At 47.5% G+C, this 142,864-nt stretch overlaps 11 protein-coding genes and 2 pseudogenes across 11 annotated transcripts; 10 read left to right on the top strand and 3 right to left on the bottom strand.

Moving 5' to 3' along the window:
* The first annotated feature begins 10,764 nt into the window (after positions 1 to 10,764).
* Positions 10,765 to 11,523, top strand: LOC120400557 (putative olfactory receptor 52P1). Its single transcript, XM_039529303.1, has one exon. The coding sequence runs from the start codon at positions 10,765 to 10,767 to the stop codon at positions 11,521 to 11,523; it is 759 nt and encodes a 252-aa protein (XP_039385237.1).
* A 7,560-nt stretch (positions 11,524 to 19,083) lies between these two features.
* Positions 19,084 to 23,085, bottom strand: LOC120377133 (olfactory receptor 51G2-like; the record flags this gene model as incomplete). Its single annotated transcript, XM_039497022.1, has 2 exons — positions 22,159 to 23,085; positions 19,084 to 19,092 (listed from the first exon to the last, which is right to left on the bottom strand). Coding segments are annotated over exons 1-2 (936 nt in total), but the record flags the coding sequence as incomplete, so codon positions are not given.
* Positions 23,086 to 32,214: 9,129 nt separating this feature from the next.
* Positions 32,215 to 33,168, bottom strand: LOC120384999 (olfactory receptor 51G2-like). The gene has a single exon (XM_039504090.1). It carries the CDS (start codon positions 33,148 to 33,150, stop codon positions 32,215 to 32,217), a length of 936 nt encoding a protein of 311 aa, XP_039360024.1. The 5' UTR covers positions 33,151 to 33,168.
* A 13,594-nt stretch (positions 33,169 to 46,762) lies between these two features.
* LOC120391490 (olfactory receptor 51G2-like) lies at positions 46,763 to 47,698 on the bottom strand. The gene has a single exon (XM_039515149.1). It carries the CDS (start codon positions 47,696 to 47,698, stop codon positions 46,763 to 46,765), a length of 936 nt encoding a protein of 311 aa, XP_039371083.1.
* Positions 47,699 to 59,311: 11,613 nt separating this feature from the next.
* On the top strand, positions 59,312 to 60,247 carry LOC120383969 (olfactory receptor 51G2-like). The gene has a single exon (XM_039502297.1). It carries the CDS (start codon positions 59,312 to 59,314, stop codon positions 60,245 to 60,247), a length of 936 nt encoding a protein of 311 aa, XP_039358231.1.
* An 8,627-nt stretch (positions 60,248 to 68,874) lies between these two features.
* On the top strand, positions 68,875 to 69,809 carry LOC120396131 (annotated as a pseudogene).
* Positions 69,810 to 75,552: 5,743 nt separating this feature from the next.
* LOC120395526 (olfactory receptor 51G2-like) lies at positions 75,553 to 76,488 on the top strand. The gene has a single exon (XM_039519991.1). It carries the CDS (start codon positions 75,553 to 75,555, stop codon positions 76,486 to 76,488), a length of 936 nt encoding a protein of 311 aa, XP_039375925.1.
* Positions 76,489 to 82,230: 5,742 nt separating this feature from the next.
* LOC120395754 lies at positions 82,231 to 83,165 on the top strand (annotated as a pseudogene).
* A 10,477-nt stretch (positions 83,166 to 93,642) lies between these two features.
* LOC120390132 (olfactory receptor 51G2-like) lies at positions 93,643 to 94,578 on the top strand. The gene has a single exon (XM_039512468.1). The coding sequence runs from the start codon at positions 93,643 to 93,645 to the stop codon at positions 94,576 to 94,578; it is 936 nt and encodes a 311-aa protein (XP_039368402.1).
* A 6,408-nt stretch (positions 94,579 to 100,986) lies between these two features.
* On the top strand, positions 100,987 to 101,922 carry LOC120388408 (olfactory receptor 51G2-like). The gene has a single exon (XM_039510220.1). The coding sequence runs from the start codon at positions 100,987 to 100,989 to the stop codon at positions 101,920 to 101,922; it is 936 nt and encodes a 311-aa protein (XP_039366154.1).
* Positions 101,923 to 116,276: 14,354 nt separating this feature from the next.
* Positions 116,277 to 117,212, top strand: LOC120384615 (olfactory receptor 51G2-like). The gene has a single exon (XM_039503583.1). It carries the CDS (start codon positions 116,277 to 116,279, stop codon positions 117,210 to 117,212), a length of 936 nt encoding a protein of 311 aa, XP_039359517.1.
* Positions 117,213 to 132,189: 14,977 nt separating this feature from the next.
* Positions 132,190 to 133,125, top strand: LOC120395517 (olfactory receptor 51G2-like). Its single transcript, XM_039519980.1, has one exon. It carries the CDS (start codon positions 132,190 to 132,192, stop codon positions 133,123 to 133,125), a length of 936 nt encoding a protein of 311 aa, XP_039375914.1.
* A 7,623-nt stretch (positions 133,126 to 140,748) lies between these two features.
* LOC120395144 (olfactory receptor 51G2-like) lies at positions 140,749 to 141,684 on the top strand. Its single transcript, XM_039519304.1, has one exon. It carries the CDS (start codon positions 140,749 to 140,751, stop codon positions 141,682 to 141,684), a length of 936 nt encoding a protein of 311 aa, XP_039375238.1.
* The last annotated feature ends 1,180 nt before the right edge of the window (positions 141,685 to 142,864 follow it).

Here is a 142,864-nt window from a genome sequence, read left to right as displayed (position 1 = left end):
GACTCAGAAGAACTGGCTTCAGTTCCAGGCTCTTCCACAGACTTCTTCTGTGACCTTGGCCAATTCACTTAGTCCCTCTATTCCAGGGGTCCCAACGCAGTGCCTGTGGGTGCCATGGCGCCTGCCGGGGCATCCAGGTGCGCCCACCTACTGGCTGCTGGACAAGCAGCTGCCAAAATGCTGCTGAGAAGTGGCAACGTCAAGAAGCACTACCACTGAAATCCCACTGAATTTCGGCAGCATTTCGGCGGCGACACCTCTTGACGTTGCCGCTTCATGGTGGCATTTCAGCGGTTGCTCGTCCGACAGCCACAGTCCTCGGTGGCTAGTTGTCCGGCGCCCGCCCCATGGAAAAGGTGGGGGACCACTTAGGATTAGGGTTAGGGTTAGGGTTAGGGTCTATTCCTAAGTCATATGCATTTTAATGTGGCTCAATGTGAATGTGTACATCTAGGAAGAAGAGATGCATCCTTACCGGATGGGGGACCCAATTCTGGGAAGCAGTGACTGAAAAAGACCTGTGGGGTTTAGTGGATAATCAGCTGAACATGAGCTCCAAATGCAACACTACAGCCGAAAAAGCCAGTGTAACTCGGGATGTACGTGCAGCGGAATCTCGAGCAGGGGCGGAGGGGTTATTTTACCTCTGCACTTGGCACTGGTGCGAGCACTGCTGGAATATTCAGTCCAGTTCTGGGCTGCCTCCCCCCAGAGTGCTGCTTTCGCAGCTCCCATTGGCCAGGAACCCATGTGGCCACTTTCGGGGAGCCCCCCAGTTAAGTGCTTCCCAGAACTCACCTCACCTCATCCCATGCCCCAACCCCCTGCCCTACCACACCCAAACTCTGCTGCTGATGGGAGGGGGAGGTGTGGAGCCAGTACGGAGCTTGTCAGCCCTACCAACCCCTCTCCCCAGCACCAGCAGGGGTCCCGGGCAGCACGCGCCCCCCCCTCGCCTCCAAGCAACCTGGTCACTCTCTCCCATCACCCACAGAGCCCCCAAGTAGCTCCCCCCAAGTTTTATTCACTGGTATTTTTATTAAAAGTCATGGACAGGTCATGGGTCATGAATTTTTGCTTATGGCCTGTGACCTGTACCTGACTTTTACTAAAAATACCTGTGACTAAAATGTAGCATTAAATATCAGATTTTTTTTTAAAACATTAGAAGCACTAACCCTGCCAAACAATCAGTGGGGCTACTGGAAGATCCAGGGGCTGAAGGAGCACTCAAGGAAGATGAGGCTGTTGTGGAGAGGCATCGGTCTTCACTGTAGAGGGCGTGAGGAAGATTCCCACACCTGAACCATTCTTTTTAGGTGATAAATATGAAGAACTGTCCCACACTGAAGTGTAAATGGAGGAGGTTGTGACACTGCACCCCATATTCATCATACTGGTATAATGAATATGGCTCTGGGAAGTACAGCATGGGTAGGAGGTGACCAGCCCTCTGTGAAGAAAGAAGTGGTTCAGGACTATTTAGAAAAGCTGGACGAGCACAAGTCCATGGGGCCGGATGCGCTGCATCCGAGGGTGCTAAAGGAGCTGGTAGATGTGATTACAAAGCCATTGGCCATTATCTTTGAAAACTCATGGCCACCGGGGGAGGTCCTGGATGACTGGAAAGATGCTAATGTAGTGTCCACCTTTAAAAAAGGGAAGGAGGAGGATCCAGGGAACTACAGGCCAGTCAGCCTCATCTCAGTCCCTCGAAAAATCATGGAGCAGGTCCTCAAGGAATCAATTTTGAAGCACCTAGAGAAGAGGAAAATGATCAGGAACAGTCAGCATGGATTCACCAAGGGCAAATCATGCCTGACTAACCTAATTGCCTTCTATGAGGAGATAATTGGGTCTGTGGATGAGGGGAAAGCAGTGGGTGTGTTATTCCTTGACTTTAGCAAAGCTTTTGATACGATCTCCCACAGTATTCTTGCCAGCAAGTAAAAGAAGTATGGGCTGTATGAGTGAATTATAAGGTGGATAGAAAGCTGGCTAGATCGTCGGGCTCAATGGGTAGTGATCAATGGCTCCATGTCTAGTTGGCAGCTGGTATCAAGTGGAGTGACCCAACGGTTGGTCCTGGGGCTGGTTTTGTTCAATATCTTCATTAATGATTCGGAGGAGGGCATGGAGTGTACCCTCAGCAAGTTTGCAGATGACACTGAAGTGGGAGGAGTGGTAGCTATGCTGGAGGGTAGGGATAGGATACAGAGGGACCTAGACAAATTAGAGGATTGGGCCAAAAGAACTCTGATGAAGTTCAACAAGGACAAGTGCAGAGTCCTGTACTTAGGACGGAAGAATCCCATGCACGGCTACAGACTAGGGACCGACTGGCTAAGCAGCAGTTCTGCAGAAAATGACCTGGGGATTACAGTGGATGAGAAGCTGGGTGTGAGTCAGCAGTGTGCCCTTGTTGCCAAGAAGGCCAATGGCATATTGGGCTGTAATAGTAGGAGCATTGCCAGCAGATCGAGAGAAGTGATTATTCCCCTCTATTCGGCACTGGTGAGGCCACATCTAGGTTATTGCGTCCAGTTTTGGTCCCCCCACTACAGAAGGGATGTGGACAAATTGGAGAGAGCCCAGTGGAGGGCAATGAAAATGATTAGGGGGCTGGAGCACATGACTTATGAGGAGAGGCTGAGGGAATTGGGATTGTTTAGTCTGCAGAAGGGAAGAGTGAGGGGGGATTTGATAGCAGCCTTCCACTACCTGAAGGGGGGTTCCAAAGATGATGGAGCTCAGCTGTTCTCAGAGGTGGTAGATGACAGAACAAGGAGCAATGGTCTCAAGTTGCAGTGGGGGAGGTCTAGGTTGGATATTAGGAAACACTATTTCACTGGGAGGGTGGTGAAGCACTGGAATGGGTTACCTAGGGAGGTGGTGGAATCTTCTTCCTTAGAAGTTTTTAAGGTCAGGCTTGACAAAGCCCTGGCTGGGAAGATTTACTTAGTGTTGGTCCTGCTTTGAGCAGGGGATTGGACTAGATGACCTCCTGAGGTCTCTTCCGACCCTAATCTTCTATGATTCTATCCTCCATGAATTTATCTAGTTCCTTTTGAACCCCATTATACTTTTGGCCTTCACAACATCCCCTGGCAATGAGTTCCACAGGTTGACTGTGTGTTGTGTATAATACTTCCTTTTCTTTGTTTTAAACCTGCTGCCTGTTAATTTCCTTTGGTAACCCCTGGTTCTTGTGTTATGTGAAATAGTAAACAAGACTTCCATATTTACTTTCTCCACACCATTCACGATTTTATAGATCTCTACCATATCCCCTCTATTTTAGAGCCCATCATTTTGTATGTATAGTTGGAATCATGTTTTCTAATGTGCTTTACTTCTGTCATTTGAATCTTTTAAAAGCCTAGGAGAAGATCCTCCACATAGGGAGGGGTATAAGCCTTCTGAGCTGAGATTGGCTAGTGTCTGCTGCTTATGCTTGAGAGGCTTAGGTAAACTCTCAGGTAACTCAGTTTCGGTCTGTGGCACCATCTGCTGTAGTGTTGGTGCTCACAGGGCCTGGAGAGGCTGAATCACCAGCAAAGCAGTGTGAAACAGGGCCAGCCCAGCTGGGTGGTTAGAGGGATGCAGCAGTTCTCACGGCTCCCAGACTGCACCCCAGGGGTGACAACCCATCAGACTCATACCCTCTGGAGCCCAAATTTGGCCACAAGGCACCTATGATGCAAGCATGAGAGTAGTGATGGTAGCCTGAACAGGAGATCCAGATATAGCAGTTGATTGATTCTTCCCGAGCAGGGCACACCTACCTAAAATGCCAGCACACTGAAATAACCCCAGGGCAACAGATCAGGAAAATTCCATGGCTGTTCCCTCGAAAAATGTGGGATACCCTGTGAGATGAATTTCAGGTCATTTTAGCATGGGGAGTGCTGAAAGAATCACACAGTGAGTGGAGAAGTCCCATGGTATTAGTTCTGACCAAGAATATCCTAACCCGTTTCTGCATCAATTTGTGAAAGATCAACGCAGTATTGAAATTTAATGCCTCCCTGATACAGTAGATTAACTATTAAAACAGTTGGTAACAGTCAGATATATATTCAACTTTAGACCTCATGCAGGGATACCGGCAAATACTGTTGATGCCAGAATCCTAGGAGAAGAAAGCCTTTTACACGCTCTTCGGCTTGCATCAATTCAGGATCATGTAATTTGGCCTCTATGGGGCGGCACTGATTTTTCAGAGGCTAATGGAATGGATATTACAACTGCATGGGAGGTATGCAGTGGTACATTGCTACAATCAATTGAAAATTAGTTTTGGTCCCGTATCTTGTGGCAGCCGTCCCACTCAGGGTGCAGATGGCAGTACATTACACACAGAAAGGAAAGCTATCATCAGTCGCTAGTCTGAACAGTTTGCAAGATGCAGTTTGCCCTGATAATCTGAGCCCCTGTTAATGGCGAATCATTTCTTCACTCCCGGGGGTGATTCTCAGGCTAAGGTTCTCTAGGGTCTATTTTCTGCTCTTCTCGCTGCCACGGAGTCCAGGGAATTTTACGGGAGTCCTGGCCAACCTGAGAGTCCACAGGGACTGTTCAGGGGAATCATAAAGGTCTCTGTGCAGCACGCCGAGTGTCAGACCTGTGACATTCATACACTGATTCTCAAGACTCTGCCTTGCTGTCTCAGTAAGGTGATTTCCTTTGTCTGCCGAGTGGGATTTCGGTGAGTTGCCTCTTTCTGCATTAAAGTTAGTGGTAAGGGCTCAGGCAGGGTTCCAGGGTTCAAGTCAAGAACCATCTGGGCAGAAATTCACCACCACGGTGACTTGAATTGTTTAGGACTTTCAGAAACACCAAGGGATTTACCTGGTAAAGTTGGAACTACAGATGTATTGGAAATACTTTAGACAAATATTTGTTTTTAAGTTCAGTTCCCTTTTTCTTACTGTGTCCTTCTATCTGTCCTCAGTAGCTGTGTGGTTTTTCCTGTGGTTCACTCAAGTTTTCCAGTTCAGCAACTTCACTGCCCTGTTAGGAAGTGCAGCCAAAGCCTCTGCAGTGGGTATCTGTGTTACCAGAGGGTTCACAACGAGAATGGGCCACACACTGGCTATATTCTGCACTCTCATTCTGCCTTCGCTGGGTCAATCCAGGTTGACACTGGCCTCTCTGAGAGCAAAATCAGGGCCCCTGTGTTTTGAAATTCCCAACTTTCATTCCTGGTCTCAGAATGCCACATGAACTGGGGGTTTCTTCAGATTCTCTCAGCCCCGTAACAGAACAGTGCTCTCTGCAGCAGGACCCAAAGCCATGATTTTCACAGCTGGGAGCCGAAAGTTAAACACTGAGGGTGAATCTGGTCCCCTTGAGACAAAGGCAAAATTCTCAACAGAGCCAGGATTTTCCCCTAAATCCACATGTAGGGACTTAAATAAATGCCCTGATTTACATCGGCCATGAGCCTCCAGTGACTTCAGCTGGAGTCATCCAAGAAGAACTGACCGGAGAGTTGCTGAAATCGCAGACTCACAGGTTTAAACCTTGAAAACAATTAGGATAAGAATTTTTTTTCCAGGGCGGAGAAGGGTCTGCTTTCTCTGAGCCTCTGCATCTCTGTTTCTGGAGAGGATGAGAAGCACAAAAGGCAGTAAAATTAAAAGCATGTTTCTGGCTTAGAGGTGATGTTGCAAATGCACCAGGGGAGGTGCAGAAACACACAGTGTGTGGTGTTTGGGGGCGGGACAACGGGACATGCAGTAGCCAGATCACAGTGACTGGGAGTCCTGAAACAATGCGAAATGGGGAATGGACGTCCTCCCTGATGCACAGACCAAAGAGGTGTCATGAGGCCTCCTGGGTCTGGGAGGTGTCTCAGACTGCAATGGAAAGTGGACCACACTGTAGCAGATTGTCTCTGACACCAACCCCCATCCGGACCATCCTTCCTTCTCTGAGAAAGCCCACTACCGTTTTGTGGCAACGTCAGCAATTGCCAACATGGAAAAGCAGCCTCAGGAAGGGGTGTCCAGGTTTCTAACTGGGTGCAATACATCAAAGCTTTGTGTCTTTTTTGAAGAAGAGTTACTCACACTGGCTCCTTTTAGTCCCACGTCCTCTCTCCCTCCTGCCAGGCCTGTTCCTCTCTCCTTCCCTGCACAGACTGAGCTGCTGCCGGGGTTTCCTTTACCCCCAGAAAGGCAGTTCAGTCTCATCTCCCCCTTTTCCCCGATGCAGGCAGACACTGAGTTTAACCGAGTCTGAGGAGATATTTCTGTGAGCTGTCGCTGTGGTGTGTGGCACCTGGTTTTGGTCCTGGGTGAGTGTATCTCTATGTGGCAGGGATGGAAGCTCTGGGGGTGGGGTGTACGGGGAGAATGACCACCCCAGAGCAACAAGAGAGAAAGGGAACAAAGAAAAGGGACCAGGAGGGGTGGGGGCTAGTTGAGGAGCCCACCCTCCTTGCTAAATTTTTAGTGGGACAAAGCCTGTGCCCATGGGAAGGGGCAGCTCAGCAAAGAAAGCAGGATCAGGCCCAGACAAGCAGGCAGGCAACAGATAATGAGATTGGAAAACAGGTTAGGAGCTCTGAGGAGCAGAGTGGCAGGAGTAAGGAAAAGAGTAAGTAAGTACAGATATGGGGAATTCAGATGCTGGGACAATACTTGGAATGGTGAAATCTGAGTTGATAAAAAGTGTCATTTGGGGAGATAAGAAAGTGAGTTAAGGAAAGAGAGTGAGAAGTTAACTCTGCAGAGGCTGGAGGGAATTAAGCAATTGAGCCTTGTAAAAATGTTAACAAAGGAAAGTGTTATAGAAAAAGAATTCTTGGTTTCTCTGCAGCCATTCTGAAGGAAAAATGGATCCTTTTCCAAAGGAATGTTTGTAAATAAGCCAGGCAGAAAGATGATCTGCTTTGAATCATTAGGCTGAACAATTCAGTCGAATTCGCTAAAAGAACATAAGGAATTTCTATTGGAACTTACCTGACCCAAATGTATAGAAAAGTAATCTATGTACAGCTGTGTAAAAATTAAAGCAGTGTAAGGGACGTTAAGCAGAAGAGTATGCTTGTATCTCTCTGTGTGTGTATAGATATATTGTGTAAGTGCTTGAGACTAAGTAAAGTTTAGCTTTAAGTGAAAGCACTCTTGTGTTGTCTTGTTTGTGCCAGCCATCTATCGGTCGGATGGCCGTGTCTCCCCGATTTATTTCCTGACATCTCCTCTCACAGAGTAAAAGTTACCAAGAGCTTTGGGTTGAAAGAACCCCGGGTAACAGGGGGACCTACATGGACAGGTGACCAGCACCAAGGGTTGTGGGGAAGGAAGAGGGGTGTACAGAGGCAGGCTGGCAGTGCAGGAGGCTGCGGGGGCAGGTAGGGGGTGTACACAGAGTGGACACATACTGGGCCCTTCTCCTGCCCCCACCTTCACTGCAAGCAACCAAGATACTGAGAAGAAGACAAGACTCCAACAGGGGAGATTGGCACAGGTTTAAGGCACAAACCTGTATATTAAGGACTGCAGTATCCAGTGGGGTGAGAAAAGCTGTTTCATCTAGGTGTTGCCCAATCTAATAGGGTTGAGAGTTTAGTCTGCATCCTTATCTTTTATTTTATTTTTGGTAACCACTCTGACTTTTTGCCTATTACTTAATATCCATCTTTGTAGTTAATAAATTTGTTTGTTTATTCTACCTGAAGCAGTGTGTTTGGTTTGAAGCATGTAAGAGACTCCTCTGGGGATAACAAGCCTGGTACATATCAATTTCTTTGTTAAATTGACGAACTCATATAAGCTTGCAGCATCCAGCAGGCATAACTGGACACTGCAAGACAAAGGTTCCTAGGGTTGTGTCTGGGACTGGAGATATTGGCTAGTGTCATTTGGTTGCAAGTAGCTGGGAGCAGCTTACATGGCAGAGGCTGTGCGTGAACAGCCCAGGAGTGAGGGTTCTCACAGCAGAGCAGGGTCAGTCTGGCTCCCAGAGTCAAGGATTGGAGTGACCTAGCAGATCACTGGTCCAGATAACACCAGAGAGGAACACCACAGGGTCACAGAGCGGCATGTAGACGGACAGGTGGACAGTGCTGCTGAAATAATGTTTTTCTCTGTGATTGTTGGTCCACAGCCAGCTTTGGGACCTTTCCTGGTCCAGAGTGCATTTTGGGAGTTTGGGGATCTCTTTGCCCTGGCAAGCCACAGAACTGCAGCCTGGGTGTCACAACCTTTACTCAATTTTGCTTCCAATAACCACTGATATTTGTGTGGCACTGTACCCCATATTGTTCATAGGGATATTATTATGATATGATTAAAGGTTATAGCATAATTATGATATATTTTATGCAAGATGGGTCATGTAAAATGTCATTGAAAAAGTTATGACTTTCTGAATATGATTATCCTATTTGTATGCATGTATAATTTTTGTCTGAAGTTATGAATATTGACTACTTATCAAAATTCTACAGGCCACTTCCCTCAGATCCCACTGAGGAATACACTAAGAAACTACACCATCTACTCAGGATACTCCCTACACTAACACCGGAACAAATCAACATACCCTGAGAGCCCCGACCAGGGTTATTCTATCTACTACCCAAGATCCACAAACCCGGAAATCCTGGATGCCCCATCATCTCGGGCATTGGCACTCTCACTGAAGGACTGTCTGGATATGTGGACTCTCTACTCAGACCCTATGCCACCAGCACTCCCAGCTATCTCCGTGACACCACTGATTTCCTGAGGAAACTACAATGCATTGGTGACCTTCCAGAAAACACCATCCTAGCCACCATGGATGTAGAGGCTCTCTACACAAACATCCCACACACACATGGAATACAAGCTGTCAGGAACAGTATCCCTGATGATGCCACAGCACAGCTGGTTGCTGAGCTTTGTGCCTTTATCCTCACACACAACTATTTCAAATTTGATGACAATATATATCTCCAGATCAGTGGCACCGCTATGGACACCTGCATGGCCCCACAATATGCCAATATTTTTATGGCCGACCTGGAACAACGCTTCCTCAGCTCCCGTCCACTCACGCCCATTCTCTACCTACGCTACATTGATGACATCTTCATCATCTGGACCCACGGGAAGGAGACTCTGGAAAAATTCCACCACGATTTCAACAGCTTCCACCCCACCATCAACCTCAGCCTGGACCAATCTACACGAGAGGTCCACTTCCACGGTGCAAATAAGTGATGGTCACATTAACACCACCCTATACTGAAAACCTACCGACCGCTATGCCTATCTTCATGCCTCCAGCTTCCATCCCGGGCACACCACACGATCCATTGTCGACAGCCAAGCGCTGAGGTACAACCACATCTGCTCTAACCCCTCAGACAGAGACCAACACCTACAAAATCTCCACCAAGCAGTCTCAAAACTACAGTACCCGCACGAGGAAATAAGGAAACAGATCAACAGAGCCAGACATGTACCCAGAAGCCTCTTACTGCAAGACAAACCCAAGAAAGAAACCAACAGGACTCCACTGGCCATCACATACAGTCCCCAGCTAAAACCCCTCCAACACATCATCAGGGATCTACAACCCAGCCTGGACAATGATCCCACACTTTCACAGGCCTTGGGTGGCAGGCCAGTCCTCGCCCACAGACAACCTGCTAACCTGAAGCATATTCTCACCAGTAACTGCACACCACACCATAGTAACTCTAGCTCAGGAACCAATCCATGCAACAAACCTCGATGCCAACTCTGCCTCATCTGCAAATTTGACACCATCAGCTCAAGATTAAACAAAGACTGTGAATGGCTTGCCAACTACAGAACCAGTTTCTCCTCCCTTGGTTTTCACACCTCAGCTGCTAGAACAGGGCCTCATCCTCCCTGATTGAACTAACCTTGTTATCTCTAGCTTGCTTCTTGCTTGCTTATATATACCTGCCCCTGGAAATTTCCACTACTTGCATCCGACGAAGTGGATATTCACCCACGAAAGCTCATGCTCCAAAACGTCTGTTAGTCTATAAGGTGCCACAGGATTCTTTGCTGCTTTTACAGATCCAGACTAACACGGCTACCCCTCTGATACTTGACTACTTATCTGTATTTCAAATGTAGCTTCCCCTGTGTAACACCCACTAGGCAATATGCTTTCAGTCTAGATAGCTGGTTGGGAAGGGCCTATTCAGGGCAATGAGCCATTGGGGGAAACAATAGGCCTGAAGAGAAACTTATCTCCCACCTGAGAATGCATCAGACAGCCTATAAGTAATGGATGCTATGACTCTACAAGGGCATGTGACCAGGCCCCATAACTCTGGACTCCATCTTGGGGAGTCTGTAATTTTCCCACAAACTGGTCTGGGAACCAAATTTTGAAATAAAGGGTTCCCACCATATGCTAAAGCTATATAAAGTAGGAAGTGACATCATCGGTGGTTCTTCACTCCCCGCTCAAGAGGGCTCCTAGATTGTTAATAACAATAAAATATTTACCGTACTATTTGTTATAAAGCATGTAACTCCCTCTCTGTGCTTCTCTCTCTTCACAGGCACCTTGAGCATTTCTGAGTCATATCAACGCATCAACCACCTCATGGCAGCTTTCAACCTCACCCCCTCTGACCCTTCAACATTCATCTTAATGGGCATCCCTGGCCTGGAGGCTGCCCACATCTGGATTTCCATCCCTTTCTCTGTGTTCTACATTATCAGCCTCTTGGGAAATTTCACGCTTCTGTCTGTTGTAGGTAAGGAGCAGACCCTGCACAAGCCGATGTACCTGCTGCTCTGCATGCTGGCGCTCACAGACATCGCCACACCTACCTTTGTCGTGCCAAAGGCACTGTGTATATTTTGGTTCAATTTGAAAGGCATTACTGAAGCTGGCTGCCTCACCCAGATGTTCTTCCTCCACACAGTTTCTGTGATGCACTCAAGCACCCTCGTGACAATGGCCTTCGATCGCTACGTTGCCATATGTAACCCTCTGAAATACGCCACCATCCTCAGCAATGCACGACTAGCTAAGCTCGGGCTTGTAGGTCTGATAAGAGCTGTTCTCTTCATTCTGCCCCTATCCCTGCTCATGAGTCAGCAGCCATTCTGTGCCAACCGCATTATCCCCCATACGCAATGTGAGTACATAGCTGTGGCGAAGATGGTGTGTGGGGACACCACAGTCACCAGGATATATGCCATGGTGCTAACGTTTGTAATCAATGGGTTTGACCTGACGTTCATTGCCCTGTCCTACGGTCTGATCATCAGGGCCGTCCTCAGAATCTCCTCTAAGAATGCCCACTGGAAAGCCCTCAACACCTGCACAGCCCACATCTGTGTGATGCTGACATATTATACCCCTGGCCTCTTCTCTAATCTCACATACCGGCTTGGTCAAGGCATTGCTCCCCATGTTCACATCATCTTGGCTGACCTCTATCTCCTCATCCCTCCCATGCTCAACCCTATCATTTATGGGGTCAAAACTAAAGAGCTTCGTGACAAAGTAGGTAAATACATCTGCAGAAGGTGATCGCCTGGGGCCACTGACCTGAAACCTGTGTGACAAGAGGGGGAAAGCACATCTCCTCATTAATCAAGGGTGCCCTGTCCCAGTTTGGTTGAGCTAAGCATTGTGGAAGTTCACAGTCTGAGAAGTTCCTCTCACAGAATACCCTATCACTCCATCACTAAGCACTGCTCTTTCCATTGCTGAGTTCCCTCTCTCTGACCATCACCTGACCTCTTTCATTGTCACCCATCAGCTTCCATCCCCGCACACCCTGTTACTCAGCCTTTTCGTGACTCCAAGGCTATGTCTACACTATCGCGGTAAGTGGACCTACTCTCTGCAACTCCAACTATGTGAATAACGTAGCTGGAGTCGACGTACTTTAGATCGAGCTAACACGGGGTCTACACCACGGGGCAGGCGATGGGAGAAAATCTCCCGTCGACTTATCTTACTCTTCTCATTGGGGGTTGACTTCAAAGTGATCTGCAGTTGATTTGGTGGGTCTTTACTAGACCTGCTAAATTGACTGCTGGTGGATCGATCCCAGCTGTAGTGTAGATCTGTCCTAAGACTGCCATAAAATACTGTAGCATTTTGATGCAAAGTGGTTTTCCATTAGTCCCTGTGTGGTCATGGTTCTTGTTCAGTTTTACAAACAGAAGCTACACTTTCAAATAGCCAAAGAGAAAAAGTAAGAAATGGCAATGCTGAACTTCTTTATCATATGTACAGTGATCTGGTGAGCAAAATTTGCCTGATTTTTCTACGTTGAATCCATCAGGAAACCCAGAGGATAATCCTAATGTTTCAGTTGGAAAGTCCTAATATAGTAAAGCTGCTGTTGGAATTGAAGATATTCTACTAGAACTTACTGGTGAAAGTTGTGAAACCGTGTGTTTTTGAGAGCTGGACTGCTGTATTTAACTACTACATGACCTTTGAGTAAAAATAACTTACTGCTTTGCACAGCTGATTTTGGAGGGGAACAGACTCTGAACTTTCCTTACGTCCCAGAGAGGGCTCTTTGTGATATCTCCGTGCCCACAGAGCGAGGTTTCTTGTTTTCATGAACGTTTCCCATTTTTCGTTCATTGTTCTTACAGTTGATGTTTAATACATTATATTTGGGTTGAACTTAATTTAGTGATCAGTGGGTCAGGGAAGCATCCGGTGTGAAGAGAGTACCCTGGAGTGGGGACACACTAGCCCCTGTCCTAAGTGACCATGATGAGACTGGGGGTTTAGCATCCCAGGAATCCTGGGCTCCGCCATGTCACCATTATGAGGATTCTGCCACACAGGAGAGTCCTTGAGGTCAGGCATGCCTGTGGGAAAAGGGAGTGGGGACTCAGACCTTTTCCTCAGCGAATTCCCCTGGGGTAATGCAGAAGCCAGGAAAGTTCCCAACAATAGTTCCCCACTTACATTAGGGAACTGGGACAAACAGATGGGTTGGATTTTAGTGATGTGTAACTTATGAAATCTTCATATACATGATAAAATCTGAAATGTGTAACTTTGGGGAGTGCACTTTCTGAGTAAGGTGAATGTAACATCACTGCACGAGATGGCTTCCCAGAGACTGGTATCGGGTAAAAGCTTTTTCCTGTACTATTTTATTATGGGGTTAGAGCAGTAAACCTGACATTGTTTATTTGGCCTCTTGAACATATGAATATTTCATAACAAATGAAAGGTTGGTTAAGCAATTGACTACACAATTGATCAACAACCCGTATGAATCACTCCTTCCTCTCAGATTCAGTATTTAGACACAATAAAGGCACCCACAGAAATAATTCTCCTGAGCAAAAATGCCGATGAAGTTTATGAGCCTCCAGCATTAAAGAAATTAATAGAAAAAATAGTTTTGTTTTTCTCATTGTGCTCCAAAGAAAGATTCTGGAAACGGTAAATGCTGGTTCAAAACGGCTACAATCTAAAGACAGAGATGTATACGAAGCAGCAGGATTACTTCCCAAAGCCAATGAGTTTGTAGCTACATTTCAAATTGAATTAAAAGAAGCCAAACGTTCAGCAAGTAAATTAACAGGCAAATGGAAAGAGAAATCACGTCTGAAGAGAAGTGCTTGAGAAAGGCAAAAAGTCAGGGGAGCAGCTTGTTTTGTGGCAGACCAGTGAGGAGAGCAGACCGGCCACCAGCAGCTCCAGGGGAGATGAGCTGAGGGAAGGCAGAATCTCCCCCTAAACAACTGCCCAAAGGTCCCTCCGTGAGGGAAGGGAGGGACTGCTGCAGGGACAGCCTGAGAGGGAAGCACTAATCTCTCATATGAATGCTGGACTTGATTGATCACCTTTATTTGCTCATTGGACTACTCCAGCAGGGGAGAGCCCGGGACTGAGCTGTCCTTCAGAGGTTCAGCCAATACCACGGGAAGAGGCAGTTGCTGCCTGAGAAGGAAGGAGTAAGACCTTGTTACATGCAACCACAAGAAGGTTCCTTGGGGTGAGCAGACACCTTTCATGCTGCTTTACCCCAGATGGAGACCTTGGGACATTTGCAGGGAAGTGGTAGGAAGTGACCTGGGTAGGCAGCAGGTAAAATAGGCCAGGGTAGGCTAAACCACCCTAGACCATGCAGCTCCCAACCTGCCACCTTTGAAAGAGGGGACACCTGGCCTGCTCTCCACCCTCGATGCCCCCTCCCGCTTTTTCCCCATTGCCCCACCCACCATCCATCTCTTCTTGTCCCTGCTCTGCCTCTCTGCTGAGGCCCCCCTTTGCTTCTCGCTGAATCCTTCCTCTCCTCCCCTGAGAGGCTCCCACAGCCCACTACTCACTGAGCCTCTCCCCTCCTCCACCGGCCCGTGCGGCCCTCCATTCCCCACGGTGTTGACTCTAGTCCAAACTCCCTCCTCTCCTCCACTACCTGCAGCTCGCTGAGTCCCTCCTGTCCTCCATCCCCCTCCCTCATGCTCCCCTCACCTGCCATTAGCTGTGTCCTTCCTCTTCTCCACTCCCCTGCTCACTAAATCCTTCCTCTCCTCCACTCTTCTTTCCCCATGCCCCTTTGTCCACTGCCTGCTGAGTTGCTCCTCTCCTACAGACCAACCTCCCCTCCCCTGAGGTCCCTACCACCTGTTGTTTGCCAGTGAAAAACTGAACCACATTTAAAAGTGGGCCCTGGCCTCCTGGCCCTTTGTGTTCCAGCAGCAGGAGGAGTCTCACAACTGGGCCAGGTATAGGAACCAGACATCAACCAAAGAGCAGAGGCATGAAAATGCCATGGCTGAGTAAGTGATGCAAAGTCCAAAGAAGGAGAAAAAGTGAACTAGGGACACTAGAATAAGCACATTTTTGTCTTGGTCTTTCTCGTTTACATCGGAATATTCCAAGACATGGTCATTTTTACTTTATTTTTAGGACACTAAAAATAATCAGGTTCTTAAAAGAACTTTATTATAAAGAACAAAGTAAAAGAAATACTTCTGTAAAATCAGGATGGAAGGTAATTTTACAGGGTAAATAAAAATATTTAAAACACAGAGGATTCCCCTCAAGGCTTACCTTCAAAGTTACAAAAAACAGGAATGAAACGAAAGATAATCTAATGCATTTCCTTGCTATTACTTACAATTTCTGTAATTTTAAATGCATCAAATCAGTTCATGACCTTTTTAGGAACTGGGTTACCTGCTTGGTCTCTCTCTTTGTCCTGAGAGGGAACAAAACAGAGAGCACAAACAAAACCTCCACCCCCCTCCAGATTTGAAAGTGTCTTCTTTTCCCTTCTGGTCCTTCTGGTCAGGTGCCAACTAGGTTAATTGAACTGATTAACCCCTTACAGGTAAGTGATTCTGTACCTCTGGCCAGGAGGGATTTGATGTTACTGCATTCATAAAGGTTGTTACCCTTCCCTTTATATGTATTACAGAAGCTTTTTTCCTATATTTTTCCTGTATTTTACTCCATTTCCGGTGACTCTCTCAAACCACTGAAAAACTGACTGTAAGGAAAGCAGAAAACTGCATTTGCGGGTTCACTGTAAAGGGTCTGGTCTGTACTTTTATTAAAGTCAATTGGTTGGTATATTATTCTCAAGACTCCCCAGGAAAGGGGGTGAAGGGACTTGGGGGGATATTTTGGGGAAACAGGAACTGCAAATGGTCCTTTTCCTGAATCTTTGTCTAAATCACTTGGTGGTGGCAGCAATACTGTCAAAGGACAAGGAAAGGATTTGTGCTTTGGGGAAGTTTTTAACCTAAGCTGGTAGAAATAAGTGTAGGGAGTCTTTCATGTGGGTCCTCACATCTGTACCCCAGAGTTCACAATCAACCTGTGGAACTCTTTGCCAGGGGATGTTGTGAAGGCTAAGACTACAACAGGGTTAAAAAAGGAACTAGATACATCGATGGAGGCTAGGTCCATAAGTGGCTATTAGCCAGGATGGGGAGGGATACAAAACCATGCTTTCAAGTGTCCCTAGCTTCTGTTTTCCAGAACCCAGGAAGGGGCAATAGAGATGGATCACTTGATGATGACCTGTTCTATTAATTCCCTCTGAAGCACCTGGCATTGACCACTGTCACAGGACAGGATACTGGGATAGATGGGCCATTGGTCTGACACAGGATGGCCATTCTTATGTTCTTATAAAGAGTAATTTTTTAAGGGTTCCTTTGTCAGGGTTCCTTACCCCTCTGGAGTCACGCCATGAAGGGAAGGTATTTCCTGATCCTGAGGTGAATATTTAGCTAATGCATATCATTGTATGGTTGCTAGGATATAACACATAAGTGTGTATCTGCTTGTAACTGTATTTTGGATGTAATCAGCACCAAGTTCCCTTTGGACTAATAAAGGAATTATTGTGTGGAAACTTAGTTATGCTCAACCTGAATACACTGAGTAGGGAAATTATTTCCAATATCTGGCCTTTCTGGTCATATTGCACAAGGACTGGAACCACTTTGGTGAAGTTCTGAAGGAATGGGGAGAACAGCTGACTGAGAAGATGGCAGCTGACACCCCAGTGAGAGTATGCGTGGAACCAGCAGAGTTGGTAGGAACAGGGGAGGAAAAAGATGATGCTGTGGAGGACACTTCCAGCCAGGTCAGTGGACGTGCAACAACCACAGCCCTTGATAGCATCCGGAATGCGTTCACACGGGGAGTGGCTATCCTGACCTGCAACACAATTCAAGAACGAGGGGCAGACCAGATGATCAGTCATGACTAAGGTTAAGATTTTGTCAGAGTTATTTTTACTTAAAGTCACGGACAAATCGCAGGCAGTAAACAAAAAATCATGGACATCCATGACCCGTCTGTGACTTTTACTAAAAATAAGGCCGGGGGACTCACAGAGAGATTATTAAAGCCCGATCACAAGGATGAGAGCCCGAGCCTCACTTCTGGAGGAGGGAAGGTGCAACACATGCGGCCGCCACAGCTAACAGCTCTGTAGCCCCCACAACAGCCCCAGCAACACAGAGATCTGGGGACCCAGGGAGCTGAGAGCTGTTGGGTCCTTGGCCACCCATGAGATCTGAGAGATCTGGGGCCCCCGTCAGCTGACAGCTCTGGCACTGCTGCCCCGGGACTGAAGTGGAGAATTTCACAGAGGTCTCTGAAAGTCACGGAATCCGTGATTTTCATTACATAATGTTATCCTTAACCATGCCTATGAATAACTCTCTGTTGTGAATGGGGAAGTGGTGGAACCCCAGCCACTGAGGCAGTGGCCACACTTTTGGCAGGAGATACAACAGTTGCTGACTTGATCCAGACAGTAAAACTGTTCACCCCTGAGCTCAGAGTGTCAGCTGGCTGTTGTTAAGTGCTGAAGGCTGGAATGTTGTTGCCTCCGTAACGCTGTTCAGGCTGCTCAGGGCTTCTGTCCTTGGAGCTTCAGTGTTATCAGGATTCACAGATAAGGCAGCCAGCTAATTCAGCAGACCTCCATGTTACTCATAAAGAAAGACCACAGGCATGGTTCGGTGACAAAGGCACTTGGCCAGGTTTATTGCTCTCTAGGCATAGTCCTAGCACCCTGGCTATGAGCCAAATGAGCAAATAAGCTTATGAAATTCCTCTCCCAGGTGGTAATATTCCAAGAAATCCTTACTGATCAAAGGCCTAATTTCACTATACAATTAATGAAAGAACTGTGCAATCTACGAAGGATAAAGACATTAAGAACGTCGATCTACCAGCCCCAAAGTGATGGGTTGGTAGAGTGATTTCACAGAAGTTTGATTGCGACATTAAAGAAGTTTGTAGCCCCGGATTGCAAACACTGGGACCAACTCTTCCCCCACCTTATTTTGCATCAGGAAGGTGCCTCGAGCCTCCAAGTTTTCTCTCTGAACTGCTGTCTGGTAAGAAAATTGCCTCAAGACTTTGTGGGCATTTGCTAGAAGAATTTTGCTAGATGAAGAACAGGTACAAGAGAAGGCCTAGAGCAAAGGGGTCTAGCTGCGAGTGTTCAGACTGGGAGATTGAGTGTTGTTACTATCAAGTTTGCTGTTCAAATTACTGGTTCAATGGCAGGGACTGTTTGAGATAGTGAGGCATGTGGGCCCTGTTGGCTATGAGGACCAGCAACCAGAGAAGAAAAAGGAGACTGAGATAAGAACATAAGAATGGCCATACTGGGTCAGACAAATGGTCCATCTAGTCCAGTATCATGACAGAGGCCAATGCAAGGGGCTTCAGAGGGAAAGAACAGAACAGGGCTATTATCGAGGGATCCATCTCCTGTCGTCCAGTCCCATCATCTGGCAATCAGAGGCTAGGGACACCCAGAACATGGGGTTGCATTCCTGAACATCTGGATAATAGCCATTGACAGACCTATCCTTCATGAACTTATCTAGTTGATTTTGAACCCCATTATATTTTTGGCCTTCACAACATCCCTTGGCAATGAGTTCCACAAGTTGACTGTGTGTAGTACTTCCTTTCTTTGTTTTAAACCTGTTGCCTATTAATTCCCTTGGGTGACGCCCGGTTCTTGTGTTATGTGAAGGAGTAAACAATACTTCCGTATTCACTTCTTCCATACCATTCATGATTTTATAGACCACTATCATATCCCCTCTTATCATCTCTTTTCCAACCTGAGAAGTCCCAGTCTTTTAAATTTTTCCTCAGATGGAAGCTGATCATTTTTGTTGCCCTTCTCTATACATTTTCCATTTCTAATATATCTGTTTTCAGACGAGGCCACCAGAACTGCACGTAGTATCCACGGTGGGGGACTAAATAGTGGCATTATTATACTTTCTGTCTTCCTATCTATCTCTTTCCTCAGGGCCGGCGCTTCCGCTAGGCGACCTTAGGCAGTCGTCTAGAGTGGCAGGACTTGCAGGGGGTGGCATTTTGCCACCCTCAGCCGAAATTCAGCAGAGGGGGGGTCCTTCCACTCTGGGTCTTCAGCAGAAATTCGGTGGTGGGTCCTTCACTCGCTCCGGGACCCACCGACGAAGTGCTCAGAAGACGAGCGGAAAGACCCCCGCCGCCGAATGCTCATAGGAGGAGCGCTGCCGCCTAGGGAGGCAAAAACCGTGGTACCGCTCCTGGCTTTCCTAATGGTTCCTAACATTCTGTTAGCTTTCTTGACTGCTGCTGCACACTAAGTAGATGTTTTCAGAGAACTATTGTAGGAGCAGGATTTTATAATAATACTATAAGAATTAATGTATGATTTGATTTCATTCTGCAAGCCACCCTTTTTGAATAGCAGAAAGGAATGACCCTCTGGGACTATGGGATCCGGTTTCCCATATGCATTAGAAATTAGGCCCTTTTAGTTTTTGCTGTAAGGTTAGTTAGTAAGAGACAGGATCTTGTATTGTGTCTCTGTTAAGTAGATTAGAGAAACGTTGAAGGCCTGGGCCCCAATGTAAATTGTTTTGATTAGAAGATTTAGGAAGGCTTCATTTACAATGTCTTTTGCTCAATATAAAATACTGTTGTTTGTATTCTCAAAGGTCTCTGTAAAAGACTGTTTGTGTGAATGAGGAATACATGCATCAGGAAAAGATAAGGTGTGAATGCCACTGTTAACCAGATGGTCAAGAAGGGAGGAGCAAAGACACTTATCAAGACTTATTGATGCCAGAGAACCATCAATGCGCATCCATGATTGAGGAAGGGCAGATTGACGACCCTGAGGTGGAGGCTGGCACCCCTAAAAGATGATTGATTAAATCAAATCCGGGAGAGGATGACCGTCTGGGAGGTGTTTTGGAAAGTTAACATCACAAGATAACACCAACTAAGGAGTAACCGGTCATAAACTGACACAGAAAAATCCATAGACTTCAACAGAGAAAAAAGACTATAACAGGGGTAGGCAACCTATGGCATGCGTGCCGAAGGCAGCACACAAGCTGATTTTCAGTGGCACTCACGCTGCCCAGGTCCTGGCCACTGGTCCGGGGGGGCTCTGCATTTTAATTTAATTTTAAATAAAGCTTCTTAAACATTTAAAAAACCTTTATTTACTTTACATACAACAATAGTTGAGTTATATATTATAGACTTATAGAAAGAGACCTTCTAAGAAAGTTAAAATGTATTACCGGCACGCGAAACCTCAAATTAGAGTGAATAAATGAAGACTCGGCACATCACTTCTGAAAGGTTGCCAAACCCTGGTCTACCGTATGCAGCTACTCTGTGAATGCCAAAAGCACTGATAAGTTGCTGCTGTCCATATCAGGCAGAATGTTGGGCACCTATGAGTTGTCCTCTGTCAGTAACTTCGTGAGTAACTGTGCTGCCATGCGCGATATCCTCACGACAGTTAACAGTGCATAGGAGAGAAGTGAAGGATCCATCCTATCTCTCTGCAGCTGGTGGTGCACACTACAAAGACTGATAGTTGGAAAAACAGCGCAAAAGGAAGCCGGAAACCCTTGAAGGGCTGGGACACAAAGAAGTGCACGACGAGACATTTTGCATGTCCCAGGATGCGCCACACTCTGTTTCTGCCTTTCCACAACACTTAGCAACACGTGGTTGTGACAGGTTGGATCACAGAAACTCCCTTGTGGACTGCCAACTGACGTGCTGAGACTACCTCCGAGCCCATTTTCCCTTGGGACTTCAGTGCCCTGCCCGGTTTGAGCCAGACATGCTAGCTTGCCATAAACACAGCCCCAGGTCTGAACAACGCCCCACAAAAGCTGCAGGTTTAACTGAAAACAGCCTAAGAAGTGTTCCTGTCTCCAACACTCAGATGCCCAGCTCCTAATGGGGGTCCAAACCCCAAATAAAGCTGTTTTACCCCGTATAAAGCATATACATGGTAAACTCATACATTGTTCACCCTCTATAGCACTGATAGAGAGATATGCACAGCTGTTTGCTTCTCCGGGTATTAACACATACTCTGGTTAATTAATAAGTAAAAAGTGATGTTATTAAATATAGAAAGTATGATTTAAGTGGTTCCAAGTAATAACAGACAGAACAAAGTGAATTACCAAGCAAAATGAAATAAAACACACAAGTCTAAACCTAGTACAGTAAGAAAATGATTACAGATGAAGTCTCACCCTCAGAGATGTTCCAGTAAGCTTCCTTTTACAGACTAGCCTCCTTCTAGTCTGGGTCCATCAATCACTCACACCCCTGTGGTTACTGTCCTTGGTTCCAGTCTCTTTCTGGTATCCTTGGGGGTGCAGAAGCTATCTCTTTAGCCAGCTGAAGAAAAAATGGAGGGGTCTCCCAGGGGCTTAAATAGACTTTATCTTGTGGGTAGAGACCCGCCCCTCTCTCCTATGCAGAATCCAGCTGCAAGCTGGAGTTTTGCAATCACACGGGCAAGTCACATGACCATGCGTGACTCAGAACTTTACAGGTGGAAGCCATTGTTCACATGCTACCTTGAACATCCCAAGTTCAAAGTCAAGAGATAGCCTCTCCACCCGCAAAGGATACCAATGTTGATTGGAGTCTTCCAAGGTTCCATTGTCCATTAAATGTTTCTTGATTGGGCACTTGACTTGAAAATTCCTTTCCTAAGAAATTGACTAAATGCCTTACTAAGGCTACTCAAAAACAAACAAGTACACAGCCAATATTCATAACTGAATACAAAAATGACACATGCATACAAATAGGATGACTATATTCAGTAGATCATAACCTGTACAGAGATATGTTACATGGCATTTGTAGCATAGAACATATTCCAGTTGTGTCATATTTACATTCATAAGCATATTTCCACAAAGCATTATGGGGTGCAACATCACAATGGTGTCACCAGGCACTATGGGATACATACTCACAGAGCATTCCTCACGCTGGTGTCAATGGTGCCTCGAATGTGGACACTATCTGTTTACAGTGGAAGCAAATATAGATTCACTTTGGTGACTTAGCTTTTGTCGATTTTTTTCATGTCAACATAAGTTTCATCAACAAAATTTGGTAGTGTAGACAAGCCCTTTGTGAATGCTGCTGACTGCCTTGGTTTCCATCCCCCAGTAAGCTGTCCTCCGTCACCACCTCTTCTGCCATCTTTACAGCCCTTAAACCCTGTCTGAACCTCTCTACAGCGTGGAGAACAGTAGCTCATATCGTCTCAGATGTAAGAGTCCATCAAGGAACAGGTGGCCGGTGTTTTTCATCTCCAAGGTCAGCAGTGCTGGAGCCAGCAATGCTCTTTCACATGACGAACACTCTGATTATCCTCGCACGAAGGTGTTTGCTTTTCACACTGTACACGATTGGGTTCATCAGGGGCGGGATGAGCAAGTAGATGTAGCCCAGGACAATCTGCAGTAAGGGAGAAGAGCCCTTCCCCAATCTGTGTATCAAAGACAAGCCGATATCTGGTGTGTAGAAGAGCAGGACGGCGCAGAGGTGGGAGATGCAGGTGTTCAGGGCCCTGAGGCACTCCCTGTGGGACGCGACGCTCAGCACTGTTTTGAGGATCATCACATAAGAGAGGAAGATGAGCAGTGAATCCAACCCCACCGTGAAAACTGTAAGAAACAAGCCATAGATGTAGTTGACTGTGATATCTGAACAAGCCATCTTCATGACATCCTGGTGCAGGCAGTAGGAATGAGAAAGGACGTTGGTTCGGCAGTATTGGAACCGTTTCAGGAGAAAGGGGAATGGGAATGATACGGCCACCCCTCTTATCACACACACCAGTCCCATCTTAGATACTCTCGGCAGGGTTAAGATGGAAGCATATCTCAGTGGGTTAGAGATCGCCACAAAGCGGTCAAATGCCATCAACAAGAGTATGGAGGATTCAATGAATGCAAATGAGTGGATGAAGAACAGCTGGGCAAAACAGGCATCAAGGCTGATCTCCCTAGAGTTAAACAGATATATGCTCAATATTGTCGGTATGGTGGATATCGATAAGCCAAGGTCTGTGATGGCCAACATTGAAAGGAAAATGTACATGGGGTCATGGAGGCTTGGATCTGTTTTTATAATGAACAAAATGACTGAATTTCCCAATACTGAAAAAACATAAATGAAGCAGAAGGGGACAGAGATCCAGAGATGGACGTCTTCCTGCCCAGGTATCCCGGTGAGAAGGAACATTGCAGATTTGAGTTTGGTGTCATTCACAGCTGACATAATGTACAGGGCAAGTTTCCAGGAGTTTTGGACTTTCCTTCCTGAAAGGAAAAAGAACAGGTGACTAGATGATAATGAGATATCATTCTGCTCTCTGTGCAATGCTAGAGACTCCCAGGAGCTCAAGGAAGATCAGCAAAAATATAGTATTGGATTTACACCACCTAATAAGAAGATAGGCACTGCCAGACTGGATCAGACCTTCAGTCCATCTAGCTCAGTATCTAGTGGCCAGTTCTAGATGCTTCAGTGGAAGGTGGAAGAAGCCCTGCAATAAGCAGCTATGAGATTACCTGCTCCCAGGAAAAATTTCCCTCAACACCCACTAGTATGACATATTTTGCGGTGTAAATCAGGAAAGCTGTGGGCCCTTCCAAGACTTTTAAAAACAATCCTCATTACTGGAATTGGATTTTCTGGTTACCCATATACACATCCAGTCACTCTTTGAAAGGTTCTAAGCTCTTGGCCCCATTGATATCTTGTGGCTTTGAGTTCCGCAGCCTACTTGAGCACTGTGTGATTTTACAATTGTGACCTGCACACAGACACCCTTTCTGGCTCTTAACTTCTGATTGTGGCCCATTGTATCATGACATATATGTAAATACATGGCAAGTGCATGGTGAAAATGGTCATTATATTTATCTGCCCTGCATAGAAGCTATTTATAAACGTATTTCATTGCCTCATTATATATTAATTTCTCACCTCCCGAGAGTCCAAATTATGCCACTGTCTCTTAAGCTACATGGGCCAGGTTCTTAATTCAATAATGGTGACTTCAACTACATCATTCCACATTTAAATGTGTAAATTTGATCAGAACTGGGTTCTATTGACTTTCCTTTACCAAATACTCCCAGTGATACAATCTGAGCCCCAAGAATCCCTCCAAGAGAACCTGAAGTGCTTTGCCTGAATAGTGTTGTCTGAATCCAGAGATATAGATCATCCTACCAGCTTCTCTTCATCCTCATGGTATGACTAGTGCAAACACTAGGTTTCCCTTTATATCCAGTTGAGTGTCCAAGTTACTTCTGCCATGCTCGTGTAAGAGGTGATGCATGTAAATTTCATACAACCACTATAACACCCTCTTTCCAGCACCTCAGCTCTATACTACTGAAACAGAGGCTTAGAGAGGTATTGCAGAGGGATTGTGTACATGACCTTGAATGTAAGTGTTAGAACCAATTTCTGGTTGAAGCAGCAAAGAATCCTGTGGCACCTTATAGACTAACAGACGTTTTGCAGCATGAGCTTTCGTGGGTGAATACCCACTTCTTCGGATGCAAGTGGTGGAAATTTCCAGGGGCAGGTATATATAAGCAAGCAAGAAGCAAGCTAGAGATAACGAGGTTAGATCAATCAGGGAGGATGAGGCCCTGTTCTAGCAGTTGAGTGAAAACCAAGGGAGGAGAAACTGGTTCTGTAGTTGGCAAGCCATTCACAGTCTTTGTTTAATCCTGAGCTGATGGTGTCAAATTTGCAGATGAACTGGAGCTCAGCAGTTTCTCTTTGAAGTCTGGTCCTGAAGTTTTTTTGCTACAGGATGGCCACCTTAAGATCTGCTATTGTGTGGCCAGGGATGTTGAAGTGTTCTCCTACAGGTTTTTGTATATTGCCATTCCTAATATCTGATTTGTGTCCATTTATCCTTTTCCTTAGAGACTGTCCAGTTTGGCCGATGTACATAGTAGAGGGGCATTGCTGGCATATGATGGCATATATTACATTGGTGGACGTGCAGGTGAATGAACCGGTGATGGTGTGGCTGATCTGGTTAGGTCCTGTGATGGTGTTGCTGGTGTAGATATGTGGGCAGAGTTGGCATCGAGGTTTGTTGCATGGATTGGTTCCTGAGTTAGAGTTACTATGGTGTGGTGTGCAGTTACTGGTGAGGATATGCTTCAGGTTGGCAGGTTGGCTGTGGGCGAGGACTGGCCTGCCACCCAAGGCCTGTGAAAGTGTGGGATCATTGTCCAGGATGGGCTGTAGATCCCTGATGATGCGCTGGAGGGGTTTTAGCTGGGGACCGTATGTGATGGCCAGTGGAGTCTTGTTGGTTTCTTTCTTGGGTTTGTCTTGCAGTAGGAGGCTTCTGGGTACACGTCTGGCTCTGTTGATCTGTTTCCTTATTTCCTCGTGCGGGTACTGTAGTTTTGAGAATGCTTGGTGGAGATTTTGTAGGTGTTGGTCTCTGTCTGTGGGGTTGGAGCAGATGCGGTTGTACCTCAGTGCTTGGCTGTAGACAATGGATCTTGTGGTGTGCCCGGGATGGAAGCTGGAGGCATGAAGGTAGGCATAGCGGTCGGTAGGTTTTCGGTATAGGGTGGTGTTAATGTGACCATCAATTATTATTATTAACATACAGGTTGTGGGGGGATGTTAGCATTTTGGTGTTAGGCAGCATATACATATACACAGTCTGTCATGTCCCCAATGCGGGGTATACGGTGGGAGAGTTCAAGGTACAGCCAACAAGCAGTGAGGGCACATCACTCATACAAACAGGTTATGGATAGTCGTGGGCGTGAGTAAATGAGCGGACTGGGTAATGGTGATAGGATGACGCTCACAGGGCAGAGTTCAGTTTGGCTGGTTCAGGGCTCAGGGGATAAAGTCCAACAGGGGAAGTTTACAGGTCTCTTCCCCATTGCGGGTGCGTGGAGTCATGCCGGCTCACTCTTGGTATTGACGGTGGCCGGTGACGTGCTCTGTGTAAATGTCTCTGGACCACCGAATAGCGTCCGAGACCATTAGGCATCTCATGAGCCGCGCGTAGCGACAGCCCACCCCACAGGTCCGCAGCACGCGCTCACTGCTAGAACAGGGCCTCATCCTCCCTGATTGAACTAACCTGGTTATCTCTAGCTTGCTTCTTGCTTGCTTATATAAACCTGCCCCTGGAAATTTCCACTACTTGCATCCGAAGAAGTGGGTATTCACCCACGAAAGCTCATGCTGCAAAACGTCTGTTAGTCTATAAGGTGCCACAGGATTCTTTGCTGCTTCTACAGAACCAGACTAACATGGCTACCCCTCTGATACTTAACTTCTGGTTGGTTACCAGGAAACAGTATCATACAACTGTTCACTGAACAAAGAGTTAATAGCACAAACCCATTGCACACAGTATGTGGAGCACTTCTGAAATACTTTCTAAAGCAAAAGCCATTAAGCAGTAAAGTTACCCCTGCTCCTTCCTGTAGAGTTTCCAACAACTCTGCTGCTGGCTTTCAATATACAGGCATATCTTGAAAGTTTAAGTTGTAATATATGTATTACAATGAGAAGCTTTGACATAACATTTACACATCTGTACTTTAGTACACACAAGTCAACCCATTCTTACCCCTCTGATCTACTTTCAGAGATGATTTCTCAGGATAGAGTGGGCCTTAAAATGTAACATCTGTCATCTTGGTTTCCTCAAAAACTGAAAAGATTGCAGCGGTCTCAGCCCTCATTCAGTTGCTTCTCAGCAAACAAAAGTCTAGTAGCTCCTCTGTCCCTGGTTAATAGCTGACTGGTTCTCCTCAGGTTCTGTTCTGTCAGTCTGTAGCCTATATCCGGTGTATCTGCAGCTCTGAATTCCTGAATTCACAATTTAGCCAGGGAGTAAATGCCACTGGGAAACCAGACAGAGGACAGAGATGCCGGTAGCCCTGTAACTTTGAGGGGTCTCTACATGGCAGAGATTCTAGAGTCCTCGGCCAGTCAGGAAACAGACATACGCCTGATCGGACCTCTTACCACGCCTCTGAATTCCTGCATTCACAATAGAGCCAGACAATAAAACTTTGAAAATGCATTTGCTGATCAAATTTCCAGAAGTAAATAAACCTGAGGTGATTTGGGAACTAGTCACTGATATTCTGTGGGGTCTCCTCTCACTCAGCCCCTGGCAGGATTGAGCCAAGAGCACAAGGCACCTTTAGAAATAGGACTGATTGAGAAACCCTGATGCAGGGCATCAGGATTTTCATACTCTGAGCTCGCTTTGAATGTCAGATTTCTGTGTAGCTTGAACAGCCCACCATGGAGCATGGGCAGATATAGGGCTGGGGTTCCCAAGCTACCTAGTGCTGCCCTCCCACCTGCCCAACAGCCCAGCTAAGAGCCCTCTGCCGCTGCACAGAACATCTGCAAATGGAAACAGCTTGCAGCCTTTCCCCTTCACTTCACATTGTAAAGACAGTGAAACCTGCCAACGTACCCAATTCCTGCTAGAAGGGGAGCCGCTGACACCAGAGGTCTTCACCCTAAAGGACAAGGAGTCATCAGAGAGGTTACACGGGTGGCAGGCAGTATCTGTTCGGATCGGGAGGCAACTGTGTTTATGAAGCATGTCTGCACATTCCCTTGGGGGCCACTTGGCCATCAGGGAACTTCAGCTGCTTGGCTTTGTGTGTAACAGCTTTAGCCTCCATCACAGCCTATGGCAAATTGCAGGAGGCCAAATCACAGGGGATGTGCGATGATGGTACACAACTGGATGGCAGCGCCAGCCCTGCTGCAGACTCTATTCCTGGAATCTGGGCTTGTTGTAACCAGTGGCAGATTTAGAGTTAGTGTGGCCCCATGCATGGCTTTATTTTGGGGTTCCCCTGTTGGGACCCAGCCAAGGAAAAGAACATTCTCTCTTATCTCCCCCTCCCATTTTTCATTCTGTTTTTCTTCATCCTCCTCCTATATTATAAGTAATAGGAAGTAAATGAAAATAAAATGAGGTATTTTTATTGGCACTGGGGGTTACAGACCGCGAGGCGCTCAGACACTATAATGATTGGGGTCAGAGCTAAGTACTGTAGAGAGATTTCAGCTCTGTGTGCCTCATAAGGACAATTTGGGGCACGGGGTGGAGAACCTGAACTCTTCCCAACACCCCTTGGTGATGAGGCCTGTCATTAGCACAGCCCCCTTTGACGAGGGAGTTCTGGGCCTCTCCTGCAGCTCGGCAGTAAGAGGAGGAATCAGGACGTGGCTTCAGAGTGATGGATCTGGAGAGCATTGCCTGGCCCAACAGAGCCCTGCTGCGATGCCCCTCGGGCTGATCCTGACCCCCACACCCACTCCATGAGCAATGAGAGCTGCTGTAGCGCTGGATAGACCTCCCAGCCGGCATCCAAATATCCATCATCACCAAGTTTGGGGGTAGCTGGATGTGGGGGAGGCAGCTGTTTGTGCCCAATAGAGAGCAGCAGCAGGCACTTGGAGCTGGGACTGGGTCACACCCATTTCCATGAGGAATGTGCATGGCCTTGCCTACCTGGTGTGAGCGTGTCTCATGCCTGAACAGGAAGAAAGACCCTCTGAGCTGTGCCTCAGGTACCCAGTGACTCTGCGAACCCGTCACGGTCATGTCTGGCTGGCTGTGGTGTAACCTTGTTCCTTACAAGGGGAGGCTCTGTAGCACAGTACAGAAGGAAACAACGTCTCTGCCACTGATGGATTGTGTGACCAGAAATGTCTACTCACTCTCAGTTCCTTTGTTTGTTGGTGCTCCGCCTGCAATACGCCCAGCAGCGCCACCTTTGGAGATTTTCTTGGGAGTCTTGCATTATTTCCTGTCATTTTTAAAGCCCCAACTTCTGGAATCAAGAGACTGCATGGGAACCTCCACTTTCAGTTTTCTTTAAAAAAAGTTTATTTGAAAAAGTGCGTTGCAGAAAAGCTAGGAAATCTGAAGCAGGTGCACCTGAAAGGCTCAGACACCAAAGGCAAATGAAAACCAACTACATATAAGTATGTTTTTAAATCTCATTATTTGTAACCAAATCTCATTATTTTTGGTGGCTGTCGCAATTTTTTTTAAAGTACATCAGAAGCAGGAATCCTGCCACACAATGAGTAGGGCCACTGGATGATGGAGGTGCTAAAGGAGCACTCAAGGGAGGTGAGGCTGCTGCAGAGAGGTTAAATTTTTTGCATTGGTCTTCACTGCATAGGATGTGAGGGAGAATCCCACACCAGAGGAAATCAGAGGAACTGTCTCAGACTGAGGTGCCTGTATGGGAGGTTTTGGAACAAACTGATCAATTAAACAGTAATAAGTCACCAGGACCAGATGGGATTCACCCAGGAGTTCTGAGGGAACTCAAATACGAAATTGCAGAACTACTAAGTGTGGATGTAACCTATGGTTTAAATCAGCCTCTGTACCAGATGACTAGCTGTGATGCTGATTTTTGAAAAAGACTGCAGAGGTGATCCTGGTAATACAGACCAGTAAGCCTAACTTCAGTACCAGGCTAATTGGTTGAAACTATAGTAAAGAACAGAATTATCAGACACAAAGATGAACGAACTTTGTTGGGGAAGAATCAACACAGCTTTTCAAAGGAAAATCATACCTCACCAATCTATTAGAATTCTTTGAGTGTGTCAAGAGAAATGTGGGCACGGGCGATCCAGGGCATATAGTGTACTTGGACTTTCAGGCAGTCTTTGACAAGATCCATCACCAAAGGCTCTTAAGAAAAGAAGGCAGTCATGGGGGAAGAAGGAAGGTCCTCTCATCGCTGGGGTGATTTAGTTGGGCTTGGTCCTGGTTAGATCACTGAGATCTGTGCATAACTTCGTGGATTCCTAGATGCTGGGTCCCTCTTTTCATTCTTCAGGGAGAAGGGAAGGGAACCCCCCTACCCCAGAACAATCCGAGGGAAATTTCCCTGTACTGCACGTTGTGGAATCTCCCTTCCCTGCCCTGCACCTGGGGTTTGTAATGCAACAAAGGGAACTGCTGGAGAGAAATCAGGTCCTATATTATTATTCTATTTTATTTTATTTCAGCAAGATCACAGCTCCGACTGCATCATCATTACCCCTCAGCCTCCCCCAAGGTAACCATGTGACTAATTGGAACCATATGAACAGTGATGACCAGGAGTGGATTTACCATGATACAAACCATGTGGTGGCACGGAGCCCCCAACCACAGTGGGGGAAGAGGAGAAATCTCATCTGACAACCTGCCCCCGAGTCCCGGCCAGCAGCATAGTGGGGCTCAGGCAGGCAGCCTGCTTGCATGCTGTGGCTGGTGGCCCCATGCCATACACAGAAGCAGCCGACTGCTGGCACGTCTCTACACACACCTGGCGTGGGGCAGGAGGCAGCTCTGTGCGCTGCCCCTGCCCCCTCCCCTCCAGGGGCACACACAGACGTCCCAGCAGCAGCACAGCAGACCAAGACTAAGGCTGCTTCCTGCCCACTCTGCCTCCCTCCCACCACCTGGCTCCTAGAAGCAGCCGGCATGTCCCTGCAGCCCCTGGGGTGGGTGTCACCATGCGCTACCCCCACCAAGAGCACCGACTCCACAGCTCCTATTAGCCAGGATCTACAGCCTCCTACCCCTACCACCCCTCCTGCCTAGGAGCCGTTGCCAGAGGGGTGTGAATGCCAGTCACTTTGGGAGCTGCATCACCCTGGGGAAGTGCCACCCTCTGACCCCCTCCTGTGCCCCAATGCCGTGGCTCAGCCCAGAGCCTGCACCCCACACCCAACCTTCCTCCCAGATCCTGACCCCTGCACCCCCTCCCACACCCCAACCCCCTGGCTCAGCCCAGAGCCCACACCCCGCACCCAACCTTCCTCCCAGATCCTGACCCCAAAACCCCCTCCCACACCCCAACCCCCGGCTCAGCCCAGAGCCCACACCCAAACTTCCACCCAGATCCTGACCCCCAAGCCCCCTCCCACACCCCAAACCCTTGGCTCAGCCCAGAGCCCCCACCCCACACCCAACCTTCCTCCCAGATCCTGACTCCCGCACCCCCTCCCACACCCCAACCCCCTGGCTCAGCCCAGAGCCCGCACCCCACACCCAACCTTCCTCCCAGATCCTGACACCCACACCCCCTCCCACACCCCAACCCCCTGGCTCAGCCCAGAGCCCGCACCCCACACCCAAAGTTCATCTGAGATCCTGAGCCCCCGCACTCCCACCCACACCCCAAACCCCAGGCTCAGCCCAGAGCCCACACCCTCCACCCAACCTTCAGCCCAGATCCTTACCCCCGCACCCCCTCCCACCCCCCCACCCCCTAGCCCAGCCAAGAGCTCGCACCCCGCACTCAAACTCCTCCCAGAGCCCGCATCCCAAACCCAGACTTCCTCCCAGAGCATGACCCCAAAACTCCATCCCGCCATGGAGAAGTATCTCTTCCTATTGATGTACTCTGATGCAAGGTGGTCTGGCGCTAAAATTGGAATTTGTGTGACATGAATTGCACCGCCACAGTTAGGGAAACCCATCTCTGCAAAGCCATCCACTATTTCATGCACATTTCCCAGCAGCACGGTCCTCCGTAGCAGGATGCGATTTATTGCTCTGCACACTTGGAGTAATACAGCCCCAACAGTGGACTTCCCCACTCCAAATTGATTTGCAACTGACTGGTAGCATTCGGGATTCGCCAGCTCCCACACAGCATTGGGGTGGGGAGGGATAGCTCAGTGGTTTGAGCATTGTCCTGCTAAATGCCATGTTGTGAGATCAGTCCTTGAGGGGACCACTTAGGGATCTGGGGCAAAATCACTACTGGGTCCTGCTGGACTCAATAACCCTTCAGGGTCCCTTCCAGTTCTAGGGGACAGGGATATTGCCATTATTAAAGATTAATTGCAACACACTTCTCTGCTGAAAGGGCAGCTCTCATTCTGGTGTCCACGTGCTGCAGGGCAGGGGCCAGCCCAGCACATAGCTCCGGGAAGGTTGCTTTATGCAACACCCAGGTCAATATACACATCAGATCTTACCCACCCATCACGCTGTTGCCGATCCTTTAGAATCTAAAATCTACAGGTTTATTCATAAAAAGAAAGAAATATAGACGAGAGTTAAAATTGGTTACATGGAATCAGTTACATACATTGACAAAACTTGGTAGTGTAGAAAAGCCCTTTGTAAATGCTGCTGACTGCCTTGGTCTCCATCCCCCAGTGAGCTGTCCTGCCTCACCAGCCTCTGTCCCGATGCTCCGGGCCTTAAACCCTGTCTGAACCTCTCTCTACAGAGTGCAGCTCAGTAGCTCATGTTGTCTCAGATGTAAAGGTCCAGCAAGGAACAGGTGGCCGGTGTTTTTCATCTCCCAGTTTAGCAGCTTTGGAGCCAGTAATGACATTTCACTTGACAAACACTCTGATTATCCTCGCACGAAGGTGTTTGCTTTTCACACTGTACACGATTGGGTTCATCAGGGGTGGGATAAGCAGGTAGATGTAGCCCAGGACAATCTGTAGTAAGGGAGAAGAGCCCTTCCCCAATCTGTGTATCAAACCCAAGCCGATATCTGGCGTGTAGAAGAGCAGGACAGCGCAGAGATGGGAGACGCAGGTGTTCAGGGCCCTGAGGCACTGTGTGTGTGATGCAACACTCAGCACAGTTTTGAGGATCATCACATAAGAGAGGAAGATGAGCAGTGAATCCAATCCCACCGTGAAGACTATAAGAAACAAGCCATAGATGTAGTTGACTGTGATATCTGAACAAGCCAAATTCATGACATCCTGGTGCAGGCAGTAGGAATGGGAGAGGACATTGGCTCGACAGTATTGGAACCGTTTCAGGAGAAAGGGGAATGGGAATGATACGGCCACCCCTCTTATCACACACACCAGTCCCATCTTAGATACTCTCGGCAGGGTTAAGATGGAAGCATATCTCAGTGGGTTAGAGATCGCCACAAAGCGATCAAATGCCATCAACAAGAGTATGGAGGATTCAGTGAATGCAAATGAGTGGATGAAGAAGAGCTGGGCAAAACAGGCATCAAGGCTGATCTCCCTAGAGTTAAACAAATACATGCCCAATATTGTCGGGATGGTGGATATCGATAAGCCAAGATCTGTGACGGCCAACATGGACAGGAAAATGTACATGGGGTCATGGAGGCTCGGATCTGTTTTTATAATGAACAGAATGACTGAATTTCCCAATACTGAAAAAACATAAATGAAGCAGAAGGGGATAGAGATCCAGAGATGGACATCTTCCTGCCCAGGTATCCCGGTGAGAAGAAACATTGCAGATTTGAGTTTGGTGTCATTCACAGCTGACATAATGTACTGGGCAGATTCCAGGAGTTTTGGACTTTCCTTCCTGAAAGGAAAAAGAACAGGTGACTAGATGATATATAACGAGACATCATTCTGCTCTCTGTGCAATACTAGAGACTCCCAGGAGCTCAAGGAAGATCAGTAAAAACATAGTCTTGGATTTACACCACTGATAGAAGGTAGAAGAAGCCCTGTAATAGGCAGCTAGGAGATAACCTGCTCCCAGGAAAAGTTTCCCTCAACACCCACTAGTACGACATATTTTGTGGTGTAAATCAGGAAGGCTGTGGGCCCTTCCAAGACTTTTAAAAACAATCCTCAAAACTGGAATTGGATTTTCTGGTTACCCATATACACATCCAGTCACTCTTTGAAAGGTTCTAAACTCTTAGCCCCATTGATATCTTGTGGCTTTGAGTTCCGCAGCCTACTTGAGCACTGTGTGATTTTACAATTGTGACCTGCACACAGACACCCTTTCTGGCTCTTAACTTCTGATTGTGGCCCATTGTATCATGACATGTATGTAAATACATGGTAAGTGCATGGTGAAAATGGTCATTATATTTATCTGCCCTGCATAGAAGCTATTCATAAATGTCTTTCATTGCCTCATTATATATTATTTTCTCACCTCCCGAGAGCCCAAATTATGCCACTGTTTCTTAAGGTACATGGGATAAATTCTTAGGGCCAGGTTCTTAATTCAATAATGGTGACTTCAACTACATCATTCCACATTTAAATGTGTAAATTTGATCAGAACTGGGTTCTATTGACTTTCCTTTACCAAATACTCCCAGTGATACAATCTGAGCCCCAAGAATCCCTCCAAGAGAAGCTGAAGTGCTTTGCCTGAATAGTGTTGTCTGAATCCAGAGATGTAGATCATCCTACCGGCTTCTCTTCATCCTCACGGGATGGCTAGTGCAAACACTAGGTTTCCCTTTATATCCAGTTGAGTGTCCAAGTTACTTCTGCCATGCTCGTGTAAGAGGTGATGTGTGTAAATTTCATACAACCACTATAACACTCCTCTTTCCTGCACCTCAGCTCTATACTACTGAAACAGAGGCTTAGAGAGGTATTGCAGAGGGATTGTGTACATGACCTTGAATGTAAGTGTTAGAACCAACTTCTGGTTGGTTACCAGGAGACAGTATCACACAACTGTTCACTGAACAAAGAGTTAATAGCACAAACCCATTGCAAACAGTATGTGGAGCACGTCTGAAATACTTTCTAAAGCAAAAGCCATTAAGCAGTAAAGTTACCCCTGCTCCTTCCTGTAGAGATTCCAACAACTCTGCTGCTGGCTTTCAATATACAGGCATATCTTGAAAGTTTGAGTTGTAATATTTGTATTACAATGAGAAGCTTTGACATAACATTTACACATCTGTACTTTAGTACACACAAGTCAACCCATTCTTTCCCCTCTGATCTACATTCAGAGATGATTTCTCAGGATAGAGTGGGCCTTAAAATGTAGCATCTGTAATCTTGGTTTCCTCAAAAACTGAAAAGATTGCAGCAGTCTCAGCCCTCATTCAGTCGCTTCTCAGCAAACAAAAGTCTAGGAGCTCCTCTGTCCCTGGGTTAATAGCTGACTGGTTCTCCGCAGGATCTGCTCTGTCAGTCTGTAGCCTATATCCGGTGTATCTGCAGCTCTGAATTCCTGAATTCACAATCGAGCCAGGGAGTAAATGGCACTGGGAAACCAGAGAGAGGACAGAGATGCCGGTAGCCCTGTAACTTTGAGGGGTCTCTACAGGGCAGAGATTCTAGAGTCCTCGGCCAGTCAGGAAACAGACATACGCCTGATCGGACCTCTTAACACGGCTCTGAATTTCTGCGTTCACAATCGAGCCAGACAATAAAACCTTGAAAATGCATTTGCTGATCAAATTTCCAGGAGCAAATAATCCTGAGGTGATTTGGGAACTAGTCACTGATATTCTGTGGGGTCTCCTCTCACTCAGCCCCTGGTAGGATTGAGCCAAGAGAACAAGGCACCTTTAGAAATAGGACTGATTGAGAAACCCTGATGCAGGGCATCAGGATTTTCATACTCTGAGCTCGCTTTGAATGTCAGATTTCTGTGTAGCTTGAACAGCCCACCATGGAGCATGGGCAGATGTAGGGGTGGGGTTCCCAAGCTACCTAGTGCTGCCTTCCAACCTGCCCAACAGCCCAGCTGAGAGCCCTCTGCCGCTGCACAGAACATCTGCAAATGGAAACAGCTTGCAGCCTTTCCCCTTCACTTCACATTGTAAAGATAGTGAAACCTGGCAACATACCCAATTCCTGCTAGAAGGGGAGCCTCTGACACAGGAGGTTTTTCACCCTAAAGGACAAGGAGTCATCGGAGAGGTTGCATCAGCAGCAGGCAGCATCTGTTCAGATAGGGAGGCAACTGTGTTTATGAAGCATGTCCTCACATTCCCTTGGGGGCCACTTGGCCATCAGGGAGCCTCAGCTGCTTGGCTTTGTGTGCAGCAGCTTTAACCCCTGTCACAGCCAATGGCAAACTGCAGGAGGCCAAATCACAGGGGATGCGTGGTGATGGTTCCCAACTGGACGGCAGCACCAGCCCTGCTGCAGACTCTATTCCTGGAATCTGGGCTTGTTGTAACCAGTGGCAGATTTAGAGTTAGTGTGGCCCCATGCGTGGCTTTATTTTGGGGGTTCCCCTGTTGGGACCCAGCGAAGGAAAAGAACATTCTCTCTTATCTCCCCCTCCCATTTTTCATTCTGTTTTTCTTCATCCTCCTCCTATATTATAAGTAACAGGAAGTAAATGAAAATAAAGTGAGATACTTTTATTGGCACAGGCGGTTACACACCGCGAGGCGCTCAGCCACTATAATGATTGGGGTCAGAGCTAAGTACTGTAGAGAGATTTCAGCTCTGTGTGCCTCATAAGGACAATTTGGGGCACTGGGTGGAGAACCTGAACCCTTCCCAGCACCCCTTGGTGATGAGGCCTGTCATTAGCACAGCCCCCTTTGACGAGGGAGTTCTGGGCCTCTCCTGCTGCTCAGCAGTAAGAAGAGGAATCAGGACGTGGCTTCAGAGTGATGGATCTGGAGAGCATTGCCTGGCCCAACAGAGCCCTGCTGCGATGCCCCTCGGGCTGATCCTGACCCCCACACCTTGAGCAATGAGAGCTGCTGTAGCTCTGGATAGACCTCCCAGCCTGCCTCCAAATATCCATCATCACCAAGTTTGGGGGTAGCTGGATGTCGGGGAGGCAGCTGGTGTGTCCAGTAAAGAGCAGCTGCAGGCACTTGGAGCTGGGACTGGGTCACACCCATTTCCATGAGGAATGTGCATGGCCTTGCTTACCTGGTGTGAGCGTGTCTCATGCCTGAACAGGAAGAAAGACCCTCTGAGCTGTGCCTCAGGTACCCAGTGACTCTGCGAATCCATCACGGTCATGTCTGGCTGGCTGTGGTGTAACCTTGTTCCTTACAAGAGGAGGCTCTGTAGCACAGTACAGAAGGAAACAACGTCTCTTCCACTGATGGATTGTGTGACCAGAAATGTCTACTCACTCTCAGTTCCTTTGTTTGTTGGTGCTCCACCTGCAATATGACCACCAGCGCCACCTTTGGAGATTTTCTTGGGAGTCTTGCATTATTTCCTGCCATTTTTAAAGCCCCAACTTCTGGAATCAAGAGACTGCATGGGAACCTCCACTTTTAGTTTTCTTAAAAAAAGGTTTATTTGAAAAAGTGTGTTGCAGAAAAGCTAGGAAATCTGAAGCAGGTGTACCTGAAAGGCTCAGACACCAAAGGCAAATGAAAACCAACTCCACATTAGTAAGTTTTAAAATCTCATTATTTGTAACCAAATCTCATTATTTTTGGTGGCTGTGGCAATTTTTCTCAAAGTACATCAGAAGCAGGAATCCTGCCACACAATGAGTACGGCCACTGGATGACTGAGGTGCTAAAGGAGCACTCAAGGGAGATGAGGCTGCTGCAGAGAGGTTAAGTAAATTCTTTCCATTAGTCTTCACTGCATAGGATGTGAGGGAGAATCCCACACCAGAGGAAATCAGAGGAACTGTCTCAGACTGAGGTGCCTGTATGGGAGGTTTTGGAACAAACTGATCAATTAAACAGTAATAAGTCACCAGGACCAGTTGGGATTCACCCAGGAGTTCTGAGGGAACTCAAATATGAAATTGCAGAGCTACTAAGTGTGGATGTAACCTATGGCTTAAATCAGCCTCTGTATCAGATGACTAGCTGTGATGCTGATTTTTGAAAAAGACTGCAGAGGCGATCCTGGGAATACAGGCCAGTAAGCCTAACTTCAGTACCAGGCAAATTGGTTGAAACTATAGTAACAAACAGAATTATCAGACACAAAGATGAACACACTTTGTTGGGGAAGAATCAACACAGCTTTTCAAAGGAAAATCCTACCTCACCAATCTATTAGAATTCTTTGAGTGTGTCAAGAAAAATATAGGCATGGGTGATCCAAGGCATATAGTGTACTTGGACTTTCAGGCAGTCTTTGACAAGGTCCATCACCAAAGGTCTTAAGAGAAGAAGGCAGTCATGGGGGAGGAAATAGTCAGTGTTCAGAAGAGAGAGAGGTAAATAGTGATGTCCTCCTGGATAGATAATAAGACAGAAAATATCATATTGCATTTACATAAATCCAATGTACACCCACATCTTGAATACTTTGTGTAGTTCTCGTTGCCCCATCTCAAAAATTAGATATTAGAATTGCAAAAGAACAGAGAAAGGCGACAAAAAGGTTTAGGGGTATGGAACAGCTTCCATATGAGGAGAGATTAAAAAGACTGGGACGTCTCAGCTTTGAAAAGAGATGACTGAGGGGGGTTATGATAGAGATCTATAAAATCATGAGTGGTGTGAGGAAAGTGAATCAGGAAGTGTTATCTACCCCTTCACATAACACAACAACCAGGGTCACCCCTGAAGTTAATGTGCAGCAGGTTTAAAACAAAAAAAAGGAAATATTTCCTCACACAGAAGTATAACTGATCCAAAAAACAACTAGGTAAGTTCATGGAGGATAGGGCCATCGGTAGCTAATGTAGTAAGAGGAGGTCCTGAGATATAAACCTTGGTATCAGAGGCCCGGTATCAGGCCTAAGGCCTGAACTAAAGTAATGGTCAAGACTTTGCTAAAATAAAGCAAAGTGAAGCTGTGAGCCAGAGGCAGGCCCTGCTCACAGAAGCTGGCAAGGAAAGGGCTGATGCTGCAAACAGAGACATACCTAAAAGGTACTGGACACCAGATATCAGAACATTCGCATACTTGTACACTCCACACAGATAACAAGGAACAGGCTGACCCATCCCAATGACAGGGCCAAAAGGGTAATATGATGGAGAGAGTTGTTTTGTTCGAACCAACATGTACAAGGTGAAAGGCGGCACCTTACTATGTAGAGGGGTTGTACCTTGCTACGTAGAGGGGTTGCACCTCAATACGTCAGGAGTGATGTGTAACTTGTTTGTATCTGTGTATAAGAATGCATCCCTGGGGCAGTGTCTTTGCCTGGCCTAGGGGGCAGTGGAAAGTCCCACCACTGACCGAGCCGGTCCATTGTCAGGGAGCACATAAGTACTAGCTAAAAGCACTTTAGCAGCACCTTGGACATCTATGCCAGGGAGCTGGAGACTGTGTTTCTCTTCGACAATAAACCTGGCCTGAGTGTCTTCCTACCTTACTAGAGTCTGTGGTCATTGGGGGTTCTCTTGGGGTCTGCTGGGTCAGCTATCTGCGCAGAGCTGGGACAGCACACAGAGGGAACACATGCACGCAGCCGATTGATATCAACATTGACTAGAACAGAGCACCACACCAGGAGCATCTGACAACAGCTAGTAGCCAAGATGGTCAGGGATTCACCCCCATGCTCAGAGTGTCTCTAAACTTCTGACTCCCAGAAGCTGGGAGCAGATGATGGAGGATGGATCACTCGATAATTGCCCTGTCTTGTTCATTCCCCCGAAGCATCTGCACTGGCCACTATCAGAAGACAGGATACTGGACTTGATGGACCATTGGTCTGAATCAATATAGGCACTCTTATATTCTTAAATTGTTTCTCTGCTGGATGGACTGCAGCAGACAAGACTTTTCCAGGGACTCCTTCTGTTACCCTAGCAGACGTCATAAGAACATAAGAATGGCCATAATGGGTCAGACAAAAGGTCAATCTATCCCACTATCCTGCCTTCTGACAGTGGTCAATGTAGGGTGACCAGATGTCCCGATTTTATAGGGACAGCCCCGATTTTTGGGTCATTTTTTGGCTCCTATTACCCCCCACCCCCATCCCGATTTTTCAAATTTGCTGTCTGGTCACCCTAGGTCAATGCCAGGTGCCCCAGAGGGAATGAACAGAACAGGGAATCATCAAGTGATCCATCCCCTGTCACCCAATTCCCAGCTTCTGGCAAAAAGAGGCTAGGGACACCATCGCTGCCCATCCTGGTTAATATCCATTAGCTATCCTCCAGTCTTTTGGTACAGAAGCTAAGTGATAGGTTACAAACCACAGCTAGTAGCTCTGCAATTTCACATTTGAGTGTGTGGTAGGGTGCCCATTGGTCCCATTTTAGCTGGCACAGTCCCTTATTTAAGTTCTGTCCCAGCTGACCTGACATTTTTTCGAAAGGAGGCTTTTGTCCCATATGCTCTTGCTGACTTTGTAAGTGCTAACAGGACAAATGCCCCTTCCTGTCAAAAACGTGGGGAAGTGGTGAGCAGAGGAAGGTTCCGTGGGGTGAGGCAGAGCTGGAGGCAGGGAGGCAGGGTTCCAGTCATGAGCAACAGCCTTGTTCGGGGGGTGGGAGGAGACCTCTGGCGAGCAGCTGGGTATCTCCCATTTTCTCCTTAGGAAATATGGTCTCCCTAAAGGGCTGCCCAGTGTGGGAGTGCTGCCACCCATGGGTGTGGTCCTATAGCACGAGGGACAGAGGCGCATGCTTTGAGGTACAGCTGGGCTGGAAAACAGACACCGTAAATAACAGAAGCTCAAACTGAAATGTTCCCTTTTCACCCATATATTCAGGGTGAGTTTTCATAGAAAATGGATCACTTTTCTCTGTACACTCAGTTGCCATGATGCTGCCCAGCTGCAGCTGCCTGGATTCCCAAGAGAAATTGGAGGTTTTCATCTACCTCTTCCTCGTAACAGAAGTGAAGGTAACACAAACTGAGCTTATGGCTTCACTCTGGATATGGAAAGGTCAAAACCTCCTGACTATGGCTGGGGTATTGTGCCCATCAGCTACTCTAACCAACCTTCCCATCTCTGTGCAGCCCCCTCCATCCTGTACAAGGCCCCTTCAGCAGATCCGGCAGGCAGTGGCTACTGTGACAAAACTGGTAGCACATCTCTGATGAGCCTGTGCTAGCAGGGAGCTGGAGAGGATCCTAGAGCAGTTGTGGAGGCACAAAGATTGTGAGTGGGTGAGCCTAGCTACCAGAGAATCACTGAGATCTGTGCATAACTTTGTGGATTCCTGGATGCTGGGTCCCTCTTTTCATTCCTCAGGGAGAAGGGAAGGGAACCCCCTCACCCTGGAACAATCCGAGGGAAATTTCCCTGTACGGAGCCTTGTGGAGTCTCCCTTCCCTGCCTTGCACTCTGGGTTGGTAATCCAGCAAAGGGGATAGCTGGGCAGAAATCAGGTCCTATATTATTCATAGACTCATACAATCATAGAATATCAGGGTTGGAAGGGACCTCAGGAGGTCATCTAGTCCAACCCCCTGCTCAAAGCAGGACCAATTCCCAACTAAATCATCCCACCCAGGGCTTTGTCAAGCCTGACCTTAAAAACCTCTAAGGAAGGAGATTCTGCCACCTCGCTAGGTAACCCATTCCAGTGTTTCACCACTCTCTGAGTGAAAAAGTTTTTCCTAATATCCCACCTAAACTTTCCCCACTGCAAATTGAGACCATTACTCCTTGTTCTGTCATCGGGTACCACTGAGAACAGTCTAGATCCATCCTCTTTGGAACCTCCTTTCAGGTAGTTGAAAGCAGCTATCAAATCCCCCATCATTCTTCTCTTCTGCAGACTAAACAATCCCAGTTCCCTCAGCCTCTCCTCATAAGTCATGTGCTCCAGCCCCCTAATCATTTTTGTTGCCCTCTGCTGGACTCTTTCCAATTTTTCCACATCCTTCTTGTAGTGTGGGGCCTAAAACTGGATACAGTACCCCAGATGAGGCCTCACCAATGTCGAATAGAGGGGAATGATCACATTCCTCGATCTGCTGGCAATGCCCCTATTTATACAGCCCAAAATGCCATTAGCCTTCTTGGCAACAAGGGCACACTGTTGACTCATATCCAGCTTCTCGTCCACTGTAACCCCTAGGTCCTTTTCTGCAGAACTGCTTCCTAGCCATTCGGTCCCTAGTCTGTAACAGTGAATGGGATTCTTCCGTCCTAAGTGCAGGACTCTGCACTTGTCCTTGTTGAACCTCATCAGGTTTCTTTTGGCCCAGTCCTCTAATTTATCTAGGTCCCTCTGTATCCTATCCTTACCCTCCAGCATATCAACCACTCCTCCAAGTTTAGTGTCATCTGCAAACTTGATGAGAGTCCAGCCCATGCCATCCTCCAGATCATTAATGAAGATATTGAGGAAAACCAGCCCCAGGACCGACCCTTCGGGCACTCCACTTGAAACCTGCTGCCAACTAGACATGGAGCCATTGATCACTACCCGTTGAGCCCGACCATCTAGCCAGCTTTCTATCCACCTTCTAGTCCAATCGTCCAGCCCATACTTCTTTAACTTGCTGGCAAGAATACTGTGGGAGACCGTATCAAAAGCTTTGCTAAATTCAAGGAATAACACATCCACTGCTTTCCCCTCATCCACAGACCCAGTTATCTCCTCATAGAAGGCAATTAGGTTAGTCAGGCATGACTTGCCCTTGGTGAATCCATGCTGACTGTTCCTGATCACTGTCCTCTCCTCTAAGTGCTTCAGAATTGATTCCTTGAGGACCTGCTTCATGATTTTTCCAGGGACCGAGGTGAGGCTGACTGGCCTGTAGTTCCCTGGATCCTCCTTCTTCCCTTTTTTAAAGATAGGCACTACATTAGCCTTTTTACAGTCATCCGGGATCTCCCCCATTCGCCATGAGTTTTCAAAGATAATGGCCAATGGTTCTGCAATCACATCCGCCAACTGCTTTAGCACCCTCGGATGCAGCGCATCCGGCCCCATGGACTTGTGCTCGTCCAGTTTTTCTAAATAGTCCCGAACCATTTCTTTCTCCACAGAGGGCTGGTCACCTTCTCTCCATACTGTGCTGCCCAGTGCAGCAGTCTGGGAGCTGACCTTGTTTGTGAAGACAGAGGCAAAAAAATAATTGAGTACATTAGTTTTTTCCACATCCTCTGTCACTAGGTTGCCTCCCTCATTCAGTAAGGGGCCCACACTTTCCTGGACTTTCTTCTTGTTGCTAACATACCTGAAGAAATCCTTCTTGTTACTCTTAACATCTCTTGCTAGCTGCAACTCCACGTGTGATTTGGCCTTCCTGATTTCACTCCTGCATGCCTAAGCAATATTTTTATACTCCTCCCTGGTCATTTGTCCAGTCTTCCACTTCTTGTAAGCTTCTTTTTTGCGTTTAAGATCAGCAAGGATTTCACTGTTAAGCCAAACTGGTCGCCTGCCATATTTACTATTCTTCCTACACATCGGGATGGTTTTTTCCTTCAACTTCAGTAAGGATTCTTTAAAATACAGCCAGCTATTATTCTATTTTATTTTATTTCAGCAAGATCACAGCTCTGACAGCATCATGGTTACCCCTCAGCCTCCCCCCGAGGTAGCCATGTGACTAATTGGAACCATATGAACAGTGATGACCAGGAGTGGATTTACCATGAAACAAACCATGTGGTGGCACGGAGCCCCCAACCACAGGGGGTCCCAAAAATGCAGGAGAAATCTCATCTGACAGCCTGCCCCCCGAGTCCTGGCCAGCAGTGTAGAGGGGCTCAGGCAGGCAGCCTGCTTGCATGCTGTGGCTGTTGGCCCCATGTCACACCCATAAGCAGCAGACTGCTGACAGGTCTCTGCGCACCCCTGGCGCGGGGTGGGAGGCAGCTCTGTGCGCTGCCCCTGCCCCAGAGACCCACTGCCCCTCCCCTCCAGGGGCACACAGAGACGTTCCAGCAGCAGCACAGCAGGCCAGGGCTAGGCGGCTCCCTGTCCACCCTGCCTTCCTTGCTCCACCCCGCTGCCAGAAGCAGCCGGCATGTCCCTGCAGCCCCTGGGGTGGGTGTCACCATGCGCTTCCCTCACCCCAAGCGCCGACTCCACAGCTCCTATTGGCCAGGACCTGCAGCCCTCTGCCCCTGCCCCCCACCTAGGAGCCGCTGCCAGAAGGGTGTGAATGCCAGTCACTTTGGGAGCTGCATCACCCTCGGGAAGTGCCACCCTCTGACCCCCTCCTGTGCCCCAATGCCGTGTCTCAGCCCAGAGACTGCACCCCACACCCAACCTTCCTCCCAGATCCTGACCCCCGCGACCCCACCACACCCCAAACCCCTGGCTCAGCCCAGAGCCTGCACCCCACACCCAAACTTCCTCCCAGATCCTGACCCCCGTGTCCCCTCCCACACCCCAACCCCCTGGGTCAGCCCAGAGCCCACACCCCGCACCCAACCTTCCTCCCAGATCCTGACTCCCGCACCCCCTCTCACACCCCAACCCCTTGGCTCAGCCCAGAGCCCACACCCCACATCCAAACTTCCTCCCAGATCCTGACCCCCACACCCTCTCCCACACTCCAACCCCCTGGCTCAGCCCAGAGGCCGCACCCCGCACCCAACCCGCCTCCCAGATCCGGAGGCCCCGCACCCCCACCCCCACCCCAACCCTCTAGCCCATCCCAGAGCCCGCACCCCACACCCAACCTTCCTCCCAGATCCTGACCACCGCGACCCCACCACACCCCAAACCCCTGGCTCAGCCCAGAGCCTGCACCCCACACCCAAACTTCCTCCCAGAGCACGACCCCAAAACTCCCTCCCGCCATGGAGAAGTATCCCTTCCTATTGATGTACTCTGATGCAAGGTGGTCTGGCCCTAAAATTGGAATTTGTGTGCCATGAATTGCACCGCCACAGTTAGGGAAACCCATCTCTGCAAAGCCATCCACTATTTCATGCATATTTCCCAGCACCACAGTCTTCCGTAGCAGGATGCAATTTATTGCCCTGCACACTTGGAGTAGTACAGCCCCAACAGTGGAATTCCCCACTCCAAATTGGTTTGCAACTGACCGGTAGCATTCGGGATTCGCCAGCTCCCACACAGTAATGGGGTGGGGAGGGATAGCTCAGTGGTTTGAGCATTGTCCTGCTAAATGCCGTGTTGTGAGATCAGTCCTTGAGGGGGCCACTTAGGGATCTGGGGCAAAATCACTACTGGGCCCTGCTAGTGAAGGCAGGGGGCTGGATTCAATAACCCTTCAGGGTCCCTTCCAGTTCTAGGAGATAGGTATATCTCCATTATTAAAGATTAATTGCAACACACTTCTCTGCCGAAAGGGCAGCTCTCATTCTGGTGTCCACGTGCTGCAGGGCAGGGGCCAGCCCAGCACATAGCTTTATGCATCCTAAAGTTCTGTACCCACTGGTCTTCATCCCACACCTGCATGACAATGTGATCCCACCAATCAGAGCTTGTTTCCCCATCCCAGAAGTGATGGTCTACCATAGGCAGCTGCGTTGTGAATGCCAAAAGCACTGAGAAGTTGCTGCTGTCCATATCAGGCAGCATGTTGGGTGCCTGGGAGTCATCCTCTGTCAGTAATTTCACAAGTAACTGTACTGCCATACGCAATGTCTTCACCACAGTTCATGCTGGTGCACACTACAAAGTCTGATACTGAAAAACAGCATGACAGGAAGCCGGAAACCATTGGAGGGCTGGGACACAAAGCAGTGCATGATGGGACATTTTGCATATCCCAGGATGCTCCACGCTCCGTTTCTGCCTTCCCACAACACCTAGCAACAGATGGTGTCACCAGGCACTGTGGGATACTGTGACAATGCTGCCTTTGGTGGGACACTTCTGAGAGTGCCAATTCAGGATAAATTGCTTAAAGCAGGGCAGTTACAGCCCAAGGCTGGGGTTTCTTTGCACACCAAGGCAAACCAAACCAGCCAAACAGAGAAGACTGTGGTTTTACCCTACAGGCGAACCATAAGTTATACAAGCAATTCCCTTAAACACTCCAGTTTCCCAGTGTCACCACCAGTGTCACTCGTTATGGGGAGGAATGGTTATGAAAACCAACACCCCAGTAAAAGAAAAAAGGTTCTTCTGATCCCAAAGGACCGAGCCCCAGATCCAGGTCAATATACAAATCAGATCTTACCCACAAATCATGCTGTTGCCAATCCTTTAGAATCTAAAATCTAAAGGATTATTCATAAAAGGAAAGAAATATAGATGAGAGCTGGAATTGGTTACATGGAATCAGTTACATACAATAATGGCAAAGTTCTTGGTTCAGGCTTGTAGCAGTGCTGGAATATCTGCAGGCTCAAATCAAGTCTCTGGAGTACATCCCCCGCTGGGATGGGTCATTCAGTCCTTTGTTGAGAGCTTTAGTTTGTAGCAAGGTCCCTCCAGAGGCAAAAAGCAGGATTGAAGACAAAATGGAAGAGTTTCCAGGGCTTTTTATACTCTCTGCCCTGTAGAAGGACACTTCTCTGTTCTTACTGTGGAAAATTACAGCAGCAAGATGGAGACTGGAGCCACATGGGCAAGTCACATGTCCATGACTCAGTTTGCAGGCGGACGCCATTGTTCACATGTTAGTTTGAACTTTCCCAGGAAAGCTCAGATATGGATTAGTGTCTCCCAGGGTCCATTGTCAGTTAAGTGTTTCTTGATTGGGCACTTACTGAGAATAGTTCCTTCTCAAGGAGCTGATCAAATGCTTCACTGAGGCTACTTAGAATCAAAACACATTAAAATACAAGTACATAGCCAATATTCACAATTTAAACTACAAAAAAAATACACACATACAGACAGCATAATCACAATCAGCAAATCATAACCTTTCCATAGACACCTTACATGACAACCTTTGTACAATATTTGCTGCAAATATATAACGGTGGTTGCAACAATGATCTATGCGCTAACAGGTTATGTCGGTAACGTTACATGCCCACAGTGCATTGCTCACGCTGTCGACAACGATGTCCCAAATATGGACACAATCTGTCGACAGAGGGAGCAAATGTAGACTCGCTTTGGTGACTTTGCTTTTGTCGATTTTTTTCATGTAGACATTAGTTTCATCGACAAAACTTGGTAGTTTAGACAAGCCCTTTGTAAATGCTGCTGACTGCCTTGGTCTCCATCCCCCAATGAGCTGTCCTGCCTCACCAGAGTCTATCCTGATGCTCCAGGCCTTAAACCCTGTCTGAACCTCTCTCTACAGAGTGGAGCTCAGTAGCTCATGTTGTCTCAGATGTAAGGGTCTAGCAAGGAACAGGTGGCCAGTGTTTTTCATCTCCCAGTTTGGCAGCTTTGGAGCCAGCAATGACATTTCACTTGACAAACACTCTGATTATCCTCGCACGAAGGTGTTTGCTTTTCACACTGTACACGATTGGGTTCATCAGGGGTGGGACGAGCAGGAAGATGTAGCCCAGGACAATTTGCAGTAAGGGAGAAGAGCCCTTCCCCAATCTGTGTATCAAAGCCAAGCCGATATCTGGTATGTAGAAGAGCAGGACGGCACAGAGGTGGGAGACACAAGTGTTCAGGGCCCTGAGGCACTGTATGTGCGATGCAACACTCAGCACAGTTCTGAGGATCATCACATAAGAGAGGAAGATGAGCAGTGAATCCAATCCCACCGTGAAGACTGTAAGAAACAAGCCATAGATGTAGTTGACTGTGATATCTGAACAAGCCAAATTCATGACATCCTGGTGCAGGCAGTAGGAATGGGAGAGGACATTGGCTCGACAGTATTGGAACCGTTTCAGGAGAAAGGGGAATGGGAATGATACGGCCACCCCTCTTACCACACACACCAGTCCCATCTTGGATATTCTCGGCAGGGTTAAAATGGAAGCATATCTCAGTGGGTTAGAGATCGCCACAAAGCGGTCAAATGCCATCAACAAGAGTATGGAGGATTCAGTGAATACAAATGAGTGGATGAAGAACAGCTGGGCAAAACAGGCATCCAGGCTGATCTCCCTAGAGTTAAACAAATACATGCCCAATATTGTCGGTATGGTGGATATCGATATGCCAAGGTCTGTGACGGCCAACATGGAAAGGAAAATGTACATGGGCTCATGGAGGCTTGGATCTGTTTTTATAATGAACAGAATGACTGAATTTCCCAATATTGAAAAAACATAAATGAAGCAGAAGGGGATGGAGATCCAGAGATGGACGTCTTCCTGCCCAGGCATCCTGCTGAGAAGGAACATTGCAGATTTGAATTTGGTGTCATTCACAGCTGACATAATGTACAGGGCAGGTTCCAGGAGTTTTGGACTTTCCTTCCTGAACGGAAAAAGAACAGGTGACAAAGTGATATTTAATGAGACATCATTCTGCTCTCTGTGCAATACTAGAGACTCCCAGGAGCTCAAGGAAGATCAGCAAAAACATAGTCTTGGAATTATACCACCGATAAGAAGATAGGCATTGCCAGACTGGATCGGACCTGCAGTCCATCTACTTCAGTATCCAATGGCCAATTCTGGATGCTTCAGAGAAAGGGGAAGAAGCCCTTCTGAATGTGGCCCATTGTATCATGACATGTGTGTAAACACATGGCAAGTGCATGGTGAAAATGGTCATTATATTTATCTGCTCTGCATAGAAGCCATTCATAAATTTGTTTCATTGCCTCCCATATATATATAATTTTCTCACCTCCTGAGAGCCCAAATTATGCCACTGTTTCTTAAGGTACATGGGATAAATTCTTAGGGCCAGGTTCTTAATTCAATAATGGTGACTTCAACTACATCATTCCACATTTAAATGTGTAAATTTGATCAGAACTGGGTTCTATTGACTTTCCTTTACCAAATACTCCCAGTGATACAATCTGAGCCCCAAGAATCCCTCCAAGAGAAGCTGAAGTGCTTTGCCTGAATAGTGTTGTCTGAATCCAGAGATGTGGATCATCCTACAGGGTTCTCCTCATCCTCACAGGACCTGCATCCTCTCCCCATGCAAGGGTCTGTAGTTATCTGGCAAGTTACAAGCTAACATGGACAGTTACTTCAGCTGGACAGGGGAGAGGTTGGCGTCAAACATGGGTGAATAGTGCAAACACTAGATTTCCCCTAATATCTAGTTGAGTGTCCAAGTTACTTCTGCCATGCTTGTGTAAGAGGTGATGTGTTAATTTCACACAACCGCTATAACACTCCTCTTTCCTGCACCTCAGCTCTATACTACTGAAACAGACTTGGAGAGGTATTGCAGAGGCATGGGCGGCTCTAGCCTGCGGCAGGTCCACCGGAGCCGCCGGACGACCGGACCCTCCGCAGGCACGCCTGCGGGGGGTTCACTGAAGCCGCTTGCCGCCCTCCCGGCGGCATGCCGCCCCAAGCGCGCGCTTGGCGTGCTTGGGTCTAGAGCTGTCCCTGTGCAGAGGGATTGTGTACATGACCCTGAATGTAAGTGTTATTAGAAACAGCTTCTGGTCTGGTTACCAGGAGACAATATCATACAACTGTTCACTGAACAAAGAGTTAATGACACAAACCCATTGCACACAGTATCTGGAGCATTTCTGAAATACTTTCTAAAGCAAAAGCCATTAAGCAGTAAAGTTTCCACTGCTGCTTCCTGTAGAGATTCTAACAACTCTGCTGCTGGCTTTCAATACACAAGCATGTCATGAAAGTTTGTAATATTTGTATGACAATGAAAAGTTCTGATATAACATTTATACATCTGTACTTAAGTACACACATGTCAACCCATTCTTTTGCCTCATCTTTCAGAGATGATTTCTCAGGTCTACAATGGGACTTAAAATGTAGCGTCTGTCATTAGGATTTCTTAAGAATCAGAAACGATCCCAGCATCTCAGCCCTCATTCAGTCACTCATTAGCAAACAAAAGTCTAGTAGCTCCTCTGTCCCTGGGTTAATAGCTGACTGGTTCTTTGCAGGTTCTGTTCTGTCAGTCTGTAGCCTGTATCCCGTGTATCTGCAGCTCTGAATTTCTGCATTCACAATTGAGCCAGAAAGTAAAATCTTTGAAAATGGCACTGGGAAACCAGAGATTGGACAGAGATGCTGATAGCCCTGTAACTCTGAGGGGTCTCTACAGGGCAGAGATTCTAGTGACCTCAGCCCGTCAGGAAACAGACATATGCCCTATCGGACCTGTTACCACAGAGCAAGGCAGCTCTGAATTCCTGCCTTCAAAATCAATCCAGACAATCAAACCTCTGAAAATGCATTTGCTGAATAAATTTCCAGGAGCAAATAAACCTGCGGCGATTTGGGAACTAGTCACTGACATACCATGTGGTCTCCTCTCGCTCAGCCCCTGACAGGAACGAGCCCAGAGCACATGGCACCTTTAGAAATAGAAGTCACTGAGAAACCCTGATGCAGGGCATTGGGTTTTTCATACTCTGAGCTCGCTTTGAATGTCTGATTTCTGTGTAGTTTGAACAGCCCACCGTGGAGCATGGGCAGATGTAGGGGAGGGGTTCCCAAGCTACGAAGCGCTGCCTGCCCTCTAGCCCGTTCACTGAGTCACCCCGACAGCCCAGCTGAGTCCTCTGCTGCTGCACAGAACATCTGCAAATGAAAACAGCTCAAAGCCTTTCCCCTTCTCTTCATGTTTTAAAGACAGTGAAACCTGCCAACATACCCAATTCCTGCTAGAAGGGGAGCCGCTGACACCAGAGTTCTTCACCCTAAAGGACAAGGAGTCATCGGAGAGGTTGCACAGGCAGCAGGCAGTATCTGTTCAGACAGGGAGGCAACTGTCTTTATGAAGCATGTCTGCACATTCCCTTGGGGGCCACTTGGCCATCAGGGAACCTCAGCTGCTTGGCTTAGTGTGCACCAGCTTTAACCCCTGTCACAGCCGATGGCAAACTGCAGAGGCCAAATCACAGGGGACGTGTGGTCATGCTACCTAATTGAACTGCAGCGCCCGCCCTGCTGCAGACTCTATTCCTGGAATCTGGGCTTCTCCTAAGCAGTGGCAGATTTAGAATTAGTGCAGCCCCATGCGTAGCTTTATTTTGGGGGTTCCCCTGTAGGGACCGAGCCAAGGTAAAGAACATTCTCTCTTATCTCCCCCTCCCATTTTTCATTCTGTTTTTCTTCATCCTCCTTCTGTATTATAAGTAACAGGAAGTAAATGAAAATAACGTGAGGTATTTTTATTGGCGCAGGTTGTTGTGGTGCGAGAGGGGGTGCTCAGGCTCTGGGAGGAAGTTTGAGTGCGGGCTGCAGGTGCAAGGGATGGCAGTTCCCTACGGTAGCGCGGCTCCCAAAGTGACTAGCATTCACAGCCCTCTGGAAGCAGCTTCTAGGCGGGGGGGCAGGGGGTCTCTGTGTGCAACTACCCACTGGTGCCATTCCAGCAGCTCCCATTCGTTGCTGTCCCTGGTGAACGGGAGCTGTGGAGTCGGCGCTTGGAGTGAGGGCAGCGCATGGTGATACCCACCCCACCAGGGGCTGCAGGGACATACCGGCCACTTCTGGGAGTGGGGTGGAGGGAGGGAGGCAGGGTGGACAGGGAGCAGCCTTAGCCCTGGCCTGCTGCGCTGCTGCTGGAATGTCTCTGTGTGCCCCTGGTGGGGAGGGGGCAGCGGGTCTCTGGGGCGGGGGCAGCGCACAGAGCTGCCTTGCCAGGGGTGCGCAGAGACGTGCCAGAAGTCTGCCGCTTCTGGGCGTGGCATGGGGCCACCAGCCACAGCATGTAAGCAGCCTGCCTGCCTGAGCCCCGCTACGCTGCCGGCAGGGACTCGGGGGCAGGTTGTCAGATGAGATTTCTCCTCTTCCTCCCCCGGTTGGGGGCTCTGTGCCCCCAACATGGTTTGTTTCATGGTAAATCCACTCCTGGTCATCACTGTTCATATGGTTCCAATTAGTCACATGGCTACCTCGGAGGAGGCTGAGGGGTAAGAAGGATGCTGTCAGAGCTGTGATCTTGCTGAAATAAAATAAAATAGAATAAGAATATAGGTCTTGAGTTCTCCCCAGCAGTCCCCTTTGGTGCATTACAAATCTGGGGTGCAGGGCAGGGGAGGAAGATTCCAGAAGGCGCCGTACAGGGAAATTTCCCTTGAATTGTTCCGAGGGGTGTCCCTCCCCTTCTCCCTGAGGAATGAAAAGGGGGGACTAAGGATCCAGGGATCCGCAAAGTTAGGCACAGATCTCTGTGATCCACTAGTATCTAGCCCCCTCCCCACAATCTCTGGGCCTCCACAGCTGCTCTAGGACCCTCTCCAGCTCCCTGCTAACACAGGTACATCAGAGTTGTGCTACCAGGGCCTGTCAGAGTAGCCACTGCCCACGGGATCTGCTGAAGGGGCCTTGTACAGGATGGAGGGGGCTGCACAGAGATGGGAGGGCTGGTTAGAGTAGCTGATGGGCACAGTACCCCAGCCACAGACTGGTTGGGAATTTTTGACTTTTCCATACCCAGAGTGCAGCCAGAGACTCAGTCAGTGCCACCTTCATTTGTGTTACGAGGAAGCAGCAGATGAAAAGCCTCCAATTTCTGTTGTGGAGTCAAGATTTCCAGCCCAGCTGTAGCTCAAAGCATGAGCCTCTGTCCCTTGTACCACTCCCCTGGGTGGCAGCACTCCCACACTGGGCAGCCCTTTAGGGTGACCATATTTCCTAAGGAGAAAACGGGAGACACCCAGCTGCTCACCAGAGGCCCCTGCCCAGCCTCCGTGCAAGGCTGTCGCCCGTGGCCGGAACCCTGCCTCCCTGCCTCCAGCTCTGCCTCACCCCATGCGGGGAGCCGGCATCTCCATTCGTCTCCACCGAACAGTCATCTGCTCCCCAGTTCCCCACGTTTTGGACAGGAAGGGACATTTCTGCTGTTAGCACTAACAAAGTCACTAAGAACAAAAGCCTCCTTTCGAAAAAAAATGTCAGGTCAGCTGGGACAGGAGTTAAATAAGGGACTGTACCAGCCAAAACGGGACCAATGGGCACCCTACCACACTCTCAAATGTGAAATTGCAGAACTACTAACTGTGATTTGGAACCTGTCACTTAGCTTCTGTACCAAAAGACTGGAGGATAGCTAATTTGAAGCCAATTTTTAAAAAGGGCTGCTGAGGTGATCCCAGCAATTACAGGCTGGTAAAACTAATTTCAGTACTGAGCAAACTGGTTGAAACTATAGTATAGAACAAAATTGCCAGACAGATTGATGAATTTGAGGGTAAGAGTCAACATGGTTTTTGTAAAAGGAAATCATGCCTCACCAATCGACTAGAATTATTGTAGTATCATAGAATATTAGGGTTGGAAGAGACCTCAGGAGGTCATCTAGTTCAATCCCTTCCTCAAATCAGAACCAACACCAACTAAATCATCCAGGGCAGGGTTTTGTCAAACTGGGCCTTAAAAACCTCTAAGGATGGAGATTCCACCACCTCCCTAGAGAACTCATTCCAGTGCTTAACCACACTCCTAGTGAAATAATTTTTTATAATATCCAACCTAGACCTCCCCCACTGCAACTTGAGACCATTGCTTCTTGTTCTGCCACCACTGAGAACAGCCGAGCTCCAGACTCTTTGGAACCCCCTTTCAGATAGTTGAAGGCTGCTATCAAATACCCCCTCACTCTTCTCTTCTGCAGACTAAATAACCCCAGTTCCCTCAGCCTCTCCTTGTAAATCATTTGCCCCAGCCCCCTGATCATTTTCGTTGCCCTTCGCTGGACTCTCTCCAATTTGTCCACATCCCTTCTGTAGTGGGGGGACTAAAACTGGATGCAATAATCCAGATGTGGCCTCACCAGTGCCAAATAGAGGGGAATAATCACTTCCCTCGATCTGCTTGCAATGGTCCTACTAATACAGCCCAAAATTCCGTTGGCCTTCTTGGCAACAAGGGCACACTGCTGACTCCTAATCAGCTTCTTGTCCACTGTAATCCCCAGATCCTTTTCTGCAGAACTGCTGCTTATCCAGTCAGTCCCCAGCCTGTAGCGGTGCATGGAACAGGTAATCATCAAGTGACCCATTTCCTGTCTCCCAATTCCCAGCTTCTGTTAAAAGGAGGCTAGGGACACCATCCCTTCCAGTACTGGTTAGTATCCATTGATAGACCTATCCTCCATGAATTTATATAGTTATTTTATGAATCCTGTTATTGTCTTGGCCTTCACAAAGTCCTCTGGCAAGGAGTTCCACAGGTTGACTGTGTGTTATTTGAAAAAATACTTCCTTTTGTTTGTTTTAAACCTGCTGCCTATTAATTTCATTTGGTGCCACCTAGTTCTTGTGTTATGAGAAGGAGTAAATAACACTTCCTTATCTATTTTTTCCATGCTAGTCATGATTTTATAGACCTCTGTCATATCCCCCCTTAGTCATCTCTTTTCCGAGCTGAAAAGTCCCAGTCTTATTAATCTCTCCTCACATGGCAGCCGTTCCAGACCCGTAATCATTTTCTATACTCCTTTTCTGAAACTTTACCAATTCCAATATGTCTTTTTTGAGATGGGGTAACAACATCTGCACACAGTATTCAAGAGGTGGGTGTACCATGGATTTTTATAGAGACAATATGATATTTTCTGTCTTATTATCTATGCTTTTCCTAATGATTCTCAATATTTTGATAGCTTTTTTTTTCACTGCCACTGCACATTGAGTGGATGTTTTCAGAGAACTCTTCACAATTGAACATCTGCCATTTTATTTCCCAGTCATCCAGTTTTGTGAAATCATGTTGATGTGCTTCTCAGTCGGCTTGGGAGTTAACTATCTTGAGCAGTTTTGTATCATCTGCAAATTTTATCACCTCACTGTTTAAATCTTTTTCCAGATCATTTATGAATATGTTGAATAGGACTGGTCCAACACCAGACCCCTGGGGGACACCACTATTTACCTCTCTCCATTCTGAAAACTGACTATTTATTCCTACCCTTTGTTTCCTATCTTTTAACCAGTTACCAATCCATGAGAAGAAATTCCCTACAAAAAGTAATTTCCTTTCTTGTCAACTGTTGGAAATGGGCCACCCTGATTGCATTGGCCTCGTTAGCATTTTCCTTCCCTTGGTATTCACCCTTCTTGTCAGCTGTTGAGAATAGGCCACTTCCACCTTAATTGAATTGGCTTGTTAGGACTGACCCCCACACATGGTAGGGCAACTCCCATCTTTTCATGTGCTATGATATATATTCTGCTTATTGTATTTTTCACTCCATGCATCTGATGAAGTGGGATTTAGCCCACGAAAGCTTATGCCTGAATAAATTTGTTAATCTCTAAGGTGCCACAAGGACACCTTGTTGTTTTTCCTCTTATCCTCTTACATCTTACTTTGCTTAAGAATCTTTGGTGAGGTACCCTGATAAAACTAAGTACACTACATCCACTGAATCCTCCTTGGCCATCATCTTTGAAAATTCGTGGTGACTGGGGGAGGTCCTGGACAATTGGAAAAAGGCAAATATAGTGCCCATATTTTAAAAAGGGAAGAAAGAGAACCTGGGGAACTACAGACTGGTCAGCATCACTTCAGACCCTGGCAAAATTATGGAACAGGTTCTCAAGGAATCCGTTTTGAAGCACTTGGAGGAGAGGAAAGTGATCAGGAACAGTCAACATGGATTCATCAAGGGCAAGTGATGCCTGACCAACCTGATCGCCTTCTATGATGAGATAAGTGGCTCTGTGGATATGGGGAAAGCAGTAGCTGTGATATACCTTGACTTTAGCAAAGCTTTTGATACAGCAGCAAAGAGTCCTGTGGCACCTTATAGACTAACAGATGTTTTGGAGGATGAGCTTTCGTGGGGGAATACCCACTTCATCGGTATTCACCCATGAAAGCTCATGCTCCAAAACGTCTGTTAGTCTATAAGGCGCCACAGGACTCTTTGCTGCTTTTACAGATCCAGACTAACACGGCTACCCCTCTAACTTTTGATACAGTCTCCCACATTATTCATGCCAGCAAGCTAAACAAGTATAAATTGGATGAATGGACTATTAGATGCATAGAAAGCTGGCTAGATTGTCCAGCTCAACGGGTAGTGATCAATGGCTTGATGTCTAGTTGGCAGCCGGTATCAAGCGGAGTGTCCCAGTGGTCTGTCCTGGGACAGGTTTTGTTCAAAATCTTTATTAATGATCTGGATGATGGATTAATTGCACCCTCAGCAAGTTCACAGATGGCACTAATCTCGGGGGAGAGGTAGATTCGCTGGAGGGTAGGGATAGGGTCCAGATTGACCTAGACAAATTGGAGGATTAGGCCAAAAGAAATCTGATGGGGTTCAACAAGGACAAGTGAAGAGTCCTGCACTTAGGAAGGAAGACTCCCATGCACTGCTGCAGACTAGGGACCGAATGGCTAAGCAGCAGTTCTGCAGAAAAGGACCTAGGGGTTACAGTGGACAAGAAGCTGGATATGAGTCAGCAGTGTGTCCTTGTTGCCAAGAAGGCCAATGGCATATTGGGCTGTATTAGTAGGAGCATTGCCAGCAGATAGAAGGAAGTGATTATTCCCCTCTATTCGGCACTGGTGAGGCCACACCTGGATTATTGCATCCAGTTTTAGTCCCCCCACTACAGAAGGGATGTGAACAAATTGGAGAGTGTCCAGTGGAGGGCAGCGAAAATGATCAGGGGGCTGAGGCAAATGATTTATGAGGAGAGGTGGAAGGAACTGGGGTTATTTAGTCTGCAGAAGAGAAGAGTGAGGGGGGATTTTATAGCAGCCTTCAACTATCTGAAGGGGGGTTCCAAAGAGGCTGGAGCTTGGCTGTTCTCAGTGGTGGCAGATGACAGAACAAGAAGCAATGGTCTCAAGTTGCAGTTGGGAAGGTCTAAGTTGGATATTATAAAAAAATTATTTCACTATGAGGGTGGTGATGCACTGGAATGGATTCCCTAGGGAGGCGGTGGAATCTCAATCCTTAGATGTTTTTAAGGCCTGGCTTGACAGAGTCCTGGCTGGGATGATTTAGTTGGTGTTGGTCCTGCTTTGAGCAGGGAATTGGACTAGATGACCTCCTGAGGTCTCTTCCAACCCTAAACGTCTATGGTTCTATGATCATAGTTACCTCTCAGCTGCCCTAGAGGTACCCCTGTGATTAATCGGACCATAAACAGTGATGACAAGCCTGGATCCCAGGAATAGAGTCTGCAGCAGGGCTGGTACTGCAGTCCAGTTGGGTAGCATCACCACATGTTCCCTGTGATTTGGCCTCTTGAAGTTTGCCACTGGCTGTGTCGGGGTTAAAGATGATGCACTTGAAACCAAGCAGCTGAGGTTCCCTGATGGCCAAGTGGCCCCCAAGGGAATGTGCAGACATGCTTCATAAAGACAGTTGCCTCCCTATCTGAACAGATACTGCCTGCTTCTCCAATGACTCCTTCTCCTTTTGGGTGTAGACCTTTGGTGTTAGCGGCTCCCGGTCTAGCAGGAATTGGGTACGTTGGCAGGTTTCACTATCTTTAAAATGTGCAGTGAAGGGGAAAGGCTGCAAGCTGTTTCCATTTGCAGATGTTCTGTGCAGTGGCAGAGGACTCAGCTGGGCTGTCGGGGTGACTCAGTGACAGGGGCTGGAGGGCAGGCAGCGCTAGGTAGCTTGGGAACCCCAACATCTGCCCATGGTCTATGGTGGACTGTTCAAGCAACACGGAAGTCTCACATTGAAAGCGAACTCAAAGTGTTAAAACCCGATGCCCCGAGTCATGATTTCTCAGGGAGTCCCATTTTTAGAGGTGCCGAGTGCTCTGGGCCAATTCTGCCAGGGGCTGAGTGAGAAGAAACCCAACAGAATATTATTGACTAGTTACAAAATGGTCTCAGATTTGTTTTCACAGGGAAATTTAATCAGCAAATGCATTTTCAGAGGTCAGCTATTGACCCAGCTACAGAGGAGCTAGTACACTTCTGTTTTCTGACAAGACACTGAATGAGGGTTGAGACCCTGGGATCTTTTCAGATTCTGAAGAAATCCAGGTGACAGACAGTACATTTTAAGTCCCACTGTAACCTGAGAAATCATCTCTGAAAGAAGAGGAGAGGGGAAAGAATGGGTTGACATGTGTGTGCTAATGTACACATGTGTAAATGTTATGCCAAAACTTTTCATTGTATCAAAATATTGCAAACCAAACTTTCATAAGGAGCAGTGGAAACTTTACTGCTTAATGTCTTTTACTTCAGAAAGTATTTCAGAAGTGCTCCACATTCCTTTTGCAATGGTTTGTGCTAATAACTCTTTGTGCAGCGAACAGCTGTATGATAGTATCCTCTGGTAAATGACCAGAAGCTGTTTCTAACACTTACATTCAGGGTCATGAACACAATTGCTCACAAATACGACTGCCAGGGGTGGCTCCAGGCCCCAGCACGCCAAGCACGTGCTTGGGGCGGCATGCCGCGGGGGGCGCTCTGCCGGCTCCGCGAGGGCGGCAGGCGGCTCCGGTGGACTTCCAGCAGACGTGCCTGCGGAGGGTCCGCTGGTCCCGCGGCTCCGGTGGACCTCCCAGGAAATCCACCGGAGCCGCGGGACCGGCGACTGGCAGAGTGCCTCCCGCGGCGTGCCGCCGTGCTTGGGGCGGCGAAATGGCTAGAGCGGTCCCTGACCACTGCCAGTCTTTCCAGAAAGGTATGAGAGAACAGAACCCCTGGACTTTGTTTCAATATTGTTACAGAGATGAGGTGCAGGAAAGAGGAGTGCTATATTAGTTGTAAGTAATTTATGCCCATCGTCTAGTACATGAGCATGGCTGAAGTAATTTGTGCACAGAAGTGGATATTAGTGCAAACGTAGTGTTTGCATATTCACCCATTTGTGATGCCAATCCCTCCCCCACCCAGCTGAAGTAACTGTCTGTGTTCACTTGTAACTTGCCAAGTATCTATAGACCCTTGCATGGGGAGAGGAGGCGGGTCCTCTGAGGAAGATCGAATTCTCAGGATTCAGTTAACATTGTCCAGGCAAAGCACTTCAGCTTCCCTTGGAGGGATTCTTGGGGTCAGAGTTTATCACCGGGAGCATATGGTAAGGGAAAGTTATTAGAGCCAGTTCTGACTGAATTTACACATGTAAATCTGGAGCAATCCTGTCTAAGTCATTATTATTGAATTAAGAACCTGGCACTAAGAATTTATCCCATGTGCTGGAAAGAGACAGTGGAATAATTTGAAGTCTCAGGAGTGGAGAAAATAACAAGTATATATATGAGGCAATGAAACACGTTTATAAATAGCTACAGTGCAGGGCAGATAAGTACAATGTCCGTCTTCACCATGCACTTGGCATGATTTATGGACTTCATGATACAATGGGCCACACTCAGAGGTGGAAGTCCAGAAAGAGTGTCTGTATGAAGGTCAGAAATGTAAAATCACACAGTCCTCAAGTAGGCTGTGGAACTCCCAGCCACAAGATATCAATGGGGCCAAGAGCTTCTCAGGATTGAAAGAGGGATGGGATGTTTAAATGGGTGATCAGGAAATCCAGTTACAGTACTGAGAATTAAAAAAAAAATGTCTTGTAAGGGCTGTACACTTTCCTGATTTACATAACGAAATATGTCTATCCAGTGGGTATCAGGGGGAAATTTTCCCAGGGATCAGGGTGTCTCTTGGTTCCCTATTGCAGGGCTTCTTCCTTCTTCCTTTGCAGCATCTCGTACTGGCCACTGGGCTAGACAGACTGTAGGTCTGATCTTGTCTGGCCGTGCCTATCTTCCTATTGGTGGTATAAATCCAAGACCATGTTTTTGCTGATTTTTCTTGAGGTACTGGGAATCTTTAGACTTTCACTGAGAGCAGAAAGTTGTCACACTAAATATCATCTAGTCTCCTGTTCCTTTTCTTTTCAGGAAGGAAAGTTCAAAAGTCCCCAGACCTGCTCAGTACATTATGTCAGCTGTCAATGACACCAAATTCAACTCTGCAGTGTTCCTTCTCACCGGGATACCTGGGCTGGAAGATGTCCATATCTGGATCTCTATCCCCTTCTGCTTAATGTATGTTATTTCAATAGTAGGAAATTCAGCCATTCTGTTCATTATAAAAACAGATCCAAGCCTCCATGAGCCCATGTACATTTTCCTTTCCATGTTGGCCATCACAGACCTTGGCATATCGATAACCACCATACCGACGATACTGGGCATATACTTGTTTAACTCTGGGAGAATCAGCCTCAATGCCTGTTTTGCCCAGCTGTTCTTCATTCATTCGCTTTCAAAAACTGAATCCTCCATCCTCTTGTTGATGGCCTTTGACCGCTTCATCGCCATCTGTAACCCACTGAGATATGCCTCCATCCTAACTCCACCGAGAATAGCCAAGATGGGACTGGTGGCTGTTCTAAGATCAGTGGCCGTAATACTCCCACTCCCCATTCTCCTGAAACGGTTTCCATATTGTCGAGACAATGTCCTCTCCCATTCCTACTGTCTGCACCAGGACGTCATGAAGGCAGCTTGTTCAGACATTTCAGTGAACAGCATCTATGGGTTGTTTCTCAAAGTTGTCACAGTTGGGTTGGATTCGTTCCTCATCTTCCTCTCTTATGTGATGATTATCAAAACAGTGTTGAGTGTTGCATCTCACACAGAGTGCCTGAGGGCCCTGAACACCTGTGTCTCCCACCTCTGTGCTGTTGTGCTCTTCTACGTATCAGACATTGGCCTGTCTTTAATACACAGATTTGGAAATAGCTCTACTCACTTGCTTCAGATAATCCTTGGCTACGTCTACCTGCTGGTCCCACCCCTGATGAACCCAATTGTGTACAGTGTAAAAAGCAAACACCTTCGTGAGAGGATAATCAAGGTGTTTGTCAAGTGAAGGGTCAGTTCATCACCTGGCTCTAGGGCTGTTGTCATGGGAGAGGAAAAACACAAGTGATGGCCGTGACTAGTTATTCCATCTTGGATCCTCTTCCCCTGAGGAACTTTCCTCTGCCCCATTTCTTCCTGGAGGACGACACCTCTACTATTCCCCTTTACCAGAGACTCTGCCCCCCTTCTGGGCTGGAAGCCAGAGCCAGACCTTGGGTAACAGCTGCCCAGGGAACCAGAGCCACAGTGAGGCATTTCATAAGTCAGGGAATGTGAAGAGTCTGGGGCTCCCCAAGCAATCTGTGCTCCCAGGGCAGCTCTTACCATGGCCTGACTCTGGCCTGGCTGGGAGGTGGAGCCTCGGGGAAAGTGGAGGAGCAAGAGGTTGGGTTTAGTGAGAAGATATGGGGCAGGGGACAGGGCTTCAGGGGACAAAGGGGAGTAGGGTCTGAACCAGCACTGACCACAGCAGTCAGGACAGTGTGGGTGATCCTGAGTAAAGGAGGAGGCTGGGGCTGGACGGAAGGAGATATTGTGTTTTGGAGAAGTCTGAAAAAATATGACCCCACAAAGGGGGCTCTTGTTTTAAGTATCCCTTAGAGGGAAGGGCAGGGTTTCTGCAGGGCCACCTCAGACCCCAAGGGGGTATGCTGGCAGCAGACAGTGCAATAGGACTGCTAACTGTCCTCATCCACCGCTTCCACTGCAACTCTGCTCTCCTGCTCTACTGCTCGGGGGATCCATCCGTGAAGCCTGGACACTAGTAAGGAGCAGTTCAACTATAGGCTGAGCAAGTTCAGAATGGTGGGAGAAAGGGCTTTTGGATGTTTAAAAGCACGCTGGCGCTGTTAGTCAGACCTCAGTGCAACCAACATTCTCATTGTTATTGCTGCTTGCTGTGTGCTCCATAATATCTGTGAGAGTAAAGGGGAGATGTTTATGGTACCGGGGGAGGTTGAGGCAAATCACCTGGCATCCAATTTTGAGCAGCTGGACACCAGGTCGATTAGAAGAGCACAGCAAGATGTGCTGTGCATCAGAAAGTCTTTGAAAACCAGTTTCATGTCTGGCCAGGCTTTGGTGTGACAGTTGTGTGTGTTTGTCCTTGATGCAAACCCGCCTCCTTTGTTGATTTTAATTCCCTGTAAGCCAACCACCCTCCCCCCTTCGAAATAAAGTAACTATTGTTTTGAAACTATTTGTTCTTTCTTTATTAATTTTTAAAAAAAATATGAGCTAACGGACAAGGTAGCCCGGGTGGGTGGGGGAGGAGGGAAGGACAAGGCCACATTGCTTATTGTAGCCAAACTAAAAATCAAACTGTTTGAATGACAGCCTTCTGTTGCTTGGGCCATCCTCTGCAGTGCAGTGGCTGGGTGCCTGGAGCCTCCCCCCCACACATTATTGGGTGTCTGGGTGAGGAGGCTATGGAACACGGGGAGGAGGGGAGGCGGTTATACAGTGGATGCAGCGGGGTTCTGTGCACTTGTTGGCTTTCCTGCAGCTCCAAGAGATGCTTCATCATGTCCGTTTGCTTCCCCAACAGAGGCATCATCATGTCCATTTGGTCTCCCATTAGCCTAAGCATCGCGTCCTGCCTCCACTCTTCACACTCACTTAATTCTTTCCTGGCCTCTGCCACTGAAAGCCTCCATGCATTAAGCTGTGCCCTATCAGCGCGGGAGGACTGCACGAGCTTGGAAAACATGTCATCGTGAGTGCGTTTTTTTCACCTTCTAATCTACAATAACCTCAGGGACGGAGATGATAGGGGGAGCGTAGAAACATTCTACGGTCTACGATTCTGGGGGGATTGCATGGTCACCTGTGCTGCTGAGTGCTGCTGAGTTCGCCACGCTGACCAAACAGGAAATGAAATTCAAAAGTTCCCGGGGCTTTTCCTGTGTACCTGGCTAGTGCATCAGAGTTCAAAGTGCTGTCCAGAGCAGTCACAATGGAGCACTCTGGGATAGCTCCCAGAGGCCAATACAGTCAATTTGCATCCACACCACCTCAAATTCGACCCAGCAAGGTCAATTTTAGCGCTACTCCCCTCGTCGGAGTACAGAAGTGGATTTTAAGAATTCGATGGAACAGGGTTGGTTGTGTGGACACAGTCATTTTTAAATCGACCTAACGGAGCTAAATTCGACCTAACCCTGTAGTGTAGACCAGGCCAGAGACCCTCAGATCAGGGCGGTGTCAGGGTTCCACAGAGCAACACCTCTGACATTTGTCTAAAAAAGGGCTTTTGCCACTGCCTCCTGTAACAGCTGCTTCTGGGAAGCCCTGTGATTCCAGCCCCTTGGTGTCTGTGGCAGATGTGGGGGTGACAGTGAGGGCTAAGTAGTGGATTTCTTAGGGTAGTGTTGGAGAGTCACAGAGACGCCGGGAGTTTCAGCACAGTCACAGAACCAGTGATTGTAAGCCATTTAGGCTAAATGGGTCTCAGCTTTCAGTTTTCTTAAAAAAGTATATTTAAAAAGTGAGTTGCAGAAAAGCTACAAAACCTAAAGCAGGTGACCCCAAAGGGTCAGAAACAAAAGGCAAATGAAAAAGAAACTCTCATAAGTATATTTTAAAATCACATTATGTTTAACCAACCTCATGATTTTCTGGGGGCGTGACTCATAATTTTTAATTGGGTTCGGCGATATTGCGCAAGTACTTCAAAAGATGTGAAGGGCATCTAGGAAAAGTCATAAAAATTAAGAACAATTTTTTAAAAAGTACATGAGAAGCAGGAAGCCTGCTGAACAAGGAGTGGAGCTACTGGATGACTGAAGTGCTAAAGGAGCACTCAAGGAAGATGTGGCTTTTGCGTAGAGGGTAAATGAATTCTTTGCACTGGTGTTCACTGCAGAGGATGTGAGGGAGATTTCCACAAATGAGTCCCTCTTTTTAGGAGACAAATTGAGTCCCACATCAAGTTGTCAGTAGAGGAGGTTGTGATGCTACACCCCATATTCATGATAGTGGTATGATTATGACATGATTATGACATAATAATGATGTATCTGATACAAGATATGTCTTGGGGTGTGTCACTGAAAAAGTTAGGATTTGCTGAATATTATTATCCTATTTGTGTGCATGTATTATTTTTGTACCTGAAGTGATCAATATGGACTATATATCTGTATTTCCAATGTGCTTACTCCGGGTAACACCCACAACTAGCCTTTCAGGTACAAAAAAGCAAGACACTGGACCATAGAAATGCTTAGCCTTCCTGTGAGCATTTCAGCCACCCTATGAGTAATGGCTGCTATGAATTCACGGGGCATGCAAGGGCATGGGACCAGACCTCATGAAACTGAACTCTAATTTAGTATCTGTATTTTTCCACAAACTGGGCTGGGAATTTAGCTTGAAGCAAAGGGTTCTCACCAAATGGAAAAACTAAATAAGATGTGGAGTTACATCATCTCTTGGCCTCACTCCCCACAGCAGAGAACTCCCGGAAACACCTGAGGATGAAAGATTGAACTGGGGGAAGCGCTGGTCCCAGGCTAAAAGGATTTCTAGCCTCTGTATGAAAACATGGTGGACTGCTAGTATGATCAGTCAGGATGACAAAGATCTAATTCATATCCTGTCTCTAGTATGTTAGGCTCAGTTTGCAGGTCAGTTTACTTGCTAGGTAATCTGCTTTGATCTGTTTGCTATCACTTGTGTTCACATAAAATCTTTCTTTAGTTAATAAACTTATTTTTTTTATCATAACCGGTGTGTTTTGAGTGAACCCTGATGTGCACAGCTACAACACTCACACCGTAGCAACTCTTCCATATTTAACATAGTCCATCAATACATTCAACGCAGTCAGAAACACCTCAACTTAACAAGATAGAGAATGTACATCTACACTTCCATATACTCATATACTTCCATATCCATCCTCATCCTCATCACCATCCCCATCACCACCAGCGGCCATCTCTCTGACACCGCCCGAGGACTATATCTCCCAACTGCCCCTAGGCTGGGATGACTCTTTTATAATTTGTTACGCTCATGCCATTATATTTGATACATATTCAGTAGCCCCGCCACCTTTCCTTATTTGTATTTCCTACCCTTACTAAGGTTAGAGTGTGTTTTTCCTCTAGGTTTGTATATCAATGATCTCAAATTATTATTATATACGCCAATTTGTTATCCCTGGCCCTTTTCTGGTTAGGTATCACATTTGTTATTTCTGTCCTAACCGGTTATCTTGGCTATTTCCAAGTTGCGGTGTACCTGTTAAGCTCAGCTGCCATGATGCTGCCCAGCAGCAGCTGCCTGGATCCCCAAGAGAAATTGGAGGCTTTTCATCTGCCTCATCCTCATAATGTAAATGAAGGTTACACTGACAGAATCTATGGCGGCACTCTGGGTATGGAAAGGTTGAAACTTCCCGACCAGTCTATGGCTGGGGTATTGTGCCCATCTGCTACTCTAACCAGCCTTCCCATCTCTGTGCAGCCCCCGCCACCCTGTACAACACCCCTTCAGCAGCTCCTGCGGGCAGCGGCTACTGTGACAGGCCCTGGTAGCACATCTCTGATGAACCTGTTCTAGCAGGGAGCTGGGGAGGGTCCTAGAGCAGTAGTGGAGGCCCAGAGATTGGGGGTGCGTGGGCCGAGCTGCCAGTGGATCACTGAGATCTGTGCATAACTTTGGGGACCCTGGATCCCCCATTTCATTCCTCATAGAGAAGAGAAGGTACCCCCCAGCCCATAATGATCCCAGGAAATTGTATGGAATCCCCCGTCCCTGGTCTGCACCCTGGGTTTCTAATGCAGGAAAGGGGGCTGCTGGAGTGAAATCTTCTGCTACGTTATATTCTTATTATTCTATTTTATTTTATTTCAGCAAGATCACAACTGTGACAGCTTCATCATTACCGCTCATCTGCCCTTGGGGTAGCCCTGTGACTGATCGGAACCTTACAGACAGTGATGACAAGCCTGGATTACAGGAACAGAACCTGGGGCAGGGCTGGCGCTGCAGCCAAGTTGGATAGCGTCACTGTGCACCCCTGTGATTTGGCCTCCTGCAGTTTGCCATTGGCTGTGACGGGGTTAAGGATGCTGTATGTGAAACCAAGCAGCTGAGGTTCCCTGATGACCAAGTGGCCCCCAAGGGAATGTGCAGACAGGCTTCATAAAGACAGTTGCCTCCCTATCTGAACACACTATCTGCTTCCCATGCAACCTCTCTGATGACCTTTGTCCTCTTGGCTGAAGACCTCTGGTGTCAGCGGCTCCCCTTCTAGCAGGAATTGGGTACGTTGGCAAGTTTCACTATCTTTAAAATGCGAAGAGAAGGGGAAAGGCTGCGAGCTGTTTCCATTTGCAGATGTTCTGTGCAGCAGCAGAGAGCTGTCGGGGTGACTCAGTGACAGAGGCCGGAGGGCAGGCAGCGCTAGGTAGCTTGGGAACCCCTCCCCTACATCTGTCCATACTGCTCCATGAGTTATTCAAGTTGCACAAAAATCTGATATTCAAAGCGAGCACAGAATGTTAAAACCCTGATGCCCCGAGTCAGGATTTCTCAAGGGTTCCCATTTCTAGAGGTGCTGTGTGCTCTGGGCCCAATCCTGACAGGGGCTGAGCGAGATGAGAGCCCACAGAATATCAGTGACTAGTTCCCAATCGCCACAGGTTTATTTTCTCAGGGAAATTTAAACAGCAAATTTGTTTTCAAAGGTTTTCTCTGGCTCAATTGCCAATGCAAGAATTCAGAGCTGTGTTGCTCTGTGGTAACAGCTGCAATAGCGCATATTTCCATTTCCTGACTGGCTGAGGGCTCCAGCATTTCTATGCTGTAGATACCCCTCAGAGTTATGGGGCTACCTGCATCTCTGCCCCCTCTCTGGTCTTTCAGTGCCACATGTCAGGCCTCTTAGTCTTCCCTCTCATGGGGTGGAATCCCATGATCCCCCCACTCTCAGACTGGGCCCTGGGGTACAGCACACTGCGAGTCCACTGTGCTTGCCCAGCAGGTCCGAGTGTGCTTGGCATCTGTGGTTCTTCCCTTTAGGAGTCTGTGACTAGTGGTGAGACGAGTGACCACCCAGCCTTCTGGAACCAAAATACTGTTTAATCTGAATATTAGGAATAAAGTGTAACATGGGAGAATAAGAGGGTTTTAAAACAACAGTCTGTAAATGTCTCTGACCCCAACCCCTCCCACTCTGATAGGGACCCAGATAGGCCAAGGGCCTTCAGACTTCCCCAGAGGTGTCTGTGCCTGCCAGTCTAAAGAGATTCTCACGACAACTGCCCCACCTCTGGACAGACTCCCAGCGCTGGCAAAACAAGCTGTGTAACATGGCTGGAGCCCAGAAATATGCTTTTTCCAGCTTGTAGCTCCAGTGTTGTCTCTCAACCTCTCTGTGGTGCTGACTGAGCAATGGCTTTTCTTGAGCCGTTCCTTCCCTTCTTGCTTGTTTTCAAGCCACCTTCTATTAAAAAAGGAAGATCCATACTGGTTTCACCCAATACAGCCATAACATAAACATCCCAAATATTAACCCAATATAGCTCTATAGCAAACATCCCAAGAACTGGGTTTAACGTACACGTTCATTATGGCAGCTCAGCTCCTTGTCTGTCACAATGCTGTTCCCAGATGCTACGTATTTTATGAATGCAGGACATAGACAGTCAAAGAGCGAGAGAGAGAGAGAGAGCAATGGACTACTTTCATGTGTGAAACGAAGTTCCATTTCCATGAATACTCATGCATTTGACTTTGAAATGCACTTCCTGCAAACCCTCATCATGGCTTAATAACAGGTACTGGGGTTACTATGTAATAGAGAGTGAGAGCTCAGGGAATGAATATTTTCTATACTGACCCCAATGCCTGTTACCACTCCAGCTACAGGCTACAGACTGACAGCACAGAACCTGACGAGAACCAGTCAGCTATTAACCCAGGGACAGAGGAGCTGCTAGACTTCTGTTTGCTGAGAAGTGACTGAATGAGGGCTGAGACACTGTGATCTTTTCTGAAGAAATTCAGATAACAGACACTACATTTTAAGTCCCACTGTAACCTGAGAAATCATTTCTGAAAGAAGAGAAGAGGGGAAAGAATGGGTTGACATGTTTGTGCTAAACTACAGACCTGTAAATGTTATGCCAAAACTTTTCATTTTAATAAAATATTGCAAACCAAACTTTTATGAGGAGCAGTGAAAACTTTACCGCTTAATGGCTTTTAAATTCTCCACATACTTTTTACAATGGTTTGTGCTAATAATTCTTTGTGCAGAGAACAGCTGTATGATAGTATCCCTTGGTAACTGACCAGAAGTTGTTTCTAACACTTACATTCCGGGCCATGTACATAATCCCTCTCAAATACCGCTGCAAGTTTTTCCAAAACGTTATGAGAGAACAGAACCGCTGGTCTTTTTTTCATTAGTGTTACAGAGCTGAGGTGCAGGAATGGTGAGTGTTATATTAGTTGTAAGTAATTTATGCCCATCACCTCTTACGTGATCATGGCTGAAGTAATTTGCACACACAAGTGTATATTAGTGCAAACGTAGTGTTTGCATATTCACCCATTTGTGACGCCAATCCCTCCCCCGCCCAGCTGAAGTAACTGTCTGTGTTAGCTTGTAACTTGCAAAGTATCTCTCAACCCTTGCAAGGGAAGAGGATGCAGGTCCAGTGAGGAAGATCAGATTTTCAGGATTCAGTTAACATTGGCCAGGCAAAGCACTTCAGTTTCCCTTGGAAAGATTCTTTGTGGTCATAGTGTATCACCGGGAGCATATGGTAAGGGAAAGTTAATAGAGCCTGGTTCTGACTGAACTTACACATGTAAATCTGGAGCAACCCAGTTGAAGTCATTATTATTGAATTAAGAACCTGGCACTAAGAATTTATCCCATGTGCTGGAAAGAGACAGTGGAATAATTTGAAGTCTCAGGTGTGGAGAAAATAAAAAGTATATATATGAGGCAATGAAACACGTTTATAAAAAGCTTCAATGCAGGGCAGATAAATACAATGACCATCTTCACCATGCACTTGCCATGTGTTTATAGATGTTATGATACAATGGGCCACGCCCAGAGGTGGAGGGCCAGAAAGAGTGTCTATGTGGAGGTCACAATTGTAAAATCACACAGTGCTCAAGTAGGCTGTGGAACTCCCAGCCACAACATATCAATGGGGCCAAGAGCTTCTCAGGATTCAATGGGTAATCAGGAAATCCAGTTACAGTACTGAGAATTTTTTTAGAAAACATCTTGTAAGGGCTCTGCCTTCCTGATTTACACAACAAAATATGTCTAACTAGGGGGAACAAGAGGAAACTTTCCCTGGGATGAGGGTATCTCTTAGTTCCCTATTGCAGGGCTTTCTCCACCTTCTTTTGCAGCACATTGTACTGGCCACTGGCCACTGGGCTAGACAGGCTGTAGGTCTGATCTTGTCTGGCAGTGCCTATCTTCCTATTGGTGGTATAAATCCAAGACAATATATTTGCTGATTTTCCTTGAGGTCCTGGGAATCCCTAGATTTTCACTGAGAGAAGAAAGATGCCTTGCTAAATATCATCTAGTCTCCTGTTCTTTTTTTTTTCAGGAAGGAAAGTTCAAAAATCCCTGGACCTGCCCAGTATATTATGTCAACTGTCAATGACACCAAATTCAACTCTGCAGTGTTCCTTCTCACTGGGATACCTGGGCTGGAAGACGTCCATATATGGATCTCTGTCCCCTTCTGCTTAATGTATGTTGTTTCAATAGTAGGAAATTCACTCATTCTGTTCATTATAAAAACAGATGCAAGCCTCCATGAGCCCATGTACATTTTCCTTTCCATGTTGGCCGTCACAGATCTTGGCATATCAATAGCCACCATGCCAACAATACTGGGTATATACTTGTTTAACTCTAGGGAAATCAGCCTCAATGCCTGTTTTGCCCAGACGTTTTTCATCCACTCACTTTCCAAAATTGAATCCTCCATCCTCTTGTTGATGGCCTTTGACCGCTTCATTGCAATCTGCAACCCACTGAGATATACCTCCATCTTAACTCCATCGAGGATAGCCAAGATGGGACTGGTTGCTGTGCTAAGACCGGTGGCCATGATACTCCCACTCCCCATACTCCTGAAACGGTTCAGATACTGTCGAGACAATGTCCTCTCCCATTCCTACTGCATGGACCAGGACGTCATGAAGGCAGCTTGTTCAGACATCTCAGTGAACAACATCTATGGGTTGTTTCTTACATTCTTCATGGTGGGGTTAGACTCGCTGCTCGTATTTCTCTCTTATGTGATGATCCTCAAAACAGTGTTGAGTGTTGCATCCCAGACAGAGTGCCTGAGGGCCCTGAACACCATGCCTCCCACCTCTGCGCTGTCGTGCTCTTCTATGTATCAGACATTGGCTTGGCTTTCATACACAGATTTGGAAATAGCTCTACTCACTTGCTTCAGATAGTCCTGGGCTATGTCTACCTGCTGGTCCCGCCCCTGATGAACCCAATCGTGTACAGCGTGAAAAGCAAACACCTTCGTGAGAGGATAATCAGGGCGTTTGTCAAGTGAAGGGTCAGTTCATCTCCTGGCTCCAGCACTGGTGACATGGGAGAGGAAAAACATGAGCAATGGCCATGGCCACATAATCCATCCCGGAACCTCTTCCCCTGAGGCCCTTTCCTCTGCCCCATCTCTTCCTTGAAGACGACACCTCTACTATTCCCCTTTACCGAACACTCTGCCCCCTTTCCGGGCTGGAAGCCAGAGCCAGGTCTTGGTAAGAGCTGCCCAGCGACCAGAGCCACAGTGAGGTGCCCCACACTCTCCATATTTTATCCCTCAAGATGTATAAGTCAGGAAATGTGGAGAGTCTGGGGCTCCCCACAGCAACCTGTACTTCCAGGGCAGCTCTTACCATGGCCTGACTCTGGCCTGACTGGGAGGTGCAGCGTCGGTGAACGTGGAGGAGCAAGAGGCTGGGCTTAGTGAGACGATATGGGGCAGGGGACAGAGCTTCAAGGGAAAATGAGGAGTAGGGTCTGAACCAACACTTACCACAGTAATCAGGACAGTGGGGTTGATCCTGAGTAAAGGAGGAGGCTGGGGCTTGACAGTAGGAGACCTTGTGTTTTGGAGAAAACTGAATAAATGTGACCCCACAAAGGGGGTTCTTCTTTCAAGTATCCCAGGCTGAGAGTAAGTCATTGCAAGAACATTAGGGGGAAGGGCAGGGCACCTGCAGGGCCACCTCAGACAACAAGGGGGCACTCTGGGGTAGCCCCCATCCACAGGGATTTGGCCAGTGTGGACTGTGCTCTTGGAAGCCGTTACCAACAGCTGGATGTCAGCCCAGCCCCCAGGCTGCTCTAAACTCCGCTGAGGCAGGGGGAGAACAGGCCAGCTAATCAAACCCCTGTAACTGGGTCCTTGCCATCCCTGCTCTCTGCAGCACACCGAGGAGCTCTGCTGGCACAGCAGAGAATGCAACTAGGCCGTCTCTGCTCAGGTGTCTGGAAAGCTGGTCCTCTGGTCTGGGCACTGCTTGGTAACTCCAGACAGCTGGGCTGGATTCCCAGACTGTGCGTGACTGTGTCCAAGCCATTGGATGTCTCTGAACAGGTGGATAATAGCCTTGCTCTGCCCCACGGCGGTGGTGAGAAGATAAATACATTCAATGCGATCAGAGACTCTGAGACCCAAAGATCAGGGCTGTGTCAGGGTTCCACAGAGCAACACCTCTGACATTGGTCAATAAAAAGCCTCTTAGCACAGCCCCTGTGGCAGCTGCTTCTGGGAAGCCCAGAGACTCCAGCCCCTTGGTGTCTGTGGCAGATGTGGAGGTGACAGTGAGGGTTAAGTAGTGGATTTCTGAGGGTAATGTTGGAGTGTCACAGAGATGCCCAGAGTTTCAGCACAGTCACAGAACCAGTGATTGTAAGTCAAACTACCACTCAATGGCCCTGGGGACCTCTCTTTGATGGTCTGGCTGGGAGAAAGCAGTCTGAGGGCAAAGGTCAACTTCACACCTAGGCCCTGTAACACAGACACGGCTGAGCACTACGGTGACTGCGCTGAGGCTCACACAGGTTTCAGCACAGGCTGCTTCCACAAGAAAGGGGCAAACAAATGGGAAGATGCTCAGAGACACAAGGAAACAAGGCTGGGTCCCAAGAGCTCCTTGAATTCCCAAAAGAATGAAAATTGGGCCATTTCTGTTTGCTAATAAACCTACTCCTTTTAAGGAGGCTGGGGGTGGCTGTACAGGTCTGGTCACAAGTAGGAGTCTCAAATGTCCAGTCAGTGCTTCTTGGTGATAAGCTTTTATCATAGATGGGATGCCATTCCCAGCTCGAAGAGTGAGATAATTGAAAACCTAAGACTATAAGAACAGCCATACGGGATCAGAAAAATGTTCCATCTAGCCCAGTATCCTGTCTTTCAATATTGGCCAATGCCAGGTGCCCCAGAGGGAATGAACAAAACAGAGAATCATCAAGTGATCCATCCCTTGTCGCCCATTCCCAACTACTGGGAAATGAAAGCCAGAGATACCATCCCTGCCCATCCTGGCTAATAGGCATTGAAGCATCTCTCCTCCACTAATTTATCTAGTCCTTTTTTTATCCCTGTTATCATCTTGGCCTTCACTAAATCCTCTGGTAAGGAGTTCCATAGGGTGGCTGTGCATTGTGTGAAGAGATACTTCCTTTTGTTGTTTTCAACCTGTTTCCTATTAGTTACATTTGGGGACTCCTAGTTCTTGTGTTAGGAGAAGGAGTAAATAACACTTCCCTATGTACTTTCTCCACACCTGTCATGATTAAATTGTGACAGTCCTCTCATGATGGGAAATGATCTGGTTTACAGGGGAAAGAGACCATATATCCCGGATTCACTGTGGCAATCTTGAGTCTTCTAGGCCAGCATATATTCTTGTTGAGTGATTATAAGCATTCAGAGGAGCAACTTTTTCCAGTTGCATCCAAAACAGAAATTCACTCAAGACAATAAATCATATATTCATAGAATTGAGAGAAAGAAGGGCCTATTAGTTTATTGAGGCTAACCTCCTGGAGAATTTCTCCCAGTTTACCCCCAATGACTTGTATTTCACTGAAGCATCACTTCTGTTCCGCTGAAGCGTATCTTCTAGGAAGGCGTCTAATATTGGTTTGGAGATATCAGGAGAATCCACAATGTCCTTTGAGAGTTTGTTCCGCTGGTTAATTACCAACACAGTTAAAAATATGTGTGCCTCATTTCCAAATTTAATTTCTTTGGCTTCAGTTTCCAGCCATTAGTTCTTGTTATACCTTTCCCTGATAGGTTAAAGAGACCATTAGTTCCGGGTATTTCATTCATGTAAAAGTGCTTGTACAGTGTTATCAAGTCAGTTCTCAATCTTCCCTAGTTCAACTTGCTACATGCCAGTTTATTCAGCCAAGGGGAAGTTGGAACAAACCGAAGAGGGGAAATGTATTAGTCAGTCCCAGGATGATTGTGAGCCACCAATGTGACGCAGGAGTGAACAAAGCAAATGAGATTCTAGAATGTGTGGGGCGAGATAGGGAAGTTAGGGAAGTATTAATATCCTTATAACCCTCCTACCAACACTACAAGAGGAAGAACTCTGCGTGGACTCCTCCTATCGGTCGAAATGACATATTGGACTTCTACAGAGAGTGCTTCCGTATAAGTGCACAGCCTGAAATTGTGAACAAACCGCATCACTTGTCCCATAACCTCAGCCATACAGAACGCAACACTGTCCACAGCCTCAGAAACAACTCTGACATTTTAATCAAAGGGGCCAACAAAGGAGGTGCTGTCGTCATCATGAACAGGTCGGATTATGAACAGGAGGCTGCCAGGCAACTCTCCAACACCACATTCTACTGGCCACTATTCTCCAATCCCACTGAGGATTACCAAAAGAAACTACACCGTCTGCTCAAGAAACACCCTACTATAGCACAGGAACAAATCGACACAGACACACCTCTAGAACCCCGACCAGGGTATTCTGTCTGCTACACTAGATCCATAAACCTGGAATCCCTGGACACCCCATCATCTCAGGCATCGGCACTCTTACAGCAGGATTACCTGGCTATTTGGACTCTCTGCTCAGACCCTATGATACCAGCACTCCCAGCAATCTTCGAGACACCACCGACTTCCTGAGGAAACTACAATGCAATGGTGATCTTCCTGAAAACACTGTCCTGGCCACCATGGATGTAGAAGCTCTTTACACCAATATTCCACAGTAGGATGGACTACAAGCTGTCAGGAACAGTATCCCTGATGAGGCCACACCACACCTGATGGCTGAGCTTTGTGACTTTGGGGACAACTTATACTTTCAAGTCAGCGGCACTGCTATGGCCTCACAGTATGCCAACATTTTTATGGCTGATTTAGAACAAGGCTTCCTCAGCTCTCGTCCCCTAGTGCCCCATCTCTACTTCCACTACACTGATGACATCTTCATCATATGGACCTACAGGGAGGAGGCCATTGAAGAATTCCACCTGGATTTCTAGAATTTCTACGCTAATGTCAACCTCAGCCTGGACCAGTCCACACAAGAGATCCATTTCCTGGACACTACAGTGCAAATAAGTGATGGTCACATAAACACCACCCTATACTGGAAATCTATTGACTGCTATATTTACCTACATGCCTCCATCTTCCATTCAGGACATATCACACGATCCATTGTCTACAGCCAAGCCCTAAGATACAACCGCATTTGCTCCGATCCCTCAGACAGAGACAAACACCTACAAGATCATTATCAAGCATTTTAAAAACTACAGTACCCACCTGGGAAGTGATGAAACAGATTGACAGAGGGAGCAGTGAAAACTTTACCGCTTAATGGCTTTTAAGTTCTCCATATACTTTTTACAATGGTTTGTGCTAATAATTCTTTGTGCAGAGAACAGCTGTATGATAGTATCCCTTGGTAACTGACCAGAAGTTGTTTCTAACACTTACATTCCGGGCCATGTACATAATCCCTCTCAAATACCGCTGCAAGTCTTTCCAAAACATTATGAGAAAACAGAACTGCTGGTCTTTGTTTCATTAGTGTTACAGAGCTGAGGTGCAGGAATGGTGAGTGTTATATTAATTGTAAGTAATTTATGCCCATCACCTCTTACGTGATCATGGCTGAAGTAATTTGCACACACAAGTGGATATTAGTGCAAATGTAGTGTTTGCATATTCACCCATTTGTGACGCCAATCCCTCCCCCGCACAGCTGAAGTAACTGTCTGTGTTAGCTTGTAACTTGCAAAGTATCTCTCAACCCTTGCAAGGGAAGAGGATGCAGGTCCAGTGAGGAAGATCAGATTTTCAGGATTCAGTTAACATTGGCCAGGCAAAGCACTTCAGTTTCCCTTGGAAAGATTCTTTGTGGTCATAGTGTATCACCGGGAGCATATGGTAAGGGAAAGTTAATAGAGCCCGGTTCTGACTGAACTTACACATGTAAATCTGGAGCAACCCAGTTGAAGTCATTATTATTGAATTAAGAACATGGCACTAAGAATTTATCCCATGTGCTGGAAAGAGACAGTGGAATAATTTGAAGTCTCAGGTGTGGAGAAAATAAAAAGTATATATATGAGGCAATGAAACACGTTTATAAAAAGCTTCAATGCAGGGCAGATAAATACAATGACCGTCTTCACCATGCACTTGCCATGTGTTTATAGATGTTATGATACAATGGGCCACGCCCAGAGGTGGAGGGCCAGAAAGAGTGTCTATGTGGAGGTCACAATTGTAAAATCACACAGTGCTCAAGTAGGCTGTGGAACTCCCAGCCACAACATATCAATGGGGCCAAGAGCTTCTCAGGATTCAATGGGTAATCAGGAAATCCAGTTACAGTACTGAGAATTTTTTTAGAAAACATCTTGTAAGGGCTCTGCCTTCCTGATTTACACAACAAAATATGTCTAACTAGGGGGAACAAGAGGAAACTTTCCCTGGGATGAGGGTATCTCTTAGTTCCCTATTGCAGGGCTTTCTCCACCTTCTTTTGCAGCACATTGTACTGGCCACTGGCCACTGGGCTAGACAGGCTGTAGGTCTGATCTTGTCTGGCAGTGCCTATCTTCCTATTGGTGGTATAAATCCAAGACAATATATTTGCTGATTTTCCTTGAGGTCCTGGGAATCCCTAGATTTTCACTGAGAGAAGAAAGATGCCTTGCTAAATATCATCTAGTCTCCTGTTCTTTTTTTTTTCAGGAAGGAAAGTTCAAAAATCCCTGGACCTGCCCAGTATATTATGTCAGCTGTCAATGACACCAAATTCAACTCTGCAGTGTTCCTTCTCACTGGGATACCTGGGCTGGAAGACGTCCATATATGGATCTCTGTCCCCTTCTGCTTAATGTATGTTGTTTCAATAGTAGGAAATTCACTCATTCTGTTCATTATAAAAACAGATGCAAGCCTCCATGAGCCCATGTACATTTTCCTTTCCATGTTGGCCGTCACAGATCTTGGCATATCAATAGCCACCATGCCAACAATACTGGGTATATACTTGTTTAACTCTAGGGAAATCAGCCTCAATGCCTGTTTTGCCCAGACGTTTTTCATCCACTCACTTTCCAAAATTGAATCCTCCATCCTCTTGTTGATGGCCTTTGACCGCTTCATTGCAATCTGCAACCCACTGAGATATACCTCCATCTTAACTCCATCGAGGATAGCCAAGATGGGACTGGTTGCTGTGCTAAGACCGGTGGCCATGATACTCCCACTCCCCATACTCCTGAAACGGTTCAGATACTGTCGAGACAATGTCCTCTCCCATTCCTACTGCATGGACCAGGACGTCATGAAGGCAGCTTGTTCAGACATCTCAGTGAACAACATCTATGGGTTGTTTCTTACATTCTTCATGGTGGGGTTAGACTCGCTGCTCGTATTTCTCTCTTATGTGATGATCCTCAAAACAGTGTTGAGTGTTGCATCCCAGACAGAGTGCCTGAGGGCCCTGAACACCTGCGTCTCCCACCTCTGCGCTGTCGTGCTCTTCTATGTATCAGACATTGGCTTGGCTTTCATACACAGATTTGGAAATAGCTCTACTCACTTGCTTCAGATAGTCCTGGGCTATGTCTACCTGCTGGTCCCACCCCTGATGAACCCAATCGTGTACAGCGTGAAAAGCAAACACCTTCGTGAGAGGATAATCAGGGCGTTTGTCAAGTGAAGGGTCAGTTCATCTCCTGGATCCAGCACTGGTGACATGGGAGAGGAAAAACATGAGCAATGGCCATGGCCACATAATCCATCCCGGAACCTCTTCCCCTGAGGCCCTTTCCTCTGCCCCATCTCTTCCTTGAAGACGACACCTCTACTATTCCCCTTTACCAAACACTCTGCCCCCTTTCCGGGCTGGAAGCCAGAGCCAGGTCTTGGTAAGAGCTGCCCAGCGACCAGAGCCACAGTGAGGTGCCCCACACTCTCCATATTTATCCCTCAAGATGTATAAGTCAGGAAATGTGGAGAGTCTGGGGCTCCCCACAGCAACCTGTACTTCCAGGGCAGCTCTTACCATGGCCTGACTCTGGCCTGGCTGGGAGGTGGAGCCTCAGTGAACGTGGAGGAGCAAGAGGCTGGGCTTAGTGAGATGATATGGGGCAGGGGACAGAGCTTCAAGGGAAAATGAGGAGTAGGGTCTGAACCAACACTTACCACAGTAATCAGGACAGTGGGGTTGATCCTGAGTAAAGGAGGAGGCTGGGGCTGGATGGTAGGAGACCTTGTGTTTTGGAGAAAACTGAATAAATGTGACCCCGCAAAAGGGGTTCTTCTTTCAAGTATCCCAGGCTGAGAGTAAGTCATTGCAAGAACATTAGGGGGAAGGGCAGGGCACCTGCAGGGCCACCTCAGACAACAAGGGGGCACTCTGGGGTAGCCCCCATCCACAGGGATTTGGCCAGAGTGGACTGTGCTCTTGGAAGCCGTTACCAACAGGTGGATGTCAGCCCAACCCCCGGGCTGCTCTAAACTCCGCTGAGGCAGGGGGAGAACAGGCCAGAGAATCAAACCCCTGTAACTGGGTCCTTGCCATCCCTGCTCTCTGCAGCACACCGAGGAGCTCTGCTGGCACAGCAGAGAATGCAACTAGGCCGTCTCTGCTCAGGTGTCTGGAAAGCTGGTCCTCTGGTCTGGGCACTGCTCGGTAACTCCAGACAGCTGGGCTGGATTCCCAGACTGTGCGTGACTGTGTCCAAGCCATTGGATGTCTCTGCACAGGTGGATAATAGCCTTGCTCTGCCACACAGCGGTGGCGAGAAGATAAATACATTCAATGCGATCAGAGACTCTGAGACCCAAAGATCTGGGCTGTGTCAGGGTTCCACAGAGCAACACCTCTGACATTTGTCAATAAAAAGCCTCTTAGCACAGCCCCTGTGGCAGCTGCTTCTGGGAAGCCCAGAGACTCCAGCCCCTTGGTGTCTGTGGCAGATGTGCAGGTGACAGTGAGGGTTAAGTAGTGGATTTCTGAGGGTAATGTTGGAGTGTCATAGAGATGCCCAGAGTTTCAGCACAGTCACAGAACCAGTGATTGTAAGTCAAACTACCACTCAATGGCCCTGGGGACCTCTCTTTGATGGTCTGGCTGGGAGAAAGCAGTCTGAGGGCAAAGGTCAACTTCACACCTAGGCCCTGTAACACAGACACGGCTGAGCTCTATGGTGACTGCGCTGAGGCTCACACAGGTTTCAGCACAGGCTGCTTCCACAAGAAAGGGGCAAACAGATGGGAAGATGCTCAGAGACACAAGGAAACAAGGCTGGGTCCCAAGAGCTCCTTGAATTCCCAAAAGAATGAAAATTGGGCCATTTCTGTTTGCTAATAAACCTACTCCTTTTAAGGAGGCTGGGGTGGCTGTACAGGTCTGGTCACAAGTAGGAGTCTCAAATGTCCAGTCAGTGCTGCTTGGTGATAAGCTTTTATCATAGATGGGATGCCATTCCCAGCTCGAAGAGTGAGATAATTGAAAACCTAAGACTATAAGAACAGCCATACGGGATCAGAAAAATGTTCCATCTAGCCCAGTATCCTGTCTTTCAATATTGGCCAATGCCAGGTGCCCCAGAGGGAATGAACAGAACAGAGAATCATCAAGTGATCCATCCCTTGTCGCCCATTCCCAACTACTGGGAAACGAAAGCCAGAGATACCATTCCTGCCCATCCTGGCTAATAGGCATTGAAGCATCTCTCCTCCACTAATTTATCTAGTCCTTTTTTTATCCCTGTTATCATCTTGGCCTTCACTAAATCCTCTGGAAAGGAGTTCCATAGGGTGGCTGTGTGTTGTGTGAAGAAATACTTCCTTTTGTTGTTTTAAACCTGTTTCCTATTAGTTACATTTGGGGACTCCTAGTTCTTGTGTTAGGAGAAGGAGTAAATAACACTTCCCTATGTACTTTCTCCACACCCGTCATGATTAAATTGTGACAGTCCTCTCATGATGGGAAATGATCTGGTTTACAGGGGAAAGAGATCATATATCCCGGATTCACTGTGGCAATCTTGAGTCTTCTAGGCCAGCATATATTCTTGTTGAGTGATTATAAGCATTCAGAGGAGCAACTTTTTCCAGTTGCATCCAAAACAGAAATTCACTCAAGACAATAAATCATATATTCATAGAATTGAGAGAAAGAAGGGCCTATTAGTTTATTGAGGCTAACCTCCTGGAGAATTTCTCCCAGTTTACCCCTAATGACTTGTATTTCACTGAAGCATCACTTCTGTTCCACTGAAGCGTATCTTCTAGGAAGGCGTCTAATATTGGTTTGGAGATATCAGGAGAATCCACAATGTCCTTTGAGAGTTTGTTCCGCTGGTTAATTACCAACACAGTTAAAAATATGTGTGCCTCATTTCCAAATTTAATTTCTTTGGCTTCAGTTTCCAGCCATTAGTTCTTGTTATACCTTTCCCTGATAGGTTAAAGAGACCATTAGTTCCGGGTATTTCATTCATGTAAAAGTGCTTGTACAGTGTTATCAAGTCAGTTCTCAATCTTCCCTAGTTCAACTTGCTACATGCCAGTTTATTCAGCCAAGGGGAAGTTGGAACAAACCGAAGAGGGGAAATGTATTAGTCAGTCCCAGGATGATTGTGAGCCACCAATGTGACGCAGGAGTGAACAAAGCAAATGAGATTCTAGAATGTGTGGGGCGAGATAGGGAAGTTAGGGAAGTATTAATATCCTTATAACCCTCCTACCAACACTACAAGAGGAAGAACTCTGCGTGGACTCCTCCTATCGGTCGAAATGACATATTGGACTTCTACAGAGAGTGCTTCCGTATAAGTGCACAGCCTGAAATTGTGAACAAACCGCATCACTTGTCCCATAACCTCAGCCATACAGAACGCAACACTGTCCACAGCCTCAGAAACAACTCTGACATTTTAATCAAAGGGGCCAACAAAGGAGGTGCTGTCGTCATCATGAACAGGTCGGATTATGAACAGGAGGCTGCCAGGCAACTCTCCAACACCACATTCTACTGGCCACTATTCTCCAATCCCACTGAGGATTACCAAAAGAAACTACACCGTCTGCTCAAGAAACACCCTACTATAGCACAGGAACAAATCGACACAGACACACCTCTAGAACCCCGACCAGGGGTATTCTGTCTGCTACACTAGATCCATAAACCTGGAATCCCTGGACACCCCATCATCTCAGGCATCGGCACTCTTACAGCAGGATTACCTGGCTATTTGGACTCTCTGCTCAGACCCTATGATACCAGCACTCCCAGCAATCTTCGAGACACCACCGACTTCCTGAGGAAACTACAATGCAATGGTGATCTTCCTGAAAACACTGTCCTGGCCACCATGGATGTAGAAGCTCTTTACACCAATATTCCACAGTAGGATGGACTACAAGCTGTCAGGAACAGTATCCCTGATGAGGCCACACCACACCTGATGGCTGAGCTTTGTGACTTTGGGGACAACTTATACTTTCAAGTCAGCGGCACTGCTATGGCCTCACAGTATGCCAACATTTTTATGGCTGATTTAGAACAAGGCTTCCTCAGCTCTCGTCCCCTAGTGCCCCATCTCTACTTCCACTACACTGATGACATCTTCATCATATGGACCTACAGGGAGGAGGCCATTGAAGAATTCCACCTGGATTTCTAGAATTTCTACGCTAATGTCAACCTCAGCCTGGACCAGTCCACACAAGAGATCCATTTCCTGGACACTACAGTGCAAATAAGTGATGGTCACATAAACACCACCCTATACTGGAAATCTATTGACTGCTATATTTACCTACATGCCTCCATCTTCCATTCAGGACATATCACACGATCCATTGTCTACAGCCAAGCCCTAAGATACAACCGCATTTGCTCCGATCCCTCAGACAGAGACAAACACCTACAAGATCATTATCAAGCATTTTAAAAACTACAGTACCCACCTGGGAAGTGATGAAACAGATTGACAGAGGGAGCAGTGAAAACTTTACCGCTTAATGGCTTTTAAGTTCTCCATATACTTTTTACAATGGTTTGTGCTAATAATTCTTTGTGCAGAGAACAGCTGTATGATAGTATCCCTTGGTAACTGACCAGAAGTTGTTTCTAACACTTACATTCCGGGCCATGTACATAATCCCTCTCAAATACCGCTGCAAGTCTTTCCAAAACATTATGAGAAAACAGAACTGCTGGTCTTTGTTTCATTAGTGTTACAGAGCTGAGGTGCAGGAATGGTGAGTGTTATATTAATTGTAAGTAATTTATGCCCATCACCTCTTACGTGATCATGGCTGAAGTAATTTGCACACACAAGTGGATATTAGTGCAAATGTAGTGTTTGCATATTCACCCATTTGTGACGCCAATCCCTCCCCCGCACAGCAGAAGTAACTGTCTGTGTTAGCTTGTAACTTGCAAAGTATCTCTCAACCCTTGCAAGGGAAGAGGATGCAGGTCCAGTGAGGAAGATCAGATTTTCAGGATTCAGTTAACATTGGCCAGGCAAAGCACTTCAGTTTCCCTTGGAAAGATTCTTTGTGGTCATAGTGTATCACCGGGAGCATATGGTAAGGGAAAGTTAATAGAGCCCGGTTCTGACTGAACTTACACATGTAAATCTGGAGCAACCCAGTTGAAGTCATTATTATTGAATTAAGAACATGGCACTAAGAATTTATCCCATGTGCTGGAAAGAGACAGTGGAATAATTTGAAGTCTCAGGTGTGGAGAAAATAAAAAGTATATATATGAGGCAATGAAACACGTTTATAAAAAGCTTCAATGCAGGGCAGATAAATACAATGACCGTCTTCACCATGCACTTGCCATGTGTTTATAGATGTTATGATACAATGGGCCACGCCCAGAGGTGGAGGGCCAGAAAGAGTGTCTATGTGGAGGTCACAATTGTAAAATCACACAGTGCTCAAGTAGGCTGTGGAACTCCCAGCCACAACATATCAATGGGGCCAAGAGCTTCTCAGGATTCAATGGGTAATCAGGAAATCCAGTTACAGTACTGAGAATTTTTTTAGAAAACATCTTGTAAGGGCTCTGCCTTCCTGATTTACACAACAAAATATGTCTAACTAGGGGGAACAAGAGGAAACTTTCCCTGGGATGAGGGTATCTCTTAGTTCCCTATTGCAGGGCTTTCTCCACCTTCTTTTGCAGCACATTGTACTGGCCACTGGCCACTGGGCTAGACAGGCTGTAGGTCTGATCTTGTCTGGCAGTGCCTATCTTCCTATTGGTGGTATAAATCCAAGACAATATATTTGCTGATTTTCCTTGAGGTCCTGGGAATCCCTAGATTTTCACTGAGAGAAGAAAGATGCCTTGCTAAATATCATCTAGTCTCCTGTTCTTTTTTTTTTCAGGAAGGAAAGTTCAAAAATCCCTGGACCTGCCCAGTATATTATGTCAGCTGTCAATGACACCAAATTCAACTCTGCAGTGTTCCTTCTCACTGGGATACCTGGGCTGGAAGACGTCCATATATGGATCTCTGTCCCCTTCTGCTTAATGTATGTTGTTTCAATAGTAGGAAATTCACTCATTCTGTTCATTATAAAAACAGATGCAAGCCTCCATGAGCCCATGTACATTTTCCTTTCCATGTTGGCCGTCACAGATCTTGGCATATCAATAGCCACCATGCCAACAATACTGGGTATATACTTGTTTAACTCTAGGGAAATCAGCCTCAATGCCTGTTTTGCCCAGACGTTTTTCATCCACTCACTTTCCAAAATTGAATCCTCCATCCTCTTGTTGATGGCCTTTGACCGCTTCATTGCAATCTGCAACCCACTGAGATATACCTCCATCTTAACTCCATCGAGGATAGCCAAGATGGGACTGGTTGCTGTGCTAAGACCGGTGGCCATGATACTCCCACTCCCCATACTCCTGAAACGGTTCAGATACTGTCGAGACAATGTCCTCTCCCATTCCTACTGCATGGACCAGGACGTCATGAAGGCAGCTTGTTCAGACATCTCAGTGAACAACATCTATGGGTTGTTTCTTACATTCTTCATGGTGGGGTTAGACTCGCTGCTCGTATTTCTCTCTTATGTGATGATCCTCAAAACAGTGTTGAGTGTTGCATCCCAGACAGAGTGCCTGAGGGCCCTGAACACCTCGCCTCCCACCTCTGCGCTGTCGTGCTCTTCTATGTATCAGACATTGGCTTGGCTTTCATACACAGATTTGGAAATAGCTCTACTCACTTGCTTCAGATAGTCCTGGGCTATGTCTACCTGCTGGTCCCACCCCTGATGAACCCAATCGTGTACAGCGTGAAAAGCAAACACCTTCGTGAGAGGATAATCAGGGCGTTTGTCAAGTGAAGGGTCAGTTCATCTCCTGGATCCAGCACTGGTGACATGGGAGAGGAAAAACATGAGCAATGGCCATGGCCACATAATCCATCCCGGAACCTCTTCCCCTGAGGCCCTTTCCTCTGCCCCATCTCTTCCTTGAAGACGACACTCTACTATTCCCTTTACCAAACACTCTGCCCCCTTTCCGGGCTGGAAGCCAGAGCCAGGTCTTGGTAAGAGCTGCCCAGCGACCAGAGCCACAGTGAGGTGCCCCACACTCTCCATATTTATCCCTCAAGATGTATAAGTCAGGAAATGTGGAGAGTCTGGGGCTCCCCACAGCAACCTGTACTTCCAGGGCAGCTCTTACCATGGCCTGACTCTGGCCTGGCTGGGAGGTGGAGCCTCAGTGAACGTGGAGGAGCAAGAGGCTGGGCTTAGTGAGATGATATGGGGCAGGGGACAGAGCTTCAAGGGAAAATGAGGAGTAGGGTCTGAACCAACACTTACCACAGTAATCAGGACAGTGGGGTTGATCCTGAGTAAAGGAGGAGGCTGGGGCTGGATGGTAGGAGACCTTGTGTTTTGGAGAAAACTGAATAAATGTGACCCCGCAAAAGGGGTTCTTCTTTCAAGTATCCCAGGCTGAGAGTAAGTCATTGCAAGAACATTAGGGGGAAGGGCAGGGCACCTGCAGGGCCACCTCAGACAACAAGGGGGCACTCTGGGGTAGCCCCCATCCACAGGGATTTGGCCAGTGTGGACTGTGCTCTTGGAAGCCGTTACCAACAGCTGGATGTCAGCCCAGCCCCCAGGCTGCTCTAAACTCCGCTGAGGCAGGGGGAGAACAGGCCAGCTAATCAAACCCCTGTAACTGGGTCCTTGCCATCCCTGCTCTCTGCAGCACACCGAGGAGCTCTGCTGGCACAGCAGAGAATGCAACTAGGCCGTCTCTGCTCAGGTGTCTGGAAAGCTGGTCCTCTGGTCTGGGCACTGCTCGGTAACTCCAGACAGCTGGGCTGGATTCCCAGACTGTGCGTGACTGTGTCCAAGCCATTGGATGTCTCTGCACAGGTGGATAATAGCCTTGCTCTGCCACACAGCGGTGGCGAGAAGATAAATACATTCAATGCGATCAGAGACTCTGAGACCCAAAGATCTGGGCTGTGTCAGGGTTCCACAGAGCAACACCTCTGACATTTGTCAATAAAAAGCCTCTTAGCACAGCCCCTGTGGCAGCTGCTTCTGGGAAGCCCAGAGACTCCAGCCCCTTGGTGTCTGTGGCAGATGTGCAGGTGACAGTGAGGGTTAAGTAGTGGATTTCTGAGGGTAATGTTGGAGTGTCATAGAGATGCCCAGAGTTTCAGCACAGTCACAGAACCAGTGATTGTAAGTCAAACTACCACTCAATGGCCCTGGGGACCTCTCTTTGATGGTCTGGCTGGGAGAAAGCAGTCTGAGGGCAAAGGTCAACTTCACACCTAGGCCCTGTAACACAGACACGGCTGAGCTCTATGGTGACTGCGCTGAGGCTCACACAGGTTTCAGCACAGGCTGCTTCCACAAGAAAGGGCAAACAGATGGGAAGATGCTCAGAGACACAAGGAAACAAGGCTGGGTCCCAAGAGCTCCTTGAATTCCCAAAAGAATGAAAATTGGGCCATTTCTGTTTGCTAATAAACCTACTCCTTTTAAGGAGGCTGGGGGTGGCTGTACAGGTCTGGTCACAAGTAGGAGTCTCAAATGTCCAGTCAGTGCTGCTTGGTGATAAGCTTTTATCATAGATGGGATGCCATTCCCAGCTCGAAGAGTGAGATAATTGAAAACCTAAGACTATAAGAACAGCCATACGGGATCAGAAAAATGTTCCATCTAGCCCAGTATCCTGTCTTTCAATATTGGCCAATGCCAGGTGCCCCAGAGGGAATGAACAGAACAGAGAATCATCAAGTGATCCATCCCTTGTCACCCATTCCCAACTACTGGGAAACGAAAGCCAGAGATACCATTCCTGCCCATCCTGGCTAATAGGCATTGAAGCATCTCTCCTCCACTAATTTATCTAGTCCTTTTTTTATCCCTGTTATCATCTTGGCCTTCACTAAATCCTCTGGAAAGGAGTTCCATAGGGTGGCTGTGTGTTGTGTGAAGAAATACTTCCTTTTGTTGTTTTAAACCTGTTTCCTATTAGTTACATTTGAGGACTCCTAGTTCTTGTGTTAGGAGAAGGAGTAAATAACACTTCCCTATGTACTTTCTCCACACCCGTCATGATTAAATTGTGACAGTCCTCTCATGATGGGAAATGATCTGGTTTACAGGGGAAAGAGATCATATATCCCGGATTCACTGTGGCAATCTTGAGTCTTCTAGGCCAGCATATATTCTTGTTGAGTGATTATAAGCATTCAGAGGAGCAACTTTTTCCAGTTGCATCCAAAACAGAAATTCACTCAAGACAATAAATCATATATTCATAGAATTGAGAGAAAGAAGGGCCTATTAGTTTATTGAGGCTAACCTCCTGGAGAATTTCTCCCAGTTTACCCTAATGACTTGTATTTCACTGAAGCATCACTTCTGTTCCACTGAAGCGTATCTTCTAGGAAGGCGTCTAATATTGGTTTGGAGATATCAGGAGAATCCACAATGTCCTTTGAGAGTTTGTTCCGCTGGTTAATTACCAACACAGTTAAAAATATGTGTGCCTCATTTCCAAATTTAATTTCTTTGGCTTCAGTTTCCAGCCATTAGTTCTTGTTATACCTTTCCCTGATAGGTTAAAGAGACCATTAGTTCCGGGTATTTCATTCATGTAAAAGTGCTTGTACAGTGTTATCAAGTCAGTTCTCAATCTTCCCTAGTTCAACTTGCTACATGCCAGTTTATTCAGCCAAGGGGAAGTTGGAACAAACCGAAGAGGGGAAATGTATTAGTCAGTCCCAGGATGATTGTGAGCCACCAATGTGACGCAGGAGTGAACAAAGCAAATGAGATTCTAGAATGTGTGGGGCGAGATAGGGAAGTTAGGGAAGTATTAATATCCTTATAACCCTCCTACCAACACTACAAGAGGAACTCTGCGTGGACTCCTCCTATCGGTCGAAATGACATATTGGACTTCTACAGAGAGTGCTTCCGTATAAGTGCACAGCCTGAAATTGTGAACAAACCGCATCACTTGTCCCATAACCTCAGCCATACAGAACGCAACACTGTCCACAGCCTCAGAAACAACTCTGACATTTTAATCAAAGGGGTCAACAAAGGAGGTGCTGTCGTCATCATGAACAGGTCGGATTATGAACAGGAGGCTGCCAGGCAACTCTCCAACACCACATTCTACTGGCCACTATTCTCTGATCCCACTGAGGATTACCAAAAGAAACTACTCCGTCTGCTCAAGAAACACCCTACTATAGCACAGGAACAAATCGACACAGACACACCCCTAGAACCCCGACGAGGGGTATTCTGTCTGCTACCCTAGATCCATAAACCTGGAATCCCTGGACACCCCATCATCTCAGGCATTGGCACTCTTACAGCAGGATTACCTGGCTATTTGGACTCTCTGCTCAGACCCTACGATACCAGCACTCCCAGCGATCTTTGAGACACCACCGACTTCCTGAGGAAACTACAATGCAATGGTGATCTTCCTGAAAACACTGTCCTGGCCACCATGGATGTAGAAGCTCTTTACACCAATATTCCACAGTAGGATGGACTACAAGCTGTCAGGAACAGTATCCCTGATGAGGCCACGCCACACCTGATGGCTGAGCTTTGTGACTTTGGGGACAACTTATACTTTCAAGTCAGCGGCACTGCTATGGCCTCACAGTATGCCAACATTTTAATGGCTGATTTAGAACAAGGCTTCCTCAGCTCTCGTCCCCTAGTGCCCCATCTCTACTTCCACTACACTGATGACATCTTCATCATATGGACCTACAGGAAGGAGGCCATTGAAGAATTCCACCTGGATTTCTAGAATGTCTACGCTAATGTCAACCTCAGCCTGGACCAGTCCACACAAGAGATCCATTTCCTGGACACTACAGTGCAAATAAGTGATGGTCACATAAACACCACCCTATACTGGAAATCTATTGACTGCTATATTTACCTACATGCCTCCATCTTCCATTCAGGACATATCACACGATCCATTGTCTACAGCCAAGCCCTAAGATACAACCGCATTTGCTCCGATCCCTCAGACAGAGACAAACACCTACAAGATCATTATCAAGCATTTTAAAAACTACAGTACCCACCTGGGAAGTGATGAAACAGATTGACAGAGGGAGACGGGTACCCAGAAGTCACCTACTACAGGACAGGCCCTATAAGGAAAATAGCAGAACACCACTGGCCATTTATGTACAGCCCCCAGCTAAAGCCTCTCCAGCACATCACTAATGATCTACAACCTGTCCTCGAAAATAATCCCTCACTCTCACAGACCTTGGGGGGCAGGCCACTCGTCACTTACAGACAGCCCCCAGACTTGAAGCAAATACTCAACAGCAACTACACACCTTAGAAACACTAACCCAGGAACCAATCCCTGTGACAAATCCCGTTGCCTACTCTGTCCCCATATCTACTTTAGCGACACCATCAGAGGACTCAATCACATCAGCCACACCATCAGGGACTCATTCACCTGGACATCTACTAATGTGATATATGCCATCATGTGCCAGCAATGCCCCTCTGCCATGTACATTGGCCAAACCGGACAGGCTCTATGTAAAAGAATAAATGTACAGAAATCAAACATCAGGAATGGTAAAATACAAAAGCCAGTAGGAGAACACTTCAATCTCCCAGGACATTCTATAACAGATTTAAAAGTAGCCATACTTCAACAGAAAAAACCTTCAAAAATGGACTTCAAGGAGAAACTGCAGAACTAAAATTCATTTGCAAATTTAACCTCATTCAATTGGGCTTGAATGAGGACTGGGAGTGACTGGCTCACTACAAAAGCAACTTCCCCTCTCTTGGTATTGACATCTCCTCATCAATTACTGGGAGTGGACCACATCCACCCTGACTGAATTGGCCCTGTCAACACTGGTTCTCCACTTGTAAGGTAACTCCCTTCTCTTCATGTATAATGTTGCCTGCATCTATAATTTTCACTCCATGCATCTGAATAACTGGGTTTTTTACCCACGAAAGCTTATGCCCAAATAAATCTGGTAGTCTTTAAGGTGCCACCAGACTCCTCATTGTTTTTATCCATATAACAGACACTGGTCAGACTTCCTCTGGCAAACTATGTAAAATTCTGGTTACACTTATTCCAGAAAGAAATGTCTTTTGCCTCTAGGTTAGTATATCAATGATCTCAACTTATTATTATGTAACCCTTCTGCCCCTCTGAATTGGCAGCAACAAGGGCCAGGTTCAGTATCCAGGGGTTCCATTTCAATAACACAGTGCAAAACCGGATCAAGCCCCCACCCAGTGACCTGGGACAATTACATACCACCCCCCTGGGTGTCTCTAAGAGGCAATACTTCCCCTCTCACAAACACAGAGTCTAAGTGTAGCAAAATCCTTTTAGTAAAGGAGGGAAACAATGTGGCATCATATTGGGGAAACACCATAAATAGGATTCATAACATAAACCATGAGCTAAAGACCCACCAAATAAGTAATGGCATATCCTTTTCCCCTCGGGGTCTTAAGTCCAATCACCCAAAAGTCCAACAACCCAAAAGTCTCTGTCCCTGGTGCTGCCCCAGAGTTCAAAAGTTTATCTGCAGAGTTTTACCTCCCCAGCCTGGGTGGAAATGGAGGGGAGGCACATGGGGTGTTAAGGGACACCTTACGTGGTCCGAGGCTGACTGCCTCGCCTCTTCATGGAATTCTGCTGCAGCCTTCACCACGAACAGCTCTGCTCCACCAGCCACTCCACTCCTCCAGCCGTCCCCACAAACTGCTTAGCTCGCTTCACTCTGCCAGCCACCTAGCAATATATCTTCAGACTCCCCCACTACTTAACACAGCACTCAGTGATCTCAGCTCAGTAAATTTAGCTCTTTTAGTGATTTCAGCTCTTAGCACTTTCAGCTTGTAGTAGAGGAGCCCCAGTGCTGGTGCACCATTGGCCCAAACTTAATTCAGCTCAGCAGCATCTAGGTAGACATCTAATAGAATCAAAATTAGCTCTGCTATTCAACAGTGGAGAAAGAAAATGCAATTGGTGTTCCACACCATGAAAAGACACCCATACACACATACTAGCCAACAACCTCTCTTCATTCACTTGGTTTTGGAACCCATGTCCCTAGTCTAGCAAGTGCTACTTAGTTCATGGTGAGACTGTCTGTCATAAAACAGTTTCATAGTCCTTCATTCACATAATCAGGGTAACAACACTTTATTCCTCCTGCCCCAATAACAGAGAAATTGGGGATCCCACAGCTGTCAAAGTAACCATTTTGGGCTGCCATGGGCTATGCTAGGCAGAGTGGGTGTGCCTATGCAAACAAGATCAGCCCCTGAAATTCTTTTCCACACTCACCATAATTCACCACTAGATGTCAGGATAGAGCTCATCCTGACTCTGCTTACAATTATATACGTTAATTTGTTATCCCTGGCCCTTTTGTGATTAGGTATCACATTTGTTATTTCTGTCCTAACCGGTTATTTTAGGTTTTTCCAAGTTGTGGTGTACCTGTTAAGTTTAAAAGGGTATGAACTTAGGAAACCCGCTTTAACACATCATATGTGGACCTTATGCTTTAGCTCATCACCGTCTATCTAGGTGAAAGGTCCCGAACATATGTGAGCCAACTTTGCTATCAGGGTGAAAGGTCCTAGATATATCTATGCTAACTTTGCCTTAGCTCACCATATAGGACGTGGCCTAAGTCCCTTGCGTTACAGCCAAACTACTTTAATATAAACTTATTATAACCTATTATAATAAAACAAATAACCAAAGCATAAGGCAATGAAAAATCCACAAGAAAAGATATATAGGCAAGCAAGCAGGTTAGCCCTATAGGCTACACTTGTGAAGGCCAAAAGAGTAACTAGTCCAAAAGAGAATCAGATAAGGTCATGGAGAATAAGTCCATCAATAGCTATTAGCCAAGATGGTAAGTGACATAGCCCCATGCTCTGGGTCTCTCAACCTCTGACAGCCATAAGCTAGGAGCAGACACAGGGGATGGATCATTTGATAATTCCACTCTTCTGTTTGTTCCCTCTCAAGTATCTTCACAGGCCACAACCAGAAGAAAGGCAACTGGGTTAGATGGACCATTGGTCTGACCTCATAAGGCCGTTCTTATGTTCTTGACTTCTTCCGCTGATCAATGTGCTGCTGTATCACAGAGCTGGTGTAGCCACCCTAGCAGATGTCCAGGGGATGCTCAGTATGGGAAGCTGATGCAGGGCGAGTGCTGCCACTTAGGGGTGCGGTCCTCTAGCACGAGGGACAGCGGCTCATGGTTTCAGCTAGAGCGGGGCTGGAAAAGAGAAGTTTTTTCCCCCATGAAAAATTTTGACCCAGCCCCAAATGTTTCCTTTTTATCCATTTCTTTGGGTAGTGTTTTCATAGAAAATGGATCATTTTTGTCTGAAAACTCAGCTGCTATGATTCTGCCCAGCTGCAGCTGCCTGGATCCCCAAGAAAATTTGGAGGCTTTTCATCTGCCTCACCCTTGTAACATAAATGAAGGTTCGAATGACTGAGTCCGTGGCTGCACTCTGGGTATGGAAAGCTTGAAACCTCTGGATAAGTCCATGGCTGGGGTATTGTGCTCATTAGCTACTCTAACCAGCCTTCCCGTCTTCCCACCCACCACCCTGTACAATGCCTCTGCAGCAGATCCTGCAGGCAGTGGCTGCTGTGACAGGCCCTGGTAGCACATCTCTGATGAACCTGTGCTAGCAGGGAGCTGGAGAGGGTCCTAGAGCAGTTGTGGAGGCCCAGAGATGGTGGGTGGGTGGGTCTAGCTACCAGTGGATCACTGAGATCTGTGCATAACTTTTGGGAGCTCTGCATCCTGGGTCCCATTTTCATTCCTCATGGAGAAGAGAAGGGACCCCCCGTAATGATCCCAGGAAATTGTATGGTATCCCCCTTCCCTGGTCTGCAAGCTGGGTTTCTAATGCAGGAAAGAGGGTTGCTTGAGAGAAATATGCACCTACATTATATTCTTATTATTCTATTTTATTTTATTTCATCAAGATCACAGCTGTGACAGCATCACCATTACCTCTCAGCTGCCCTTGAGGGAACCCTGTGACTAATCAGAACCATACGGACCATGATGACAAACCCAGATTCCAAGAATAGAACCTGCAGCAGTCCATCACGCTCCCGCTGTGATTTGGCCTCCTGTTGTTTGCCATTGGCCGGGACGTGGGTTAAAGCTGGTGCACACTAAGCCAAGCAGCTGAGGTTCCCTGATGGCCAAGTGGCCCCCAAGGGAATGTGCAGACATGCTTCATAAAGACAGTTGCCTCCCTATCTGAACAGATACTGCCTGCTGCCCGTGCTACCTCTCCGATGACTCCTTGCCTTTCTGGCTGAAGACCTCTGGTTTTAGCAGGTTCCCGTCTAGCAGGAATTAGGTACGTTGGCAGGTTTCACTATCTTTAAAATGTAAAGTGAATGGGAAAGGCTGCAAGCTGTTTCCATTTGCAGATGTTCTGTGCAGCAGCAGAGGGCTCTCAGCTGGACTGTCGGGGTTACTCAGTGACAGGGGCTGGAGGGCAGGCAGTGCTAGGTAGCTCAGGAATCTCTCCCCTATATCTGCCCATGCTGCTCCATGAGTTATTCAAGTGGCACAAAAATCTGATATTCAAAGCGAGCGCAGAATGTTAAAACCCTGGATTTCTCAAGGATTTCTCAGGATTTCTCAAGGGCTGGAACACTGTGATCTTTTCAGGTTCTGAAGAAATCCAGATGAGAGACGCTACATTTTAAGTCCCACTCTAGCCTGAGAAATCATCACTGAAAGAAGAGGAGAGGGGAAAGAATTGGTTGACATGTGTGTGCTAATGTACACATGTGTAAATGTTATGCCAAAACTTTTCATTTTAATAAAATATTGCAAACCAAACTTTCATGAGGAGCAGTGAAAACTTTACTGCTTATTGGCTTTCACTTTAGAAAGTATTTCAGAAGTTCTCCACATCCTTTTTGAAATGGGTTGTGCTAATAACTCTTTGTGCAGGGAACAGCTGTATGATAGTATCCCTTGGTAACTGACCAGAAGCTGTTTCTAACACTTACATTCAGGGTCATGCACACAATTCCTCACAAATACCACTGCCAGTTTTTTCAAACAGTTATGAGAGATTAGAACCGCTGGTCTTTGTTTCAGTAGTGTTAAGAGCTGAGGTGCAGGAAAGAGGAGTGCTATATTAGTTGTAAGTAATTTACACCCATCATCTCTTACATGAGCATGGCTGAAGTAATTTGGGCACACAAGTGGATATTAGTGCAAACGTAGTGTTTGCATGTTCACCCATTTGTGATGCCAATCCCTCCCCCGCCTAGCTGAAGTAACTGTCTGTGTTAGCTTGTAACTTGCCAAGTATCTATCAACCCTTGCATGGGGAGAGATGCAGGTCCAGTGAGATAGATCGAATGATCAGGATTCAGTTAACATTGGCGATGCAAAGCACTTCAGCTTCCCTTGGAGGGATTCTTGGTGGTCAGAGTGTATCACCGGGAGCATATGGTAAGGAAAAGTTAATACAACCCAGTTCTGACTGAATGTACACATGTAAATCTGGAGCAATCCTGTCTAAGTCATTATTATTGAATTAAGAACCTGGCACTAAGAATTTATCCCACGTGCTGGAAAGAGACAGTGGTATAATTTGAAGTCTCAGGAGTGGAGAAAATAACAAGTATATATATGAATGAAATGAAACACGTTTATAAATAGCTTCAGTGAAGAGCAGATAAATACAATGACCAGCTTCACCATGCACTTGCCATGTGTTTATTGACATCATGATACAATGGGCAATGGGGCCAAGAGCTTCTCAGGATTGAAAGAGGGATGGGATGTTTAAATGGGTGATCAGGAAATGCAATTACAGTACTGAGAATTTTTTTTTAAAAAAAAGTCTTGTAAGGGCTCTAAATCTTCCTGATTTACACGACAAAATATGTCTAACTAGTGGGTGTCAAGAGGAAACTTTCCCTGGGATCAGGGTATCTCTTAGTTCCCTATTTAAGGGCTTCCTCCATCTTCCTTTGCAGCATCTCGAGCTGGCCACTGGATACTGGGCTAGACAGACTGTACGTCTGATCCAGTCTGGCAATGCCTATCTTCCTATTGGTGGTATAAATCCAAGACAATGTTTTTGCTGATTTTCCCTGAGATCCTGGGAATCTCTAGATTTGTACTCACAGCAGAAAGATGTCTCGCTAAATATCATCTAGTCTCCTGTTCTTTTTACTTTCAGGAAGGAAAGTTCAAAAGTTCCCGGACCTGCCCAGTATATTATGTCAACTGTCAATGACACCAAATTCAACTCTGTAGTGTTCCTTCTCACTGGGATACCTGGGCTAGAAGACGTCCATGTCTGGATTTCTATCCCCTTCTGCTTAATGTATGTTATTTCAATAGTAGGAAACTCAGTCATTTTGTTCATTATAAAAACAGATCCAAGCCTCCATGAGCCTATGTACATTTTCCTTTCCATGTTGGCCATCACAGACCTTGGCTTATCGATAGCTACCATGCCAACGATACTGGGCATATACTTGTTTAACTCTGGGAGAATCAGCCTCAATGCCTGTTTTGCCCAGATATTCTTCATCCACTCGCTTTCAAAAACTGAATCCTCCATCCTCTTGTTGATGGCCTTTGACCGCTTCATCGCGATCTGTAATCCACTGAGATATTCTTCCATCTTAACCCCGCCAAGGATAGCCAAGATGGGACTAGTTGCTGTGCTAAGACCAGTGGCCATGATACTCCCACTCCCCATACTCCTGAAACGGTTCAGATACTGTCGAGACAATATCCTCTCCCATTCCTACTGCCTGCACCAGGACGTCATGAAGGCAGCTTGTTCAGACATCTCAGTGAACAGCATCTATGGCTTGTTTCTTACATTCTTCACGGTAGGGTTGGACTCGCTGCTCATATTTCTCTCTTATGTGATGATCCTCAAAACAGTGTTGAATGTTGCATCCAACACAGAGTGCCTGAGGGCCCTGAACACCTGCGTCTCCCACCTCTGCGCTGTCGTGCTCTTCTATGTATCAGACATTGGCCTGGCTTTCATACACAGATTTGGAAATAGCTCTACTCACTTGCTTCAGATAATCCTGGGGTACGTCTACCTGCTGGTCCCGCCCCTGATGAACCCAATTGTGTACAGTGTAAAAAGCAAACACCTTCGTGAGAGGATAATCAGGGTGTTTATCAAGTGAAGGGTCAGTTCATTACCTGGCTCCAGTGCTGTTGACATGGGAGAGGAACAACACGAGCGATGGCCATGACCACGTATTCCACCCTGGATCCTCTTACCCTGAGGCCCTTTCCTCTGTGCCATTCCTTCCCTGAATACCACACCTCTACTATTCCCCTTTACCCGAGACTCTGCCTCCTTTCCAGGCTGGAAGCCAGAGCCTTGGTAAGAGCTTCCCAGGGACCAGAGCCACAGTGAGGTGCCCCACACCTTCCACATTTTAAAATCATCTCTTTGACTCAGTCCCCACAGCAGAGAACTCCTGGAAACACCTGAGGATCAAAGATTGAACTGGGGGAAGTGCTGGTCTTGGGCTAAAAGGATTTCTAGCCTCTATGAGAACATGATGGACTGCTAGTATGATCAGTCAGGTTGACAAACATCTAATTCGTATCCTGTCTTTAGTATGTTAGGTTCAGTTTGTAGGTCAGTTTACTTGTTAGGTAATCTGCTTTGATCTGTTTGCTATCGCTTGTATTCACATAAAATCTTTCTTTAGTTAATACATTTGTTTTAATTTTTATCATTACCAGTGTGTTTTGAGTGAACCCTGATGTGCACAGCTACAACACTCACACCATAGCAACTCTACTATATTTAACATAGTCCATCGATACATTCAGCGCAGTCAAAAACACTCCAACTTAACAAGATAGATAGAGAATGTACATCTACACTTCCATATACTCACACCATCCCTTGTAGAACAACCTGAAGTGTTATCAATCATCATCCTCATCACCATCACCTTCCCCATCACCACCAATGGCCATCAGTCTGACACCTCCCAAAGACTACATCTCCTTACTGCCCCTAGGCTGGGATGACACTTTTATAATTTGTTACGCTGATGCCATTATATTTGATACATATTCAGCAGAGGATTTCTCCCCCCCACTTTCCTTATTTGTATTTCCTCCCCTTACTAATGTTGGAGTGTCTTTTTCCCCTAGGTTAGTGTAACAGGGCAGACTCACCTCTGCGGCGCCTTCTGCTGGTACCTTCTGGGAATTAGCTCACCAGCCCCGGAGCGCCCTCTGCAGGCCGAAGTCTCACTACTTGCTGCTTCTGGGCCCCGTCTCCCTCCCAGACCTGGCTTTTATAGGGCCAGCTGGGTCTGTTTGGGGCATGGCCACAGCTGAGGCTGCCTCCCCAATCAGCCCAGCCTAAGGGTCCCAGCCCCAGCCCTCTCCAAGGGCTGGCTTTTAACCTTTCAGGCCGGGAGTGGGTGACCACCCCGCTACAGTTAGTATATCAATGATCTCAACTTATTATTATTATATACGTCACTTTAATATTCTTGGCCCTTTTGTGGTTAGGTATCACATTTGTTATTTCTGTCCTAACCTGTTATTTCAGGTTTTTCCAAGTTGTGGTGTACCTGTTAAGTTTAAAAGGGTACGTGTGATGGGTTGGATCACAGAAACCTCCCTGGGGTTGTCAACTGATGCATCAAAACTACTTCTGCCCCTGCTTTCCTGCCCTGGTGGCTTAGGACTTCAGTGCCCTGCCTGGTTTGAACAAGACCCACTAGCCTGCGGCAAACCCAGACCCAGGTCTGAACCCTAACAGCTGTAGGCTTAACTTGAAGCAACTTACAGAAGTGTTCCTGCCTTTAACACTCAGATGTCTGCCCTCTATAACACTGGGAGACATATGCACAGTTGCCCCCCCCCAGGTATTAATGCATACTCTGGGCTAATTAATACATAAAAAGTGATTTTATTAATTACAAAAAGTAGGATTTAAGTGGTTCCAAGTAGTAACAGACAGAACAAAGTGAATTACCAAGCAAAATAAAATGAAACATGCAAGTCTGTGTCCAAGAAACTGAATACAGATAAAAACCTCACCCAGTAAGCTTCCTTTTACAGACTAGTCTCTTTCTAGTCTGCTTTAACACATCATACGTGGACCTTATGCTCTAGCCCATCACCGTCTATCTAGGTGAAAGGTCCCAGACATATCTATGCTAACGTTGCCTTAGCTCAACATACAGGACGTGGCCTGTAAGTCCCTTGCGTTACAGCCAAACTACTTTAATATAAACTTATTACAACCTATTATAATAAAAAAAAATAGCTAAACCATAAGACAATAAGAAATCCACAAGAAAAGATATATAGGCAAGCAAGCAGGTTAGCCCTAAAGGCTACACTTGTGAAGGCCAAAAAAGTAACTAGTCCAAAAGAGAATCAGATAAGTTCATGGAGAATAAGTCCATCAATATCTATTAGCCAAGATGGTCAAGAATGCAGCCCCATGCTCTGGGTCTCTAAACCTCTGATTGCCAGAAGCTGGGAGCAGACACAGTGGATGGATCACTCAATACTTCCACTCCTCTGTTCCCTCTCAAGTATCTTCACAGGCCACTATCAGAAGAAAGGACACTGGGTTAGATGGACCATTGGTCTGACCTCATAAGACTGTTCTTATGTTCTTAAATTCTTCTGCTGATCAATGGGCTACTGAGTCACAGAGCTGGCGTAGCCACCCTAGCAGACGTCCAGGGGATGCTCAGTGTGGGAAGCTGATGGGTGACGAGGGCTGTCACTTAGGGGTGCGGTCCTCTAGCATGAGGGACAGAGACTCATAATTTCAGCTATAGCTGGGCTGGAAAAGAAAGGTTTTTTCCCTCCATGAAAAATTTTGACCCAGCCCCAAATGTTTCCTTTTTATCATTTTTTTGAGTGAGTTTTCATAGAAAATGGATATTTTTTCTCTGAAAGCTCAGCTGCCATGATACTGCCCAGCTGTAGCTATGTAGATCTTCAAGAGAAATTTGAGGCTTTTCATCTGCCTCGTCCTCATAACGTAAATGAAGGTTGCATTGATGGGATCTATGGCTGCACTCTGGGTATGGAAAGGTCGAAACCTCCCGACCAGACTAGGGCTGGGGTACTGTGTTCATCAACTTCTCTAACCAGCCCTCCCATCTCTGTGCAGCCCCCTCCTCCCTGTGCAAGGCCCCTTCAGCAGATCCTGCGGTCAGTGGCTGCTGTGACAGGCCCTGGTAGCACATCTCTGATGAACCTGTGCTAGCAGGGAGCTGGAGAGGGTCCTACAGCAGTTGCGGAGGCTCAGAGATTGTGGGTGGGAGGGGTCTAGCTGCCAGTGGATCACTGAGATCTGTGCATAACTTTGGGATCTCTGGATCCTGGATTCCCATTTCCATTCCTCATGGAGAAGAGAAGGTACCCCCCACCCCATAATGATGCCAGGAAATTATATGGAATCCTCCTTCCCTGGTCTGCACCCTGGGTTTGTAATGAAGGAAAGGGGACTGCTGGAGAGAAATCTGCTTCTTATTTATATTATTATTCTATTTTATTTTATTTCATCAAGATCACAGCTGTGACAGCATCACCATTACTGCTCAAGTTAGCCTTCTGACTAATTGGAACCATAAACAGTGATGACAAGCCCAGATTCCAGGAGTAGACCCTGCAGCAGGCCTGGCTCTGCAGTCCAGTTGGGTAGCATCACCACACATCGCCTGTGATTTGGCTTTCTGCAGTTTGCCATTGGCCGTAACGGGGTTAAAGATAATGTACGTGAAACCAAGCAGCTGAGGTTCCCTGATGGCCAAGTGGCCCCCCAAGGGAATGTGCAGGCATGCTTCATAAAGACAGTTTCCTCCCGATTTGAACAGATACTGCCTGCTGCCTGTGCAACCTCTTGGATGACTCCTTGTCCTTTAGGGTGAAGATCTCTGGTGTCAGCGGCTCCCCTTTTGCAGGAAGTGGGTACGTTGGCAGGTTTCACTACCTTTAAAATGAGAAGTGAATGGAACAGGCTGCAAACTGTTTCCATTTGCAGATGTTCTGTGCAGCGGCCGAGGATTCAGCTGGGCTGTCGGAGTTACTCAGTGACAGTGGCTGGAGGGCAGGCAATGGTAGGTAGCTTGGGAATCCCACACCTACATCTGCCATGCAGCTCCATGAGTTATTCAAATTGCACAAAAATCTGATATTCAAAGCGAGTTTGGAGTGTTAAAACTCTCAGGGGGGGATAGCTCACTGGTTTGAGCATTAGCCTGCTAAACCCAGTGTTGGGAATTCAATCCTTGAGGGGGCCACTTAGGGATCTGGGGCAAAAAATCAATACTCAGTCCTGCTAGTGAAGGCAGGGGCTGGATTTAATGTCCTTTCAAGGTCACTTCCAGTTCTAGGAGATTGGTATATCTCCAATTATAAAATATAAAACTCCAAAGCCCCAAATCAGCATTTCTGAAGGTACCATGTGCTCTTGGCCCAATCCTGCCAGGGACTGAGCAAGAAGAGACCCCATGGAATATCACTGATTAGTTCCAAAATTGTCTCAGTTTTATTTTATCAGGGAAATTTAATTAGCAAATGTATTTTCAAAGGTTTTATTCTGTGGCTTGATTGTCAACACAGGAATTGAGATCTGTGTTGCTCTGTGGTAACAGCTGCAATAGGGCAAATTTCCATTTCCTGACTGGCTGAGGAGGGCTCCAGCATTTCTACGATGTAGATACCCCTCAGAGTTATGGGGCTACCTGCATCTCTGCCCCCTCTCTGGTCTTTCAGTGCCACATGTCAGGCCTTGCAGTCTTCCCTCTCATAGGGTGGAATCCCACGATCCTCCCACCCTCAGACAGGGCCCTGGGCTACAGCACACTGCGGGCGGACTGTGCTTGCCCAGCAGGTCTGAGTGGGTTCGGCTCCTGTGGTTCTTCCCTTTGGGAGTCTGTGACTAGTTGTGAGACACGTGACCAGTCAGCCTCCTTGAAGTGTTTAATATGGGGAATGAAGCATAACATAGGAGAATCAGAGGGTTTCAAAACAGCAGTCTGTACACGACTCTGACCCCAAGCCCTCCTGCGCTGACAGGGACCCAGACAGGTCGAGGGCCTTCAGACTTCCCCAGCGGTGTCTGTGCCTGCCAGTCTAAAGAGATTCTCACGACAGCTGCCCCACCTCTGGACCCACTCACAGCGCTGGCAAAACAAGCTGTGTAACGTGGCAGGAGCCCGGAAATAGGCTCTTCCCAGCTTGTAGCTCCGGTGTTGTCTCTCGACCTCCTTGCGGAGGGTCACTTACATTCAGGGTCATGAACACAATCCCTCTCAAATACCTCTGCCAGTCTTTCCAAAAAGGTATGAGAGAACAGAACCGCCGGTCTTTGTTTTAGTATTGTTACAGAGCTGAGGTGCAGGAATGGGGAGTGTTATATTAGTTGTAAGAAATTTACGCCCATCACCTCATACATGAGCATGGCTGAAGTAATTTGCACACACAAGTGGATATTAGTGCAAACGTAGTGTTTGCATACTGACCCATTTGTGATGCCAATCCCTCCCCTGCCCAGCTGAAGTAACTGTCTGTGTTCATTTGTAACTTGCCAAGTATCTATAGACCCTTGCACGGGGAGAGATGCAGGTCCAGTGAGATAGATTAAATGCTCAGGATTCAGTTAACATTGGCCAGGCAAAGCACTTCATCTTCCCTTGGAGGGATTCTTGGGGTCAGAGTGTATCACCGGGAGCATATGGTAAGGGAAAGTTAATAGAACCCGGTTCTGACTGAATTTACGCATGTAAATCTGGAGCAACCCAGTTGAAGTCACTGTTATTGAATTAAGAACCTGGCACTAAGAATTTATCCCACATGCTGGAAAGAGACAGTAGAATAATTGAAAGTCTCAGAAGTGGAGAAAATAAAAAGTATATATATGAGGCAATGAAACACGTTTATAAAAGGCTTCAATGCAGGGCAGATAAATACAATGACCGTCTTCACCATGCACTTGCCATGTGTTTATAGACATCATGATACAATGGGCCATTTCAGAAGTGGACGGCCAGAAAGGGTGTCTGTTGAAGGTCACAACTGTAAAATCACACCGTGCTCAAGTAGGCTGTGGAGCTCCCAGCCGCAAGATAACAATTGGGCCAAAAGCTTCTCAGAATTCAACGAGAGATGGGATGTTTAAATGGGTAATCAGGAAATCCAATTACAGTACTGAGAATTTTTCTTAAAAATGTCTTGTAAGGGCTCTACACCTTCTTGCTTTACACAACAAAATATGTCTAACTTTCCCTGGGATCAGGGTGTCTCTTAGTTCCCTATTGCAGGGCTTCCTCCATCTTCCATTGCAGCATCTTGTACCAGCCACTGGATACTGTTCTAGACAGACTGTAGGTCTGATCTAGTCTGGCAATGCCTATCTGCATATTGGTGGTATCAATCCAAAACAACGTTTTTGCTGATTTTCCTTGAGGTCCTGGGAATCTCTAGATTTGCACTGAGAGCAGAAAGATGTCTCGCTAAATATCATCAAGTGTCCTGTTCTTTTTCTTTTCAGGAACGAAAGTTCGAAAGTCCCTGGATCTGCCCAGTACATTATGTCAGCTGTCAATGACACCAAATTCAACTCTGTAGTATTCCTTCTCACTGGGATACCTGGGATGGAAAATGTCCATATCTGGATCTCTATCCCCTTCTGCTTAATTTATGTTATTTCAATAGTAGGAAATTCTGTCATTCTGTTCATTATAAAAACAGATTCAAGCCTCCATGAGCCCATGTACATTTTCCTTTCCATGTTGGCCATCACGGACCTTAGCTTATCGATAGCCACCATACCAACGATACTGGGCATATACTTGTTTAACTCTAGGGGAATCAGCCTCAATGCCTGTTTTGCCCAGTTGTTCTTCGTCCACTCGCTTTCAAAAATGGAATCCTCCGTGCTCTTGTTGATGGCCTTTGACCGCTTCATTGCGATCTGTAACCCACTGAGATATGCCTCCATCTTAACCCTGCCAAGAATAGCCAAGATGGGACTGGTGGCTGTTCTAAGATCGGTTGCTGTAATACTTCCTCTCCCCATTCTCCTGACACGGTTCCAATACTGTCGAGACAATGTCCTCTCCCATTCCTACTGCCTACACCAGGACGTCATGAAGGCAGCTTGTTCAGACATCTCAGTGAACAGCATCTATGGCTTGTTTGTTAAAGTCTTCACAGTTGGGTTGGACTCGTTCCTCATCTTCCTCTCTTATGTGATGATCGTCAAAACAGTGCTGAGTGTTGCATCCCACAGAGAGTGTCTGAGGGCCCTGAACACCTGCGTCTCCCACCTCTGCGCTGTCGTGCTCTTCTACATATCAGACATCGGCCTGGCTTTGATACACAGATTTGGAAATAGCTCTACTCACTTGCTTCAGATTATCCTGGGCTACGTCTACCTACTGGTCCCGCCCCTGATGAACCCAATCGTGTACAGCGTGAAAAGCAAACACCTTCGTGAGAGGATAATCAGGGCATTTGTCAAGTGAAGGGTCAGTTAATTTCCTGGTCCAGCACTGGTGACATGGGAGAGGAAAAGCATGATCAATGCCCATGGCCACATATTCCATCCTGGATCCTCTTCCCCTGAGGCCCTTTTCTCTGCCCCATCTCTTCCTTGAAGATGACACCTCTACTATTCCCCTTTACCGGACACTCTGCCCCCTTTCCAGGCTGGAAGCCAGAGCCAGGCCTTGGTAAGAGCTGCCCAGCGACCAGAGCCACAGTGAGGTGCCCCACACCTTCCACATTTTATCCCTCAGGATGTACAAGTCAGGGAATGTGGAGAGTTTGGGGCTTCCCACAGCAACCTGTGCTCCCAAGACAGCTCTTACCATGGCCTGACTCTGGCTTGCCTGGGAGGTGCAGCATCGGGGAAAGTGGAGAACCAAGAGGCTGGGCTTAGTGAGACGATATGGGGCAGGGGACAAGGCTTCAGGGAAAAAGAGGAGTAGGGTCTGAACCAACACTTACCACAGGAATCAGGACAGTGGGGTTGATGCTGAGTAAAGGAGGAGGATGGGGCTGGAGAGTAGGAGATCTTGTGTTTTGGAGAAAACTGAATTAATGTGACCCCACAAAGGGGGCTCTTTGTGACCCCACAAAGGGGATGCTTGTTTTAAGTATCCCAGGCTGAGAGGGAAGGGCAGGGTGCCTGCAGGGCCACCTGAGACCCCAGGGGGGCACTCTGGGGTGGCCCCCATCCAGATGGATTTGGCCAGAGTGGGTTGTGCTCTTGGAAGCTGTTACCAATGGGTGGATGTCCACCCAGCCCCCAGGCTGCTCTAAACTCCGCTGAGGCAGGGGGAGAACAGGCCAGTGAATCAAACCCCTGTAACTGGCTCTTTGCCATCCCTGCTCTCTGCAGCACATGGGGGAGCTCTGCTGGCACAGCAGAGAATGAAGCTGGTCCTGACACTGCTCAGGTATCTGGAAGGCTGGTCCTGTGCTCTGGGCAAGGCTCGGTAGCTCCAGATAGCTGGGTTGGATTCCCAGGCCATGCGTGACTGTGGCCATTGGCTGTCTCTGCACAGGTGGATAATAGCTTTGCCCTGCTTCACAGCAGTGGTGAGAAGATAAATACATTCAATGCGGTGAGAGACTCTGAGACTCAAAAATCATTGTGGTGTCAGGGTTTCACACAGCAACACCTCTGACATTAGTCTATAAAAGGCCTCTTACCACAGCCCCTGTGACAGATGCTTCTGGGAAGCCCAGAGACTCCAGCCCCTTGGTGTCTATGGCAGATGTGCAGGTGACAGTGAGGGTTAAGTAGTGGATTTCTGAGTGTAATGCTGGAGTGTCACAGAGATGCCAGGAGTTTCAGCACAGTCACAGAACCAGTGATTGTAAGTCATTGAGGCTAAATGGGTCTAACTGCCAAACTATGGATCAACGGCCATGGGGGCCTCGTCTTAGATGTCTGGCTGGGAGAAAGCAGTTTGAGGGGAAAGGTCAGTTCCACACCTTGGCCCTGTAACAGGGACCCGGCTGAGCACTATGGTTATCAGGGACATGGCTGAGCACTAGCATTAGATTATCAAGTCTGACCTACTGGAGAATTTTTCCCAGTTTACCGCCATACTGAGCCCAATGACTTGCATCTGATTATAGCATCACTTCTGTTCATCTAAAGCATCTAATATGACTTGTATCTGATTATAGCATCACTTCTGTTCATCTAAAGCGTATCTTTTAGGAAAGCATCTAATATGGGTTTGGAGATATCAGGAGAATCCACAATGTCCTTTAGTAGTTAGTTCCCCTGGTTAATCACCAACACAGTTAAAAATATGTCCCTCATTTCCAAATTTAATTTCTCTGGCTTCAATTTCCAGCCATTGGTCATTGTTATACCTTTCCCTGATAGGTTAAAGAGACCATTAGTTCCTGGTATTTTATTCCTGTAAAAGTGCTTGTACACTGTTATCAAGTCAGTTCTCAATCTTCCTTAGTTCAACTCACCACATGCCAGTTTATACAGCCAAGGGGAAGTTGGAACTGAGCAAGGAGGAGAAAGATGTATTAGTCAGTGATGATTGTGAGCCACAAGTGTGATGCAGGAGTGAACAAAGCAAATGAGATCATAGAATGTGTCAGGCGAGATAGGGAAGATAGGGAAGTATTAATATCCTTATAACCCTCCTTCGAACACTGCAAGCAGAAGAATTCTGCATGGTCTCCTGCCGGTCGAAATGACAGTTTGGACTTCTACACAGAGTGCTTCCGTAGATGTGCACGGACTGAAATTGTGAACAAATAGCATCACTTGCCCTGTAACTTCAGCCATACAGAACACAACGCCATCCACAGTCTCAGAAACAACTCTGACATTTTAGGGCCCAACAAAGGAGGTGCTGTCATCATCATGAACAGGTCGGATTATGAACAGGAGGCTGCCAGGCAACTCTCCAACACCACATTCTACTGTCCACTATTCTCCGATTCTACTGAGGGATACCAAAAGAAAGTACACCGTCTGCTCAAGAAACTCCCTACTATAGTACAGGGACAAATCTACACAGACACACCCGTAGAGCTCATAGAGTATTCTATCTGCTACCCAAGAGCCATAAACCTGGAAACCCTGGACACCCCATCATCTCAGGCATTGACACTCTTACAGCAGGATTACCTGGCTATTTGGACTCTCTGCTCAGACCCTACGATACCAGCACTCCCAGCTATCTTTGAGACACCACTGACTTCCTGAGGAAACTACAATGCAATGGTGATCTTCCAGATAACACCATTCTGGCCACCATGGATGTAGAAGCTCTTTACGCCAATATTCCACACTAGGATGGACTACAAGCTGTCAGGAACAGTATCCCTGATGAGGCCACGGCAATTGTTAAATCAAGGCATGGTGTAGTTCTAACATCTCTGCTTTAGGACTTATTTTTTGGCAGGTCTCTGGCCTGTGCTAGGCAGAGGGTCAGACTACATGACCACAGTGGTGCCTTCTGGCCTTGGGATCTGCCCAGTAGTGTGAATATCACTGCTCCACTACACAGCATGTTGTACTGATAAATATGTTACAGATTGTGAGGTGCTCGGATTCTACAAAAAGTTGGGATATTGCTAAGTTCAGTTGAGAGATTTCAGCTCTTTGTGCCTCATAAGGATGATTTGGGGCACTGGGTGGAGAACCTGAACTCTTCCCAACACCCCTTGGTGATGAGGCCTGTCATTAGCACAGCCCCCTTTGACGAGGGAGTTCTGGGCCTGTCATAAACAGATAGTTAAGGGTTAATGTCTCTTTTACCTGTAAAGGGTTAAGAAGCTCAGTAAACCTGGCTGACACCTGACCAGAGGACCAGTAAGGGGACAAGATACTTTCAAATCTTGGTGGAGGGAAGTCTTTGTTTTGTGTTTTTTGTTTTGGGGGTTGTTCGTTCTTGGAACTGAGAGGGACCAGATGTCAATCCAGGCTCTCCAAATCTTTCTGAATCAGTCTCATGTTTCAAATGTGTAAGTACCTAGCCAGGAAGGCATGTTAGTCTTATGTTTATTTTCTCAACCTGTAAATGTTTCTTTTGCTGGAAGGATTTTTACCTCTGTTTGCTGTAACTTTGAACCTGAGGCTAGAGGGGGTTTTCTCTGGCTATATAAATTTAAATACCCTGTAAAGCATTTCCCATCCTGATTTTACAGAGATAATTTTTACCTTTTCTTTTTCTTTAATTAAAAGCTTTCATTTTAAGAACCTGATTGATTTTTCTTTGTTTTAAAATCCAGGGAATTGGGTCTGGACTCACCAGGAGTTGGTCGGGGGAAAAAGGAGGGGGGATGGTTAATTCCGCTTTGTTTTAAGATCCAAGGAGTTTGGATCTGTGTGAAGGCTCTCAAGGCAACCCAGGGAGGGGAAAGTCTGGGGGAAAAGGATGGGGGAATGGTTAATTTCTCCTTGTGTTAAGATCTAAGGGCTTTGAATCTGTGTTCCCCAGGGAAGGTTTTGGGGAGACACGGAGTGTGCCAGACACTGACTTCTGGCTGGGGCAGTGTTACCAGGTCTAAGCTGGAAATTAAGCTTAGAAGGGTCCATGCAGGTCCCCACATCTGTACCCTAAAGTGCAGAGTGAGGGAGGAAACCTTGACAGGGCCCCTCCTGCAGCTTGGCAGTAAGAGGGGGAATCAGGACGTGCTTTCAGAGAGCGAAGGATCTGTAGAGAGTTGCTTGGCAGAACAGAGCCCTGCTGGGCTTCCCCTCACTCTGATCCTGACCCCCACCTGCTCCATGAGCACTGAGAGCCACTCTAGTGCTGGTGATAGATCTCACACCCTGCATCCACAGTCTGGGGGTACGTGGATCTGGGGGAGGGGGTTATTTGGGTCCCAATGAGACTTAGCAGCAGGCATTTGGAGCTGGGCTTTGATCACACCCCTTTCTATTAAACATGTGCATGGCCTTGCTTAACTGCATGTGCATGTCCCATGCCTAAACATGAGGAAAGACCCTCTGAGCTGCACCTCAGGCACCATGTGACTCTGCTAGCCCATCCCTGTCATGTCAGCTCTCTGTGCAGTAACCATATTCCTTACAACTGGAAACTATGGTTGAAACTATCGTAAGGATCAGAATGATCAGATACACAGATGAACACGATCTGTTGGGGAATAATCAACACAGCTTTTCAAAGGGAAATCGTGCCTCACCAGTGGGGTCAACAAACATGTGGGGTCAGGGGATCGGGTGGAAATATTGTACTTGGAATTTGAGAAAGTGACAAGGTCCCACATCCAGGCTCTCAAGGAAAGGAAGCAGTCATGGGAGAAGAAGGAAGGTTCTCTCGTAGATCAGTAACTGGTTACAAGATACAAAGCAAAGGGTAGCGATAAATGGTCAGTTTGCAAAATGGAGACAGGTAAATAGTGGTGTCCTTCTGGGGCCTGTACTGGGACCAGTGCTGTTCAACATATTCATAAATTATCTGGAAAAAGAGATTAACTGTGAGGTGGCAACATATGCAAATGAGATAAAATTACTGAATATATTTAAGAGAAAATCAGATTATGAAGAGTTAGAATGCAATCTCACAAAAGTGGGTGACTGGGCAACAAAATGGTAGATGAAATTCAGTGTTAATAACTGCAAAGCAATACCCATCAGAAAACATAATCCCAACTATACATAGAAAATGATGGGTCTAAATTAGCTGTTACCACTCAAGAAAGAGATCTTGGAGTCATTGTGGATAGTTCTCTGAAAGCATCCAGTCGTTGTGCAGGAGAAGTCAAAAAAGCGAACAGAATGTTAGGAACCATTAGGAAAGACACAGATAAGAATACAGAAAATATCACATTGACTCTATATAAATCCATGATATGCTCACAGCTTGAATACACTGTGCAGTTCTGGTCACCCCATCTCAAAAAAGATATATTTGAATTGGAGCAGGTACAGAGATGGGCAACAAAAATGTTTAGGGGTATGGAACAGTCTCCATATGGTGAGAGATTAAAAAGATTGGGACTTTTCAGCTTGGAAAAGAGACGCCGAAGCGAGGATATGATAGAAGTCTATAAACTCATGTGTGGTGTGGAGAAAGTGAATCAGGAAGTGTTATTTATCCCTTCACAAAACACATCAACCAGGGGTCACCCATGAAGTTAATAGGCAGCACATTTAAAACAAATAAAAGAAAGTACTTCACACGATGCACAGTCAGCCTGTGGAAGTCATTGCCAGGGGATGTTGTGAGGGCCAGGAGTATAACTGGGTCAAAAAATGATCTAGGAAAGTTTAAGGAGGATAGGTATATCTGTGGCTATTTGTAGCAAGATGGTCGGGGATGCAACCCCATGCTCCGGGTGTCTCTAAACCTCTGACTGCTAGAAGATGGGAGCAGATGATGGGAGATGGATCATGCGATAATTGCCCTGTTCTGTTCATTCCCTCTGAAGCATCGGCTCCGGCCACTGTCAGAAGACAGAATGCTGAGATAGATGGACCATTGGTCTGAATCAATATGACCATTCTTCTGTTCTTAAATCCTCTGATGGATGGGCTGCTGAGGAGAAGCCTTTTCCAGGGGCTCCCTCTGTTACAGAGCTGGTGTAGCCACCCTTGCAGACACCCATGGTAGGGTGACCAAAGATCACTCTTTAAACCCTGTCCCCTGAAGTAATGTCAGGCCCCACAGATGGGTAAGGCAGAGCTGGGAGGGGGGCAGCGTTCCAGCCTAAAGTGACAGCCTCCTCAGACTGGAGCGGATCCCTATAGGGTTCCAGCAACGGGCAGCAGCCTGACATGGCGGGGCACCTTTGCGTGATTTCTCTTTGGGAAATATTGTAATCCTAAGGGCCTGCGCAGTGTGGGAGGCTGATGGGGGGGCTAGTGCTGCCACCTAGGGGTGTGGTCCTGTAGCACAAGGGACAGAAGCACATGGGGTGAGTTTTCACAGAAAATGGATCATTGTTCTCTGAAAGCTCAGCTGCTACGATGCTGCCCAGCTGCAGCTGCCTGGATCCCCAAGAGAAATTGGAGGCTTTTCATCTGCCTCTTCCTCATAACGTAAATGAAGGTGGCACTGACGGTGTCTCTGGCTGCACTCAGGGTATAGAAATGTCAAAACATCTGAACTAGTCTATGGCTGGGGTATTGTGCCCATCAGCTACTCTAACCAGCCTTCCCATCTCTGTGCAGCCCCCTCCACCCTGTACAAGGCCCCTTCAGCAGATCCTGCAGGCAGTGGCTGCTGTGACAGGCCCTGGTACCACATCTCTGATGAACCTGTGCTATCAGGGAGCTGGAGAGGGTCCTAGACTGTCCTACTAGATGACAGAACAAGGACTAATGGTCTCAAGTTGCAGTGGGGGTTTTCACTAGGAGGGTGGTGAAGCACTGGAATGGGTTACCTAGGGAAGTGGTGGAATCTCCTTCCTTAGCGGTTTTTAAGATCAGGCTTGACAAAGCCCTGGGTGGGATGATTTAGTTGGGGATTGGTCCGGCTTTGAGCAGGGGGTTGGACTAGATACCTCCCGAGGTCCCTTCCAGCCCTGATATTCTATGATTCCATGATTCAATGATTCTAGAGCAATTGTGGAGGCACAAAGGTTGGGGGTGGGTGGCTCTAGCTACCAGTGGATCACTGAGATCTTTGCACAACTTTGGGGATCCCAGGATTCTGGGTCCCCCTGCTGCTTAAGGAGAAGGGAAGGGATCCCCCTACTGGAACTATCTGAGGGAAGTTTCCATGTAGGGAGCCTTGTGAAATCTCCCTTCCCTGGCCTTCACCTGGGTTTGTAGTGCAGGGGAGAAATCTGGTCATATTTTATTATTATTATTCTTCTATTTTTTTTCAGTGACCTTACAGTGGTGACAGCATCATCGTTAACACTGGGCCACCCCTGAGATAGACATGTGACTAATCTGAATAATGCAAACAGTGATGGCAAGCTCGGATTCCAGGAACAGAGCCTGCAGCAGGGCTTGTGCTGCAGTCCAGCTAGGTAGGATCACCACATGTCCCCTGTGATTTGGCCTCCTGCAGTTTGCCATTGGCCGTGACAGGGGTTAAAGCTGGTGCACAGGAAGCCAAACAGCTGAGGTTCCCTGATGGCCAAGTGGCCCCCAAGGTAATGTGCAGACATGCTTCATAAAGACAGTTGCCTCCCTGTCTGAACAGATACTCCCTGCTGCCTGTGCTACCTCTCTGGTGACTCCTTGTCCTTTAGGGTGAAGACCTCTGGTGTCAGCAGCTCCACGTCTAGAAGGAACTGGGTACGTTCGTAAGCTTCACTATCTTTAAAATGTGAAGTGAAGGGGAAAGACTGCAAGCTGTTTCCATTTGCAGATGTTCTGTGCAGTAGCAGAGGGCTCTCAACCGGGCTATCTGGGTAACTAAGTGACGGGGCTGAAGGACCCGCAGCCCTAGGTAGCTTGGGAACCTCTCCGCTACATCTGACCAAGCTCCACAGTAGGTTGTTTAAGCTACATAAATACCTCATAGTGTTAAAACCCCAATGTCCCAAGTCAGGATTTCTCAAAGGATCCCATTTCTAGAGGTGCTGTGAACCATGGGCCTGATCCTGCTAGGGTCTGAGGGAGAGGAGAGGAGACTGCCTGGAATATCAGTGACTAATTCCAAATCACCTCAGGCTTATGTCCTACTGGAAATTTAATCAGCAAATGCATTTCCAAAGGTTTTATTCTCTGCATTGATTGTGAAGGTGGCTGCGTTGTTCTGTGGTAACAGGGCCAATAGAGATACTCCCTATTTCCTGACTGGCTGAGGGATCCAGCACTTCTACCATGTAGATACTCCTCAGAGTTACAGGGCTACTGGCATGTCTGTCCCTCTCTGGTCTCTGAGAACCGGGTGTCAGACCTCTTAGCCTTCCCTCTCGGGGGGTGGAATCCCGCGATCTTCCCACCCTCAGACTTGTCCCTGGGCTACCGCACACTGCAAATCGACTGTGGTTGCCCGGCAGGTCCAAGTGCATTGGGCACCTGTGGTTCTTTCCTTTGGGAGTCTGTGAGTTCTGGTGAGGAGTCTGTGAGTAGTGGTGAGACGAGTGACCAGCCAGCCTTATTGAACCAAAATACTGTTTAATCTGAATAGTCAGAATAAAGTGTAACATGGGAGAAGAAGAGTATTTTCAAACAACAGTCTGTATACATCTCTGACCCCAAACCCTCCCACTCTGACAGGGACCCAGACAGGCCTAGGGCCTTCAGACTGTCTGTGCCTCTCAGTTTGAAGAGCTTCTCAGCAACAGCTGCCCCAGCTCTGGACAGACTCACAACACTTGCAAAACAAGCTGTGTGACGTGGCTGGAGCCCAGAAATAGGCTCTTCCCAGCGTGTAGCTCCAGTGTTGTCTCTCAACCTCCCTGGGGTGGTTACTGAGCGATGGCTTGTCTTGAGCTGTTGCTTCCCTTCCTGCTTGTTTTCCAGCTGGCTGCTATTAAACTAGGATGAGCCGTGCTAGTTTCATCTAATGTAGCCAAAACATAAACATCTCAATAGCTAATCCAATATAGGTCTACAGGAAACATCCCAAGAATTGAATGTAATGTACACATTCATTATGACAGCTCACCTCCATGTCTGTCACAAAGCCGGTTCCTTGTGCTATGTATTTTATGAACGCAGGACATAGGTTGCATCTGAAGAAGTGAGCTGTAGCTCATGAAAGCTTATGCTGAAATAAATTTGTTGGTCTCTAAGGTGCCACAATTACTCCTGTTCTTTTTGAGGACATAGACAGTCAGAGAGAGAGACAGAGAGAGACAGAGAGTACTTTCATGTGGGAAATGAAGTTCCATGAATACTCATGTATTTGAAATTGAAATCCACTTCCTGAAACCCCTCATTTTGGCTGAATAACAAGGCTGGAGTTACTATGTACTAGAGAGTGAGAGCTCAGGGAATGAACATTTTCCATGCTGACCGCTATGCCTGTTATCACTCCGGATACAGGCTACAGACTGACAGAACAGAACCTGAGGAGACCCAGTCAGCTATTAACCCAGGGACAGAGGAGCTACTAGATTTTTGTTTGCTGACAAGTGACTGACTGAGGGGTGAGACGCTGCGAAATATTCAGGTTCTAAAGAAATCCCAATGACAAACGCTACATTTTAAGTCCCACTAATTTGAGAAATCATCCCTGAAAGAAGACCAGAGGAGGCAAAATGGTTTGACGTGTGTGTATTAAAGTACAGGTGTGTCAATGTTATGATAAAATATTTCATTGTAATACAAATATTGCAAACCAAACTTTCATGACTTCCATGTATATAGAAAGCCAGCAGCAAAGTTGCTGGAAACTGTGCAGGAAGGAGTAGTGGAAACTTTACTGTTCAATGGCTTTTGCTTTAGAAAGCATATCAGAAGTTCTCCAAATACTGTTTGCAATGGGTCTGTGCTATTATCAATTTGTTCAGTGAACAGTTGTATGATACTCTCTCCTGGTAACTGACCAGAAGCTGTTTCTAACACTTACATTCAGGGTTGTCGATTCAATCACTATGCAATATACGTGCAAGAACATAAGAACCTAACATTTTCCAAAAAGTCCCAAGAGACCAGAACCACTGCTCTGTGTTTCAGCGAAGAGTAGAGCTCAGGTGCAAGAAGGGAGAGTTTAATTGCGATTATGTAATTTATGCCCATCACCTGTTACACAAGCATGGCTCATGTAACTTGCATACTAAACTGGATATGAGTGCAAACCTAGTGTATTCACATTCACCCATTTGCAACACCATTGTCTCTCCAAACCAGCTAAAGTAACTGTCTGTGGCAGCTTGTAACTTTGTAGATATCTACAGACCCTTGTATGAGGAGAGGATGCAGTTCCTGTGAGGATGATGAGAAGCCTGTAAGATGATTGAACTATCTGGATTCAGTCAACAATACAATGGGCCACACTCAGAAGTGGAGGCCCGGAAAGGGTGTGTGTTTGTGTAGAGGTCTCCACTGTAAAAACCACACTGTGCTCAAGCAAGCTGTGGAACTCCCAAACACAAGATATCAATGGGGCCAAGAGCTTAGCCGGATTCAATGATGGAGTGGATGTTTATATGGGTAAACAGAAAATTCAATTACAAAAAAAGTGGAGGTTCCCGTGCAATCTCTTGATTCCAGAAGTTGGGGCTTTAAAAATGGCAGGAAATAATGCAAGACTCCCAAGAAAATCTCCAAATGTGGCGCTGCTGGGCGTATTGCAGGCAGAGCACCAACAAACAGAGGAAGTGAGATTGAGTAGACATTTCTGGTCACACAATCCATCAGTGGCAGAGATGTTCTTTCCTTCTGTACTGTGCTACAGAGCCTCCTCTTGTAAGGAACAAGCTTACACCACAGCCAGCCAGACATGACTGTGACGGGTTCGCAGAGTCACTGGGTACCTGAGGCACAGCTCAGAGGGTCTTTCTTCCTGTTCAAGCATGAGACACGCTCACACCAGGTAGGCAAGGCCATGCACATTCCTCATGGAAATGGGTGTGACCCAGTCCCAGCTCCAAGGGCCTGCTGCTGCTCTCTATTGGGCACCATCAGCTGCATCCCCCACATCCAGCTGCCCCCAAATTTGTTGATGATGGATATTTGGATGCCGGCTGGGAGGTCTATCCAGCGCTACAGCAGCTCTCATTGCTCATGGAATGGGTGTGGGGGTCAGGATCAGCCCGAGGGGCATTGCAGCAGGGCTCTGTTCAGCCAGGCAATGCTCTCCAGATCCATTACTCTGAAGCCACGTCCTGATTCCCCCTCTAACTGCCAAGCTGCAGGAGGGGCCCAGAACTCCCTCGTCAAAGGGGGCTGTGCTGATGACAGGCCTCATCACCAAGGGGTGTTGGGAAGAGTTCAGGTTCTCCACCCAGTGCCCCAAATTGCCCTTATGAGGCACACAGAGCTGAAATCTCTCTACAGTACTTAGCTCTGAGCCCAATCATTATAGTGTCTGAGCGCCTCGCGGTCTGGTAACCCCCTGTGCCAATAAAAATACCTCACTTTATTTTCATTTACTTCCTGTTACTTATAATATAGGAGGAGGATGAAGAAAAACAGAATGAAAAATGGGAGGGGGAGATAAGAGAGAATGTTCTTTTCCTTGGCTGGGTCCCAACAGGGGAACCCCCAAAATAAAGCCATGCATGGAGCCACACTAACTCTAAATCTGCCACTGGTTACAACAAGCCCAGATTCCAGGAATAGAGTCTGCAGCAGGGCTGGTGCTGCCGTCCAGTTGCGTAGCATCACCGCGCATCCCCTGTGATTTGGCCTCTGCAGTTTGCCATAGGCTGTGACGGAGGTTAAAGCTGCTGCACACAAAGCCAAGCAGCTGAGGCTCCCTGATGGCCAAGTGGCCCCCAAGGGAATGTGCAGACATGCTTCATAAAGACAGTTGCCTCCCTATCTGAACAGATGCTGCCTGCTGCTGATGCAACCTCTCCGATGACTCCTTGTCCTTTAGGGTGAAAAACCTCCGCTGTCAGCGGCTCCCCTTCTAGCAGGAATTGGGTACGTTGGCAGGTTTCACTATCTTTACAATGCGAAGTGAAGGGGAAAGGCTGCAAGCTGTTTCCATTTGCAGATGTTCTGTGCAGCGGCAGAGGGCTCTCAGCTGGGCTGTTGGGCAGGTGGGAGGGCAGCACTAGGTAGCTTGGGAACCCCAGCCCTATATCTGCCCATGCTCCATGGTGGGCTGTTCAAGCTACACAGGAATCTGACATTCAAAGCGAGCTCAGAGTATGAAAATCCTGATGCCCTGCATCAGGGTTTCTCAATCAGTCCTATTTCTAAAGGTGCCTTGTGCTCTTGGCTCAATCCTGCCAGGGGCTGAGTGAGAGGAGACCCCACAGAATATCAGTGACTAGTTCCCAAATCACCTCAAGTTTATTTGCTCCTGGAAATTTAATCAGCAAATGAATTTTCAAGGTTTTATTGTCTGGCTCGATTGTGAACGCAGGAATTCAGAGCCGTGGTAAGACGTCCGATCGGGCGTATGTCTGTTTCCTGACTGGCCGAGGACTCTAGAATCTCTGCCCTGTAGAAACCCCTCAAAGTTACAGGGCTACCGGCATCTCTGTCCTCTCTCTGGTTTCCCAGTGCCATTTACTCCCTGGCTCGATTCTGAATTCAGGAATTCAGAGCTGCAGATACACCGGATATAGGCTACAGACTGACAGAACAGAACCTGCGGAGAACCAGTCAGCTATTAACCCAGGATCAGAGGAGCTACTAGACTTTTGTTTGCTGAGAAGCAACTGAATGAGGTCTGAGACCGCTGCAATGTTTTCAGTTTTTGAGGAAACCAAGATGACAGATGCTACATTTTAAGGCCCACTCTATCCTGAGAAATCATCTCTGAAAGTAGATCAGAGGGGAAAGAATGGGTTGACTTGTGTGTACTAAAGTACAGATGTGTAAATGTTATGTCAAAGCTTCTCATTGTAATACAAATATTACAACTCAAACTTTCAAGATATGCCTGTATATTGAAAGCCAGCAGCAGGGTTGTTGGAAACTCTACAAGAAGGAGTATTGGAAACTTCACTGCTTAATGGCTTTTGCTTTAGAATGTGTTTCAGACGTGCTCCACATACTGTGTGCAATGGGTTTGTGCTATTAACTCTTTGTTCAGTGAACAGTTGTATGATACTGTCTCCTGGTAATCAACCAGAAGTTGTTTCTAAGACTTACATTCAAGGTCATGTACACAATCCCTCTGCAATACCTCTCTAAGCCTCTGTTTCAGTAGTATAGAGCTGAGGTGCAGGAAAGAGGAGTGTTATAGTGGTTGTATGAAATTTACACACATCACCTCTTACACGAGCATGGCAGAATTAACTTGGACACTCAACTGGATATAAAGGGAAACCTAGTGTTTGCACTAGCCATACCGTGAGGATGAAGAGAAGCCGGTAGGATGATCTACATCTCTGGATTCAGTCAACACTATTCAGGCAAAGCACTTCAGCTTCTCTTGGAGGGATTCTTGGGGCTCAGATTGTATCACTGGGAGTATTTGGTAAAGGAAAGTCAATAGAACCCAGTTCGGATCAAATTTACACATTTAAATGTGCAATGATGTAGTTGAAGTCACCATTATTGAATTAAGAACCTGGCCCTAAGAATTTATCCCATGTACCTTAAGAGACATAATTTGGACTCTTGGGAGGTGAGAAAATAATATATAATGAGGCAATGAAAGATATTTATAAATAGCTTCTATGCAGGGCAGATAAATATAATGATCATTTTCACCATGCACTTGCCATGTGCTTACACCCATGTCATGATACAATGGGCCACAATCAGAAGATAAGATCCAGAAAGGGTGTCTGTGTGCAGGTCACAATTGTAAAATTGCACAGTGCTCAAGTAGGCTGCGGAACTCAAAGCCACAAGATATCAATGGGGCCAAGTGCTTAGAACCTTTCAAAGAGTGACTGGATGTGTATATGGGTAACCAGAAAATCCAATTCCAGTAATGAGGATTATTTTTAAAAGTCTTGGAAGGGCCCACAGCCTTCCTGATTTACACCACAAAATATGTCGTACTAGTGGGTGTTGAGGGAAACTTTTCCTGAGAGCAGGTTATCTCATAGCTGCTTATTGCAGGGCTTCTTCCACCTTCCACTGAAGCATCTTGAACTGGCCACTGGATACCGAGCTAGATGGACTGCAGGTCTGATCCAGTCTGGCAGTGCCCATCTTCCTATCGGTGGTGTAAATCCAAGACTATATTTTTGCTGATCTTCCTTGAGCTCCTGTGAGTCTCTAGTATTGCACAGAGAGCAGAATGATGTCTCATTATCATCTAGTCACCTGTTCTTTTTCCTTTCAGGAAGGAAAGTCCAAAACTCCTGGAAACTTGTCCTGTACATTATGTCAGCTGTGAATGACACCAGACTCAAATCTGCAATGTTCCTTCTCACCGGGATACCTGGGCAGGAAGACGTCCATCTCTGGATCTCCATCCCCTTCTGCTTCATTTATGTTTTTTCAATATTGGGAAATTCAACCATTCTGTTCATTATAAAAACAGATCCAAGCCTCCATGAGCCCATGTACATTTTCCTTTCCATGTTGGCCATCACAGATCTTGGCTTATCGATATCCACCATCCCGACAATATTGGGCATGTATTTGTTTAACTCTAGGGAGATCAGCCTTGATGCCTGTTTTGCCCAGCTGTTCTTCATCCACTCATTTGTATTCACTGAATCCTCCATACTCTTGTTGATGGCATTTGACCGCTTTGTGGCGATCTCTAACCCACTGAGATATGCTTCCATCTTAACCCTGCCAAGAGTATGTAAGATGGGACTGGTGTGTGTGGTAAGAGGGGTGGCCGTATCATTCCCACTCCCCTTTCTCCTGAAACGGTTCCAATACTGTCAAGCCAATGTCCTTTCCCATTCCTACTGCCTGCACCAGGATGTCATGAATTTGGCTTGTTCAGATATTACAGTCAACTACATCTATGGCTTGTTTCTTACAGTTTTCACGGTTGGGTTGGATTCATTGCTCATCTTCCTCTCTTATGTGATGATCCTCAAAACTGTGCTAAGTGTTGCATCACACACACAGTGCCTCAGGGCCCTGAACACTTGTGTCTCCCACCTCTGCGCCGTCCTGCTCTTCTACATACCAGATATCGGTTTGGCTTTGATACACAGATTGGGGAAGGGTTCTTCTCCCGTACTACAAATTGTCCTGGGCTACATCTTCCTGCTCATCCCACCCCTGATGAACCCAATCGTGTACAGTGTGAAAAGCAAACACCTTCGTGCGAGGATAATCAGAGTGTTTGTCAAGTGAAATGTCACTGCTGGCTCCAAAGCTGCCAAACTGGGAGATGAAAAACACTGGCCACCTATTCCTTGCTGGACCCTTACAACATGAACTACTGAGCTGCACTCTGTAGAGAGAGGTTCAGACAGGGTTTAAGGCCTGGAGCATCGGGATAGAGGCTGGTGAGGCAGGACAGCTCACTGGGGGATGGGGACCAAAGCCGTCAACAGCATTTACAAAGGGCTTGTCTACACTACCAAGTTTTGTCGATGAAACTAATGTCAACATGAAAAAAATCGACAAAAGCAAAGTTGCCAAAGCGAGTCTACATTTGCTCCCTCTGTCGACAGATTGTGTCCATATTCGGGGCACCGTTGTCGTCAGCATGAGCAATGCATGTATCTGTAACGTTACTGACATAACCTTTTAGTGCATAGATCATTGTTGCAACCACCGTTATATATTTGCAGCAAATATTGTACAAAGGTTGTCATGTAAGGTGTCTATGGAAAGGTTATGATTAGCTGATTGTGATTATGCTGTCTGTATGTGTGTATTGTTTTTGTAGTTTAAATTGTGAATATTGGCTATGTACTTGTATTTTAATGTGTTTTGATTCTAAGTAGCCTCAGTGAAGCATTTGATCAGCTTCTTGAGAAGGAACTATTCTCAGTAAGTGCCCAATCAAGAAACACTTAACTGGCAATGGACCCTGGGAGACACTAATCCACATATGAGGTTTCCTGGGAAAGTTCAAACTAACATGTGAACAATGGTGTCAGCCTGCAAACTGAGTCATGGACATGTGACTTGCCCATGTGGCTCCAGTCTCCATCTTGCTGCTGTAATTTTCCACAGTAAGAACAGAGAAGTGTCCTTCTGCAGGGCAGAGAGTATAAAAACCCCTGGAAACTCTTCCATTTTGTCTTCCATTCTGCTTTTTGCCTCTGGAGGGACCTTGCTACAAACTGAAGTTCTCAGCAAAGGACTGAATGACCCATCCCAGCTGGGGATGTTCTCCAGAGACTTGATTTGAGCCTGCAGTTTATTCCATCACTGCTACAAGCCTGAACCAAGAACTTTCCCTTTACTGTATGTAACTGATTCCATGTAACCAATTCCAGCTCTCATCTATATTTCTTTCCTTTTATGAATAATCCTTTAGATTTCAGATTCTAAAGGATTGGCAACAGCATGATTTGTGGCTAAGATCTGATTTGTATATTGAACTGGATCTGGAGCTCGGTCCTGTGGGATCAGAAGAACCTTTTTTCTTTTACTGGGGTGTTGGTTTTCATAACCATTCATCCCCATAACGAGTGACACTGGTGGTGACACTGGGAAACTGGAGTGTTTAAGGGAATTGCTTGTATAACTTATGGTTAGCCTGTAGGGTAAAACCACAGTCTTCTCTGTTTGGCTGGTTTGGTTTGCCTTGGTGTGCAAAGAAACCCCAGCCTTGGGCTGTAACTGCCCTGCTTTAAGCAATTTATCCTGAATTGGCACTCTCAGAAGTGTCCCACCAAAGGCAGCATCGTTACAGTATCCCACAGTGCCTGGTGACACCATCTGTTGCTAGGTGTTGTGGGAAGGCAGAAACGGAGCGTGGAGCATCCTGGGATATGCAAAATGTCCCATCATGCACTGCTTTGTGTCCCAGCCCTCCAATGGTTTCCGGCTTCCTGTCATGCTGTTTTTCAGTATCAGTATCAGACTTTGTAGTGTGCGCCAGCATCTGTAGTGAGCTAGGATGGATTGTGCACATCTCTCTCTCTTCCCTATGTGCTGTTAACTGTGGTGAGGACATCGCGTATGGCAGCACAGTTACTTGTGAAGTTACTGACAGAGGATGACTCCCAGGCACCCAACATGCTGCCTGATATGGACAGCAGCAACTTCTCAGTGCTTTTGGCATTCACAACGCAGCTGCCTATGGTAGACCATCACTTTTGGGATGGGGAAACAAGCTCTGATTGGTGGGATCACATTGTCATGCAGGTGTGGGATGAAGACCAGTGAGTACAGAACTGCAGCACGTGGACACCAGAATGAGAGCTGCCCTTTCAGCAGAGAAGTGTGTTGCAATTACTCTTTAATAATGGAGATAGACCTGTCTCCTAGGACTGGAAGGGACCCTGAAGGGTTATTGAGTCCAGCCCCCTGCCTTCACTAGCAGGACCCAGTAGTGATTCTGCCCCAGATCCCTAAGAGGCCCCCTCAAGGATTGATCTCACAACACGGCATTTAGCAGGACAATGCTCAAACCTCTGAGCTATTCCTCCCCACCCCATTGCTGCGTGGGAGCTGGCGAACCCAGAATACTACCGGTCAGTTGCAAATCAATTTGGAGTGGGGAAGTCCACTCTTGGGGCTGTATTACTCCAAGTGTGCAGGGCAATAAATCGCATCCTGCTACGGAAGACCGTGCTGCTGGGAAATGTGCATGAAATAGTGGATGGCTTTGCAGAGATGGGTTTCCCTAACTGTGGCGGTGCAATTCATGGCACACAAATTCCAATTTTAGCGCCAGACCACCTTGCATCAGAGTACATCAATAGGAAGGGATACTTCTCCATGTTGGGAGGGAGTTTTGGGGTCATGCTCTGGGAGGAAGTTTGGGTGTGAGGTGCGGACTCTGGGCTGGGATAGGGGGCTGGGGTGTGGGACGGAGTGCAGAGATCAGGCTCTGGGAGGAGTTTAGGTGCAGGATGCAGGCTCTGGGCTGGCTAGGGGGTTGGGCTGTGGGAGGCGGTGTGGGGGTCAGGTTCTGGGAGGAAGGTTGGGTGTGGGGTGCAGGCTCTGGGCTGAGCCAGGGGGTTGGGGTGTGGGAGGGGGTCACAGGGTGGCACTTCCCTAGGGTGACGTGTCTCCCAAAGTGATTGGCATTCAGACCTCTCTGGCAGTGGCTCCTAGGTGGGGGCAGGGGCAGGTGAAGGCAGCACATAGTGACACCCCCCCCCCAGGGGCTGCAGGGACATGCCGGCCGCTTCTGGCAGCGGGGTGGAGCAAGGGAGGCAGGGTGGGCAGGGAGCCGCCTAGCCCTGGCCTGCTGTGCTGCTGCTGGAACGTCTCTGTGTGCCCCTGGAGGGGAGGGGCAGTGGGTCTCTGGGGCAGGGGCAGCGCACAGAGCTGCCTCCCACCCCGCGCCAGGGGTGCGCAGACACCTGTCAGCAGTCTGCCGCTTATGGGCATGGCATGGGGCCAACAGCCACAGCATGCAAGCAGGCTGCCTGCTTGAGCCCCGCTACGCTGCTGGCCAGGACTCGGGGGGCAGGCTGTCAGATGAGATTTCTCCTGCATTTTTGGGCCCCCCTGTGGTTGGGGGCTCCGTGCCACCACATGGTTTGTTTCATGGCAAATCCACTCCTGGTCATCACTGTTCATATGGTTCCAATTAGTCACATGTCTACCTCGGGGGGAGGCTGAGGGGTAACCATGATGCTGTCAGAGCTGTGATCTTGCTGAAATAAAATAAAATAGAATAATAGCTGGCTGTATTTTAAAGAATCCTTATTGACGTTGCAGGAAAAAACTATCCCGATGTGTAGGAAGAATAGTAAATATGGCAGGAGACCAGTTTGGCTTAACAGTGAAATCCTTGTTGATCTTAAATGCAAAAAAGAAGCTTACAAGAAGTGGAAGATTGGACAAATGACCAGGGAGGAGTATAAAAATATTGCTCAGGCATGCAGGAGTGAAAACAGGAAGGCAAGAGATGTTAGGAGTAACAAGAAGGGTTTCTTCCGGTATGTTAGCAACAAGAAGAAAGTCAAGGAAAGTGTGGGCCCCTTACTGAATGTGGGAGGCAACCTAGTGACAGAGGATGTGGAAAAAGCTAATGTACTCAATGATGTTTTTGCCTCTGTCTTCACAAACAAGGTCAGCTCCCAGACTGCTGCACTGGGCAGCACAGTATGGAGAGAAGGTGACCAGCCCTCTGTGGAGAAAGAAGTGGTTCGGGACTATTTAGAAAAACTGGACGAGCACAAGTCCATGGGGCCAGATGCGCTGCATCCAAGGGTGCTAAAGCAGTTGGCGGATGTGATTGCAGAGCCATTGGCCATTATCTTTGAAAACTCATCGCGAACGGGGGAGGTCCCGGCTGACTGTAAAAAGGCTAATGTAGTGCCTATCTTTAAAAAAGGGAAGAAGGAGGATCCGGGGAACTATAGGCCAGTCAGCCTCACCTCAGTCCCTGGAAAAATCATGGAGAAGGTCTTCAAGGAATCAATTCTGAAGCACTTAGAGGAGAGGAAAGTGATCGGGAACAGTCAGCATGGATTCACCAAGGGCAAATCATGCCTGACTAACCTAATTGTCTTCTATGATGAGATAACTGGGTCTGTGGATGAGGGGAAAGCAGTGGATGTGTTATTCCTTGACTTTAGCAAAGCTTTTGATACGGTCTCCCACAGTATTCTTGCCAGCAAGTTAAAGAAGTATGGGCTGGACGATTGGACTATAAGCTGGATAGAAAGCTGGCTAGATTGTCGGGCTCAACGGGTAGTGATCAATGGCTCCATGTCTAGTTGGCAGCAGGTTTCAAGTGGAGTGCCCCAAGAGTCAGTCCTGGGTCCAGTTTTGTTCAATATCTTCATTAATGATCTGGAGGATGGCGTGGACTGCACCCTATAGCAAGTTTGCAGATGACACTAAACTTGCAGGAGTGGTAGATATGCTGGAGGGTAGGGATAGGATACAGAGGGACCTAGATAAATTAGAGAATTGGGCCAAAAGAAACCTGATGAGATTGAACAGGGACAAGTGCAGAGTCCTGCACTTAGGACAGAAGAATCCCATTCACTGTTACAGACTAGGGACCGAATGGCTGGGCAGCAGTTCTGCAGAAAAGGACCTAGGGGTCATAGTGGACAAGAAGCTGGATATGAGTCAACAGTGTGCCCTTGTTGCCAAGAAGGCTAATGGCATTTTGGGCTGTATAAATAGGGGCATTGCCAGCAAAACAAGGTATGTGATCATTCCCCTCTATTCGACATTGGTGAGGCCTCATCTGGAGTACTGTGTCCAGTTTTGGGCCCCACACTACAAGAAGGATGTGGAAAAATTAGAAAGAGTCCAGCGGAGGGCAACAAAAATGATTGAGGCCTGGAGCACATGACTTATGAGGAGAGGCTGAGGGAACTGGGATTGTTTAGTCTGCAGAAGAGAAGAATGATGGGGGATTTGATAGCTGCTTTCAACTACCTGAAAGGAGGTTCCAAAGAGGATGGATCTAGACTGTTCTCAGTGGTACCCGATGACAGAACAAGGAGTAATGGTCTCAATTTGCAGTGAGGGAAGTTTAGGTTGAAAAACATTTTCACTCAGAGAGTGGTGAAACACTGGGATGGGTTACCTAGGGAGGTGGTGGAATCTCCTTCCTTAGGGGTAGTCTACACTTACCTGCCGGGTCGACGTGGTGAGTTCGACTTCTCGGAGTTCGAACTATCGCGTCTAATCTGGACGCGATAGTTCGAACTACCCGCGCGCTCCAGTTGACTCCGGTACTCCACCACTGCAAACGGCGGCAGCGGAGTCGACCTTGGAGCCGCGGACTTCGATTCCACGGCATCTGGATGGGTGAGTAGTTCGAACTAGGGTACTTCGAATTCAGCTACGCTATTCACATAGCTGAATTTGCGTACCCTAGTTCGACCCCCCTTCTTAGTGTGGACCTACCCTTAGAGGTTTTTAATGTCAGGTTTGACAAAGCCCTGGCTGGGATGATTTAGTTGGGGATTGGTCCTGCTTTGAGCACGGGGTTGGACTGGATGACCTCCTGAGGGCCCTTCCAACCCTGATATTCTATGATTCTATGAATAATATAGGACCTGATTTCTCCCCAGCCGTCCCCTTTGCTGGATTACCAAGCCATAGTGCAGGGCAGGGAAGGGAGATTCAACAAGGCTCCGTACAGGGAAATTTCCCTCGGATTGTTCCGGGGTGGGGGGGTTCCCTTCTCTCTGAAGAATGAAAAGAGGGACCCAGCATCCAGGAATCCACAAAGTTATGCTCAGATCTCAGTGATTCACTGGTAGCTAGGCCCACCCACCCACAATCTTTGTGCCTCCACAACTGCTCTAGGACCCTCTCCAGCTCCCTGCTAGAACAGGCTCATCAGAGATGTGCTACCAGTGCCTGTCACAGTAGCCACTGCCCACAGGATCTGCTGAAGGGGCCTTGTACAGGGTGCAGGGGGCTGCAGAGAGATGGGAAGGTTGGTTAGAGTAGCTGATGGGCACAATACCCCAGCCATAGTCGGGAGGTTTTGACCTGTCCATACCCAGAGTGAAGCCATAGGCTCAGTTCATGTTACCTTCACTTATGTTACGAGGAAGAGGTAGATGAAAACCTCCAATTTCTCTTGGGAATCCAGGCAGCTGCAGCTGGGCAGCGTCATGGCAACTGAGCGTACAGAGAAAAGTGATCCATTCTCTATGAAAACTCACCCTGAATAAATGGGTGAAAAGGGAACATTTCAGTTTGAGCCTCTGTTATTTACGGTGTCTGTTTTCCAGCCCAGCTGTACCTCAAAGCATGAGCCTCTGTCCCTCGTGCTATAGGACCACACCCCTGAGTGGCAGCACTCCCACACTGGGCAGCCCTTTAGGGTGACCATATTTCCTAAGGAGAAAATGGGAGATACCCAGCTGCTCACCAGAGGCCCCTGCCCACCCCACGAACAAGGCTGTTGCTCGTGACTGGAACCCTGCCTCCCTGCCTCCAGCTCTGCCTCACCCCACGGAACCTTCCTCTGCTCACCACTTCCCAACGTTTTTGACAGGAAGGGACATTTGTCCTATTAGCACTTACAAAGTCACTAAGAGCATATGGGACAAAAGCCTCCTTTCGAAAAAATGTCAGGTCAGCTGGGACAGGAGTTAAATAAGGGACTGTGCCAGCTAAAACGGGACCAATGGGCACCCTACCACACACTCAAATGTGAAATTGCAGAACTACTAACTGTGGTTTGTAACCTATCACTTAGCTTGTGTACCATGTCCAAGGTGCTGCTAAAGTGCTTCTAGCTAATACTTATGTGCTCCCTGACAATGGACCAGCTCAGTCAGTGGTGGGACTTTCCACTGCCCCCTATGCCAGACAAGGACTCTTCCCCAGGGGTGCATTCTTATACACAGGTACAAACAAGTTACACATCACTCCTGACTTATTGAGGTGCAACCCTTCTACGTAGCAAGGTACAACCCCTCTACATAGTAAGGTGCCGCCTCTCACCTTGTACGTGTTTGTTCGAACAAAACTACTCTCTCCATCATATTACCCTTTTGGCCCTGTCATTGGGATGGGTCTGCCTGTTCCTTGTTATCTGTGTGGAGTGTACAAGTATGCGAATGTTCTGATATCTGGTGCCCAGTACCTTTTAGGTATGTCTATGTTTGCAGCATCAGCCCTTTCCTTGCCAGCTTCTGTGAGCAGGGCCTGCCTCTAGCTCACAGCTTCACTTTGCTTTGTTAGCAAAGTCTTGACCATTACTTTAGTTCAGGCCTTAGGCCTGATACTGGGCCTCTGATACCAAGGTTTATATCTCAGGGCCTCCTCTTACTACATTAGCTACCGATGGACCTATCCTCCATGAACATACCTAGTTGTTTTTTGGATCAGTTATACTTTTGTGTGAGGAAATATTTCCTTCTGTTTGTTTTAAACCTGCTGCACATTAACTTCAAGGGTGACCCTGGTTGTTGTGTTATGTGAAGGGGTAGATAACACTTCCTGATTCACTTTCCTCACACCACTCATAATTTTATAGATCTCTATCATAAACCCCCTCAGTCATCTCTTTTCAAAGCCGAGAAGTCCCAGTCTTTTTAATCTCTCCTCATATGGAAGTTGTTCCATACCCCTAAAACTTTTTGTCATCTTTCTCTGTTCTTTTCCAATTCTAATATCTAATTTTTGAGACGGGGCAACCAGAACTACACAAAGTATTCAAGATGTGGGTGTACCATGGATTTATGTAGATGCAATATGATATTCTCTGTCTTATTATCTATCCAGGAGGACACCACTATTTACCTCTCTCTCTTCTGAACACTTACTATTTATTCCTACCATTTGTCTCCCATCTTTTTACTAGTTACTGATCATAAAATCATAGAAGATTAGGTTGGAAGAGACCTCAGGAGGTCATCCAGTCCAAGCCCCTGCTCAAACCAGAACCAAGCCCAACTAAATCATCCCAGCGATGAGAGGACCTTCCTTCTTCATCCATGACTGCCTTCTTTTCTTAAGAGCCTTTGGTGATGGACCTTGTCAAAGTCTGCCTGAAAGTCCAAGTACACTATATGCCCTGGATCACCCGTGCCCACATTTTTCTTGACACGCTCAAAGAATTCTAATAGATTGGTGAGGTATGATTTTCCTTTGAAAAGCTGTATTCATTCTTCCCCAACAAAGTGTGTTCATCTTTGTGTCTGATAATTCTGTTCTTTACTATAGTTTCAATCAATTTCCTGGTACTGAAGTTAGGCTTACTGGCCTGTATTCCCAGGATCGCCTCTGCAGTATTTTTCAAAAATCAGCATCACAGCTCGTCATCTGATACAGAGGCTGATTTAAGCCATAGGTTACATCCACACTTAGTAGTTCTGCAGGTCTCAACACCAAGGGGTGTTGGAAAGAGTTCAGGTTCTCCACCCCGTGCCCCAAATTGTCCTTATGAGGCACACAGAGCTGAAATCTCTCTACAGTACTTAGCTCTGAGCCCAATCATTATAGTGTCTGAGCGCCTCGCGGTCTGTAACCCCCTGTGCCAATAAAAATACCTCACTTTATTTTCATTTACTTCCTGTTACTTATAATATAGGAGGAGGATGAAGAAAAACAGAATGAAAAATGGGAGGGGGAGATAAGAGAGAATGTTCTTTTCCTTGGCTGGGTCCCAACAGGGGAACCCCCAAAATAAAGCCATGCATGGAGCCACACTAACTCTAAATCTGCCACTGGTTACAACAAGCCCAGATTCCAGGAATAGAGTCTGCAGCAGGGCTGGTGCTGCCGTCCAGTTGCGTAGCATCACCGCGCATCCCCTGTGATTTGGCCTCCTGCAGTTTGCCATAGGCTGTGACGGAGGTTAAAGCTGCTGCACACAAAGCCAAGCAGCTGAGGCTCCCTGATGGCCAAGTGGCCCCCAAGGGAATGTGCAGACATGCTTCATAAAGACAGTTGCCTCCCTATCTGAACAGATGCTGCCTGCTGCTGATGCAACCTCTTTGACGACTCCTTGTCCTTTAGGGTGAAAAACCTCCGGTGTCAGCGGCTCCCCTTCTAGCAGGAATTGGGTACGTTGGCAGGTTTCACTGTCTTTACAATGTGAAGTGAAGGGGAAAGGCTGCGAGCTGTTTCCATTTGCAGATGTTCTGTGCAGCGGTAAAGGGCTCTCAGCTGGGCTGTTGGGCAGGTGGGAGGGCAGCACTAGGTAGCTTGGGAACCCCACCCCTATATCTGCCCATGCTCCATGGTGGGCTGTTCAAGCTACACAGAAATCTGACATTCAAAGCGAGCTCAGAGTATGAAAATCCTGGTGCCCTGCATCAGGGTTTCTCAATCAGTCCTATTTCTAAAGGTGCCTTGTGCTCTTGGCTGAATCCTGCCAGAGGCTGAGTGAGAGGAGACCCCACAGAATATCAGTGACTAGTTCCCAAATCACCTCAGGTTTATTTCCTCCTGGAAATTTGATCAGCAAATGCATTTTCAAAGTTTTATTGTCTGGCTCGATTGTGAACGCAGGAATTCAGAGGCGTGGTAAGATCAGGCGTATGTCTGTTTCCTGACTGGCCGAGGACTCTAGAATCTCTGCCATGTAGAGACCCCTCAAAGTTAAAGGGCTACCGGCATCTCCGTCCTCTCTCTGGTTTCCCAGTGCCATTTACTCCCTGGCTTAATTGTGAATTCAGGAATTCAGAGCTGCAGATACACCAGATACAGGCTACAGACTGACAGAACAGAACCTGAGGAGAACCAGTCAGCTATTAACCCAGGGACAGAGGAGCTACTAGGCTTTGTTTGCTGAGAAGCAACTGAATGAAGGCTGAGACCGCTGCAATCTTTTCAGTTTTTGAGGAAACCAAGATGACAGATGTTACATTTTAAGGCCCACTCTATCCTGAGAAATCATCTCTGAATGTAGATCAGAGGGGAAAGAATGGGTTGACTTGTGTGTACTAAAGTAAATGTTATGTGTAAATGTGTAAATGTTATGTCAAAGCTTCTCATTGTAATACAAATATTACAACTCAAACTTTCAAGATATGCCTGTATATTGAAAGCCAGCAGCAGAGTTGTTGGAATCTCTACAGGAAGGAGCAGGGATAACTTTACTGCTTAATGGCTTTTGCTTTAGAAAGTATTTCAGAAGTGCTCCACATACTGTGTGCAATGGGTTTGTGCTATTAACTCTTTGTTCAGTGAACAGTTGTATGATACTGTCTCCTGGTAACCAACCAGAAGTTGGTTCTAACACTTACATTCAATGTCATGTACACAATCCCTCTGCAATACCTCTCTAAGCCTCAGTTTCAGTAGTATAGAGCTGAGGTGCAGGAAAGAGGAGTGTTATAGTGGTTGTATGAAATTTGCAGACATCACCTCTTACATGAGCATGGCAGAAGTAACTTGGACACTCAACTGGATATAAAGGGAAACCTAGTGTTTGCATTAGTCATACCGTGAGGATGAAGAGAAGCCGGTAGGATGATCCACATCTCTGGATTCAGTCAACACTATTCAGGCAAAGCACTTCAGGTTCTCTTGGAGGGATTCTTGGGGCTCAGATTGTATCACTGGGAGTATTTGGTAAAGGAAAGTCAATAGAACCCAGTTCTGATCAAATTTACACATTTAAATGTGCAATGATGTAGTTGAAGTCACCATTATTGAATTAAGAACCTGGCCCTAAGAATTTATCCCATGTACCTTAAGAGACATAATTTGGACTCTCGGGAGGTGAGAAAATAATATATAATGAGGCAATGAAAGACGTTTATGAATAGCTTCTATGCAGGGCAGATAAATATAATGACCATTTTCACCATGCACTTGCCATGTGTTTACACACATGTCATGATACAATGGGCCACAATCAGAAGTTAAGAGCCAGAAAGGGTGTCTGTGTGCATGTCACAATTGTAAAATTGCACAGTGCTCAAGTAGGCTGCGGAACTCAAAGCCACAAGATATCAATGGCGCAAAGAGCTTAGAATCTTTCAAAGAGTGACTGGATTTGTATATGGGTAACCAGAAAATCCAATTCCAGTATTGAGGATTGTTTTTTAAAGTCTTGGAAGGGCCCACAGCCTTCCTGATTTAAACCACAAAATATGTCGTACTAGTGGGTGTTGAGGGAAACTTTTCCTGGGAGCAGGTTATCTCATAGCTGCCTATTGCAGGGCTTCTTCCACCTTCCACTGAAGCATCTAGAACTGGCCACTGGCATGGGCGGCGAGTTCTATGGGCCCGTGGAGCCCAGGCCCCACCAATAATCCTGAAGCTGGGCCCAGCTCCAGCAATGTTTGGGCCCCAGGCCCTGTGCTTTGGGGGTCCCCGCGTCACACTGCCGGGCGCTCTCACCTCAGCGGCAGCTCCCGGGAGAGGCCCAGGCAGCGACTGGGCTCACAGCCCATTGGCCGGGAACCCCAGCCAATGGGAGCTGCCGGGGGCGGTGCCGGAGCTGCCTGGCCACGCCTCCACAGCAGGGAGGGGGAGCGAGCCACCGGCAGCGGCTGATCCCTGGGCAGAGCAGCAGCAGCCTCTGTCCCTGTCAGACAGACTCAGCCGGGGAGCTGTGGGGGCAGCCAGACACACGGACACAGCCGGGGGGGGGGGGGTTTGGTGGGGACAAACAGACACAGCCAGGGGGTTGTGGGACAGTCAGACACAGCGAGGGGTGGTGGGGGCAGCCAGACAGACACAGCCGGGGGGTTGTGGGACAGACACACACAGCAGGGGGGTGGGGACAGACAGACACAGCCGGGTGTGGTGGGGGCAGCCAGACAGACACAGCCAGGGGGTTGTGGGACAGACACACACCAGGACACAGCCAGGGGGGTTGTGAGGACAGACAGACGGACACAGCTGGGGGGTTGTGGGGATAGACAGATGGAGCCGTGGGCGGGGAAAGGAGCAGAAATGGGCACCCCGGGGCTGGTATAAAATACACAGGATTGGGGGGAGCTTCCTGAGGGGACTATAGCAACACCCCCCGCAGAGCAGACCCAGGTTGCAGCTGGCTCTGCCCATCACAGCCCCCTGCCCCACAGAGACCCACACAACCCTCTGCCCCCTCGAGAGACTCCCAATGACCCCTGTGCCCCTGTCACTCCTCTCCAGAGAGCCCTCCCCTTTGTGCCAGCCCACTCCCCTCCCCCACTGCCTCCCCTCCTCCAAAGCTCCCTACAATCTCCCCCTTTGCCTTCCGCCCCCCAGCCCAGCCCATTCCATTGGCCGGGAGGCTCCCATTCTAGTGGCTATCAGGGCCCACGGGAGCTGCACATGATGCAGGGTGCCTGCCTGCAGATGCAGACCTGCCTGGCTGTGCCTCCACAGCACAGGGAGGGGGAGCCACAGGTGAGCAAGCCCTGGTCATCATCACAGGCCCAGTAATTCTCTGGATATTTAATTTCACTGAGGCAAAATGTGTGCAATTTTATGGGTTGAATGATTGAATGACATAATACCCACCTGCCCGCATTGTCCATCACTAAGTCCAGTAATTTTGTCAAGTGTTTGTTGCACAACATGGTGGTGCCTACCCCTACCTTGTGCTTCAGGGGGTGATGGGGTCCAGGGCAGCCTGTTATAGCCTGTTATAGAACTACCTGATTAGTAATTGGATATGTTGGCTGGCATCTTTTTTTACGTGTTCGCTCCCCCTGATGTTAGAACCTGGCTACACCACTGGGGAGGGGAGCTTCCTAGACCTGTGCAGCTGGGGCTTAGGTGAATTTTGTGATACTGTGCCCCTCCCCAGCTACCACCCTGCAGTCCCCACTCCTGCACCATGCTGGGCAAAGGGCAGCCCCATCCCCAGTGAGGCTATGGTGAGGGGTGGCAGCAGGGGAGGCCACACGTGATGGCAACCTCCCCCCTCGGTACCCACCATAGGGGAGGCGAGTGGGCTTTCTGGACCTGAGAGGGACCTAGGAGCATGTGCAGTGAACTGCGGGGGAGAGGAGGGGTCCCTCCCCTGGAGCTTGCTGCTACCAGGGAGGGTGGAGGGGAGTCCTCTTTGGCCCTAGCCCTGGGGCAGCCTGTCTGCACCCCAAGTTCCTTATCCCCAGCCCTGCCCCAGAGTCCTCACCTGACGGGAAAAACACGCAACTTAAATTTGGTGGTCAGTTTAGAGTATCATAGAATATCAGGGTTGGAACGGGCCTCAGGAGGTCATCTAGTCCAACCTCATGCTCAAAGCAGGACCAATTCCCACCTAAATCATCCCAGCCAGGGCTTTGTCAAGCCGGGCCTTAAAAACCTCTAAGGAAGGAGATTCCACCACCTCCCTAGGTAACCCATTCCAGTGTTTCACCACCCTCCTAGTGAAAAAGTTTCTCTTAATATCCAACCTAAACCTCCCCCACTGCAACTTGAGACCATTACTCCTTGTTCTGTCCTCTGCTACCACTGAGAACAGTCTAGATCCATCCTCTTTGTAACCCCCTATCAGGTAGTTGAAAGCAGCTATCAAATCCTCCCTCATTCTTCTCTTCTGCAGACTAAACCATCCCAGTTCCCTCAGCCTCTCCTCAGAAGTCATGTGCTCCAGCCCCCTAATCATTTTTGTTGCCCTCCACTGGATTTTCCAATTTTTCCACATCCTTCTTGCAATGTGGGGCCCAAAACTGCACGTAGTACTCTAGATGAGGCCTCACCAATGTTGAATAGAGGAGAATGATCATGTCCTCGATCTGCTGGCAATGCCCCTACTTATACAGCCCAAAATGCTGTTAGCCTTCTTGACAAAGGCCAGAGGAGGGAGTGTTAGTGCCTTTGCGGACTTCTGGGAAGTGCATGGGGTGGAAGGGGATGCTGGGATGCTCTGGAACCACTCCTTCAAAGCCAGTCAGGACTCTGGGGGAGCCTCCTCTCTGAGCAGACTGTCTCCAGGGCAAGAAGCTTACACCTTCCTGGGTCTGACCTCAGAGCATTCAGCATGCCCTTCCACACCATGCACTTTCCGCAGTGAGTCCGCCCAGGCGGGGTCCTGGGGCAGCCAGAGGTCCCTGCACCCCAACTCCGCAGTCAGATGTGACTCTCAGCCAGACTGTAAAACAGAAGGTTTATTAGATGACGGGAACACAGTTTAAACAGAGCTTGTTGGTACAGAAAACAGAACCCCTCTGTCAGGTCCATCTTGCGGGGTGGGGAGCCCAGAACCAAGTTCTGAGTCTCTCCCCATTTCCACAGCCAGCTCCAAACTGACACTCCCTCCTCTGGGTCTCTTCCGGACAAGGAGGCCACCTGATCTCTTTGTCCCCAACACCTTCAGTTGGCATCTTGCAGGGGAAACTGAGGCACCCACACAGTATTCAGAGAAAATATTAAGAACATTCCCACTTCATCACAACAGGTGCAACAAAATATAATACTGTATATTGAAGTAGGCAAGTGCTGCTTCTGACTTTCCACTTTTAATTGACCCTTGTAATCTTGTGGCGCTGACGCGTTGTAGCTTCATTTTATATCGGCTTACAGGGCGGGAGCGGGGGGGGCCCACCATTTTGGGCCCCACCAAAAATTATACAAACCTGCCGCCTATGGCCACTGGATACTGAGCTAGATGGACTGCAGGTCTGATCCAGTCTGGCAGTGCCGGTCTTCCTATCAGTGGTGTAAATCCAAGACTATATTTTTGCTGATCTTCCTTGAGCTCCTGGGAGTCTCTAGTATTGCACAGAGAGCAGAACGATGTCTCATTATCATCTAGTCACCTGTTCTTTTTCCTTTCAGGAAGGAAAGTCCAAAACTCCTGGAACCTGCCCTGTACATTATGTCAGCTGTGAATGACACCAAACTCAAATCTGCAATGTTTCTTCTCACCGGGATACCTGGGCAGGAAGACGTCCATCTCTGGGTCTCTATCCCCTTCTGCTTCATTTATTTTTTTTCAATATTGGGAAATTCAGTCATTCTGTTCGTTATAAAAACAGATCAGACCCTCCATAAGCCCATGTACATTTTCCTTTCCATGTTGGCCGTCACAGACCTTGGCTTATCGATATCCACCATGCCGACAATATTGGGCATATATTTGTTTATCTCTAGGGAGATCAGCCTCAATGCCTGTTTTGCCCAGCTGTTCTTCATCCACTCATTTGTATTCACTGAATCCTCCATACTCTTGTTGATGGCATTTGATCGCTTTGTGGCGATCTCTAACCCACTGAGATATGCTTCCATCTTAACCCTGCCAAGACTATCTAAGATGGGACTGGTGTGTGTGGTAAGAGGGGTGGCCGTATCATTCCCATTCCCCTTTCTCCTGAAACGGTTCCAATACTGTCGAGCCAATGTCCTCTCCCATTCCTACTGCCTGCACCAGGATGTCATGAATTTGGCTTGTTCAGATATCACAGTCAGCTACATCTATGGCTTGTTTCTTGCCATCTTCACGGTGGGATTGGATTCACTGCTCATCTTCCTCTCTTATGTGATGATCCTCAAAATTGTGCTGAGTGTTGCATCACACACACAGTGCCTCAGGGCCCTGAACACCTGTGTCTCCCATCTCTGCACCGTCCTGCTTTTCTATATACCAGCTATCGGCTTGGCTTTGATACAAAGATTTGGGAAGGGCTCTTCTCCCTTAGTACAGATTGTCCTGGGCTACATCTACCTGCTCGTCCCGCCCCTGATGAACCCAATCGTGTACAGTGTGAAAAGCAAACACCTTCGTGCAAGGATAATCAGAGTGTTCGTCAAGTGAAATGTCACTGCTGGCTCCAAAGCTGCCAAACTGGGAGATGAAAAACACTGGCCACCTGTTCCTTGATGGACTCTTACATTTGAGACAACATGAGCTACTGAGCTCCACTCTGTAGAGAGAGGTTCAGACAGGGTTTAAGGCCCGGAGCATCGGGATAGAGGCTGGTGAGGCAGGACAGCTCACTGGGGGATGGAGACCAAGGCAGTCAGCAGCATTTACAAAGGGCTTGTCTACACTACCAAGTTTTGTCAATGTATGTAACTGATTCCATGTAACCAATTCCAGCTCTCGTCTATATTTCTTTCTTTTTATGAATAAACCTGTAGATTTTAGATTCTAAAGGATTGGCAACAGCGTGATGGGTGGGTAGGATCTGATGTGTATATTGACCTGGGTGTTGCATAAAGCACCCTTCCTGGAGCTATGTGCTGGGCTGGCCCCTGCCCTGCAGCACGTGGACACCAGAATGAAAGCTGCCATTTCAGCAGAGAAGAGTGTTGCAATTAATCTTTAATAAATGGCAAAAGACCTGTCCCCTAGAACTGGAAGGGACCCTGAAGGGTTATTGAGTCCAGCCCCCTGCCTTCACTAGGAGGACCCAGTAGTGATTTTGCCCCAGATCCCTAAGCGGCCCCCTGAAGGACTGATCTCACAACACGGCATTTAGCAGGACAATGCTCAAACCACTGAGCTATCCCTCCCCACCCCATTGCTGTGTGGGAGCTGGCGAATCCAGAATGCTACCGGTCAGTTGCAAATCAATTTGGAGTGGTGAAGTCCACTCTTGGGGCTGTATTACTCCAAGCGTGCAGGGCAATAAATCGCATCCTGCTATGAAAGACCGTGGTACTGGGAAATGTGCATGAAATAGTGGATGGCTTTGCAGAGATGGGTTTCCCTAACTGTGGCGGTGCAATTCATGGCACACAAATTCCAATTTTAGCGCCAGACCACCTTGCATCAGAGTACATCAATAGGAAGGGATACTTCTCCATGGTGGGAGGGAGTTTTGGGGTCATGCTGTGGGAGGAAGTTTGGGTGAGGAGTGTGGGCTCTGGGCTGGGCCAGAGGGTTGGGGTGTGGGAGGGAGTGCAGGGGTCGGGCTCTGGGAGGAGTTTAGGTGCAGGATGCGGGCTCTGGGCTGGCTAGGGGGTTGGGGTGTGGGTGGCGGTGCAGGGGTCGGGATCTGGGATGAAGGTTGGGTGTGGGGTGCAGGCTCTGGGCTGAGCCAGGGTGTTGGGGTGTGGGAGGGGGTGTGGGTGTCAGGATCTGGGAGGAAGGTTGGATGTGGGGTGTGGGCTCTGGGCTGAGCCAGGGGTTTGGGAGGGAGTGCAGGGGTCAGGATCTGGGAGGAAGGTTGGGTGTGGGGTGCGGGCTCTGGGCTGAGCCAGGGGGTTGGGGTGTGGGAGGGGGTGTGGGTGTCAGGATCTGGGAGGAAGGTTGGATGTGGGGTGCAGGCTCTGGGCTGAGCCAGGGGTTTGGGAGGGAGTGCAGGGGTCAGGATCTGGGAGGAAGGTTGGGTGTGGGGTGCAGGCTCTGGGCTGAGCCAGGGGTTTGGGGTGTGGGAGGGGTTGTGGGGGTCAGCATCTGGGAGGAAGGTTGGGTGTGGGGTGCGGGCTCTGGGCTGAGCCGGGGGTTGGGGTGTGGGAGGGGGTGCGGAGGTTGGGATCTGGGAGGAAGGTTGGGTGTGGGGTGCAGTCTCTGGGCTGAGACACGGCATTGGGGCACAGGAGGGGGTCAGATGGTGGCCCTTCCCTAGGGTGATGCAGCACCCAAAGTGACTGGCATTCACACCCCTCTGGCAGCGGCTCCTAGGCGGGGGTGGTGGTAGGGGTAGGGGGCTGTAGTTCCTGGCTAATAGGAGCTGTGGAGTCGGTGCTCTGGGTGGGGGTAGCGCATGGTGACACCCACCCCAGGGGCTGCAGGGACATGCCGGCCTCTTCTAGGAGCCAGGTGGTGGGAGGGAGGCAGAGTGGGCAGGAAGCAGCCTTAGTCTTGGTCTTCTGTGCTGCTGCTGGGACGTCTGTGTGTGCCCCTGGAGGGGAGGGGCAGCGGGTCTCTGGGGAAAGGGCAGCGCACACAGCTGCCTCCTGCCCCACACCAGGGGTGTGCAGAGACGTGCCAGCAGTCAGCAGCTTCTGTGTATGACATGGGGCCACCAGCCACAGCATGCAACAGGCTGCCTGCCTGAGCCCCACTATGCTGCTGGCCGGGACTCGGGGGCAGGTTGTCAGATGAGATTTCTCCTCTTCCCCCGCTGTGGTTGGGGGCTCCGTGCCACCACATGGTTTGTATCATGGTAAATCCACTCCTGGTCATCACTGTTCATATGGTTCCAGTTAGTCACATGGCTACCTCGGGGGAAGCTGAGTGGTAACAATGATGCTGTCAGAGCTGTGATCTTGCTGAAATAAAATAAAATAGAATAATAATATAGGACCTGATTTCTCTCCAGCAGTTCCCTTTGTTGCATTACAAACCCCAGGTGCAGGGCAGGGAAGGGAGACTCCACAAGGTGCAGTACAGGGAAATTTCCCTCGGATTGTTCTGGGGTGGGGGGGGTCCCTTCCCTTCCCCCTGAAGAATGAAAAGAGGGACCTAGCATCCAGGAATCCACAAAGTTATGCACACTTCTCAGTGATAAAACCAGGACCAAGCCAAACTAAATAATCCCAGCGATGAGAGGACCTTACTTCTTCCCCCATGACTGCCGTCTTTTCTTAAGACCTTTGGTGATGGACCTTGTCAAAGACTGCCTGAAAGTCCAAGTACACTATATGCCCTGGATCACCCGTGCCCACATTTTTCTTGACACACTCAAAGAATTCTAATAGATTGGTGAGGTATGATTTTCCTTTGAAAAGCTGTGTTGATTCTTCCCCAACAAAGTGTGTTCATCTTTGTGTCTGATAGCAACGGGCAGCAGCTTCACATGGCGGGGCACCTTTGCGTGATTTCTCTTTGGGAAATATGGTAATCCTAAGGGCCTGCGCAGTGTGGGAGGCTGATGGGGGGCTAGTGCTGCCACCTAGGGGTGTGGTCCTGTAGCACAAGGGACAGAGGCACATGGGATGAGTTTTCACAGAAAATGGATCATTGTTCTCCGAAAGCTCAGCTGCTACGATGCTGCCCAGCTGCAGCTGCCTGGATCCCCAAGAGAAATTGGAGGCTTTTCATCTGCCTCTTCCTCATAACGTAACTGAAAGTGGCCCTGACGGCGTCTCTGGCTGCACTCGGGGTATAGAAATGTCAAAACATCTGAACCAGTCTATGGCTGGGGTATTGTGCCCATCAGCTACTCTAACCAGCCTTCCCATCTCTGTGCAGCCCCCTCCACCCTGTACAAGGCCCCTTCAGCAGATCCTGCAGGCAGTGGCTGCTGTGACAGGCCCTGGTAGCACATCTCTGATGAACCTGTGCTAGCCGGGAGCTGGAGAGAGCACTAGAGGGTCCTACCAGATGACAGAACAAGGACTAATGGTCTCAAGTTGCAGTGGGGGTTTTCACTAGGAGGGTGGTGAAGCACTGGAATGGGTTATCTAGGGATGTGGTGGAATCTCCTTCCTAAGAGGTTTTTTAGGTCAGGCTTGACAAAGCCCTGGCTGGGATGATTTAGTTGGGTTTGGTCCTGCTTTGAGCAGGGGGTTGGACTAGATACCTCCCGATGTCCCTTTCAGCCCTGATATTCTATGATTCCATGATTCAATGATTCTAGAGCAGTTGTGGAAGCACAAAGATTGAGGGTGGGTGGGTCTAGCTACCAGTGGATCACTGAGATCTGTGCATAACTTTGGGGATCCCAGGATTCTGGGTCCGCCTGCTGCTTAAGGAGAAGGGAAGGGATCCCCCTACTGGAACTATCTGAGGGAAGTTTCCCTGTAGGGAGCCTTGTGGAATCTCTCTTCCCTGGCCTTCACCTGGGTTTGTAGTGGTTTGCAATAATAGTGGTCCTATTTTATTATTATTCTTCTTCTATTTTTTTTCAGTGACCTTACAGTGGTGACAGCATCATTGTTAACACTAGGCCACCCCTGAGATAGACATGTGACTAATCTGAATAATGCAAACAGTGATGGCAAGCTCCAGGAAGAGAGCCTGCAGCAGGGCTTGTGCTGCAGTCCAGCTGGGTAGGATCACCACACGTCCCCTGTGATTTGGCCTCCTGCAGTTTGCCATTGGCCGTGACAGGGGTTAAAGCTGGTGCACAGGAAACCAAATAGCTGAGGTTCCCTGATGGCCAAGTGGCCCCCAAGGGAATGTGCAGACATGCTTCATAAAGACAGTTGCCTTCGTATCTGAACAGATACTGCCTGCTGCCTGTGCAACCTCTCCGATGACTCCTTGTCCTTTAGGGTGAAGAACTCTGGTGTCAGCGGCTCCCCTTCTAGCAGGAATTGGGTATGTTGGCAGGTTTCACTGTCTTTAAAACATGAAGAGAAGGGGAAAGGCTGCAAGGTGTTTTCATTTTCAGATGTTCTGTGCAGTAGCAGAGGGCTCTCAACCGGGCTATCTGGGTAACTAAGTGACGGGGCTGAAGGACCCGCAGCCCTAGGTAGCTTGGGAACCTCTCCGCTACATCTGACCAAGCTCCACAGTAGGTTGTTTAAGCTACATAAATACCTCATAGTGTTAAAACCCCCATGTCCCAAGTCAGGATTTCTCAAAGGATCCCATTTCTAGAGGTGCTGTGAACCATGGGCCTGATCCTGCTAGGGGCTGAGGGACAGGAGAGGAGACTGCCTGGAATATCAGTGACTAATTCCAAATCACCTCAGGCTTATGTCCTCCTGGAAATTTAATCAGCAAATGCATTTCCAAAGGTTTTATTCTCTCCATTGATTGTAAAGGTGGCTGTGTTGTTCTGTGGTAACAGGGCCAATAGAGATACTCCCTATTTCCTGACTGGCTGAGGGCTCCAGCACTTCTACCATGTAGATACTCCTCAGAGTTACAGGGCTACTGGCATGTCTGTCCCTCTCTGGTCTCTGAGAACCAGGTGTCAGGCCTCTTAGCCTTCCCTCTCGGGGGGTGGAATCCCACGATCCTCCCACCCTCAGACTAGTCCCTGGGCTACCGCACACTGCAAATCGACTGTGTTTGCCTGGCAGGTCCAAGTGCATTGGGCACCTGTGGTTCTTTCCTTTGGGAGTCTGTGAGCAGTGGTGAGACGCGTGAACACCCAGCCTTATTGACCCAAAATACTGTTTAATCTGAATAGTCAGAATAAAGTGTAACATGGGAGAAGAAGAGAATTTTCCAACAGCAATCTGTACATATCTCTGACTCCAAACCCTCCCACTCTGACAGGAGCGAGACAGGCCTAGGGCCTTCAGACTGTCTGTGCCTGTCAGTCTGAAGAGCTTCTCAGCAACAGCTGCCCCAGCTCTGCACAGACTCCCAGCGCTGGCAAAACAAGCTGTGTAATGTGGCTGGAGCCCAGAAATAGGCTCTTCCCAGTGTGTAGCTCCAGTGTTGTCTCTCAACCTCCCTGGGGTGGTTACTGAGCGATGGCTTGTCTTGAGCTGTTGCTTCCCTTCCTGCTTGTTTTCCAGCTGGCTGCTATTAAACTAGGATGAGCTGTGCTAGTTTCACCTAATGTAGCCAAAACATAAACATCTCAATAGCTAACCCAATATAGGTCTACAGGAAACATCCCAAGAATTGAATGTAATGTACACATTCATTATGATAGCTCAGCTTCATGTCTGTCACAAAGCTGGTTCCTTGTGCCACGTATTTTATGTACGCAGGACATAGGTTGCATCTGAAGAAGTGAGCTGTAGCTCACGAAAGCTTATGCTGAAATAAATTTGTTGGTCTCTAAGGTGCCACAATTACTCCTGTTCTTTTTGAGGACATAGACAGTCAGAGAGAGAGAGAGAGAGAGAGAGAGTACTTTCATGTGGGAAATGAAGTTCCATTTCCATGAATACTCATGTATTTGAAATTGAAATCCACTTCTTGAAAACCCTCATTTTGGCTGAATAACAAGGCTGGAGTTACTATGTACTAGAGAGTGAGAGCTCAGGGAATGAACATTTTCCATGCTGACCCCAATGCCTGTTACCACTCTGGATACAGGCTACAGACTGACAGAACAGAACCTGAGGAGACCCAGTCAGCTATTAACCCAGGGACAGAGGAGCTACTAGATTTTTGTTTGCTGACAAGTGACTGACTGAGGGGTGAGACGCTGCAAAATATTCAGGTTCTAAAGAAATCCCGATGACAAACGCTACATTTTAAGTCCCACTAATTTGAGAAATCATCCCTGAAAGAAGACCAGAGGAGGCAAAATGGTTTGACATGTGTGTATTAAAGTACAGGTGTATGTCAATGTTATGATAAAACTTATCATCGTAATACAAATATTGCAAACCAAACTTTCATGACTTCCATGTATATAGAAAGCCAGCAGCAAAGTTGCTGGAAACTGTGCAGGAAGGAGTAGTGGAAACTTTATCGTTCAATGGCTTTTGCTTTAGAAAACATATCAGAAGTTCTCCAAATACTGTTTGCAATGTGTCTGTGCTATTATCTCTTTGTTCAGTGAACAGTTGTATGATACTCTCTCCTGGTAACTGACCAGAAGCTGTTTCTAACACTTGCATTCAGGGTTGTCCATTCAATCACTATGCAATATACATGCAAGAACATAAGAACCTAAGATTTCCAAAAAGTCCCAAGAGACCAGAACCACGGCTCTGTGTTTCAGCGAAGAGTAGAGCTGAGGTGCAAGAAAGGAGAGTTTAACTGTGATTGTATGTAATTTATGCCCATCACCTGTTACACAAGCATGGCTCAAGTAACTTGCATATGAGTGCAAACCTAGTGTAAACTGGATATGAGTGCAAACCTAGTGTATTCACATTCACCCATTTGCAACACCATCCTCTCTCCAAACCAGCTAAAGTAACTGTCTGTGGCAGCTTGTAACTTGGTAGATATCTACAGACCCTTGTATGAGGAGAGGATGCAGTTTCTGTGAGGATGATGAGAAGCCTGTAAAATGATTGAACTATCTGGATTCAGTCTACAATACAATGGACCACACTCAGAAGTGGAGGCCCGGAAAGGGTGTGTGTGTGTGTAGAGGTCTCCACTGTGAAAATCACACCGTGCTCAAGTAAGCTGTGGAACCCCCAACCACAAGATATCAATGGGCCCAAGAGCTTAGCCGGATTCAATGATGGATTGGATGTTTATATGGGTAACCAGAAAATCCAATTACAAAAAAAAAAGTCTTGGAAGGGCTGTAAAGCTTCCTGATTTAGACCACAAAATATGTCTAACCAGTGGGTGTCAGGCGGAAACTTTCCCTGGGCTCTGGTTATCTCAGCTGGCTATTGCAGGGCTTCTTCCATCCTCCTCTGCAGCACCTGGAACTGGCCACTGGATACTGGGCTTGATGAATTGCAGGACTGATCCAATCTGGCAATGCTTGTCTTCCTATCGGTGGTGTAAATTTAAGACCATGTGTTTGCTGATCTTCCTTGAACTCCAGGGAATCTCTAGACTTGCACTGAGAACAGAATGATGTCTCATTAAATATCATCTAATCTCCTGTTATTTTTTCTTTTTAGGAAGGAAAGGTAAAAACCCCTTCGACCTGCCCAGTACATTATGTCAGCTGTCAATGACACCAAATTCAACTCTGCAGTGTTCCTTCTCACCAGGATACCTGGGCAGGAAGACGTCCATCTCTGGATCTCTATCCTCTTCTGCTTAGTGTATGTTATTTCGATAGTAGGCAATTCAGTCATTCTGTTCATTATAAAAACAGATCCAAGCCTTCATGAGCCCATGTACATTTTCCTTTCCATGTTGGCCATCACAGACCTTGGCTTATCGATATCCACCATGCCGACAATACTGGGCATATACTTGTTTAACACTAGGGAGATCAGCCTGGATGCCTGTTTTGCCCAGCTGTTCTTCATCCACTCACTTTCAAAAATTGAATCCTCTGTGCTGTTGTTGATGGCCTTTGACCGCTTCATTGCGATCTGTAACCCACTGAGATATGCTTCCATCTTAACCCTGCCGAGAATAGCTAAGATGGGGCTGGTGGTTGTGCTAAGATCATTGGCCCTAATATTCCCACTCCCCTTTCTCCTAAAACGGTTCCAATACTGTCGAGCCAATGTCCTCTCCCATTCCTACTGTCTGTACTCAGAGGTTATGAAGGCGGCTTGTTCGGACTTCATAGTCAACAGCATTTATGGCTTGTGTGTTAAAATCTTAACGGTGGGGTTGGACTCATTCCTCATCTTCCTCTCTTATGTGATGATCCTCAAAACAGTGCTGAGCATCACATCCCACAGGGAGTGCCTCAGGGCCCTGAACACCTGCGTCTCCCACCTCTGCGCCGTCCTGCTCTTCTACATATCAGACATCGGCCTGGCTGTGACACACAGATTCGGGAACAGCTCTTCTCACTTGTTTCAGATTCTCCTCGGCTATGTCTACTTGCTGGTCCCTCCTATGATAAATCCAATCGTGTACAGCGTGAAAAGCAAACATCTTCGTGCAAGGATAATCAGGGCATTCGTCAAGTGAAGGGTCAGTTCATCACCCTTCTCCTGGGCTGATGACCGGGGGACGAAAAACGCAAGTGACAGTCACGGCCACCTATTCCGTCATGGATCATTTTCCCCTGAGGTCCCTCCCTCTGCCCCATCTCTTCCCCCAAAACCATATCTCTACACTCCACTTACCCAAGAATCTGCCCCCTTTCCAGGCTGGAAGCCAGAGCCAGGCTCTGGTAAGAGCTGCCCAGAGAGACAGAGCCACTGTGAGGAGCTCCAGACACTCCACATTTTACCCCCACCCAGGAAGGTGAAGAGTCTGGGGCTCCCCACAGCAGCCTGGGCACGTGTAGCAGCTCTTACCATGGCCTGAATTTGGCCTGGCTGGAAGGCGAGTTTCAGGGAAAGTGAAGGTGCAGGGGGCAGGGCTTAGTGGCAAGACAGGGCGCGGGGCTTCAGAGAAAAAAAGGGAGTGGGGGGTCCGGCCAGCCTGAATGGAGACCCCAGCAAGTACGATAGTTGGGGTGTTCCTGAGTAAAGAAGGAGGATGGGGCTGGTGGGTAGGAGAGCCTGTGTTTTGGAGAAGACTGAATGAATGTGACCTCACAAAAGGGGTCTCTTGTTTTAAGTATCCCAGGCTAGGAGTAAGTCATTGCAAGGATCTTAGAGGGAAGGGCAGGGCTACTTCACAACCCAAGGGGGCACTCTGCAGTGGCATCTGTCAGCAGGGACTTGGCCAGAGTGTCCCCTGCTCCTGGGAGCCATTACGAACAGGCGGATGTCAGCCCACCTCCACGGTTGCTCTAAACTCTTCTGTGGCAGGGGGAGAACAGGCCAGCGAATCAAACCACTGTAACTGCTACATGCCATCCCCATTCTATACAGCACAGTGGGAAGCTCTGCTTGTGCAGCAGAGAATCCAGTCGGGCTTGTCACCGCTGGAAGGCTGGCCCTGTGGTCTTGGCACTGCTCAGAATCTCAAGAAAGATGGGTTTGATTCCCTGCCATGTGTGACGGTAGACCGTGCACAAGCCATTGGCTGTCTCTGAGCCTCTGCACAGGTGGATAATAGCCCTGCCCTGCCTCACAGCGGTGGCGGGAGGATAAATACATTCAAGATGCTCAGATACCCGCTGCGCCTTCACTTTCCCTGAAACTGCCTTTCAACCAGAGTGACAAAGGCTCATGGTTTGAGTAGTCCTGGGGGAATT

Source organism: Mauremys reevesii, linkage group 1 (genome assembly GCF_016161935.1).
Source record: "Mauremys reevesii isolate NIE-2019 linkage group 1, ASM1616193v1, whole genome shotgun sequence".
NCBI classification, from domain to species: Eukaryota; Metazoa; Chordata; order Testudines; family Geoemydidae; genus Mauremys; species Mauremys reevesii.
This window is presented reverse-complemented; position numbering and strand designations above follow the sequence as displayed.

What these genes read in the sequence shown, in the direction of transcription:
- LOC120388408 (XM_039510220.1), top strand. Translation starts at nt 100,987, where the DNA reads ATGTCAGCTGTCAATGACACCAAATTCAACTCTGTAGTATTCCTTCTC.
- LOC120384999 (XM_039504090.1), bottom strand. Translation starts at nt 33,150, where the DNA reads ATGTCAGCTGTGAATGACACCAAACTCAAATCTGCAATGTTTCTTCTC.
- LOC120395517 (XM_039519980.1), top strand. Translation starts at nt 132,190, where the DNA reads ATGTCAGCTGTGAATGACACCAAACTCAAATCTGCAATGTTTCTTCTC.
- LOC120391490 (XM_039515149.1), bottom strand. Translation starts at nt 47,698, where the DNA reads ATGTCAGCTGTGAATGACACCAAATTCAAATCTGCAATGTTCCTTCTC.
- LOC120395526 (XM_039519991.1), top strand. Translation starts at nt 75,553, where the DNA reads ATGTCAGCTGTCAATGACACCAAATTCAACTCTGCAGTGTTCCTTCTC.
- LOC120383969 (XM_039502297.1), top strand. Translation starts at nt 59,312, where the DNA reads ATGTCAGCTGTCAATGACACCAAATTCAACTCTGCAGTGTTCCTTCTC.
- LOC120400557 (XM_039529303.1), top strand. Translation starts at nt 10,765, where the DNA reads ATGTACCTGCTGCTCTGCATGCTGGCGCTCACAGACATCGCCACACCT.
- LOC120395144 (XM_039519304.1), top strand. Translation starts at nt 140,749, where the DNA reads ATGTCAGCTGTCAATGACACCAAATTCAACTCTGCAGTGTTCCTTCTC.
- LOC120384615 (XM_039503583.1), top strand. Translation starts at nt 116,277, where the DNA reads ATGTCAGCTGTGAATGACACCAGACTCAAATCTGCAATGTTCCTTCTC.
- LOC120390132 (XM_039512468.1), top strand. Translation starts at nt 93,643, where the DNA reads ATGTCAACTGTCAATGACACCAAATTCAACTCTGTAGTGTTCCTTCTC.